This window comes from Sceloporus occidentalis, unplaced genomic scaffold, assembly GCF_023333645.1.
Source record: "Sceloporus occidentalis isolate IW3139 unplaced genomic scaffold, rSceOcc1.0.p SCAF_3, whole genome shotgun sequence".
NCBI classification, from domain to species: Eukaryota; Metazoa; Chordata; class Lepidosauria; order Squamata; family Phrynosomatidae; genus Sceloporus; species Sceloporus occidentalis.
In genome coordinates this window covers 175308076-175452254 of record NW_028316983.1, presented here as the reverse complement: position 1 = coordinate 175452254, position 144179 = coordinate 175308076, and the positions used below count along the sequence as shown (strand labels likewise).

At 41.4% G+C, this 144179-nt stretch overlaps 4 protein-coding genes and 4 long non-coding RNA genes across 11 annotated transcripts; 4 read left to right on the top strand and 4 right to left on the bottom strand.

The window, feature by feature from the left end:
• The first annotated feature begins 25533 nt into the window (after positions 1 to 25533).
• LOC149317144 (uncharacterized) lies at positions 25534 to 32537 on the top strand. Its single transcript, XR_016280586.1, has 3 exons — positions 25534 to 25816; positions 30743 to 30819; positions 32450 to 32537. It is a non-coding gene; the product is annotated as an uncharacterized LOC149317144 (long non-coding RNA).
• Positions 32538 to 32543: 6 nt separating this feature from the next.
• Positions 32544 to 53858, bottom strand: LOC149317143 (cytosolic non-specific dipeptidase-like). 2 transcript variants are annotated; one of them, XM_089516928.1, is made up of 12 exons: positions 53784 to 53858; positions 43980 to 44084; positions 43726 to 43869; positions 43027 to 43189; positions 41749 to 41831; positions 41455 to 41652; positions 40505 to 40589; positions 39833 to 39993; positions 37378 to 37542; positions 34746 to 34890; positions 32984 to 33131; positions 32544 to 32629 (listed from the first exon to the last, which is right to left on the bottom strand). In XM_089516928.1, exons 1-12 carry the CDS (start codon positions 53856 to 53858, stop codon positions 32566 to 32568), a joined length of 1536 nt encoding a protein of 511 aa, XP_089373054.1. In that variant the 3' UTR covers positions 32544 to 32565. The 2 variants fall into 2 exon arrangements, with proteins under 2 accessions (XP_089373054.1, XP_089373055.1); XM_089516929.1 differs by lacking the exon at positions 53784 to 53858 and adding an exon at positions 48287 to 48343.
• LOC149317142 (uncharacterized) lies at positions 46651 to 59452 on the top strand. Its single transcript, XR_016280587.1, has 3 exons — positions 46651 to 46725; positions 56942 to 57079; positions 59065 to 59452. It is a non-coding gene; the product is annotated as an uncharacterized LOC149317142 (long non-coding RNA).
• Positions 53865 to 77123, bottom strand: LOC149317141 (beta-Ala-His dipeptidase-like). Its single transcript, XM_089516931.1, has 12 exons — positions 76988 to 77123; positions 68892 to 69002; positions 67491 to 67634; positions 66094 to 66256; positions 65134 to 65222; positions 62885 to 63085; positions 61380 to 61464; positions 58964 to 59124; positions 58581 to 58745; positions 56650 to 56791; positions 55211 to 55358; positions 53865 to 53970 (listed from the first exon to the last, which is right to left on the bottom strand). The coding sequence occupies exons 1-12, from the start codon at positions 76988 to 76990 to the stop codon at positions 53865 to 53867; spliced, it is 1518 nt and encodes a 505-aa protein (XP_089373057.1). The 5' UTR covers positions 76991 to 77123.
• Positions 68957 to 97359, top strand: LOC149317139 (uncharacterized). 2 transcript variants are annotated; one of them, XR_016280585.1, is made up of 5 exons: positions 68957 to 69239; positions 71242 to 71497; positions 93965 to 94048; positions 94161 to 94344; positions 96624 to 97359. It is a non-coding gene; the product is annotated as an uncharacterized LOC149317139 (long non-coding RNA). The 2 variants fall into 2 exon arrangements; XR_016280584.1 differs by lacking the exon at positions 68957 to 69239 and having other exon boundaries at positions 71155 to 71497.
• LOC149317140 (cytosolic non-specific dipeptidase-like) lies at positions 85777 to 90941 on the bottom strand. The gene is made up of 4 exons (XM_089516932.1): positions 90380 to 90941; positions 88798 to 88939; positions 88008 to 88155; positions 85777 to 86613 (listed from the first exon to the last, which is right to left on the bottom strand). Exons 1-4 carry the CDS (start codon positions 90530 to 90532, stop codon positions 86544 to 86546), a joined length of 513 nt encoding a protein of 170 aa, XP_089373058.1. The 5' UTR covers positions 90533 to 90941; the 3' UTR covers positions 85777 to 86543.
• A 3565-nt stretch (positions 97360 to 100924) lies between the features above and the next one.
• Positions 100925 to 104321, top strand: LOC149317138 (uncharacterized). Its single transcript, XR_016280583.1, has 3 exons — positions 100925 to 101004; positions 102574 to 102708; positions 104217 to 104321. It is a non-coding gene; the product is annotated as an uncharacterized LOC149317138 (long non-coding RNA).
• Positions 102731 to 112613, bottom strand: LOC149317137 (uncharacterized). Of its 2 annotated transcripts, XM_089516933.1 has the most exons (5): positions 110852 to 111954; positions 108081 to 108147; positions 106255 to 106353; positions 104352 to 104410; positions 102731 to 103418 (listed from the first exon to the last, which is right to left on the bottom strand). In XM_089516933.1, the coding sequence occupies exons 1-5, from the start codon at positions 110855 to 110857 to the stop codon at positions 103320 to 103322; spliced, it is 330 nt and encodes a 109-aa protein (XP_089373059.1). In that variant the 5' UTR covers positions 110858 to 111954; the 3' UTR covers positions 102731 to 103319. The 2 variants fall into 2 exon arrangements, 1 of the variants encoding a protein (XP_089373059.1); XR_016280582.1 differs by lacking the exons at positions 102731 to 103418; positions 110852 to 111954 and adding an exon at positions 112339 to 112613 and having other exon boundaries at positions 104326 to 104410.
• Between the last annotated feature and the right edge of the window lie 31566 nt (positions 112614 to 144179).

Genomic DNA, 144179 nt, shown 5'->3' with positions numbered 1-144179 from the left:
CGATTTTCCTGCCAGACCCCTGGCTCTGCTGTCCAAAAGAAAAAAGAACAATGTTTGCCTACAAGCCATTGTGTTCCCTGTTACCATGTATGGATGTAAGAGCTGGACAGTTAAGAAAACGGATAGGAAGAGAAGTAAGTCATTTGAGATGTGGTGCTGGAGAAGAGTGCTGAGGTTACCATGGACAGCCAAGAAGTCAAACAAATAGGTCCTAGAGCAGATCAAATCAGAAATCTATCTGGAAGCCAAGATGACAAGACTGAGGCTATCATACTTTGGCCACATCATGAGGAGGCACAACTTACTGTAAAAAATAATGCTAAAAAAGGTAGAAGCTGAAAGAGAGGAAGGCCACATGCTAGATGGATGGACTCTTGGCAGCATCTCTGTTTTGGACACTCTGTAACTCCTTACCCTTTACTGGTTTTCCTTATACCCTTTAGCTTTTTTATTATTTTCCTCTTTAATTTCCACTAACCCACCAATCTATTTCTTTTCATTTAATTTCCACTAACCCACTAATCTACTTCTACATGCTTTTGACAGGATGCATTCTGTAGTTCTACATTACTGCAAGGTTGATATTAAATTATTTTTAGCGGGACAGTTAAATTTATAGATGGAAGTATTGGATGTGAGTGTACATTATCTAATTGTTTTTTAAAATGAAAAATTCCCTTTAAAGTTTACATTTAATGAACCAAAATGTAATAGATAGCGTACTTAGTAGTACTGTGAAGCATAACCTTCAACTCTCTGTTCAGCCACAAGGCCATCCTTCCCAAGTGTGATATGGCAAGAGTAACAGTAGATTATGTTAGATCAGAGGATAGGCTTATGTTATATCAAAGGATGAGATCATTGTCTTCCTTAGCACCAGCCACCATGACCTGTGGTCAGACATTATGGGAATTGCAGTCAAATAAAACCAGTAGATGCTACTGTTTCCCCTGTTTTAGAAGTGTTCATACTTCTCCCTCTGCCCTAATATTCAACTCTTCTGGTCTTTAAGATGGGAGTAATAACACTGGACTGGACTGAGGTTGACACTGATTCAGAGCCAATAGCATACATGGAAATCCTACTCTTGACCATGACCATTTGGACCTGTAATAACATTTTACAGTGTGGAATGCTCCCCCAATGTTCCGGTGAGCTGCTCATGCCTTCATTCAGAACAATCTGTTCCGTTTCTTCCAATCACCACTACCTTGTCTTTGCATATCTCTCTCTTTCACATGCACACACATACACACGCAGCAAGCATTCCACTTTCTGTGGGTTTTGAGCATATTCTGGGGCCATTCAGACTACCTTTTACCCCGGATCCCAAACCGGATTAAAAGGGCAAAGTTCATCCTGGAACTGGCGTTTCCACAATTAGTTCAGTGCTTTGCACACCAGCTCCGAGGCAAATCTCCCTCAGCGCTGGATTTTTGAAACTGGGCAATCCCCCTCTTCTTTACAGAAAAAATTTCCCTTTAATCTTGACCCATGCCTTGAAAAGCGCATTCCTGATTGGGCAAAATCTCTATTAATTTGCTGCTTATTGTAGTATAGATAAGCATGCTAGCTGAATCTTAATTGTGCAGCTTCCATATTTAATAGTTCTTTGTTACGTAATTTGATCCATTCTTGGATCCAAATTAAACACCATGCCCAAAAGTAAATTTTCAGATCTGGTAGTGCATGCCCTCCCCTTTCCTTTGTGTCTTTCAGGGTGCTCCATTTAATTCTCGGCTTATTGCCCCTTCCAAACAAATTTTTTTAAGCTCCAGTTCCCACTCTTTGAAAACTTTTTTATTTTATGATAATAGGGAGATTTGGCATAAGGAACACGAGCTTAGGCAAAATTGCCATTTTGATTACTGCTATTCTACCCAAAATGGATAAATTCATGTTGTTCCATCTATGAATATTTTCCCTTATTTCTTTCCATGCTTTATGGTAATTATTTTCAAACAGTTTTAAATTGTTATTAGTTAACCAAATCCCTGGGTATTTTATCTTTTTTCCCCACTTTGCTTCCAGATTTGTGGATCTCTTTTTCCTGTTTGGTCATATTTTTAGTTAATTTAGGCCTGTTACAGACTGCCAAAATAAAGCTGCTTCGGGTCTCTTTGGAGGTATGCTATTTAAAAAGACTAACAATGGGGACAGCAGCCGTGAGAGAAAGTAGTATTTAAATTACTGATGCCTTGGAAGTCTTCTCAGTTCCTTCATTGATACCACAGTTTTGCATTGGTGTTTCCTTGGACTTCTCCTCGGTCCATGGCCGGCTGCCATCCTCAGTTGACCGATTTCACAGAGCTTCGACTGGGATTTGGCGATTACAGTGTCCAAGTCGTATGCCAGTTCGGCCATTTCCCGTATTTGGGACCGCACTGTAATCAACTTGGACCGGCCTGCCCACATTAAATCCTGGATCTCTCTTAGCTCGAAGCCCAGTTTCTGTTCATAGGTCTCCTGGTCTTCAGAGGAGAGTGGCTTAGCAGAAGGGAGCACGTGGGGGAAGGAGGTGAATGCATCTTCTCTGCTCGCTCCGATTTTCCTGCCAGACCCCTGGCTCTGCTGTCCAAAAGAAAAAAGAACAATGTTTGCCTACAAGCCATTGTGTTCCCTGTTACCATGTATGGATGTAAGAGCTGGACAGTTAAGAAAACGGATAGGAAGAGAATTAAGTCATTTGAGATGTGGTGCTGGAGAAGAGTGCTGAGGTTACCATGGACAGCCAAGAAGTCAAACAAATAGGTCCTAGAGCAGATCAAATCAGAAATCTATGTGGAAGCCAAGATGACAAGACTGAGGCTATCATACTTTGGCCACATCATGAGGAGGCACAACTTACTGTAAAAAATAATGCTAAAAAAGGTAGAAGCTGAAAGAGAGGAAGGCCACATGCTAGATGGATGGACTCTTGGCAGCATCTCTGTTTTGGACACTCTGTAACTCCTTACCCTTTACTGGTTTTCCTTATACCCTTTAGCTTTTTTATTATTTTCCTCTTTAATTTCCACTAACCCACCAATCTATTTCTTTTCATTTAATTTCCACTAACCCACTAATCTACTTCTACATGCTTTTGACAGGATGCATTCTGTAGTTCTACATTACTGCAAGGTTGATATTAAATTATTTTTAGCGGGACAGTTAAATTTATAGATGGAAGTATTGGATGTGAGTGTACATTATCTAATTGTTTTTTAAAATGAAAAATTCCCTTTAAAGTTTACATTTAATGAACCAAAATGTAATAGATAGCGTACTTAGTAGTACTGTGAAGCATAACCTTCAACTCTCTGTTCAGCCACAAGGCCATCCTTCCCAAGTGTGATATGGCAAGAGTAACAGTAGATTATGTTAGATCAGAGGATAGGCTTATGTTATATCAAAGGATGAGATCATTGTCTTCCTTAGCACCAGCCACCATGACCTGTGGTCAGACATTATGGGAATTGCAGTCAAATAAAACCAGTAGATGCTACTGTTTCCCCTGTTTTAGAAGTGTTCATACTTCTCCCTCTGCCCTAATATTCAACTCTTCTGGTCTTTAAGATGGGAGTAATAACACTGGACTGGACTGAGGTTGACACTGATTCAGAGCCAATAGCATACATGGAAATCCTACTCTTGACCATGACCATTTGGACCTGTAATAACATTTTACAGTGTGGAATGCTCCCCCAATGTTCCGGTGAGCTGCTCATGCCTTCATTCAGAACAATCTGTTCCGTTTCTTCCAATCACCACTACCTTGTCTTTGCATATCTCTCTCTTTCACATGCACACACATACACACGCAGCAAGCATTCCACTTTCTGTGGGTTTTGAGCATATTCTGGGGCCATTCAGACTACCTTTTACCCCGGATCCCAAACCGGATTAAAAGGGCAAAGTTCATCCTGGAACTGGCGTTTCCACAATTAGTTCAGTGCTTTGCACACCAGCTCCGAGGCAAATCTCCCTCAGCGCTGGATTTTTGAAACTGGGCAATCCCCCTCTTCTTTACAGAAAAAATTTCCCTTTAATCTTGACCCATGCCTTGAAAAGCGCATTCCTGATTGGGCAAAATCTCTATTAATTTGCTGCTTATTGTAGTATAGATAAGCATGCTAGCTGAATCTTAATTGTGCAGCTTCCATATTTAATAGTTCTTTGTTACGTAATTTGATCCATTCTTGGATCCAAATTAAACACCATGCCCAAAAGTAAATTTTCAGATCTGGTAGTGCATGCCCTCCCCTTTCCTTTGTGTCTTTCAGGGTGCTCCATTTAATTCTCGGCTTATTGCCCCTTCCAAACAAATTTTTTTAAGCTCCAGTTCCCACTCTTTGAAAACTTTTTTATTTTATGATAATAGGGAGATTTGGCATAAGGAACACGAGCTTAGGCAAAATTGCCATTTTGATTACTGCTATTCTACCCAAAATGGATAAATTCATGTTGTTCCATCTATGAATATTTTCCCTTATTTCTTTCCATGCTTTATGGTAATTATTTTCAAACAGTTTTAAATTGTTATTAGTTAACCAAATCCCTGGGTATTTTATCTTTTTTCCCCACTTTGCTTCCAGATTTGTGGATCTCTTTTTCCTGTTTGGTCATATTTTTAGTTAATTTAGGCCTGTTATAGACTGCCAAAATAAAGCTGCTTCGGGTCTCTTTGGAGGTATGCTATTTAAATAATGCATGGGTCCTAAGAGTCCGGAGGTCGCGCCAAAGCCACACTCCATTCCTAAGCACTGGGGTGCAGCTTTGGTGCAGCTTCTGGATTCTTAAACAGCATACCTCCAAAGAGACCCGAAGCAGCTTTATTTTGGCAGTCTGTAACAGGCCTTAGTTACAAATTCTTCATCTTTCAATAAATCATCTTGCAGTCTCCATATGAAATCACATTTTTGGTCAATACATAAGCTTAATTCAATTAGGCTTTTTATGCGATTTTCTGTCCCTTTTAGGGGATATGACTTCATTGAAATCACCAGTTACAATTAAGTTCTTTTGGTCATATAACATAAATTCTTCATTCAATTTTTGATAAAAGACCTTTTTCCTTTCTAGTGGGCCATATAAATTAGCCAGAGTTATCACAGTATTTCCAAAAGCAATTTCTAGAATCAAATATCTCCCTTCAGGATCTTTCTTGATCTCTTTTGTTGCAAGTCTTTTGTTTACAAAAACTACTCTCCTTTTCCTCTTTATTGTTGAGGCTGCAAAACACTGACCTAATTTAGGGTTTCTGATATATTTCAAATCTCCCTCTCTTGGACAGCTCTAATGGACAGTTGATCAGAAATAATAAATTACAATAAGCAAACCTGTTACCTTCCTAGATTAATGTAGGTTGACCTGAATACACAGGATTGCAAATTCAATGGGTTACATGTTTTCCAGTCTCCAAGTTGGCCCTATGTATCCAACATTATACTTATGGGGGGAAAGGGGGAAGATGTAGCATTATTTGCCTAGTACTACTGCAGTCTATAGCAGAAAGTCAACTCAGTTAGGGCATACAACATTAAGTCCAATGAAGTCATGGTGAGTTGTCCAATAGCCTTTTGTGACAGGATTTTTGGAATCAGTAGCAATAGCAGGAACCAGGATGGACAGCATGTAGCCTATAGCCCCTGAATTAACTCCCTTTGTCTTGGTGGGATGACACAATTGAATACAACCCAATAAGTTTATAATTTGACATATAATTATTCTGACTGGAGACTGGAGACTTACGACTGACTTGAGAAGCCATTCATCTCTCTTTTTTTAATTTCCTTTATAGAAAGACATCTTGATGCATAGGTGGCGATATCCCACCTATGTCTGTTGGGACATGGGTTGTAATGCCTCCCTCACATGTCCTGTCTTTTCCTTGCTTTTGTATACTATTTATTGTATTTTTAGATTGTCTTATTATTTGATTGAATAAGGATGGATTTACTGTTGTATAGTAGTATATGGTTTTTATGATGTTTGTAACCTGTATTGTGCTGTATCTTATTTTGTGGTAAACCGCCGTGACCATAGGAACGGCGGTATATAAATAAAATTTCATTTCATTTCATTTCATATTTGGTGAGCAGTGCCGGGATTCGAAAAATCCAGTGGCTGAGAACTTGAGGAGAAGTGTGCTAAAGTTAAGGGATCTGAGTGGAAAGACCAGATACCTGATAATACGTTTAAACTGAAAGGAACAAAAACCTACAGTTTAAAATCTAGGCGTGATCTCTGAGGAGTGATCTCTGAGGTAAAATCGAAAAGGGTAACTTGTAGGAGGAGATCACTTAAAAACTGACGACCCTAGATAAGACTAGTCTCTGAGGTAAACGTGTTGTTAATAGTAAGAGATTAGCAGGAAAAGAAAAAGCACACATAGTGATTCCTGAGGTAAACGTCTGTGGTAAAAAATAGGGAATCACTAGTTTGATTTTAAATCTAAGTGGATTCTTGTGATTTAAGTGAGGCCGAGTGGAATTAGAGTATTTCCTGAGGTAAAAGTTTGAGGTATTCGTAAGGAAATACTATCAACAATGCCTCCTAAGAAAGTCAAACCTCCAGCGGTGACAGAGATGGTGGAGGAGGAAGTCAGAGAAGAAATGGTGGCTAGTGTGGACACTGTAACATCTGAATCTCAGGAGGGTGTGGAGATTTGGAAGATCAAACTTGAAATGGCCAAAATTGAAAGTGAAAGAGTTCTGAGAGAAAAAGAACTTGAAAGTGAAAGAGTTTTGAGAGAAAAAGAACTTGAAAGTGAAAGGGTTTTGAGAGAAAAGGAAATTGAAAAGGACAAGGACAAGGAAATGCAGATGGCCAAGATTGAGTTAGAAAGACTTAAGACAAGACAAGCTGAGATGGATCATCAGTTTAGGATGAGAAATGAAGAACAGCGAACTCCTCAAACTCATGGTGGCTGAGGTGAATCGAGTACCTCAAATTGATATGAAAAGGTTTCCACGATATTATAAAGGAGACAATATGGAGTCCTTCTTCACTAACTTTGAGAGAACGTGTGAAGAGTTAAAGATAAAAGAAGAGGAGTGGATGAGCTATATGAGGTCACAAATTAGTGGTGGGCTGACAGAAATTTATTCTGAAATGAGGCCAGAAGAAGCCCAAGATTATAGACTGTTTAAAGAAATGGTAAAACAGCGATTTGGATTAACTCCCGAGCACCACAGAAGAGAGTTTCGGGCAATAAAGAAAAAAGGCAATGAAACATATACACAGGTAGGGTGTAGATTAGATTATGCACTGAAAAGTTGGATTGAAGGGTCCAAAATAACGACTAAAGACAAACTACAAAGTCTGATAGGACTGGAACAGTTCTATAATGTAATTCCCCAGGACTATAGGTGGTTGGTTCAGGACCGGCAACCTAAAACTGTAGCTGAGGCAGCCAAGGTAATAGATACCTTGGCTTTAATAAGGGGGGATGATAGAAAATGGCCCCGAACTGAGGGGAAAGGGTCAGGAATGGATCAGAGATATTCTAAGACTTGGCAGTACTCAAAAGAGAGGAATGTACAGGGGAAAAAACGTTCAACCTGGACAAGACAAGAAAAGTCCTGAAGTTGAGGGGGAAAAATAGGCACGGAAGTAAAGGACCTGGAGAAATATAAAGGAGACAGTTGGTCAAAGGATTGGTCTGGTGGCAGCTCCGATGAGACCTCTAGCGGCATTCCAAGCCCCGAATGAAGCTGACGGAGAGGCCAGGATGGTGGCAGCTCCGATGAGACCTCTAGCGGCATTCCAAGCCCCGAATGAAGCTGACGGAGAGGCCAGGATGGTGGCAGCTCTGATGAGACCTCTAGCGGCATTCCAAGCCCCTAATGAAGCTGACGGAGAGGCCAGGATGGTCGCAGCGGCCCCTCCAAGAGGACTGAATAACATTAGGATGGCCGCCCTACCACCAAGGAGAAGCCCCCATCTTGCCAAGAAAAGAAACATTTGAAATCTGCAACAGTTATTAAAAATGTATTTGTCCTCCATTAGTTTTGCATATTTTTTGACACGTCCCCTTTAATTACGGTTGCCCCCGCCCCGCCCCTGGGACCTCCCCCCCTGGCGAAGGACGCCAGGGCGGGGAAAGGAGCCCTGCTTGGCCTCCTCTGCCGGTTACGGAAGCGCCCTTTCCCCTGCCTTGCCGCTGGCCTGACAGCTGGCCTGGAGTCAAAGCGACCAACGGAAGAAGAGGAAGCCGTGAGAGTGGATGAAGGCCGGGCGTCAAGGCCTTCCTCGGTGGCATAGGACTCTCCACAGGGACGTAGCTAATGGGGGTGGTCTGGGGTCCACGGCTATGGAATGTTCTGGTGTCCAAAAATAGATTTTTCTGGCTGGCCAAATCTGGAGACTACACTTCCCAGCGTCCCTTTCACGCCGATGACATCACCTCCCGCGCTCTGTGTTGTCTCTATTGTGGGTGGGGAACAGGCTCTACCCTGCTAGGGATCCCAACCACGCAACCCCAAAATCCAAACTGACTTGCATTGAGAACACAGAACCAACCAGGCTTTACTTCTGAGTAGACCAAACAGCTTGCAATGCATTTTTAGAGGAATCACAGTAACACAACCTCATTTTCCCAAAATCCAACATACACACACGCACCACCTTGCAAAAGGTAAGGCAGGAGAGCGGGGGAGACGTCCCCAACCTAGACTGCTTACTGGGGCACAAGGTTAGGTTCCAGCCAGCGGGAGGGGCTCCCACAGATCCTGGCTGGAGAGGGGAGGAAACTCCTCGATAAAGGACACAAGTTTCTTAGCTGGCGGGAGAGGGAATCCCACTTGAAGCCAAGCGGGGAGAAGGCTCCCACTTACACACATGCATAAGTCCCTTTTTTCTGGCAGGAGAGGCTCCCATTTGAGCGGCTCCCCATCCCACCCCCAAGACATAAACCCTGCAGCCAAATCCACTGGCATTTGGGATGCAGTGCAAGGAGTAATGAAGCAAGGAACCTTTCGCAAAAGGCAGGGAGGAGGTGCTTCCAAGCAGGAAATACTGAGGTATGGGTCTAACTAGGGACCCAAGTTCTGGTGTTTGTTTTGGAAACCTACAAAGGGTAGCATCCCAGGAAAGGCAACAACACCAGGCTGGAGGGGACAAAGTGGTCCTACACAAAGAAGTGCTAGAAAGGAGAAAGCTCCCACAAAGTTAGGCAGGAGGTTAGAGAAAAGAAGCAGGGAGAAGGCTCCCTTACACACACACGCGCGCACACACACCCTTTTTGTTGTTGGTGAGAGAGGCCACAGAAAAGGTCTCCCCATCCCACCCCTGAGACAGAGATGCTGGAGGGAAGGAGTTCCCACGCAAATCCAGTAGGGACAAGGTGGTCCCAATCCAAGTGTTAGAAGGACAAGGTGGTCCCATTAAGGTTAATAGGGAAGGAGTTCCCACAGAAAAGACAGAAAGACTGGAAGGAAGGCTGTGCCATGGTCCTCTGTGTTCCGGAGGACAGCACACAAAAAAGAAAAGGCTAGCCATCCTTCCATGACCAGGCAGGTTAGGGAGGACAGAGAGAATTAGGACAGTGGTGCCATTGTCCTCAGCGCTTTGGAGGACAACAAGGAAAAGGCTAGCTTCCCACTCTGGACCAGGGCTTGGGCTGGTCTGGATGCATAAGAGGACTAAAAAGGAGGTTCAAAGAAGAAGCTTTGAAGCAAGATTCCTGGAATTGGCACCCCCTTCTCCTTTGTGTTTTGGAGGACAGACTGAAAGAGGAGGGAGAGAGTGGCTGGCTTCCCTCTCGGTTGCATTTTGGAGGAGTTAACCCTTTCCTCCCAGCCAGATGTCTCTCTCTGCCCGAGAGATTGAGACAGCTTTAGAGACACTAGACCTTAAAGAAACCCATAGACAAGCTGATGAAGATCCTCTTTTTGGATCCCTGAAAACCTATGGCAGAAAGATGATTCCAGGCCTTGGCAGCCCCTGCCCCACTGTCTCAAATGCCCCCAGACTGACGGAAGGCCCCCACTAGTTCCCTGGGCGAAGCTTGGTGGACAGGCAGTAGCTGTAAAAATAGGAGGAAGGGGAAGGCAGTGGAAAAGAGTGGGGGGAATGGAGAAAGAAGGGGATGTATATATCCATGACATTTTGAATTCGTGGGAGCCCAGGACCGATCCCTCCACGAATTCGGACGGATAACTGTATTTATTTATTTTTAATTCACTCGATGCATTTAAGTAGCATTTAATTTTAATCTGCCCCTAATATTCCAGCTACTAATAATCTAATAATGGGACTACAGTCAATAAATTCTAAAAAGACTAACAATGGGGACAGCAGCCGTGAGAGAAAGTAGTATTTAAATTACTGATGCCTTGGAAGTCTTCTCAGTTCCTTCATTGATACCACAGTTTTGCATTGGTGTTTCCTTGGACTTCTCCTCGGTCCATGGCCGGCTGCCATCCTCAGTTGACCGATTTCACAGAGCTTCGACTGGCATTTACCGATTTCAATATCCAAGTCATATGCCAGTTCGGCCATTTCCCGTATTTGGGACCGCACTGCGTTCAACTTGGACCGGCCTGCCCACATTAAATCCTGTATCTCTCTTAATCCGAAGCCCAATTTCTCTTCATAGGTGTCCTGGTCTTCAAAGGAGAGTGGCTTAGCAGAAGGGAGCATTATTAGCCTTGAGTGATTGCATGAGTGAATCTATGGGTGTGAGTGTATCCCCCTGTGCATCAATAAACTAGATTAAAATTCAAAGACCTTGCCTTTGCCTCAGTTCCTGGAAGTTCTGGTCCCTTCGTAAACAGGCTGGGATTCGATCCGAGAGGGGTACTTGTAAGGAGCCCCATATTGGTGTGTTGAGCTAATTAATATTCCCCAAAATTTGAGCAGATATCCTTACACTGGGAACTGTAGTTTTGTGAGATTTGGCCTTCTCTGTCAGAGAATTTGGTGAACATGATATGATAATATTATATTTAAGAAGATATAATGATGTTTAAGTTAGCTTCTTGGAACGGTTTAAATTTGGAAAAGAAAAGGAAACAAATATTTCATTTCCTGGAAAAAAAGATGGTATGATATTATTTGTATACAGGAAACAAAGATAAGAGAGGGAAATTTGAAATATATTAGAAACCCTAAATTAGGTCAGTGTTTTGCAGCCTCAACAATAAAGAGGAAAAGGAGAGTAGCAGTTTTTGTAAACAAAAGACTTGCAAAAAAGAGATCAAGAAAGATCCTGAAGGGAGATATTTGATTCTAGAAATTGCTTTTGGAAATACTGTGATAACTCTGGCTAATTTATATGGCCCACTAGAAAGGAAAAAGGTCTTTTATCAAAATTTATCAATTTATCAAAAATTGAATGAAGAATTTATGTTATATGACCAAAAGAACTTAATTGTAACTGCTGATTTCAATGAAGTCATATCCCTTAAAAGGGACAGAAAATCGCATAAAAAGGTGAAAAAAGACCAGGGCAAGTTACCCAACAGTTTAATTTTCCAAATCTCCACACTCTCTTGAGGTTCAGAAATTATTGGATCAACACTAGTCACCATTTCTTCTCCGACCTCCTCCTCCACCACTTCTGTCATTATTGGAGGTTTGACTTTGTTAGGAGGCATGTTTTAAGTATTTCCCTACAAATACCTAAAACTTTTACCTTAGGAAATACTCAACTGTGACTGTGTTTCCACTTAATAACACAGATCCACTTGAACCTTATAGTTAGGCCAGTGATTTCTTACTTTACCACTGACTTTCACCTCAGGAATCACTATGTGTGTTTTTTCCTCCCTACTAGTCTCTTACAATTACCTCAGGACTTTTACCTCAGAGACTAGTCTTATCTAAGGTTGGCCATCATTGTTGTCATTGTATACTTTCAAGTTGTTTCCAACTTATGGTGAGCCTATCACAGGGGAGTTTTTTGGAAAGATTTGTTCAAAGGTTTGCCATTGCCATCCCCTGAGGCTGAGAGTGTGTGAGTTGCTCAAGGTCACCCGGTGGGTTTCATAGCTAAGCTGGGAATGAAAGCCTGGTCTCCAGAGTCACAGTCCAACATTCAAACCACTACACCACACTGGCTCTCATTGCCCACTAGATCCTCTGCTTATTACCTGTTTGCTTTATATCTTGTGTTTTTCTTCTTCTAGAACTGGCATCCAAGGCATCTTCAGAACATGATTGAAAAACAGAGATAAAAATGTGGTTAAGTTATACTAACACATCACTGAATTAAAAGCACATCAGTTAAAATTCTCCTTCTCTTCCATCATCCACCTGAGCAGTAGATCAATATTCTAACAGACCATCATCTTTTATATCACACGTTGGAGATCCCATGCATGTGAAGACCACCTGATTGAAGCCTATGCTGTGCTGGGAGGGGGTTGTTTGTTTGAAAACTACCTGCCTTATCAGCCCTTTGGCTGCTTTCCCGGACAAGCAGCACAAACTGGTGGGGACAACAATTGTGCCATAAAAGAAGCAATTGCAAGGAGATAATAAAAAGATCTGCTTTCATCATGGGCACGGACCTTTTGGAATCAATTTACCAACACAGAGCAAAGGAGAATCCCAAACCAGTTTGAATATCCCAGTCAGACTCCGTATATGACCACCTCTCCAGACGCCTGAATCGAGGACTCTCTCTCAACTTGAATCTTGTTTTGACACAAACATTTGTGAATTGCAACCAGTATGTGTACTGAGCTGACCCAAGTTATTGTTTAATTATGTTACTATGCTGTTATTGTTATCTTCTTTGTTAATATTAAACATTGCATTTAATAGGTTTGAGGATAATGCCTGTCAAATATTTAATATTATTTTATAGAAATGATAGAACTGTGTTTTACTCAAAATCTATGTTTTCAATTGGGGGGGGGGGAATTAACAGTTAATTTGAATAGTATTTCAAAGGAATGCCTTTAGAAAGTTCTTGTATGGGTTTGGAAGTTAACAGACATCTACATCTACAAATATTGAGCCTAAAAAGTAAATATTGTCAAGGGCAGCTTTTACAGTGGAAATGAGGAATGGTGACTCTTGGGGGTCACCCTACAGAATGCCCTCCTTGGAGATATGTTTGTCTTCCCTTCTTCTTTTCCTTCAAGTAGGCCCTAAAGACATTTTTCAATCAGTGTGGTTTAGCAGTTGATGATAGACTGGGACATGTGGGATCCAGGCTCAAGTCTCCACCAAGCCAAGGAACTCACTGGTTGGCCATGAAACTCATCCTGATCTACCTCACAAGGTTGTTTTGAGGTTAAAGACATGGAGCGGGGGGAGCCATGTCTATTGCCTTGAACTCACTCTAGGAAAAACAGGGTTTTGCAGCTCTGATCCAAAGCCAATGGGGCAATGGAGGAGGCCAATGACCCGTGTTTTGTATTGTGAGTAGCGTGGTATTAACTCAAGTCCAGGCGTGTTTTTCTTGAATCAAACAAATAAATTTTATTTACAAGAAGGTTTAACAGTGTTGGTTTTAATACGATACCTTATGTAATTGTTACTTTCTACCTCGTTAGTTATCTTTGGTTTTATAACTCTTTAGCTAAATCACCAGTTCCTCATAACTAAAATTCACTCACTCCTTCTATTAAGTTCCTCTTTTAAACCTAGACCTAACAGTCACCAGAGCTAACACTATCCCGCAGGATTGTATGTACAGCGCTGTGTAAATTTACAGCGCTTCATAAATAAAGGTTAATAATAATAATAATAATAATAATAATAATAATATCACACTCCAGCCACTCCCTTTTCTAGAGTCCTGGAAGTGAAACGGTGGGGAGCCCTTTTCCACCCAGACTGTACCCCTAACCGTCCTTCTCTATCCCTGGAACCCTCCCTCTCAGGATTGCAAGCCCCAACTAACTATTCCCTCAGGAACTCATGGAACCCAGCCCTCTCTTGGACTCAACTGGTCTCTCAACTGTCAAATCCCAACTGTCTACATTCTAACTGCCAAAACCAACGGACACACCGAATGTTCAGATGTCCCAGACCACATTCTATTGGCTGGACCTCAGCTGCCTTCTGATTGGTCAGCTGGGTCTTCTCTGCACCACACACCTTCCCCCTTTAACAGATTCATTGACACACATAACCAACCGGTTATGTTGGTCAATGAATTCCCAGTTATAAATTATATTAACCCGTTTATCAATATTATCTATAACATCATATAAACATCCTGTTATACAGCCAATATATTTTACATACTTGTTTTATCAACAACCATTACCAACTTAAGTATCTGTGGGATTTTTCTGTATGGTTCCCTTTTAAACATATGTCTAATCTCATTTTTACTTGTTATAATCACCATACTTTTCTTATAAGGTTAGCATATTATAACCATAAAGCATATCGCTTGTTGGGTTTTAATACTTTAATAATACTTAAATAACCTTTTCTCCCAACTTCAGATTCTTTGTATGTTCCATTTAATTTTTTTTAATCAATCATATATTTAATCTTTTAACCCCTCTTTTACTGGATTAAAGACTGATGGAACATCATCTCTAACCGCTTTTCCCTGTTCCCAGTAAGGTTTTGAAAATATTTTGTTTTCCATTATACTAACGGCAAACAACAATACATTGGTTTTCCAGTCTATCAACTCATTTATATCATTGTCCTTTTCAGGAGTTTTTTCTGGATCAGTTCTTGTAACCGACAATGTGTTTCTTTTTATCACTGTGAACTTAACACCTAATCTGGTAAAAAGTCTGTTTCTTCCCGTTTCACTGGACCAGATTCTTTGAGTGCATTGAGCAATCTTTACATCTTTTTCTGTAGACTGTAAAGCATCCCTTATTGAAATCATCACATTCTCTAGATAGTTCATCACAATCTCTGGTGTTTCTTTCACTGTTGAATCTCCTTTCCCAGTTGGTTGATGGCTTTTTGGGTCCCACCAACGCTTGTCTGTCATCTGGTCACCACCAGTATGTTTGACAGTGAAGTTTATAGATGTTTGCATGTTCTGTATACACACATCTATTCTTTCAAGCTTTACTCTTTTAAGATTCTTCCAATTTCTTTGAACTAGACCATTCCCTTGGGTTATATCACCCATTTGCCAAACAAAACTTTTTTCAACACTGTCCCACATTTAATATATAGCTTCCAGAAATATGTAAGATCTGAAAGTATAGAAAGTTCATCTAGCTGGGATCTATGAAGTTTGTCCTCTATTCCTATAAGAGGTGGATTACAAATGAATTTTATCATTATTATTATTAACAACTTGTTGACAGTATGATGTTGTGTCCTTATGACTCTGTAACGATGTTTTCTCTTTATCTTGGAGGCTTTTTTCTCATCTGATTTCAACAAAGGTTTTAAACATTTAGGACTCTTTTCTTCCTGGCTACTTTTTTTTCTTTTTAACTCCTATAATCACAGCCAATTTTTCATTAGGCTCATTAGACCTATTAATTCCATTATCCATGACTGCCATTTTTTCCTCTTTATTTATTACTTCTATTTGCTCTTGTAAGGCTTTTTCTTCTTGTTGTATAATCTCTACTTTTTCTTGTTGTCTCTGACTCTTAGATTTTATATGGAAAAGCTCAAGTTAGAGAGTATTGTATTTTGCTTTTACATGGTAAAACATAGTTTTCCATCCTTTTGTTTGTGTATTGGCTCTTTATGGCAATTTCCCCAAAGACTTTGAACTTCTCTGTCTTTAGAGTTTAGCCTATTTTCCAGTCTGGCAATCTCTGTGTACAGATCTTTAGTTTTTAACTTTATGTTATCAAACTCACTCTGATCTTTACTGACTTTTTGATGCAGAATCTGATTATTTTTTTTTGTTTAGAATCATATAGTTGTTCTTGTAACTTTTTATTTTTTTTTTGTACTAAAGCCTCTTTCTCTCTCTCTCTCTCTCTATGAATAAATCTCTCACTTGTTTCATCTAGCAAACCCTGCAATCTGATAATATCTTTTCCATATTTATGTAGGGTTTCATTAACACTTTTCGAGGAATGTTTCATATCAGAAATGATAGATTCTAACACTGAAACAGTATTTTCTTTAGTGTCTAAACTTGCTTTTAGAGTAAAAATTTCTTTTGTTTTTCCTTCTATCAGACTGGTTTTTGGATTCCAGATTAGCTACTTGTTCTCAAGTGTATTAATAACTTTATCCTGGTATTTAAACTTTTCTTTCAAACCATCCAGCTTTTCTGTTAACCTTTTCTCATATTTTTCTTTTAATAAACCTTTGTTATGCTTCAATTCTCTCAGCTGTTTTTGTAGCTCCATCTCTCTTTGCTGTGCCTCATATTCTTTTTATTTCCCTCTCATGTTGCCATTCTTTTTCTTTCATTTCTCTGATATTTCAGTTCTATTAAGTCTCTCTCATATTCTTTTTCTTTTAATTCTTTTTTATGTTTCAGGTCTTTTAATTTAATCCTAATCAAATCACGCTCCTTGTCTGATATCCCCATATCATCACAAGCTTTTTCAAAACTGGCAATAAGTCAAGGTTACTTCCAGTAACACATTTAGGAAATATTTTGTATCATATAGAGGGAAACCATTAATGTTATTCTTTACAATATGAGTAACTCTAGATTCTAAACTGATCATTAGATCCCATGTCTTTATATTTATGTCATTTATTTCTCTCTCATGAGCCCTCTCATTTTTCAGTTCCTTCATTTTCATGTCATTTATTTCCCTGTTATGAGCTCTCTCATTCTCTTTTTCTTTTAAAAACCTCTCATTGTCTATCCTGGCCATTTTCTTTTCCTTTTCAGTTTTGGCCATTTCCAGTTTAATTTTCCAAATCTCCACACTCTCTTGAGGTTCAGAAATTATTGGATCAACACTAGTCACCATTTCTTCTCCGACCTCCTCCTCCACCATTTCTGTCATTATTGGAGGTTTGACTTTGTTAGGAGGCACGTTTTAAGTATTTCCCTACAAATACCTAAAACTTTTACCTTAGGAAATACTCAACTGTGACTGTGTTTCCACTTAATAACACAGATCCACTTGAACCTTATAGTTAGGCCAGTGATTTCTTACTTTACCACTGACTTTCATCTCAGGAATCACTATGTGTGTTATTTTCCTCCCTACTAGTCTCTTACAATTACCTCAGGACTTTTACCTCAGAGACTAGTCTTATCTAAGGTTGTCAGTTTTCAAGTGATCTCCGACAAATTACCCTTTTTGTTTTTACCTCAGAGATCACTCCTCTGAACCTAACGCCTAGATTTTAAACTGTAGGTTTTCCTTTCTTTCAGTTTAAACCTACTATTGGGTATCTGGTATTTCCACTCAGACCCCGTAACTTCAGCATGCCTCCAGCTACCAGATTTTTCGTATCACAGCGCTGTAAAACTGTAACTTTTCTTTTTACAGTCCCCTACAATTAACCTCAGCAAATTACCTCAGGGACTGGTATTAACCCTCTTATCCAGCCTGGTCAGTCTACAGGTAATCTCTTACACAGTACCCTTGATTATTACCTCAGAGATTATCTTCACTGACTTATGTCTCCTCATTTGAACTGTTGAACTTTTTATTTTCCAAGTTTAAATCAAATCTTGGGTTTCTGGTAATGCATTCAGAACCCGGTAACACCAATTGTCTCCAGCACACTTTTCATATTTCTAGCCACTGGATTTTACGTATCCCGGCGCTGCCTACCAAATTATGTAACGAATAACCTTTCTATTGAGGCAGGCACTTGGGACTTTTGTTATCCCACCGCTGCCACCCGTGTTTTGTATTGTGAGTAGCGTGGTATTAACTCAAGTCCAGGCATGTCCTTCTTGAATCAAACAAATAAACTTTATTTACAAGAAGGTTTAACAGTGTTGGTTTTAATACGATACATTATGTAATTGTTACTTTCTACCTTGTTAGTTACCTTTGGTTTTATAACTCTTTAGCTAAATCACCAGTTCCTCATAACTAAAATTCACTCACTCCTTCTATTAAGTTCCTCTTTTAAACCTAGACCTAACAGTCACCAGAGCTAACACTATCCCACAGGATTGTATGCACAGCGCTGTGTAAATTTACAGCGCTTCATAAATAAAGGTTAATAATAATAATAATAATAATAATAATAATATCACACTCCAGTCACTCCCTTTTCTAGAGTCCTGGAAGTGAAACGGTGGGGAGCCCTTTTCCACCCAGACTGTACCCCTAACCGTCCTTCTCTATCCCTGGAACCCTCCCTCTCAGGATTGCAAGCCCCAACTAACTATTCCCTCAGGAACTCATGGAGCCCAGCCCTCTCTTGGACTCAACTGGTCCCTCAACTGTCAAATCCCAACTGTCTACATTCTAACTGCCAAAACCAACGGACACACCGAATGTTCAGAAGTCCCAGACCACATTCTATTGGCTGGACCTCAGCTGGGTCTTCTCTGCACCACACCAGTCCAAAAGATCTGTCAATTACTAAACATTAATCTTTGGTACAGAAGAGAGTATAGTTTCTCATTACTGGAAAGTACTCTGGTTTTTTCATTTAACCTGCCTAGTTTCCCTGTTGTCAATGTCTGCTATTGGAACTTGCTATTGGGCCAAATGTTTTGTATTCCAGGGATGGGATGTGTGCGCTCCTTTAGCATTTATTGTATTGCAACTCTTAGTAGCCTTGTGCAGCACAGGCAATGGTGAGGAATGATGGGAATTCCTTTCCAACAACATCTAGACAGCCATATGTTTCCCTTCCTAGGATAAACAAGTTTCATCTTAAACAATCCTGTTTGTTTATTTTTTCTGGCCTAAAATTACCAGTGTGAGGAAAACACGGTGAAATACCCCATCCCCACCAGGTGTTGGGGAGCATTTTGGGACAAAATCAAGTGTTTGGGGAATTATTTGTGATTGTGACCCCCGGAGGCCACATCCAGGTTGTACTTTGCCAATCCGTGGCCCAAAACCAATGGAAACTTAAGAGACCAGTTCGCACTAGACTGGCCAGATTAAAAACTGGAGTTGGCTCCTTTAATGGTTGTGCAGTAGAGGGAATTTTAAGAAGTGTCACTTGTCGTACAGCCAGATAACAAGCAACAACACCTTTTGAGCCTCCCTCTTCTGTAACACCATTAAAAATGCTGGAGTCCTCTTCAGTTTTCACTCTGGAAATCCTAGTTCATGCAACTGTTAATGTGTGTAAGCAATGGCCTTCTTTTGCATTTGTTGTTGTCATGTACCTTCAAGTTGTTTCTGACTTATGGCGACCCTAAGGCCATATCATAGGGCTTTCTTGGCAAGATTGGTTCAGAGGAGGTTTGCCAGCGTCTTCTCCTGAGAGCAGGTACCTTGCCCAAGGTAACCCAGTGGGTTTCATAGCCAAGCTAAGAATCGAACCCTGGTCTCCAGAGTCATAGTCCAATGTCACACTACTACGCCATGCTGACATACAAAATTCTTATAGTGAAATCTGTTTCTGAGGACTGCTTTGATGTGGGAGTTTGCTTTTTAAGCTGTGTTGTGAATTTGCCATAGTGTGCCTGTAGGCTTTTGGCTTTCTTGTACAACTTCCTACAAGCACAGTGCAGCCTGTGAAGGAAACTACAATAGGATAAAACGATGATAGGTTATAGGCAGGGTGGGTGCACGAAATGGCTCATATGTAAGTTATGATTCTTAACAATGCATGTCCCAAGAGTAAGCTCTGCTAAAACTGCAGAGCAGTAAACATTTAAAAGTAGGACAGCTGACACAGCTATCTATAATCTGCTTACGCCTACCATCATGTAAGTGACCTGTCTCATTTATCAAGGCTTCATGACTTTTAAGTTGCATCTCTGTAGTTTTTAGCAGAAGCAAACACAATGAATTAAAAAGTAGAAGTGTGCATCACAAGTTTGACTTTGGGTCTCAGTTTGGATGCAACCTGATTGTGAGAGGGTTAACCTCCCAAATTTCAGACAAAGATGTCCCCCTGCCTTCTGGTGCTGCATGCCTAGAAAATTTTCTTTTTAAAACTTCTGGTGCCTTGTTTTATTTCTTGCTATAATATGGTGAAAGCTACAGAAATTGTTGCCCCTCCTAAGAGGAATCAAACATACCAAATTTCAGAAAAACAGATCTAGGATCAGCCTTCACAGTAGTAGTGGGCAAACTACAGTTTTCCAGATGTTGTACCACTGCAACTTCCAGCAGCCCTATCCAGTATAGCTTTGATACCCAACCATGAAATAACGAGACGACACATACATTGGATGAATAAAGGGCCTTTTATTTGACCTATAATCTATTTAAAGCTAAGCACTTGAACTTCAACCTTAACTTCAAACTCTGAGCAAATTGATTAAAGTGAAAAGCCTGGTGCGGGTCCAGCTGAAGCCAGGTGTCAGTCCTAGACTTCCTCTTCAGCCTTCCCTTTGGGCACAAACACCGAACCCCAAGGCAAATCCGATGATTCGGACCGCATCCTCAGTCCAGTCCTAGGAAGGTAAACATAAGGCACTCTCCCCCAAACCCCCACAAATTTGTAAGATTGAGCAAAACCCCCATGACAACTGCAAAGGCAGGTTCTCTCACAACTCCACGCCTCTTAACATGTTAAGCTGATCAAGAGCCTAACCTTTCACCACAAAGGGGTGCCAATGGTGCATACCAAACAGTTCTTTAACCCCATATGGGCCACGGACAAGGGACAAGCTCAGCTTAGTCCCTTTCCCCACCAGGCTATTCAAAATGTCTTTTAACCCCGTTTTGAAAATCCCTCAAAAGATCAAATTGCCCTCATCCAAAAAGTGAACCCCCCTGATTGGTACAACTCTGCGTGTTTAAACAAAATTGATGGGCGGTTAATTAGAAAGCCAGATGTCCTCAATAGAGAATTTCTATTAACCTGTTTTCTGGCAACATCCAATTTACGTGGCTTACTTTCCCCTCTCTATAACTGTTGGGGCAAAATTTTAGACCAGAAAAACCTTATGCCAGGCCACACATGACATATGATATCAAAATCATGTCTCGCTTGACAAATTAGATCTTTGCATTTGATCAAACCAAGGTCCTTGCCACCAAGGTTTATCAGCAGCACATCAGGTTGAGGGTCGACACGCTCCTCAAACAACAACTTCAACAGACAACTCCAGTGTGAGCCTCGTCTGCCCAAACATTCAATCGTAGTGATCTCGCTGAGATCAAGGTGAGAGCCCATCTGACCAGCTCAAGCCTGTCTCACTGCCCAACAGATCATACTGTGCCCGCCGGTGAGGATGTGAATTCTAATAGAATGAACTCTAAAGACTGAAAGAAACAAGAGTCAACCAATTTAATGTGTTGCAGGAATCATCCACACATACTTCTTGAAAGCTGAATATTGTCATCTACCAATGTGTTTGATATCTGTGCCTGAAATCCTATGGCTGCTGCCGTGGAAGCCACTCCAATTTGGAAAGAATAAGTACCGAATTTAACCCCCCCCCCCTTGGTACAGGATTAGCCAAAGCCTTAACTGGCACAGTCCAAAATTGAAATTTAGTCAGGGGTGAGTGGTCTATATGTAGAAACAAGAGGCTCAGAGTTTGGCTGTGAAGTGCCACATATTCTGTCAATGCCTGTACTGGGCAAGGATTGGCCATAATACAAGAATTTAATGTAATAAATGTCCCACTACTTTATTTAATCGGTCTTAGACGTTCTAATCTGCAGTATAGCAGTCAGGCTAGTTAGGACCAAACCAGTAAGTACAAGGGCCCTATTTTAGGTGTCATTGTTTTGATGTAACGACCAATTCACTAATTCTAAGCCCCAAAGAAAGCCATTAACGCCGCTGTACAAAATAAACTGGCCTCGTAAGGGGTGGAACACAAGAGAGCCTGCTGTCCCTTAAGACCCTTGAGAATTTGCGGAGTGATGGGCCTCCTATCATCATAATTAATGACCCGAATCCTAGCCCGCCCTTTTAAGGTCTTGCAAATTCTAAAATCTGATTTATGACCGACTAACCCCTGGGCAATGGCGGCAAAGGCTAAGGCTGAAAATTTGTTCCTAACAGTCTGTGGTATTCGCCCCTTGTTGTGTAAATAAACACATAATTGCAAACAGTGTTCTACAGGTACAGGCCACATGTGACTTAAACCATGTACAGTGCAAAACTGTCAAAGGCCTTGCAAGCCTTCCCATAATTGGACCGTATGTTATCCAAAAGTGATATGCTTATCATCTTTGCCACCTCACCCTTCCAAGCGTCCAAAGCTCTTCCAGCATCGCTGCCCGGTGGAAGTCTGTCTCTTAAGCGTTATGCCTCAAACACTTGAGCACAAACATCGTGACCAACCTTGTGACACGAGGAGACTTGGAAGACAACTGATTAATCACCTGTACTGTAGCAGCATTATCACGTCAAAAATGGACAGACGAATTAGTAAATTTGACTGCCCAAATGTCTACTGCAACCACTATTGAAAAGAATTCCAAAAAGGTGAGGTCTGAGGAAAGGCCAATCATGAGTCCATATCTGTCTGCACCAGTGATTGTTAAAATAAACCACAAGGGCAATCAAATCTGCTGCACCTGAAGAGACTTCCATGACTCCCGGAGCCTTAAAATGTCACTTCAGAAAGACACATAATTGAAGGATTCTGGGAATGAAAGCCAAACTTAGAAATCTTTTTTGGACTCAATAGTCACCCATATCCTATGATGTGGTTTAGAAACACCAATAGTTGCAGAGCTCAAACGTCTAAGAAAGGCCCGGCCTGGTGGAATTAACCGTGAGGCAAAGTTTAAGTGGTCAATCAATTCCTGGAACTCTCAAAGGGTAGCTGTATGCAACTGTAGAAACCTATGAATTGTTATCATAATGTTGGTTATTTTGTCTTGTGGCAACCTAGAACACTGATTGATAGTGTCAATTTCAATGCCCAGAAACATCAGATGATGGAAGGGCCCTCAGTTTTCTCGTGGGCAAGTGGAACTCCTAGCTTATCAGCAAGAAGTGCAAATTATTGCCTAAAGAATTGGCATTGACTAGACTGTTCCCTTCCTATAAAGAGGAAATCATCTAAATAGTGAACCACTCACTGTAATCCAAATTGTCTAAGTACTGTCCCTTCCAAAAATGTTCAAATGCTGAGCAGGATAAAGAACAGCCCATGGGAAGAGCCCTATCCATATAAAATTTATTTTGAAATGAAAAACCCAATAATTCAAAATCCTGTGTGTATATTGGCAAAAGTCTGAATGCAGACTTAATATCACATTTGCAAGCTCGGCAGTGAAATCTCCACTACGTACAGTGGCCCGAGCCAAATCAAAAGAGGTATATTGCACAGAGCAGAGCTCTTGTGGGATTTAATTGTTAATTGAATCGCCTTTTGGAAATGACAAATGGTGAATTAACCTGTATTGACCTGGCGCCTTCTTGGGGACAATGTCCAAAGGAAACATCCTAAGATTAGGAACTGGAGGTGAAGAGAAGGGTCGGACAACTCCCCCCCCCCCCGATCAACTTCTCTTTGAATCTTAGCTCTAACAACATGTTCTAAACCCAAAACTGTGCGTAAATTCCTTGAATAATAAAGTCTCGACTCTGGCCTGAGTTAAATGGTCTCCTAGCACAAAATCTAATTCACCGGCAGATGTGGCAGTGTAAATAACCTGTGGCGAAGGCTGAAATATGGCCTGATGTCTGCCAAAACTTGTTGGGTCGTGAATGAAGCTGGTATGTAAGCATAAGTAGAAGCTAACATTGGGGAATGATATGCCAATCCTTGATGTTGCAATGCTCCTTATGTAAATTGTGATATGTTTGATGTGTCAGCAATTGACTATGTGTTAGGCGGTAACCTATAGACAGATGTATTCCAAATCCCCCAAGGCCACATCTGTGACCAATCAATATCATAATTTTGTGGCACTGGATAGACAAGAGGAGTACCTGAACTAGATGCAATCACCTGACCAGAGGATGCTGAGGGAGCTGATTCTGCCACTGCCTGAGGAACCACCACTTCAACTGCCATTTGTAGACATTGGTCCTGATAGCTTCTACCCAGAGCCTCTAAAAGGGATAAAGCCATAGAGTTAACTGACTCACCAGCCATCCTTTTAGCATCATGTGGTTTAGACCTTAGTGTATCTGCATGAACTTTATCAAGGTGTTCTAATTAAGATAATATAGCTGCCCTAGCAACCAACTCACTTTCATCATCAGACGTATCGGAATGAATAACAGATGGTTGCTTATATGCCACCCTTTTAGCATGTGCCTTTCCTTTTGAATTACCACTCCCTTTTTTTGGAAGGCATGGTACAATGAATGGTGGGAGAACAATATACTAACCTATACCTAACTCAGAACACATCGATAAATGAATCTAATAAACCGTGATAGCCTAAGCTGAAGAGCGAGGTATAAATAAATAAGTATTATTACATTATTATTATGCAACTCAAGTCAATTTACTGTATATACACATGAATAAGTCTAGAAATTTAGGATAAAAAATTGACCCCAAAAACCTTAGTCAACTTATCTATGGGTCAATGTAAGTACTGTATTTTAACTCATATAAATATATATGTTGGTAGAATTCAAAGATATAGTCATATTCGTCTGTAGAATTAGTACACAGAGAGATCCTGCAGCACCTCCGAGACTCTCAAAGATGCCAGAAGATCTCTACCTGTGAGAGGGACATAAATATGGCTGAACTTATGCTTTCTTGCTTTCTGTTTCTGTACATGGCTTTGCAAAAGAATCAGGACACCCCTCCCTTCGCCAGAGCTTTGAGAATACAATGCTCTCCCTTTGCTGTGGCCTTGAAGGGAACAGGATCATCCTAGCTAGTATCTCTTTGCATTCGAGACTGCTAGCAAATGTAATAGCAAATGTAGAGCCAATAAGAAAATGTGTGACCTTTGCATGGACAGTGAACGCAACCAATTATTTGTTGTTTAGACAATAGCCAATTAACTGCCTGTGGTATAATCATGTGTGTACTAAATAGCCAATTAGGCTAATGCTATGTAAACAATGAACTGTGTTTTACTATAAAAACTTTTGGGAAATGGCTATTGGGTGCGGCAGCAATTTTATCACCATCTGCTGGTGTGCTGTCGTCTTGGCCAATATAAAGTGCGTATTGCCTATGGACATTTTGGTTTCTCTGTCTTCACTCAAGGACACTCCTTTCAAATGAACATATTGGGAATGTTTCCCTAACACCTGCACATATATGGTAAAAAGCAAGAGCTTAATCTGTCCTGGAAACACTACTGCCCTCTTGTACTCTCATTCATCCAGCCTCTAGTATGAGAACAAATAGTTATGCCTGCTGGAATTTTGTAAGTTCTTTGGCATTGTTCCCCTTTCCTTTAAATCCTTCATTAAATGTCCCTAAGTTTTATCATGGACTCATGTACAGGTTTTATCAAAATCCATAATTCTGGCCCCAAAAACTTGCCCTCAGTTTATATATGAAGTCAGCTTATAGTCCAGTATATACTAATTTATTCTAAGTGCTGAATTATATAACTATCATATAACTAATGTGCTTGTGTTTGTGTGTGTATAATACACACACACACACACATATATATACATAAACACACATTATTTAACTTGAGGCTGAGAGAGTGTTCCTAAAATGACCAACAAAGCTTGTGGAACAAAATGACCATCCATACTTGTGTATAACAAATGTGTGGAACTACTGATGTGGTTTGATTCACAGCTGAGAGAGTGTCACACAAAATGGCTGATGGAGAGTTTGATTAACAAAATGGCCTCCAGAGTGAGCACGGACAAAATGGCTGCCATGGACAAGCTGGCACCAGGCAGCAGCAGAAGGCCCAGGGAAATGGCAAGGCCCCAGGAGGAGAGGAAGCAAGCCCAGGGAGAACTCCAGGTAAGAAAAAGACAAGCCCAGAGAGAGCTCCAGGCCCAGGGAACAGGAATTTTAATTTCACAGATTTTTCTTAGGCAGGGAATCCTCAGAGGTAGTTTTTGCCAGTTCCTTCCTTTGAAATAGAACCTGCAGCACCGGAGATTGATTGGTGGTTTTCCATCTGAGGGCTAACCATGGCTGACCCTGTTCTTTTTTATTATTTTTTTATTTTATTTCATTTTATTTTTGTGGCAGGGCAGGAGTAGAAAGCAAGGCCCAGAGAGAACTCACAGCCCAGCAGGGAAAAGGCAAAGCCCAGAGAAAACTCAAGGCAGGGAAGGAGGAGGAAGTAAGGCCCAGGAAGAACTTGAGAAATTTGCTGGGGAAACCAAGACCCCAAATGTAAAAAACCCTTTTTAACAAACAACACAAAAATTTAGCCAGAGAAGATCCTGATGCCAGCTCTGCTTCCCTGCTTCATGGAAAAGAGGCAGGATGGCGGGGTGCACTGTCCTTATATACTGACTCCACTTCCCATCACATGCCTCAGCTTAGTCCAATGGACCTTGCTGATATTGAAAATTCTGGTCTCTATCATGGAGGGTGTCAAAGCCCCATCCTCCCTCAAGTAGGGTTGCCATAACCCGGCGGCCCCCGTGCCATTCACGGTTTCGGGGGGCCCCTCCCGGTCCCGGTCCGGTTTGGGCCCCCACCCGTGCCTTGTTCCCGGTTTGGGGGCCCGCTCCGGCCATTGCCGCTGCCGCTAATGTGGCTGCTGCGGCGCCAACCCACCTCCTCCTCCGGCTCTGCCTTCCTCCTCTTCCTTGGCGGGCGGCAGAAGCGCCGCCGCCACCTCGCCTGCACTGGGAGGGCTTGCGCGCCGCCCAGGCCTCAGCAGGGGCCAGTGGCAGCGCGCGCGCCTACCCCATTCCCTCCGCACGCGCGCATGCTTGCCCCACTTTCCTCCCCCCGCACGCGCCTCCCTCACTTTCCTCCCCCCCGCGCGCCTGCCCCGGTTGCTTCCGCGTGCGCGCCTGCCCTGCTTCCCTCCATGCGCACGTGCGCGCCAGCCGTCAAAAGGAGGAGGAGGAGGAAGGAGCCGGAGGAAGGGTGCCTGAAGGCCAGGGCAGAATTGGGCCAGAGAAGGAGGATGAGGAGAGCTGAGTCAGTGGCCATTAGGTCTGCCTTGGTATTTTGGGGTTTTTAAATTATATTTAAAAATATAAAATACTTATTTTATTTAATTTTTTAATTTTTATTATTGCTTTTTATTTTTTATTTCATTAATTTTTATTATTGCTTGTTTTTATTTTATTTCATTAATTTTATTATTGCTTGTTTTTATTTTATTTCATTAATTTTATTATTGCTTGTTTTTATTTTATTTCATTAATTTTTATTATTGCTTGTTTTTATTTTATTTCATTAATTTTTATTATTGCTTGTTTTTATTTTATTTCATTAATATTTATTATTGCTTGTTTTTATTTTATATCTTTAATTTTATTATTGCTTGTTTTTGTTTTATTTCATTATTTTTTATTATTGCTTGTTTTTGTTTTAATTTATTAATTTTTATTATTGCTTGTTTTTTATTTTATTACATTAATTTTTATTATTAAATATATACACCCCTGCCTTGTTTTTTATTTATTTTTTCATTATTTTTTATTATTAAATATATGCAAGTGCATTTTCTGTGTATTTATGGTGCTTTGAATGCTAACAAGTCTGCCTTTCTTGCACAATTATAGTGATGATGATGATGATGATGATGATGATGATGATGATGATGATGGTGATATTGATATTAACAAGCCTCTGAGGCATGGCCAATGTAACTTGCTGTGATTTTTACAAACTCATGCGCAGTGAAGAAAAACCACAGTCCCTTGCCCAAGTACACACTTCTGAGAAGTAAAGTTGAACCCGAGGCCAAATACATTTCTGCCATCTGTCTAAGAATAATGCCAAAATGTCCTCCATTTTGATCATGCCTAAAAACATGCATTTATATTAACATTTTTTAAAAAAACCTCAATTTTTTGTGCGTCCTCCATTTTTATAAAAATGTGTCCTACATTTGAAAATGTTGCCCTACATTTGTCCCGGTTTGGAGGTCTTCACTTATGGCAACCCTACCCTCAAGGCACTGCCAATCGTCCTGGTGTGAAAATGTCGAAGAAGCCTGGGAGCTGCAGGCCAGCAACATCTGAAGAGATGGATTTGCCCTTCCTTTCCATACAGGCTAGGGGCGCGCGCGCACACACACACACACACACACACAGGTTTCCTTATCTCTTGGTTTTTATGTGGGCCATTTGACAAAAAACCAAAAAAGCAAAACTTAAATATTGATGTTCTTCTAGAATAACAAAAATTGAGCATTTTCCAAGCAGAGAAAGAGAAAAAGAATAAAAAAGCTCAAAATATTATTTTATAGAAATGATAAAACTGTGTTTTACTCAAAATCTATGTTTTCAATTTGGAAAAAAAAACATTAATTTGAATAGCATTCCAAAGGAATGCCCTTAGAAAGTTCTTGTATGGGTTTGGCAGTTAAGAGACATCTACATCTACAAATATTGAGCCTAAAAAAGTCAAGGGCAGCTTTTACAGTGGAAATGAGGAATGGTGACAAAAACCAGTGAATGCTTAATGGATTTTAGTTCCACTTTCAATTCTAAGGCCAAAAGCCTTTCAAAAACTCAAGGGTTTTTTCTCTTCCTTGCTCCTGCCAAACGCACGCTTCTTCTGGGTGGAGGAGGCATATCTAGGCCATCATCTCCTAAGAGTCCAACTTCTGCTAGTATTTTGCCAATGGTATTGTACGCACGGTGGAGGATCTTGGTTTTCTCCTCACCCACTTGTACTTGTACTGGTTGTGGGATGTTCTCTTCACCCACTTGTAACCTATGTCTTCTGGCAAACTAACATAACCATATTACAGCTATTGAAGAGAGCTAGTACTGTATACTAAACGGGATACTGTCTTCATGTCCTCTTACTCCTCCATTTCTCCTGTTGCGGTCTTAAATATCCAGGAGGCCTCCCTTTTTGGGAGGTCTGTACCGTGCCCTGGTTTCCTAAAGAAAAGCCTTGCCATTTAAGTCCAATTGTTTCTCTTTTCCTCCCTTTTGCAAGACCTGGGCGTGGTACAGACCGACCCTTTGACAACACTGGGCACTGCTCACCTGTCTCTGTGCATGAGGTTGTCCTCCTGTGTTAGGCTTACAGAAGGCCATCTTTGCCCACAGCCAATACACAGCCGCGATCACATTAAACAGTACAGCAAACGCAGACATGACCACACTGGCCCACCATATCCACATCGGTTCCATGGCCGCTTGGAGGATCTGTAGGTGCTGACCAGCTCAGTCCCTTGAGGGTGGTCGCGATGTCATTGGACCTGCTCCTTCTTTCCTTGGTCATGTCCTCCATCTTACTTGAAAGCCCTACATTTTGCAGTGCCTTGTCCTCCTTTGCGATTAGGACAGCTGGTCACCATGGGAGCCAAGGGCAGCTAAAGTAGTATCAAACTGCATTAATTCTGCAGTGTGGCAGCAGCCCTGGTCCTCTCACCTGGTGACCCTACTGGTTTTCTTCTCTTTCTTGTGACACCCTTTTCTGCCCCTTAAGTGAAGATTTTTAGTTTTTAGGGGTCATAGATGGACCACTACTACCCCATAAATTCATGGGGATGGGATCCAGATTTTTCCACATCATTAGAATGAATAATGCTTCCAGCTTGCAAAAGGAATAGGTGTGCATTAGTCTCCATTCCAAATGTCACAGCAATAAAAATTAGTCTTTAATCTGGAAAAACCTAATTGGCTTTTTGACTAATTCTCAATACTATGACGACAGATTGGAACCTAAGTTTTATGTCATGTTTAGCTTTAACAAACAAAACAGTGGAAATCAAGGGGTGAAAATAATTATGAGGGGTGACAGGGGTGCCAAAATATTTCTCGCCTAGGGTGGCAAAATACCTAGAGCCGGCCCTGGCTAAAGGAGGGTAGTTTCCTATAGCCCCCAGCACATGCCACTTGCTCTCCTTCATAACTGAATTCCCTTTGCATGTCACAACTACACCACGGAAAGAACAAGGGACAGCTCTTGAACACTGCTGCTAAAAGTAGGGCTGTTCTTAAGCATGACCAGAGCATTCTTCCTTTGAGCCACTGCTTCATAGCAAAACCACTGTTTTATAACCTCTGCTATGGTTATCAATGTATAATCTTTTCAGTTATCTCAACAGAAGCTTAATGTGACAATATCCTGAAAAGAAACAGATAATATAATTCACACTGGATTTACTGTTAGCGTGGCTGTAAAAGTTTGAAGTGAAAAACTCACACAAAGTGTGAGATAAAAGCCTTCTGATGACACCTGGTGGCCGCTACACAAAGAGACTAAAACTGAAATGCTGCTTTATGGTAAATGGTCCAAGTAAATGCTTCCTTAAAAATTCAAATGCGTACTCCACAATGCGTTTTGAAACACATTTCATATTTGCATCCCATTTCCTCAAAATCTGTTGCACACACTTGAATAATGTAATGTAAGGAAAGAATTCTTGTTTTGCAAGATTCACTTCCTAAATTGTTTTGACTTTTATCTCCGAAGCCAGGGTTGTGCATGGTTTTCTTTCTTTTTAGTTCTATTTCATGGATGCATACTCCAGTCCTTGGTGACAAAGGTTAAGAGACTGCCACCACCAGCCGCTCCTCAAACATTTCTTCAAAAACACAGATTCTGTTCTACAGATGAGAGCTCTGAGCGATTCCTGAGCTGCATCGCAACTCTGACTTGGCCATGTCAAGGCTCTGGCTTGGCCATGTCAGATTTGTGCCAGGCACTAATGTCGTTAGCATAGTGACATCACTCCACAGCTGCCACATTAATATAAAATAATTGAATATCTATTTCTCTCCCTTTTCCTAGTACTCCTGCCAAGGGTTGGAAGACTAAAAGTGTGCTGCAGCCAGAAATGTCTTATGGCCTGAGTTAAGGTGGACAAGGTAAGCAGAGGGGGGATTTGTGTTATAAAGAGTGGGATGGTGCACAGAAGTTTCCAAAGCTGGCTCCCAATTTGCAAATCCCATTTTGAAGGAAGCTGGCTTTACATCTACCTCAGGCCATTTAGTATTGATTCTGCCTTCTCCAGAAGGGAAACTACATATTTTTAAACTATTAAGTATTTAATATAAGGTTGTCAATTTTTAAAGTAGGTTGTGCATCTTCAAACTGCTCCAATGCAAGAGACTTCGCAGACACAATAGATGCAGAAAAGAAAGATTGCTTTGCTGTATTTATTGCCACTCAATAGGCTTTAAGTGAAGTCCTATGAAATGTCTTGTCAGATAGGAACCGAGTCTTTCGCCAGCTGTGTTTTACTCATTGTATAGCAGCGCCCTGGTATCAAGAAGATATGGTCAGTTCCTAGGACTGAAACGTAATTGTTCTCATGAAGAGGAATTTAAGGTGGAATCTGACTTACTGTCCAAACAACTAACTGAAAGGGGCTATCCATAACATATGATATTCAAAGAGTTGGTAAAAGTGGCAGGCAAATCTAGACTGGAACTGCTACAAAAACAACAAAGACCTCAAACTAATTGCCTATACTGTTCTCTGACGTTTAATCATATCACTAAAGATATACAGAAGGTCATACACAAACACTGGTATTTGTTAGAAATTATTCCAGGATGTAAACAAAAAACAATGATCTCATTCAAAAGGACAAAAAACGTCAGGGACTTAATAATGCATGCTGAATGCAAAGCCTTAAAACAAATTGTTGAGAATACTATGACGGGTCTATCTAAACCAGTAGGACACCATTCATGTAATCATTGCACATATTGCACCTACACAACTAAAATGACAGAATTTATAAATTGTATTGACCAACGATATAAACAATCCCACTTTAGCACATGTAATACTAGTCATGTGATCTATGCTATGTAAGAAAGATGTGGGAAGGACTACAAGACCCATAAAATGAGTAGGAGAACATCTCTCCAATCTAAAGAACAGAAGGGTGGGAGCTCCCTTAGCTGGTCATTTTGTAGCAATGCAGCATTCTACAGCAGATTTCTAATTCTGGGCAATAGAAAGAATTTATAATAACAATATATTTTTTTAAAAAAAAGAGGTTTAATGGATTCTAAAATAGAAATCTCTGGTGCCTAAATGAAGATTTGGACCTCCAATCTTTTAATTTGAATTCAACAGAGAAAGATTAGAACATATGTGCGTGTGTATGTACTGTGTGTGTCTGTGTGTGTGTCATTGAAATATAATGACATGAATGAGCTGAGTAACCACCTGGAGAAATTGCATCAGATATCCTTGTGTCTCATTCCAAGACATATAATTGGTTATGACTTTTCAAGGTCTATCTGGAAAATATATATATATATATATATATATATATATATATATATATATATATATGCTGCATATTCTGTTCCCCTTAATCTCTATAGACCTGTAGTTTGGAGAGTGTTTACAAAGTCGTTGATTTGAAGGATATGTATAATTTTAATATGAATAATATGAGTATTTTTATGTTGTAGTTCATTGAGTGTTACCCTGCCTTTTTAATAATTGTAATATATGTGTATTTGTATTTGTTTCCAGCCCCTGAAGAAGGCTTTCTCATTGTAGACAAAACACGTTGGGCTTTTTTGACACTGGATAAATAGTTGACCATCCTAGAGCATGTGGCGCTTGTCTCCTCATTCCTTTCTGTTATTCTAGAAAGAAGCAAGTTCTTGAAGAAACGTAGCATATAGTTTTGTTCCTTCGATGAAATTGTATCTAAAATTTAGAATAGGAATACAGTGTAAACAACAGGTAGATGGAAAATGAGGCGCTAATCTTGAATACAAATTACTTGTTGGAAAAAAAGGATGATGAAAATGTTAATAGCTGATCATAATTATCTGTGGAGAAACCACAAGGTTCATAATTCAAGCTTGTTCCATTACATTTACCTTAGTTTTTCAAACGTGCTGGAAGTTTTGCCTCTACTTTTTGCAAAAGCTTACAGACAGTAATTTTTTACTTTGCCCCAAAAACTCAGGTTTTTTTCTATAGAAACAATCCTTTAAATCATCTTAAGTATTTTCATACTATTAACATGATAAATATTTCAATGAAGCTTCAAAATACCTGTCAAGCTTTTCATTTTGGCTATGGGGAGCATCACCTGGTCCTCCTATTCCTAAAAACATTATGCTTTTTCCAGTTACTTCATAAAATTGTGAACCAATTGGAATTGTTCCACCTTCTCGGATCAAGTCAGCCTCAGTGTTAAAGACTAAGGGAGAAAAACATTTATCAACACTTAAAGCAAATTAAATTCCACAAGTCAGATTCTTACTGCTTAACAGATACTGCTGACTGTATTCAAATTACAGATGCTATAAGGAATTTCGTCAGATTTAGATTTAAAAAAGAGGAATGTAAGTTGCAAGAATGTGTGTGCTGGGACTATAACACTGGAACGTGAGTTTGTCTGACCTCTGCATACTTTCTGATTTGAAGTTGCAATCCTGTGCAAAGCTGACAAATTCCAAGAAGCGAACTTAACTATTTTGTAGTAAAAATGATTTTGTCCCAAAAAGATCACAGGCATGTGCTGTGCTAAACAAAGTATGTGTGTTGATCACAGTACTTTCCAAGCTGAGGATAGGCACTTTGTGACTTTCTTGATGCTGTTTAAAGTAGAAATCACATCATCATTACCCAGAATAGCCAAGGGGCATATCTACACTGACTGCTTAATCGGGGGCCAGTCAGAGCATTATGCTGGTCTCAAACCGACCAAGATAGCAAGCATACACACCAGGCTGAATCTGGTGTGACATTGTGACATTGTGTCATTGTGCACACAGGCCAATCAGGATGGCACTGCATCAGCCCTACTGGCCTGTCCCCTCAGTGCCATCACCACTGCAGCTTTACAGGCAAAGAATTTCTCTGCAAGAGTCTAGATGTTTGAGGTCAGAACGGAGTGCCCAAACATGTAATTAACAAGGAGAAAGTTGTTCCATCCCCTCCGCATTGAATGCACAGGTGCTCCATTCTGACCTTGGAAGAAGTGACAGTGTTGGCCAGGTAATCCCAGGCGGCTATTTGACCAACAAGGCTCTGAAGAGGATCCATCTCCTTCCCTGTGCTGCTCAGTGCAGCATAAGGGAGATGGCACCATGTTTGTTGTCTGTCTGGACACTGTGTCTGGCCAAATCAGACCCAATCCTGTTGTTCAGACTGGCAAGTAAACAGTGGATTCTCTTAAACCAGATTAACATCTTAAAACCAGTTTGCTGTGAATGTGGCCCAAATTTGCCTGGACAGATCGCACCGAGACTGGGGTGAGTCTGGTGTGTATTCTTAATGTAGACAAGCCCAATGATGAGGGATGACAGTAGTTGCTGTCCAGCAACATTGGGAGGGACACATGTTGTGCCCCACACACATACTCTACAACAATAATGCCCTTTCTAAATGTTAAAAAGTTTGGAAGATTACAGCTTTATTATTTGCAATAGTTGTAATATCACTGCTACTTATTTACTGTTTCTATAGCACAATTAATTATCTGCAATCATTGTCAGTTCAATCTATACTCCCAGATGAGTTGATGGAGATTGCATCTTAGATATTATGTAATTAAGAACTAAGTATGTAATGCTTGTATGATAGTACCTTCACTAAGACCACTTTGGCATGACTAAAAACTAAGCAAAGATTTTCTCCATTGGGAACATGTTCTGGAAATAACATGTTTACCTTATTTTGTTCAGTTTTCATATTGCAACAAAAAGTGGCAAGAATAAATTTATGCTTCCTACTTTACATATCCGAATTTCAGGAAAGATAGTAAAACTTTTATGCAGTTCTGTAATTTCTTACAATAAAATAACCAAACCTTTCTTGATTGCATTTTTTCCTGCTAAATATAGTGGTCCATCTGTATCAGTGGAAACCCATGGCTTCGCTTTGATTACACATGTTATGTTAATTTGATTAGGACTGTTCCGTTCTGCAAATTTCTTGTGCAAATACTCAATAACCTTAGGAGAAAAACAGTGAAAGATTATTCCACTTTGTCTCTAATGAAAATTAAGTATACCACAGTAGCAAAATTACATTATTCATCTACCTATAAAAGTGCATTTCTGTATAATAGCCTACCATTTCTCCTGTTTTTGCCATGTAGTTCATACCACATTGCTGATTCTGAACTTTTGAATATGTTTTGAACTGTGGCTTTCTGAATAAAGGCTAATTTTGATTCTCTTGTTTAAAGTGATTTAACTGTAGTTTTTAGAAACTTTGTACAAATATAAGTACAAAGCCAGTATTTCAGATAAGATCATATATAGTCCATAGGTAAGTGTGTAACAGTGAAATCCTATACATATCTGTTCAGAAGTAATTGCTACTGAATTGAATTAAGCTTATTTATTTAGGTAACGTCATACTGTATGATAACTGATGTACTCTGGGCAGTAAATAATAAAGTTGAAAACCATACAGCTAAATCCAGTATCAGACCTCACTAGAACAGACCCACTAAAATGAATGAGACTTTTTAGACACAACTACTATACCATATTGATTCCAAATTATAATGAATTATAACAAATGAAGCCATCTGGACCAAAATGCCAAAAAATTCTTAAGAATAAAGTATCTGGGAAAATAAAATGATGATCTCTTGGCACCGGCAATAAAAGCCATAAAATCCCCCAGAACCTTCTTGAACTGACTGGAATCTTTTATTTTAATTGGTCCCCTACACTTCAAGAAGAAAAAGGCTGCCATAAATCTTAACCTCAATAGGGAATTATCAGATCATAATAAGGGAATTCATGTTAAATCATCCACTCTCTTCATCTTCCTGACTGTTTAAGAAACAAACTCATGATTAGTATTGTACAGGCATCCTTTATTTAGTTTATATAAACATGTGAGGAAGATTATGTAGAAAGGTCTAGTAGCACCTTTGAGGCTAACTGAAAGAAAGAAGTTGGCTGCATGAGCTTTTGGAGACTTCAGTCTACTTCCTCAGATGCATTTTGTGGAGGAAGAGAGGGTGCTAGCCTATTTCTTCTGACATTGCTCTCCATGCAATATTTGCCTTGTTTTTGCAAATTATATGAAGAGCTTCCATTGGTAAGATTCTCTAAGACTGTTTTCTTCCTTGTAAGAAGAGTGACATCAGAGAGGGGTGGGTTGTTAACACTCTTCCCTCCTTGCATGTTTATTTAAACCTGCTACAGCTAGTAAATGTATACTGTGTGAAGACAGCCCAATGGTTATCATGGTGCATAAAGTCCTAACTTGCCCCATATCCAATGGCCTATGAACAAATGCTGGGATCCCCCAAAACAATCATCCTGAGAGTCCTCAAAATAAAATTTGAGACTGTGTCTGCCTGCTCAGAGAGGGTGACTGATGGTTTGTGAGGCTGGTAATGCATCAATAGATGCAGGTCTGGAAACTGTCCTATGAGGAGTGACTTGGGGAGCTGGCTATGTTTAGCCTGGGAAAAGGTTAAGGGTGACATGATAGTCATTTTTAAATATTTAAAGAGATGTCATATTGAGGATGGAGCAAGCTTATTTTCTGCTGCTCCAGATACTGGGACATGGAGTAATGGATTCAAACTACAAGAGAAGAGATTCCAGCAAAATATTAGCAATACCTTCCTGATAGTAAGAGCTATTAAATAGTGGAACACCCCCCCCTCCAAAGTGTGATAGAGTCTCCTTCTTTGGAGGTTTGTAAACAGGCTGGATAGCCATCAGTTTGGAGTGTTTGACTGTGTATTCCTGCATGGCATGGGGTTGGACTGGATGGACCTTGTGGTCTCTTCCGATTCTATGAATATTGGCACTTAAATAAACGGCCTAGAAGTGAAGATAGAATCTTCATAGACCACCATAATTTTCTCCCACGAACCTCACATGTATGTTGATACTGCACCAAATATGGTTGGGAGAAATGAATTTAAGGCTTCAGTCACATACATGTTACCTGGGAATACCTCCCATTGAAGTGAGTTGGGCTTACATCTGAGCAGCTATATATAGGCTTGCAGTGAAGTGAACAAGGCTACACATGCTTATTTGGAGTACGTCTGATTGAACTAGACCCAAAGTAGTGTAGTGCTTTGAATGTTGGAAGGGGATTCCAGGAGACCAGGGTTCAAATCCCTGCTCAGCCATAGAAGTTCTCCGTAAGACCTCGGGCAAGCCACACTCTTTCAGGTTGAAAGCAAAGCAATGGAAAACATCCTCTGAATATATCTGGCCAAGAAAACCCTAGGACTGATCGTGCCATAAATTGGGGTTTCCTTGAAGGCCTCTAACAACATAATCAGTCCTAATGAACACAGTGAAACTTACTAACACAGAGATATTTAGCATTGTGCTGTCAGTATATATCTCTTCTACAGGTTGCTAGAAATGTTGCATCAATTGAAAATAACATAATTCATTAAAATATTAGAGAATAAAGACATGATTTATTTTAAAATAACCCACTGTTCTTACCTGCTTTTCTACTACTAAGGGCTCCATTTTGGGAGCTAGACGTATGGAAAATTTCCCAATTACTTTTGCAGGGATTACTGTTTTACTTCCTGGAGCAGAGAATGCTCCTTCGATTCCATGGATGGACAGTGATGGTTTACATGTGTTCTGTATTAATATTTCTTGCTTTAAAAAAGGGACATCAACTGTTACAGCTATACAGTCTTAATGAGATTGTTACTTAGTCCTTCATGTTATTTTACAGCAGCAGATTCTACTAATTCCCCATAGACAAAACAAGAAGAGAACAGATTAAGAGGTTATTCCTCATAATTCTAGACTAAAGATTACCCAATTAAATTGATGTTTAGAACTGACAAGGAAATATTTCACACAAAGCAGAATTAATTGCTACAAAATTAATAAACATTCCTATATATATATGACTTAAGGGAATACCCATCAGTATAACCATAATCCAAGTTTATGCTGCAACTACAGAGGCAGAAGAAATTAATGCAGAGAAACAGAAGACCACAACAAAACAGGTGGACCAAGGGGCCTCTTCCACAAAATCCATGAAGTCAAAGAGAAATTTAAACCATGGTGGGGATGCTTTACAACCAGCAAGGGAACACAATGTATGATGAAGAAGAAATAAAAAGACAACAGAAACATTACACTGAACAACTATATAAAAGAGATGAAAGGATGGCAGATTCATTAATAGAACCATTTGAAAATGTACCCACAATTTAAAAAAGCAAAGTGGAAACTATACTCAATGCACTTGGAAGAAATAAATTTCCAGGAACAAATGGCATACCAATAGAACTGTTTCAAGCAACAGAGACAGAGTACACTCATTCTAACTAAAATCTGTCAACAAATATGGAAAACAAGAGAATGGGCCACAGATTGGAAATAATATAAATTTGAATCCCCAGGAAAGGGGATGCCAGGGATTGCAGTAGGCAGGTTTACTGTTGAACATTAATAACAAAAATAATGACCAGAGATGATTTTCATAACTTTAAAACAAACAATAAAGACATTGAGCTAGTGAAAGACTTCTGGTACCTTAGCTCAATCATTAATCAAAATGAGGACTGCAGTCAAGAAATCAGAAGAAGAATAGGATTTGGAAGTGTAGCTATGAAAGTACTAGACAAGTTCCTCAAGTGTAAAAACATATCATTGAATATCAAAGTCAAGATTCTCCATGCCCTTGTATTTCCAATTTTTATGTATGGCTGTGAAAGTTGGAGAGTGGAAAAACAAACTGATGGAGAGACAAATAATTTGAAATGTGGTTCCAGAGGAGAGTTCTTAAGATACACTGGACTGCCAAAAAGACAAATAAATGGATCCTTGCATCCACACCACATTAATAATCCAGTCTGACACCACTCTTAACTGCAATGGCTCATGCTATGGAATCCTAGGCTTTGTAATTTGTTGCAGCACCAGGACTCTCTGACAGAGAAGGCCAAATGGCTCACAAAACTACAAATCCCAGAATTCTATAGCCTACAGCCGTGGCAGTTAAAGTGGTGTCAAACTGGACTATTTCTGTAGTGCAGAAGCAGCCATGGAGGGAAAAGGCTACCACAGGTACATGCTGAAGTGATACCTTGGCCTTATTCCTTCCAGAAGTTTCCACAGCAATAGGATTTTTCTGTGGCCAAAAAACTCTTCATCACCCTTCCTTCAATAAACACCTCAGTGGTCAGAAGACAATAATGCATATTTCATATTTCATCTCAGAATGGAATAATGAAGGGGTGTGATGCTCAATAATGCTTATGTAGCACTTTGGAGGGTTCAAAGTACTTCACGTTATCTTTGTTTTATTTCTTATATTGTCTTTATAAGGTATGTCAGTAAAGATTATAGTGGGACTACATAAGGCAGTATGACACTGAGAAGTGCCTAGTTTAAGGTCACCTAGTGAGGTTTTATTAAACACTCCACAGTTGAGGTTCAATCTACTGTCTGAGGTTCAGATTCAAACTTAATATGATGTCACCAGACCTAAGTTTTTTTAATTCACCCAGACCTTCATAAGTCACACATTAAGTACTGTAGATACGTTTTGAAAAAGTAAATGGGTACATTAGCAGGAGTTGCTGAATCTTTTCCCTTCACATTATCGGATGTACTTTTTTCCTTATCTGGGTGCCCATAATGGGAGAAAATGAAAGAAAGACTTGGAATCACAGATTGCAAGCAGGTAAAGGGCAAAGAGTAAACAGATGGTCATTCTTCAGTAATTCTTCATAGTAATTTTTACATGTGATTGCACATATATGGATTTCAGAAGCATATTGCACATTTGGTTGGAACACATTTTCATTGCCAACACACCACTATGAAAGCAACTCTACAATTACTTACCTTAAAAGAAAAATCCTGAAAGCAGTGATGAAAAAATCAATTTAAATAAAATTCTGTATAAAACCAATTTGACACATACTTTAGTGTTGTATTTAAACTTCTTTATTCCAAATTTGGCCTTCATCTCCTCGAGATTAAATTCTGCATTTTCAAAATATTCCTTTTCTTTTTCTGAAACATTAGCAACTGCGTCATAAATTCCAGGGACCACGATTTTACCAGAGGAATCAGCCAGAGAGTCTAAAAACAAATGTATAAGTTCTGAACAGTTGTATTCAGCAGATATTGCACAGACAGCAAGACCTCCAACATTATTTATTTTTTTCAAAAATGACTGAAATTGGGCATGATTCTCAAAGTTGTACTTTAACCTCATTTTTTTCTTTACGCTCTTCTATAGTGTCTGTTTGTGTGAGTCATCTGTCAATTGATGGCAATCCCCTCATTTCATAGGATTTTCTTAGGCAAGGCTTTACCCTCTGCAGGTTAATGTTCATTAGAATGCCTATAGAGAAGCAATGTTTACAGTAGGACACACAATAAGATTTGCTCTGCATGGTCTAGACCCCAGGAAAAGAACAGCTTCTGCATCAGAGGCGAATCAGACTATTCTCCATGTAGCCAAGAGACTATACTGGGCTGGCATGATGGGACAATGGACTGATGGATTTCATGCATTCATGTGGAAGTTTGCTCGTCAGCTACCAGAAGCCATTCTGCAATCTGTAGTTTAGTTGTACACTCTACTTACTCAACAAAAATATTAAGTCACTGGTTGCTTCATGAAGCACACCCCCAAAACTCCCTGAATGCAAATCCTGAGCAGCACATTCCACCTGCAAAAAAGGAAGAAAGAGAAGAAAAGGTTCAAGTTAATTGTCGTTTAAGGCACTCGTGTATAGGAAAGTATCCTTAAAAGGTTCTTTTACCATACAGCTTACAAACTGCAGAGCTGGCTAAATGGAGATGGATGTTTTGTACCAACGTAAAGTTTTGTGGCAGTGTCTTGAATTAACATCCATATTACAGCACACAAACCCTGTATCCATCAAGAGCAACTATGGATACCTGAAACCATTAATCATAGGGAACCCTATCATTTTCAATGAGGCGAACAACTTCCAGCCCAAGCATACCATAAAATTGGAGGGCCTAGAAATGTCTAGAGAGAGCACATTTTTCCAGACATAAGTGGAGCCCCAGATATCGAATTCATGGAGGGGGGTTCGTACTGTATGTACATAATCATACTGTAGATAAAAAAGTAGCTCTAAGATGCCTTTTAAAATGAAATGAATAATCTCCCCCATACTCACGCACCCTGCCAACCTGGCTAGTAAAAACTGGCAGGATCTGGAGACTGGCAAATGATTACACACTACAAACAGTCCATATGCACATATATCTATATTTTAATTCTATTAATTGTCCTGTGTTGGATACAAATAAAAAAATTGATTTTAGAAGACAGACCTTAATATGACAAATTTTAAAATCATTTTTTTAAAAATTAGCCACATACACGCAACAGCAATAGGACCAACCTAACTCCCTTAGGAGGGAATTCTTTGGGAGGTGTTGCTTCTTTTTATATACCTTTGGAAAAGAGTGATGAATTTGTTCAACAAAAGCCCTAGTTTTAGCTAATGTGGAATGTGTCTGTAAAATCAACATATTAACATGCTGCTCTCCACTTCATACCTCAATAAAGAAGTAGCAGTTCCCCCTTGTTCCATAGGTAATACCACGTTTTTTACTGAGCCACGTGGTATCGGTGATCACAATATAATCAACATCTGAAAAAAATGTACTATTTCTTTCTTCAACGAGTGTGAACAGCCCATTGGATCCTACTTCCTCCATACCTTCAAACACAAACTTCACATTCACAGGGAGTTCCTAGTAGAGTATGGTTTAAACAATTTTGTTAGGGTGTCATTTTTCAATTGCAGACTACAACAATTTGGAATTAGTAGGTTTTAAGAAGACATATACATGTTTTTGAAGTGCTTCTATTGCGTGAAGTACAGCCAAAACTTGCCCTTTGTCATCAGAGGTTCCACGTCCATACAGGCTGCCTTAAAAAGAAGAACGAAATCATGATAGTTATGCCCCTAGAATCCACTTGGCATCTCTCAAAGCAGTGTCCTGAATCTGTGCTTTGAAGGCAGAAGGTAGGGAATGCCAAAAAAATCTAAATGAGGGGTAGACAAGGTGCACACCTAGAACCCTATATGGCCACTGAGGATGGCTTTGTAGACCTCAACCCCTCCAGACTGCAGATCTCCTCCCCTTGTTTTGTGGCAAAAAGGGGCTGAAATGCCTCTTCTAGAAGACTTCAGTGCAAGTTTCCCGATCAAATAAGTTTCAGGGCCTCCCTGTACTGTTTATCATTTTTAAAATGCTTGTTTTTCAAATCCAGAAATGGATCTCCAGACACTTCTAGCTTTTGGTTTCCATTTTCTGGCAGTCTTCTAAAGGGTGTGTTACTGTTACTCACCTTTGTTAGGGTTTCCTGATCTCAGGGCTTGAGTCCTAGGCTGCACTTGCACTGCAGAAATAATCCAGTTTGACACCACTTTAACAGCCACGGCTCAATGCTATGGAATCCTGGGGTTCGGAGTTTGTTGTGGCACCATAGCTGTCTGACAGAGAAGGCTAAATATATCACAAAACTACAAATCCCAGAATTCCGTAACACTGAGCCATGGCAGTTAAACCAGTGTCAAAATGCATTATTTCTGCAGTGCAAAACATATGTCAGTTTTATTGTGGCTGAGAGACTGCATCAGGGTTATGTGTTATAAATCTCCATCCTGATTGTGCTATACATCCCTTATGTTGAATCACAACATTGTAGAAACAAATGGCCAGCCACATATGCTTGTGCTTGTACATTGACATATGGACTGCATGTGCACCCATCTGTGTATGTACTTACACAATGGCACCATTGGGCAACTCTGCTTCCACAACCTTCAACTGAATACTTCAATTCTGCTTCAGACAAAAATGCCCAGCACCTTCCAAATGCTTAAGACACCAATAGGATTCTGGTACTTATTTTGCAAATTACAAGACATTAGAACCCTATTGTGTCAGACCAAATGTCCAGCATCCTGCTGGTCCATTCTATCTATAGTTGCCAATCATGTTTCTCTGGGAAGCCCACAAGCAAGACCTAAAGATGAGAGATCTCTTGCCATCCAACAACTACTATCCAGTGGCATATTATTTTTATCATATCACCATTTAATAGGCATAAATATTCACCATTCTTTTCTTCCAAATTATATGGCTGGGTTGACCATCCATCTTCATATTTGGCTGGCTGCACATCCAGATGTCCATAAAAACAAACGGTGGGTTTTTTAGGATCCTTTCTAATTTCTGCCAGAATTACAGGTGGCAAAGGAATCTCATTTCCATTTTGTAACTACAATAGAAAGGGTGCATTCTTTATCACATGGACTAGCAATGGCTTACAAACAATATAATTATCATGATGGGGGGAATTTCCAGAAACAATTCAGAAAATAAACAGGAAACAACAGCAAGTGAGATGAACACCAGGAGCAGGACCAGGCAACCTGAGAAACAATATTGGCAGTTGAACTATTATGGGGGTCAATGGGCCTTGGCAGGTGTCCAGCACTGCTAATCCCTCACACCAATTCCATACTGTGCTTTTTATGGGACATGTTCCAGTCTAATTTCCGTGAATGACTTGTTGCTGTTTATTGCCTGTTTATTCCTAGGATAATGGCTCTTTAATCGCAATGTGTGTGAAAATGTTAAATGCAATTGCACGATTTTCACACAGTTTCCACTGTTTAAACCCCCAATTTTCCCATGAGGTAAAATCCATAGAGTTTAGTGCACCTAGACTCAAATTTCTGAGGTTTAAAAAAATATTTTAGGTGGTGTTCTTAAAAATAGATTTCATGCTGAATCACTATAGAAATGGCTTACCTTTTGCTTCCCCAATTCCACCAATTCAACAGTAGCACCTAACTGCATTAGCTGCTCAGCGGTTAAATTCATCATTTTAACCACCTGATCTCTTTTTTCAGGATTACTGGAGTCACTTTCAATAGACACCCAATCTTTGAGTCTCTGTGGGAAGAGGAAATTGTGAATGAAAACCTGCTCTCAAGGCAAGTCCCTTTCACTGCACTTTTCCATCTTCTCTCAAAAGCAGCCCAATAGTAGTTTTCTAGATGTACCTGTACATATTTGTCTTGATGTTCCTCAATGTAGCCAAATACTGTAGAGTCTGGTGGTGCTTCAGCCACAATTTTTGTGAAAAGGAGAAGAAATAGTAGGCTAATCTGTAAGGTGATATTATTATTATTATCATCATCATCATCACCACCACTACCACCACCACTACCACCACTGAGACTCACCCACCCAAACCACTTCTCTTGGATGGCAGCACAACCACTGCCATCAGTTATTTGATGGAGACACTCGAACTCAGGACTATCTTGTGTGTCTTCTGTACTACAACTCTTTCTTCATGCCAGATCTCTGGACCACAGAGTCTTCCCCAGCTTGGCATCAATCACTCTTTGACAGCCACACACCCACTATCTAGTATGTCCCAAACCTAAAAGACTTTTCTCAATGATGGTAGCATTTTAATGTATTCTATTTTTTTAGATCACTCCAGACAGCTGCTTGCTGAAGCAAAGCAATAGATTTATTTACAAGTCAGGCTGAATACAGTATCTCTTTTAGTGGATGGTGTTCACATTGGATATGGTGTTTAAATACTTTATTTGTTACACAGTTTGACAGTTCCTTTAGCTTGTCTTTGTAATTGTTTCCTTATAACTTTATATCCTTTCTGGTAAACTGTGATTTCCTAGGGCATGGTACATATCGCCCAAAAAGGGCAGCCTGCCGGCGCCTATTTTCCCTCCACAGGGAAGCTGCACCCGCCAAACCGCGCGGCTTCCCTGCGGAGTAAAAACAACTCGCAAAAGTGGGTTCTTTTTATGTCACAGCTGGGGCATAACAAGTGCACCACAGTGTACTACTGGCGCACTCGTTACACAAGCACCATGCAGCGCTATGCGGATGCTGCATGGCACTTGCATAACAATGGCAGCTCCCATGTGTACAGAGCACCACCACTGTGATGCCTTCGTCACGTGCTAAGGTTGAGGAGTGTGTGGAAGCACTGCCCCGAGGCAACCCTAGCATGTGACGAGGGTGTCACAAAGGGCCGGTCTATACCGGCCCTTAGTCACCCTAATTAAACTCACGCTTGAACTCTCTTAGACCTGGTACAGACCAGCACTTTGTGTCGGCCTGACCACGGACTAGGGTTGTGTGAGGGCTGAGCGTTTCCACGCTCAGCAACCCTACTGCGCATGCCAGTCGCCATCTTGGTGCACGCCCGTACAGACAGGGCGTGCCACGATGACACTGCTCATGTGGATGCTTACACGGTGCTGCGTATGACGGGCATCATAAGGCCGCGCTGCGGCCCTTATGGTACTGTTCTAGGGCACAAATAGGAACTTTTTTTTCCCGGCTCCTATTTACAGTGGGTTAGGGGTGTGGCGTGCAGCTGCTGCGTCCCCAACCCATCCTGTTCAGGGGCATCATAGAGCTGCCTCTGAACGGGCTGTTTATATAGCCCCTCAGTTCCAGCCACCACTCAAGCACTTACAGTCATTTCCATAGCCTTTCTCTGGCTGTAATCATAATTGTCCCTAGTCTAGGTTTAAATTTTAGTTTGAATCCATGGATCTTGTGAAATAAGTCTCTTGTTGTTCCTTTTTTGTTGTTGGCCTCTACTTCCTTGAACTGATTATTACTATTGTTCTCTTCATCCTTGTGCACTATTCTTTGTACAGTTGCATTCATGGTTCTGGATCTGGTTCTGTTATGTCTCCCTGATCTTTTGCTTTTCGTCTTTCCTTTCTGCTTGAAGTGTTTTTTCTGTCATCCATTGTTTCTTCTTTTTCTTTTTGGCCACAGATAGTGTCTTCCTAGATTCCTCTCTGATTGTGTCCCTAGCTTCTGACCATAGTTCTTCTGGTTCCTGCTCCATTATACTTTATAGTGCACATCTATTTCTCTATTTCTCTGTAAATTCTATTGAGATGTTCTTAAACCATATTTTGGCATCTTCTTCAATTTTATTCTAATTTTTGATATAATTAGTTCATTATCTGTGTGCTGTAGTCTGTGCCTGGTTTCCATTTTGCTATGAGGATAGAAATTCTCCATCTTCTATTCCCAATTATATTTTATTTTTAATAGGAGGAGAAAATATTACTTGTGTTTGTTATGATTTCCAGTAATGCTTGCCCTGATTCTGAATCACCTTTGGGTTTCTCATGTAAACAAAAGGAATCCATGCAAACCAAATGCACCTGTGTATAAGAGTATTCTACAATAAGAAATTTTCTGATGTTATTTTTCTCCTTGTATTTACAATCTGACCCATTTTGTAAAAAAAGTTTCTCTTTTATATGGACTATAACTGTTCTTTTATTTGCAGATTTGTATAGACTGGGTACAAAGTAAAAGCCTGTAAGATAGGGGTGACCCAAGATATATTTGCTGCCTATGGAGAAGGAAAAGGTGATTCATACAGAGAGAGATGGAAATGGACTGGACTAGCCACTGATGTCAAATGGGGACAGGAGGGAGAAGTTAGCTTGGTTAGGGTTCAAAGAGCAAATGAACACACCTCTCACTCATAACACCCTGATGCCAGTCACTTCCAGCATCTGCATGCTCAAACATATGTTGCAATGCAGGAGCAATTGTGCCTACTGAACAGCATGGCTTAGGGTGATTGCCTCTCTATCTGCTTGCTCAGTCAAGGGATTTTCTTTTGTAATACATGGAAAAAAGGCAATCAGGCAATCAACTCAAATGAGCAACAAGGAATCATTAACATGGGGGTCCAGTGAACATGTGAGATGAGGAATCAGGAAGAATGGTCAGGTAACAGCATTTGCTACTCTCGGCTATCGTTGGCTAAGATAGCTACTGCCCTCTATTTAATTTAGTATTATTTATTATACCTTCACAATATTTCTAAAGAATTTTTCTGCTCACCAGGGACCTCAAACCAATGTGCAATTTAAAACAATACAGTTGAAGGCTGGGACAGCCCAGCAAGAAGTATGAAGTGTGGAGCCTCAGAGATGAGATCTATGAATCAGAAAGCCACTGGATTGAACTTTCATAAGGCGGTGTTGTTTTTTTAAATGACAGTTAAAGTACAGTGCTTACATTGACCTGCGGACATGCTGACCCAGGTTTTTGACTAACATTTCTAGACTTATATATGAATATATAGCGCTGTTTTTAACTGTTTTAATCATTTAAAAAATAATGTTATTTAATTCTTTTAAAAACTTTTATAAACTAATGTTTTAGCTTAAACTTTTTAAAATTATTGTAAGGAGAAAGGTGGTATATAAATTAAATAAATAAATAAACAAATAGTCTGAATCAGGGCCCCCAATACATGATCTTGTGAGTACTTAGAAAAGTTACTTTTTGGACTATATCCCCCTGAATCCTCTGCTAGTATGGCCAATGGCTGGGAGATTCTAGGAAATGCTGATCAGAGGAACTAGGTCAGAATTGTATAAGACTTTTTACATAACGTAACTTTGCGTATACTTGGCCAAGTAGCAGAGGTGCAAAGAAATCCAGAATTGTGAAAATGTTTACTGGCACACTGGTGCCCAATATTCATTGGGACAGAAGTGATGTGCATCAGGACTGATGCGCATCAGTCCCATTGTGAATCAAGCACCAATACATATAAGGCACTTTGCTGGCTCTGCTATGTAGTAATGTAACAGCAGCCTTCTACTAGATAAAAACACTGCACAACTGCACAATTCTGATTTCCACAGGCATATGTCTGCTTACGAAAATGCATTGCCCCAACAGAATTCCAGCCTTCATTTCTCAAGCTGTTTATGATTAAGTAAAACATCAAGAATCATCTGCACTGTATGTCTTTAATGTTATGTGTAGTTCAGCCTTATTCTTCTGTTTTCTCTATGATTTCCCTTTCCTTTTCTCTCTCTCACCAAATACCTCATCCCCCTTTAGGGCCAGCCCAAGTACCCCTTGTCCTGTCCCTAGTGCAAAAGTTGTCTGGCAGCTGAAACTTACTTAATCACACAAAATGGTGACATTAACCCTAATCCTGTGCCATATTGAAGTAACAGGGGTATTAAGGGGGTGCAGTACAGGCATATGATGCCTGACCCCCAATACAGGGAAATAGACCCCTTCCACTGTTCTCCACATCTGCTGCCTGAGACAGTTGTCCAACTCTGCTCCGTGGTAGAACTAGCTCTGCTTGTCCCCCAATTTTCTCAGACTTCCAACAGTAGCTCCTAAGGGCTGGAAAGCTCTATGCTCCCAGCACTGAACAAAAAGCCTCACCGCACAGGGTTGTGTTACACACTTTGTCATCTCAAATGTTTCTACAACTATCTTCAACAAAGGCAAATAAGAAAAGAAAAAGATAATACATCACCATGGCAGTAGAACCAAGCAGTAATAGAATTTCCTCTGAGTCCGTTTGCTAACCGAATCAGCAAAGTATGGGATGTCTTCTACAGAAAAAAATTCTGCAGGTTTTCTGTCTCAGATTCAACTGTTTATTTAGCCTGTCCAAACAGTTTGTTAATTTTTCAACTGACTGTTTGTTGGTTCTAACAATCTAGTTTTACTGTCAGTAAATCGTTATGCTGTCATCTTTGTATGGAGCTTTGCTAATTGTGGATTTTGTTTGTGCTCTTTTGCCCCCTTTCCCATCAACAGTGAAGTTTTGTGAGGTGTACATTGTTTAGCCCTTATGAAATACGGAAACGGCCAGTCTCTCACCTTCATACTTAGAGAAATGGAAAACTTGGGAAAGCTACTGCCACTGGTTTAGTTGCCAATACTAGTCTAGTTGGACAATTAGTCCAAGCTGGTATAAAACATCTATGTTCTTATCAGAACTTGAAAATTCACATCTCTGTGAGAGTCTGAACAGTGTTATGTTGTGGTGTTTCATGAGAAAGTAAAATGGTGGCTAGACTGCTCTGAGTAACATCTTATGACTTTGTTTAAAGGGGGACATGGACGACATAAGCAGTGGATCCAGAGGTCTAAAGATGACTATACTAATGCTAGGTCTGATTGCAGGGAAATTAGCTTAAAATATTAAAATGATTTCTCTGTAAAAGGACCTGGAAGAATAGCCCTAATTGTAGACTCTATAAGATGCTTGTTGCTCCAACATGTCCACAATCTCTGAAACTGGGCCATACTTTGGGGAAAGCAGCTAAATCAGAAGAGCTAGAAGAAGGCCATAGCTTTGCAGGTTTATCCCCCATCCTCCTCATTTTAAATGTTTGGAGAGCGAGTGTAGAAAACATTTCAATAGATCAGCAGATAGGAATCATGCTGTCCTACTAATGTTTTTGACTGCCATCCCAGCATTCCTCATCACTGGCTCTGCTGACTTGGGCTGCTGGGACTGGCAGTCCGGCAACATCTGGAAGGCCACATGACTCCCACTCCTAAATTAGATGGACCAATCACCTAACTTTGGTATAAGGCAGCTTCTTATTTTCTTATGGCTGGTTGTCAGGCTAGCTGGGCCATTCTGGAAGTTATTGTCCAAAAAGAAAGTTCTCCAAGCTTTGTCATTTATTTATTTATTTAAAAAGTCTGTAAGTGGAACAACTATTTCTCCAAGTTTGCTTTCTCCCTCCCCATCCCCCTTTCCCTCTCTTCATGGTTATTGATTAGCTGTATGCCCTTCTTTACAACTTTATTCCCTTCTTTGCAACTTTAAAACTTTGAGTGAGTCCTTTGGCAGACTTTATTCCCAGAAGGGTAGGGAATGTTGTGAATGAAGGGGAAATACAGTGCTGTGCTGATGCTTGTTATTTTAAAAAAGAAGTCAAATCAAAATCTTATCATAGTGCACAGCTGCAGAGGGGTTATGTTAACAGGAGGGATGTATAACTTCTGAAGGAAAAAGCAAGTACAATAAGATTCACAACAAGCATACTGTAGAGGGAGGAGATTAGAATGGGTGTCTAAGATAGAAACTCTCTGGACTTTACCACAGGAGAAAAGAAAGGTGAAACCAATCGGGAGAGTAGCAGTTTTTTCCATGCCACTCCGCATGATGTCATAGCACTTCTGTTCTCTTCCCAAGAGAAGTGTGCCTTTTGCTGAATAGGAAAAATCTGTTCAGCAAAAGGTTGAAGAGAACAGAAGTGCTATAAGGGCAAGTAAAGCAGCGTGGGAGAAAGCTGCTACTTTCTTGATTGATTTTGTCTTTCTTTTCTTGTGCAGTAAAGTCCTCCGTCTCCACTGTAGCGAAACCTAGACATTTAAAATGTGGTGTGCATACTAAGGGGAGCCTGAGGGTCTACACCTTTCAAATGAATTGATTTTAATTAAAATCTATCTTTAGCTTGCAGTACTACATGGAGTCACAAGGAGACACAGGCTATCTGGTCCACATGTTTACACTTTAATTCAAGTGAGGGCTTAGGGGACCAGAATAGTTAAACCTCTGGTCTTTCTTACTCCTGGAGTAACATAGGCATAACCCAGCTACTGAGTGACCTTTGCTTGTTTTCGGCTCCCAGCAAGTACCTATATATAGGTGTATGGATGTAGGTACAGGAAGAGAAAATGAGAATTTCTGTTGAAATGTAAGGGGAGAAAAGGGAATGGTAGAATGAATGGGGGGCAAAAGGAGCAGGAAACAATGAGAAAGAAAAAGAGAGGAAGCTGTTTCACCCAACTGGTTGGATTTTATGTGAATTGTAACCATGCCTCATGGTTCTTCTTTATAGGCACCCAATTGGCCTGGATCCACAAATTTCTCATTTTAAAAAATAGAGTAATGGTCTATCTACACTATACAGTCAGTTTTATACCCCTTTAATTGCCATGACTCCATCCTGAGGAAGCATGGGATCTGTAGAAACTTAGATATTTAGAAAGTACCAAGTTGAGTTAAATAACTGAAGTGAAGACATGAGAGCCAGGACTGTAGTGAACTGTAGTGAAGACAATGAGGAGATCAGGATTCGAATCCCCACTTGGCCATAGAAACCCACTGGGTGACTTTGGGCTAGTCACACTCTCTCAGCCTCAAAGACACCGCCCCCCCAACAAAGTTGTCAAGAAAACCCCCTGATAGGTTTGCTTTAGGGTTGCCATAGGTTGGAAATGATTAGGAGAGACACAACAAACAAAGGCAGCACTCAGAATATTATGGGAATCGTAGTTCAGGAGAATGGATTATAGCTCTCTAGCAGAGGGTATGATTTTAATATGGTTAATAGTTTAATTTGGTTTTAATGTTGCCTTTTTGGATGTTTTTGTTATAGTTCTACGGTGGGGATTTCAGCCTGACAAAGTTGGGTGCTTTTGCTTGTTATTAATAATGTCACAAAGGTGGCCCATTTATATAATCATATTTGACTGAGCAATGGGTGTTTAGTGGGGAAAGTATAACATATTCCCTAGTACACAAAATCTGCATTGTATGCACAAACTGATGAGGGCTAAGAAAGAAGGGAGGGATTGTGAAAAAATTGCATGAAGTGTCAGTGCACAAGATGGTTTCATTTTAATGGGATTTAAAATCTAATGACACTGTCAATCAGATGTTTTTAGCCTCAGTGCGATAATCAAATTGCAGTTATGAGTAAGATAGAAGAAAGAGTCGTTTTCCTGTTATGTTCATAAGAAATAGCCATAGGCAACGTCTTTCACATATTAATGTCTTATAACTGTTTTGTTTTTAGCTTTAGTGGTTTTCTAGTATAATTGGCATCAGTGCAGTTGATTTTAATGAAATGCTGCAAGCAATTAATACTTCACAGAGGATTGCAGAGGTAAAGACAGATGTATCGACAAGCATTTTAGCAGCTTTAAATTACTTATTGACAAAAACATATTCACAAACCATGGAGGGAAATGGCTGTCACCTAAAGAGAACAGCAACAAAGATCAATGTTCACAGAAATTAAAGATGTAACTTCTAGAAAGAGATAACATCTGCCATGATCATTCAGCCCATGTGTTTCTGAAAAGAAACCTCAAACCCTTTACTTGTAGATAAGATAGATTGCAAAAAAGGTACATGTTATACATAGTTTTCATCTCATCTCCTTGTCTAGTTGAGAGGGTCTTTTTTTCTGTAGCTATATATTCCATTTCTGGAATTTTCTTCTTCTGGGGTGTTCACCTTATCCTCGTGGGGACCTTTATTTGTCCCGCCACTCTCCACCCCTCTTTGTGGTTAGGCTCTTCTGATCATCTTAATCAATAACTTCATCTCAGCTTATTAACACCATTCAAATTATTGAATAATTTCATGTGCAAGCTCTGTTGCAAATTCAGGTCAGGCCTCTAATGATGCATACTTGCAGCCATGCATAGTCACTTTTTGTTAACTCATCCAAGCTACAATCTTTGTCAACTCAGCCAAGGTAAATCTTGCTTCTTTCTGTCTTTACTCTTCAAAATGTATTATTACTACAGGAAATGCTAATTGATGTGGAAAACTGACCCTCCCCCAAAGTAAGTTTACTACCTTTTGTTCAATTAATACATTGTGCAACGCATATCACTTGCATTTTGAAAAAATCCTCACTGTTTTGTTTCTTTTAATCTGAAATTTTGCAATAGATAGAAGTTGTTTCAAGAAATTACAGCACACATCACTTTGCACTATCCTTTTCTTTTAGCATTTGCAAAACATTTTTCTGCCATGTTTTATCCTTGTGGAAAGAAAACATAAAAGTGGCCAACAGACTGGAAATGTTAAATATACATACCAATTCACAAAATAGGAGACACAAAAGACTGCAGCAACTATAGGACCATAGCATTGATTTGCCATGCAAGCAAAATCATGCTCAAATTTCTGCAATCCAGACTGCAACCATACGTGGAAAGAGATATCCCAGAGGTACAAACAGGGATCAGAAAAGGCAGAGGTACTAGGGACCATACGAGTGCACCAAAGAATTCCAAAAGAAGATCAGCGTGTGTTTTATAGACTATAGCAAAGCCTTCAATTGCATAGATCATGAATAGCTATGGAATATCCTTAAAGGTATGGGAATGCCATCACATCAGATAGTCCTGAGGAGAAATGTACAGTATATCTAGGAAAAGAGGCTATTGTTAGAACAGAATATGGAGAAACTAAATGGTTTCCAATGGGCAAAGGGGGCAGGCAACGCTGCATCCTTTAACGTTATCTGTTCAACTTGTATGCAGCAACTATCAGAACTGGTTTTCAAAGACTTTCCTACAGAGGAAAGCAAAAGTGCTAAAATTACTCATTTGATTCCTTTAAGAAGAAACCTGCTGTGCTAATGCTCAGCTAACTGTCCAGTTGACTTCTGTATCTAAAATGTTTCTAAAATGAGAGACTGCTTTCTCCTTTGCCTAAGCAAAACTTTTTGTCCTAGGTTTGCTTCATCTCTGCCACCAACTACAGTACTTGACACTGATAAAACAAGCAGAGCAATTCTCTAGAAACCCATAAAACACTTGAGCACAGTCAGAAAGGATGCTTTTATTGCCAGTAGTGCTGGAAATTAGAAAACCATTGTACACAAATATTGAAGAAAAAAGAGAGCTGTGAGGTATAAAAGTTGGCACTATAGAATCTAACAGATATACTCTGTTACTGAGCAGAGGAATATATAGATAAAATGTACTCAAAGGAAGTAGTAGTAGTAGTAGTAGTAGTAGTCAAACCATATCCTGCTGTGTGTATCTGGACACAGGAATGGATTAATTTTGAAATTAAATGGTACAATATTTTTATGGGCAGGCAGACTTTATCAAGCAACAACCAAAATTGATGCATATTCATGTTCCACAATAGAATAAGATATAAGAAAATTACTCAAATACATAGATTTAAATGAAAAATATATTCAAAATTGTAAATGTAGCAGTGTACAACAGTCATGGTGCGTGCATAGGTTTTATACCTGTTTATTCAGAAGTGAAAAAATTCCCCTAAGAAATACAAAGTCAGTAGGCAGACAGTGTGTGATTTGCTTCATGGTCTATCATGTCATTTTCGTCAAGCTGGAACCTTCCTGTAGTTGTCTATGGAGCTTTGAAATCTCCAGTAAAAAAGAGGCAAACACCTTTGTTCCATTAATGTAGTTAGATCTGATCAAGAAAGAAAACAAAAATAATTATGAGACAATCAAATAAGATGTGTTGATTTGAAATGGCAGACATCTTCAGGTCTTTGGACTGAGCATACCCATAATATAATCTGTGACCTACTATCACATGAATGTGCGTGTGTGCTGAGAGAGAGAAAGAGGAATCATACATTCATCAGTATAGATTGTTAAGGTATTTCCATGTTACACAGAGACATGTGCATGGAACAGAATCCCTTACTGGAAGGTAAGATGTTTGTTCTTCTTTGTCTCTAAACCAGGTAGGATGTATAATTCAACATATTTAAGCTATTTCCAGACCATGCAGAAAGCTGAAACCTATGTACACGTATAGTCCACAATAGTGGTATTCAACTTTTCAAATGTTTTGAACTTTGAACCCCAGAAACCCTGCGCATTAGCCATGTTGACTGGGTCCTCAGAGGGTTGAAGTTCAAAATATTTGAAGGGGCCAAAGGTTGAAAGCCACTGGGCAAGAATGCATTACTAGAAAAGTCTGGAAGTGGAATATGGCTACATCTCTCTTCTGTATTTCTTATACAGCTTAAGTTTGGTAGACATGGCATACACAAAGGGTGTTCTCCATTTTCTGAAGACAAAATGGTGGTATTTTTCCTGGCCAAATAGGAGAATGAGGGCGGGAAAGTTGGATTAATTTTCTCCATTGCTATGTAAGGACAGGTTGCTTACCTTTAACCATATTTCTTCGAGTGGTCATCTGCGAATTCACACAAATGGATTCTTCTGCGCCTGCACAGTAAGCTTCGGAGCATTCTGCGCAGGTGCAGATATAAGCCATTTGTGTGATTCGCAGAGACCATGAAGAAGAAGGACAGATTGTTTACCTGTAATTGTATTTCTTCAAGTGGTTATCTGCAAATTCACACAAATGGGTTATATCTGCACCTGTGCAAAATGCTCTGAAACTTACTGTGCAGGTGCAGAATAACCCATTTGTGTGATTCGCAGAGAACACAAAGATGAAACAGTCTTTCCTCCTCCAATCATCTCCAGTGATTGCAGACAGTGTAAATAACAGGACAATTGTAACGATTTCTCACTTCTAACTACAGCTTAGAAATGGTAGTTTTTCAGACTACAATACCGAAAGCTACATTGGCCATACTGGCTAGTGCGTACTGAGAATTGTAGTCCAAAAAAGTAACATTCCCAAACTCAGACTCTAAAATGCACTAATGGAATTGTTCTTATGCATGAACCTGCTTATTTTCTCTTTCTGGGAATGCTCCCCATCATCCGCAGCTCCGATAGGAAACATCATCACACTCTTCTTTGTTATATCCTGAAACATCCTTGCAATAGGAATTGTTGAACCATCCTGGATCATATCTGGATCCTGGTTAAAAACTGGAACACATAGGAGAGAGAGAGAAAACATTTCCGTTAAAATAAAGATGGACGATCGTATCATTGTAATTTAATAATAATAATAATAATAATAATAATAATAATAATAATATGATAAGATAAAAGGAACAGCTAGTACCATAATATAAAGTGTTGTATCTTTCATGGCATGCTTTCCAGCAAAGTGGATAATTCAGGAAGTTATTCCACACTGAAACCAGCTTTGATGTTATTCATATTTGACTTGATTAACCTGATTATTTCTTTTAGTTTTTTCCTATTTCAATTGCAAAAATATTTATCATGCTATGAACAACCTCACCTATTCTGGCAAGGAAAAAGACTTCAATTGTTATTTTTTATTCCTAAATAACACCCTTCTTTTACTGGGTTGCATTATAAGTCACTTCTGAAATGTCTTTACAAGTGGCTTATGAAAGGATGACTGAGCTGTATTTTTGGGAAAGAGAAAAAAGTCCCATAGAGAGTGCAGTGCCATGTTCACAGCTTTCTGCATCATGGTTTTTCTATGTATCTGATAAAGTCTTCCAGTTATTGGATTTGCAGAACTTTAATTGGATACTACACAATGTGAAAAATGCAAATTTGGGCCTGGTCAATTATCCTGTCCCTTTTAAAGCTATGAAATATACAGAAAACTATGTGGAAAATCAACATATTTGACAGAATGGCAATGCCCAAATAGAATGTTTTCCACAAAGTTTGTGAGGCATACGATACCAAAATTGTAAATAACACTTACATGTATGAGTATGGATGATGGATCATTATATTAAAATTCAGATTATAATTAAGAGAAATAATTTTTGTGGAGTCATTTTCCTAAAGATCGCCAGCACCCCCTCCCATTAGCTGAATTTTTCATCTGAAACATTAGGTATATCTCAGTCTAAATGTCTTGGTCACTGTTAACACTACAGTTGGCCCTTCTTATACACGGATTTTTTATACACGGATTCAAGCATACACGGTTTGAAAATGTTCCCAAAATGTATAAATTTACCTTGATTTTCCATTTTTTATAAGGGACACCATTTTGCTATGTCATTATATGTAATGGGACTTGAGCATACACGGATTTTGTTATACATGGGGGATCTTGGAACCAAACCCCAGCGTATAACAAGACTCCACTGTATATAATTTTAGATAACACGGTGTATTCTAAACATGCATAGTATCCAACTTTGTTCTTTATACATGTTTGCACAGTTTTCATGTCAATACTGTTCTAAACAAAACCAATTTCCTTGGCAAAAACTATTCAAACCTTTTTTTATCGCCTTTTTAGCAGCTTCATACTGAGGATCATTAATATTTGCAACCCATGGTTTTGCACCCATTTGCATAGACACTGTCAGTTTGTTCGAGCTTTTGCGTTCAGAGAATATGTTCTCTAAGTACTTTTTCACCTACAAGGAAATAACATATTGTCAGTAAAATTATTTCTTGTATTTTCATATTATCTATGTTTCGTTTGCTCATAGCAATGAAAACACTGATTGATTGATTGATTGATTGATTGATCTGGTGTGGCAGTATGGTATATTTTTGTTGAACAGGGAACTAAACAATATGGATCCTGCTTCTGTGAGGGAAGAGAAAGCTATCAGTTTGCTTTGAACTAAAATTTCACATTGAAACTGAATACTGTGAAGAGAATCCAAGACAGAAGTTAATAGATACTGAAGAAGCTAAAGGTATGGGCCATGTATGCTGTCCTTATACACATAATATCATGCCCACCTACAACATCCATGCCTACCAACATCAGCCTGTTAAGCACAACTTTGCACAGGTAATAGCTAAGCAAATACCGTTGTCCTCATCTAAGCCCTGACATAATTGGATATTCTGATCAGCCAGGGTTCCTGACCACATGCTGGAAATCTGTGTGAGTACAAATTTCTCCCTCACTGTTCTCTGCAAGTATCAGATCAAATGTATGGTTGTCAGGAGTGTGCAACGTGACGTGAGCAATATCAAATGCTGGGGCTGCTCACTCACATTTTAATAAAAATATGGACATAAATAAATGAAGGCTAGGGTGGTTAAAAGCAGTTCTTGTTAACTTGTTTAGACTTTCACATGGGAATTCTGTCAATTGTATCCTTTTGTCACCAGCATTGGTGCTGCACTGTTATCTAATCATCCTGAGGCACAAAGAACACAGAGTGAGTGAGATGAATTTCACATACATAATTTGACCAAGGGAGTCAGTTCTTTTGCTGCATGCTGCTAATCTCTCTGTTGGGGTCGGCGTTGTTGTTGTTCAATTTATTTATATTCTGCCTTCCTCCCCTCCCCAAAACTGACTTTCTAAGAAGCAGTTTATCGTTGTTGTGTGCCTTCAAGTCATTTCTAATGTATGGCAACCCTAAGACAAATGTGTCATGAGGTTTTCTTGGCATGTTTTCTTCAGAGCAATTTGTCATTGCCATCCTGAGGCTGAGAGTGTGTCACTTGCCCAAGACCACCCAGTGAGTTTATATGGCCAAGGCAGGATTCAAATCCTGGTCTCCAGAGTCCTAGTTCAACACCCCGTCCATTACACTATGCTACAGTATATTAAAACAAGTGCAATATAGAGAGCTAGTGTGGTGTAGTGGTTTCAGTATTAGGCTTGGGTTGCATCTATACTGTGTCTACACTGCAGAAATAATGTAGTTTGGCACCACTTTCATAGAATCATAGTGTTGGAAGAGACAACAAGGACCATTCATTCCAACACGCCATGTAGGAATACAGAAAAAACTCCCAACAGATGGTCATCCAGCCTCTGTTTAAAAACCTTCAAAGAAGGAGACTCCATCACACTACGAGGAACCGTCAATCATACAGAATACTGAGATTTGTTATTTTGTGATGCACCAGCACTCTTTGGCAGAGAAGGCTAAATGCCTTGCAAAATGAGAAATCCCATAATTCCATAGGATGGACCTCCAGCATTTAAAAGTGGTGTCAAACAGCATTATTTCTACAGTGCAAATATACCCTTGGACAAATATACCCTTGGACCAGACATATGGGCACGCATCTGTTATACACTAGTGGGTTGGAAATATACTCTTTGCACATGATTGTATGCCTTCTTTTCTTCACATATATGAGCATAAGCACACTACTGTTGAAAATGTGGGGGGACCAACCCATTTGGAAAATGTGCAGAATCATAATCACAATATATCTAAACTTTATTACCTGACATTCCACTTTAATAAGATCCATGTGAGGGACTTGCCGGATTGAAAATTTTCCTATGACTCTTGATGGTATAACTGTTTTGATCCCGGGTTCATAAAACGCTCCTTCGATCCCGTGAATAGAAAGTGATGGTAAGCGCCACAAGTGTGAGAAAATCTCCTCCTTGGAAATATAAGGAGAAAAACAAAATAAGATAGGCTTTAGCCACTCAAAGCTGTTGAGTCTTATTCTGGAGCGTGGAGGAAATTCAGGACACCTCCAGGACCATAATACTCCAGCAGCTGCCTGGAGCATTCTGGCAGGTGAACTCAATGGGATTTAGCTTTTTGTAGAAATGTATAGGACTATTAATGACATGTTCTTTAGTATTTAGTACTTACCTTGGAATGATAAATAATTTCCTTTACACCAATGTTGGCTTTGTATCCCTTCAAGTCAAATTCTATTAACTCATATTGCTTTTTTTCCTCTTCCGTAAAAGGAGCAACATCATCATAGATTCCAGGGATCAGAATATGACCACATGAATTCACAAGACTGTCTATGGAAAAAGCACATTGAAAAGAAAAGAAAAACTATAGAATTTCTGTCACATCATGTTCTTCTACTATCATAGGAGATCAAGCTGAGAACCTGCTTGGCTCTGATCTATTTAACATTAAATAAAAAGAAGAAACAAAACAATCCCCCCCCCCACACACTTACTAATACTAAACAACAAATATTATTTGTTTCCCATGCACTTTGTACTTTGTGTGTATGCGGACAGGAATGACAGTAGAGACATTTTAAAATATAACACAGTACATTCTGGTCATTTTAGGTGTGCATTACAAACCAATGTCAGCAAAAACAATCTACCAGTAAGTTCCAAGCCATGTGAATAAATGTTAATTATTATTATTATCATTATTATTTTATTTATTTATGTTCTACCTTTCTCCCAATATAGGAACACAAGGTGGCTAACAACAAATTTTAAACAGTATAAATGGAAAACAATGCAAAATCATTTTTTAAAAGTATAAATTTGAAAAACAATTAAAAATTATAACATTACAAATAATACACATATTAAAAATCATTACAAACTATATACAGACATTAACATCTGAATTGTACAGCATTTAAAAGCCCATCCTGCATCAGTATGAAAAAGCCTGATGGCACAATAATGTTTTTGCCTGCCACCAAAAGGAGAGCAGGGATGGGTCATCCTTGCCTCTCTAGGGAGGGGCTTCCAGAGTCGGAGCAGCCACTAGGAAGGCCCTCTCCCTTGTTCCCACCACATGAACCTGAGAAGATGGTGGGACAGAGAAAAGGGCTTCTCTGGATGATTTTAGAGCTCTATTGGGCTCATAATACAGTCCTACTTTATGTGAATAGATGTTCACAGAAATTGAACCAGCAAGTGTGTTGAGTAGCTTGTACAGTCAGCAGCACCTAATTTCATGTCCTATTCCAATTAATGTTTCACCTCTATGTTGTCAGCACTGCAGTTAATACTTTGTAAAATAGGCAGGGCTGGCCCAAGATATTTCCCTGAAGGAGGGAAAGGACAAATTGGTGCATTTCCATGTACAGAAGCCAGCTATGACTAGCTAAATCAATGGGGGCAATGGGTTGTTGTTGTTGTTGTTGTTATTTTCGACTTATGCTGACCCTAAGCAGACCCTATCATCTTGGCAAGTTTTTTCAGATGGGGTTTGCTATTGCCATCCTCTGAGGCTGAGAGTGATATGCTCAAGGTCTCCATGATTGTGTGGCCATTCAAACACTGGTCTCCATTATTGTAGTCTAATGCTCAACTTGCTATACCACACTGGTTTAGTCCTCTACAATACCTGAGGGTAGGAAGCCTGTTTAGAGGGTGTAGGACAGGCTGTATGGCACACACAACTCTGCCCTTCAAGACAGGGGAGTAGCTAAGATAATATCACTGCTTCCACTGAGTATCTGCTGCTAATGGAAGACAACTCTGAAAACAGGTAGTGATTTTAATACTGTGTCCCCTGTTTGACAATATTAAAGAGTTGTTTTAATGGAGAGTGCCAGCAGCAATTAGAGGCCCTGACTGGGGAGCAAAGACACCAATAGCTTAGAAAAGCACACTAAAGGCTTTATTACAGGAATTCCATTCTAAAATGGGAAGATTACTCAGGGTGCGGGTCTAATCTAGCTTCATTCCAGAGAAGAGCTGAGAGAAAACTGGAAGCAGTGGCATTCCTGCATCGAGTGCAGGTTTGTGTGTGTGGCTTCCTGGGGATGGGGGTTTGGGGGTGGAGCATCTGGGGTGGGGCTTTGGGGGCTGCATGCGTTCCTGGCATGCGCAGGGATGCCACCGGGTGGAAGGACCCGTCTAGGTGTCACCCACTAGCTGGTGGGAAGAGATGCGATGAGAAAACATCCATAGGTGGATCAGTTTACATCACAGAGGGGTCAGGATAGGGAGATAGGAAGGGAGGACACTTTGGGTCATTTAGGCTTTGTGCTGGCCTGTGGGCGGATTTAGGGCGCAGCGTCCACATCCTTTACTGCTGTGTTTTTGCTCTTCTAAGCGTTTTGACTAAAATTTTATAGTGTCATCAGTCTGAGCAATAATCTTGCTTTATTCATCTTTTCTTAGGGTGTTTCTGTCTGTCTCTCTCTCACACATATCCATGTTCCTCTGCAGAAAGTCCTGATTTTTTTTTAAAAAAAACCCAAAACTAAAAAATGCTTAACAATACCATAATCACCACCTCACACTCCATCTTTCTAGACAAATAAAAGCAAGGGTTTTGTTTTTGTTTTTACCAAGTAGGGCTATCAGATCAGACATGGGTTCTTGGACAATGCCACCTACACTTCCAGAATGAAGATCTTTTTCACCACCTTCCACCTATTTGGAAAAAAGACAACATAATGTTCAACATATAATTATCATTTCTTTAGCTGTGACCAGAGTGGTTTGTTTGTTTCATTTTTATGCTGCCCTTCTCCCAGAAAGGGACCAAGGCGTCTCACAAAATAAAAACATTTTCTAAACTTTAGGATAAGAATTTTAAAACAATTAAAATCACCTAATTAAAACAGTATAAAATTAGCATAAAACACAGAAAAGGTTAAAACATAACTAAAATAGCCTTCCTCCTATAAAGCCACCCTGTCATGATTATTATTTTAAAAAGTGTGCTTAAATAAAAAGGTATTTTTAAAAAGGGTGAAAGGCAAGCAGGGAAGGGGCCAATCTAGCCTCCTGTGGAAGCGAGTTCCAGAGGTTGGGAGCCACCGCCAAGAAGGCTCTCTCCTGTATCCTCAGCAAGGCAGTCTGGGATGGTGGTGGGACCGAGAGAGCCTTTCCCTGAAGATCTTAAGGCTCTGGCATCCTTCGTATGGGGAGATGCAGTTTCTGAAATAGTCTGCACCTATTTGTGTGCCAGACTGGGAGAAATATTCAAAATAATTTGAATTTGCAGACTTTCCTTTGCATTCAATTGTTATATTTCAATTACTTTTTTTTTTTTTGCATTGTTGACTTTGCATGAATTATTCAGGTATTATGGCCAAAGACAGATGGGCTGAAAGGGGCGCGGCGGCAGCGATACTAGGGTTCTGGACTGCTTAGCAACCGCATAGTCAGGAACCCTAGAATGTAATGGCAGCGCCCTGATGGTGGTGTCCCATCCACACAAGCATCACCATCTTGATGTAAGGTACGTGCAGCATCTGCACATCGCTGCGCGTCTGTTACATCATGAGTGCACCATTGGTGACCTGGTTCTTCCGGGTTCTTTTTACTTTGGAGGGACACCAGGTGGTCTGGCGGCTGCGGCGTCCTTCCGGAGGGAAACTGGCCGCCGCCAGGATTCCACAGGATGGATCCATGACAGTTAAAGTAGTGTCAGACTGCTTTATTTCTACAGTGTAGAGAACCCGAAAGAAAGAAAGAAAGAAAGAAAGAAAGAAAGAAAGAAAGAAAAGGGAGGGGAGCAGGAAAACTTCTCTTTTTAATTGTAATCTATTTCAGAGGATTCTTGTGGGACAATAATGAGGTAACATTATGCTTGAACACTATGCTTGAATAGGGAGTGGAAAACATATATGATAAATAAATGCCTAAGACCTGATAGTTAAACAAATAGTGGCTATGAGTTTAGAGGTGACAATCAGGGTATTACAAAAATCATTTAAGGGATGTGTGTCTTCATATAACAGAGGGAGAATAAGGAATACCCTACAGATGATAAAAACTAACAGTCATGTATACAACTCCCCAAAATGATGCTCATAATACATATACTCAAGTTTTAGTCTTTTACCTGCACAGAGAAGCAGGCATTTCCCCGAGTTCCATAAGTAAGAGCTGGCTTTGTTGTGCTGAGCCAAATATTATCCGAAATCACAATATAGTCAACGTTGGAGAAAAAACAATCCTTTTCTTTTTCAACAAGTTGTTCTAGGCCAAGAGACCCTGCTTCTTCCATGCCTTCAATAAGAAATTTGATGTTTACTGGTATATCCTAGGGGGGAAATGAATCCTTACGTCACCTTTAAATGGTACTTATAGTAAAATGCTAGTTCCAGAAAGTCTAGTTCAGTGTCCAGATAAGTCCTAATACACAAACAATCTAAGATTAGAATTGAGTAGAAAGTAATCTATGATTCATATGTTCACGAAGAGCTCTATGGAGCAAAAATGTTTGCATACTGCTGCAGATTCAAAGAAATGCCCCATCGTAGATGAGAAACCTAAGGAAGGAAACACCTTTGATGGAGTCAGGTCATTCTGCTCCAGTGCAAATCACTGTCGGAGGCTATGGCATTAGCCCTCTGGGGTTGTACCCCTTCCGCACAAAATAAAATGATACATTGTGCTATCAAATGTTCTCTAGTGGATATAGGAGATATTTTAGCCCCCCCCCCTTTTTTTTAAAAAAATCCTTTTCCTTTAAAATCTTTTTTTTTAAAGTCTCTTGGATGTGACAAAAATATTCCACATTTTATTTACATTCCCCCTTTCTCCCAGCAGAGGACTCAAGGCTACATTGCTTTGCACCTTCTGCATCCTAAAACAAAGCACCAAGTTGTAGGGAGCTCTCTTTACATTTTGGAGAGCCAAATTACAGTTGTCCCTCCCAATTTGTGGGGGATCCGTTCCGGACCCACCGATATTCAAGTTGCCATTGATTTCAATGACAACGTGCTCCTGCGCTCGGACCATTTTGTCCCTCCCTGCTTGTCATTGCGAATGGGTGAGGTCGTAGACTCAGGAGGGACGACTGTACGTGTTTTATTGGCGGTCTATGATTACAACTGTCAGTTTAATTTTTTTTACAAGAACAGCTGTAGGCCATTCAGTGGGGATCAGAACAAGGTCCATCTTTTGTTTTGTTTTTTGGCTTTGACTACGAATAGTCCTATGACTACCAAAAGGGATGCAGTTGCTGAGCAGTTAAGATTCCATCTCTGATGATCACAAAGTCAACAGATGCAGTTCAAGACCCAAGTGCCACATGATGGAGTTTACATGTAGTTCGAAAGCATGTAAAAGTGCAAGTAGATAAATAGGAAGATAACAGCGTGGCATGCATGGCATGCAATCATGCTGGCCACATGGCTCCTTTGACTTAGTAACTGAGACAAGCACTGTCCCCTACAGTCGGACATGACTTGACCATTGTCAAAGGGAAACCTTTACCTTTAACCCTACCAGCAGCCCTGTGGTAGTAATTTAGATTAAGGACATAGTACAGGGCAAGAGCAAGGGATAGTGGCTGTGTGGATAATTGGGGCTGCTACTCATGATCTCTCACCAACAGCTATGCTGTCAATTGTTGATGGGAGTGACAGTCTGACAACAACTGGGAAGCCATCATTAATCTCCCCTATGCAATGTAGTGCTACTCTTTCCCCATCTTGTGGCCCTGATAGGGTAAAAAGGAGGCTAAATTAAGGGCTAAAGGTAATAAATGATAACTAGAAGCCATTGACAATTCAAAGTTGCTATGTGACAAGAAATTGCCAAACCTAACTGTAAGAGATGTGTGACAAGGGATAACCAAAATTGCATAGGTAGTATACTGGACATTTGCTGTACGGGAACTTTCTGTCCTGCGGTTAGACTAACGGGAAATATATAGGGGAGGGGGCTACTTGTTAACTTGCTAGCTTGCTGATGCTACACTAAGGATTGCAAATATAGACTTGCTTAGGTTGCTAGCTTAAGTTGCAGAAACTAAGAATGAGACATGGTGTAATTGTCTGGTCAAACTGAACACTTGTGACAGCTTGTGGTTTCTGTGGTTTCTGTGCATAAAGGAGAGCCACCAGCCTACCTTCGAGGCTGGCTCTTCTTGAAGTGATTCAAAGGGTCAGTCTCTTTGCTATAGCAAATAAACAGCATATCTGAGCTACTGAACTTCTGGCTGTTGTCTCCGTCATTGTAAGTTTACTAATTACTGATTCCCGCTGTAACAGCCCCAATCCAAATGCCCCCACATGACTGCTTTTTGAAAAAGGAAGAGATTATGTCATTCAGGATAAGTCTTTAGTGGCCATTTTAACTTACTATGTTCAGTGCTTTAAAGGTGTTCACTGCATTTATCCAGGCTAGGACAGGTCCTTTGTCATCTGTTGCTCCACGTCCAAAAAGGTCTCCTTAACAGAAAGGAATCTGATAATGTGCTGAAACATCTGATGGTGCTAACAATAGATCAAAGCTAGTGTAGTACAGTTGGCCCTTCATATCCAAGGATTCTTCTCCCACAGATTCAACTATCCATGGCTTGAGAATATTCCAAAACTATATAAATTCCAAAAAGCAAACACTGATTTTGCTATTTTCCTGAGCCATTGTATATAATGGGACTTGAGCATCCACAGATTTTGGTGTCCAGGGGGGCAGGCTTGGAACCAAACCTCAGTGGATATTAAGGGTCCACCATGCAGTATCCAAGATACTAAGCTATGACTCAGGAAGTCCCTAAGTCAATGCTTGCACCTACCACAAAGTTACTAGTGCAGTTGGTTTTAGGCAAGCACACTCATTTAGTACTGTACCATTCTCTGAAATATGGGAGACCTATCTAAGGGGCAAAACAGATGGCCCCAAAGCGGTGGCCTGCCACTGTCCCTTTCAGCACCAGACCAGGCCTGTGGCAAATGCATGCTGCAGGCCTGATCCTGCGTTTTGTCATGCCAAAAAGAACCAGAAAAATGCTACTCCTTTTTAGAGCAGCAAAAGCACGCTGTTGCGGCAGTGGTGGTAGCTTTTCTGCATTTCTTTGGTGCAGCACATGTAAGCGCTGCACCAAAGAAGTGGCATGTGTTTTTAAAAACTCTTCAAATAGCCTAATTAAAACAGTAAAAAGTTAAAAAATTTAAACATAAAAAATTTAAAACATATAAAACTTAAAAATAATCTAAACCAACCCCCCCTCAATAAAACCAGGCTTTTCACCCATGCAATGTTTGTGTGTGTGTGTGTGAGTGTGAAAAGTAGTGTTAAAAGCAATTGTGGTACCCATACCATCAATTTCTGTCAAATTATAGGGAGAGGTTTTCCATCCGTCTTGAGTTTTGGCAGGCATCACATCCACATGACCATAAAAACACACAGTGGGTTTTAGTGGATCTTCTCCAAGCTTTGCTAGAATAACAGGAGGTAGTGAAATATTCTGACCACCAGATAGCTGTCAAGAGACAGTAAAACAATGGCAAATCAAAACCGGAAATCTTAGGTAAATTTCAATTAGCAGTTCTTTCACATTTTAAGGTGCTTTTTCAAACAATGACCATTTCCTTTTAGAAAATGTCATTTTGGGTTCCAGTGAATTATATCATGCCCACGCCATACATGGACTTGATGTCTCGCAGACTGCGAGCCCATTAAATGAATGGCATGCACATAGCATGGCACAGTGCGCAGGAGCATACTGCCATTTAAAACAATGGGACTTGAGGTCCCACGATATTTCTTTTACGCAGATGGGATCAGAATGGATTTCCCATGCAAATCAAGGGTCCACTGTATTACTCTACATTCTCCAGCTTTTACAGACCTAGATAGAAACCCAAATTTTATTTCACTGATCCCAATTTGGTAGTGAAAGAAATTCTATTGAGCAATTGCTGCAGCCCCAGCACCTAGGCCAAATGGATTTCTGTGCTGATACATGCTTTGAGACACACAGACACTCCATAACCCCAGTGGCTTTGACCTACCGTTTTAGATTTTCCACAGTGCTTTAAAATCATATTTGAAATGTCAGTTCCAAGCCACTTGGTATTGACCACAGTGCTGCTACTGGTCACTGCTGCTAAGGAAGCCCACCATATGACATGACCCACTCACTCTTAATTACTTACAGTGTACTTGGTACTTACAGTGGGTCCTTGGTATTCACTGGACTTTGATTCCACGACTTCTGTGGATATCAAAATCCAAAGATGCTCCCATTATATACAATGGGATGTCCCATTATATACAATGGTGTAGTAAAATGGTATCTCTTATATAAAATGGCACACTCAAGATCTGCTTTTTGGCTTTTTTGGGGCGAGGTGATATTTTAATACTATGGATGGTTGAATCCTTGTATGCAAAATATGTGGATACAGATTCTGTGGATACTGCCAGTACATGCTCGTACTAATTGTCTGAGCCAACAAATCTCAATCATGCCACAACTCTGAATTGTAAACTACATTGGTCCACTTATGTTTGGAGACTTTCGCACCTGTTTTAATCTTCACATTAATGCCTCCTGTCTCTAAATTACGGTGGTTATCCAAAATGGTATGCAATGCACCACAGGAATCTGGAGCTGGAGAGGAATCAGCTTACCCTTACATGATGGCAGAAGTTTCTCCTTTTTGCACAATGGGCTCTTTATATGCAATTCAGGTTCAATAATAACTGGATACCTGTTGAATGCCAATATCATGGAGCATTACATTTGCTCCTAAGTCTTGGAGATTGGCTGCAGCTATCTTCACCATTTGAGTTACTTCTGCTCTTAGTTGTGGTTGTATGGAATCACTCTCCACAGCCACCCATTCTGCAAGGATCTGCACAAAAAGTCATGATAAAATTCATTGCAGTCAGGACACTTCATTCAGATTTTAATGCCTGTGTTGACATTTTGCTTGGAATCTTAAAATCAAATAATTATATCAGGCTTTGGGCTGTGGTGCAAAGACACACAATGACAGTGCTCTGTCCGGGCCACAGTTTCAGCCGTTATCAGTGGGCATGTCATTGGGGCGGTTAATCCATTCCAAAGTAGTCTGAACTTTAAAGAACCTATCCAAGATGTTGAACATAATAGGAAAATATCAGCACCACAGGCAGCAACTTTAAATTTTAAATTGATTTTTTTAAAATTTTTAGATTAAGCTCACTGTCCCATGGATGCCACTAGTAACCACTGAGAGCCAACTGTATAGGACTATAGCCCAAACTGTCCTTGGGGACAACCACTTTCTTGATGTTGAGTGCCTTCAAGTCATTCCCTACTTATGGCAATGCTCTATCACCCGGTTTTCTTGGCAAGTTTTGTTCAGAGCGGATTTGCTTTCCTCTGAGGCTGAGAGAGTATGATTTGCCCACTGTCACCCAGTGGGTTTCCATGGCCAAGTGGGGATCTGAACCCTGATCTCCAGAGTCGTAGTCCAACACTATCTGAAGATAAAAGGCCTAGCAGGATCAAGGCATGGCTAAGGGTCATGGCTAAAGACATTATCTAAAGAAGTGTCTTTCTGATTCATAGTGCTCCTTATGCTACACCAGTGCTTAGAAACACATTAAAGTTTCCTGGAGCCTGGAAGACTCATTAAAAATTATAGCAGTCAGGAAGACTTTGCATGACTGATCTATCTTTGTTAATCTTACTTCCATCGAATTATTTCTAAGGGATCTGTCACCATGAAATCTACTATTTTAAAAGGAATCATGGAAGAATTAGAGCAACAATAAGAATGTCCACCCACATAATCTTCTCTTCTTGAAGCTTTGTTTAGATGGGGTAATTGCATTCCTCTCTATTGTGAGATACCTTCTGACTGATTTTTCAGGAATGCCCATCAGCACAATGAATAATGCCAGCTTCATTAACGTATTGCTGAGTATCATGCTAAAAGTAATGGGGTAGTTCTGTTCCTTCATTCATATCTCTGCCTTGTTTTGGTCTAACAGGGAGTGTATGAAATGCTTCCAAAAGGATTAGACAGTCAGGATGAAATGCTGATACTTTGGCTGTCTGAACTGTAGTTCAAGCAGCACAGAGAGGAGTTGCTAGCCAAATTTACAGTCTGTATTATTCATACCTGAATAAATTCATCTTGATGGTCATCAATGTACTGAAAAATCTGTTCCTCCTCCAATGATAAGGAGTTGCCCCCAGCAAAGAGCAGCATGATGAGGAAAATGTGGAATATCTGTAGGGTATAAAGACAATGTTCAACATGATAAATAGTACACTAAAAATGTGGCAAAGGAGAAGATAGTGCCCTTTCCCATTTCAATTACAGGTGCCAACCAGACCCTTTCATGTGCATTGGTCTAGTTTAGAGGGTCAAGGACCATCTTCATGTTACACATGGCTCTGTTATTCAAGAAGTATAACAAGACTAGTCTGCAGTATGACAAGACAATCCAAATGTAGCATTCAACAGGTAATAAAGAAAGAACTAGAACTGGATCTAGATAGACAGATAGATATCAGTGTTTGAAGATCCCTCCTCCAATTTCTTCAATGAATAGCAGTTTAGGCCCAGGAGAGGCCCTCGTTGCTTCCTATTTTTTTAAAAAATAGCCCATAGAGGTCATGGGGAGGAATGATTTTTGACCGTGGGGGACCCTGAGGCCCCAAAACTTCATGGGGCTGGGACTAATCAGACCTCTCATAACAGTAGCTTTGAGCAAGTAGGGAAACCATACTTCCCCATAGAGAAACATAGGGGAATACTTACCCATAGGGAAACATAGATGAACACCTGCCCATAGGGAAATATTGGAAAATACTTCTCCACAGGGAATCGCTGGAGAATACTTGCCCACAGGGAAACATAAGGGAATACATGCCCATAAGGAAACATAATGAGATACCTGTCCATATGGAAACGTAAGGGGATATCTTCCCATAGAGAATCACAGGAGAATACGTGCCCATAGGGAAACATAGGGGAATACTTGCCCAGTGTTTCCCTATGGGCAAGTATCCCGCAACATTTCCTACGTACAAGAATTTTCCTCTGATTCTCTATGAGCAAGTAGGGAAGCCATACCTCCCCATAGAGAATCCCAGGAGAATACTTACATAGGGAAACTCTGAATACTTGCCCATATAGAGCATCACAGAATACTTGCCCGTAAGGAAAAATAGAGGAATATGTGCCCATAGAAAATCACTGCAGAATACTTGCCCACAGGGAAACATAGGGGAATACTTGACCACTGAGAAACAGTGAATACTTTCCCATAGGGAATCACAGAAGAATATTTGCCCATAGGGAAACATAGGGGAATACGTGCCTATAGAGCTGTGATGGCAAACCTATGGCACGTGTGCCAGAGGTGGCACTCAGAGCCCTCTCTGTGAGCACATGTGCCATCGTCCCAGCACAGAGTTTGCCAGAGTTTGTTACTAGAAAGTCAGAGGGACATGACATTTTGCAATCAATAAGTGGGTTTTGGGTTGCAGTTTGGGCACTCGGCCTCTAAAAGGTTCACCATCACTGCTATAGAGAATCAGAGGAGAATATTTGCCCATAGGGAAACATTGGAAAACGCTTGCCCATAGGGAAACATAGGGGAATAGTTGGCCAATGTTTCCTTATGCCTTGATTTTCTCTGGGTCAGTCTGCCTTCCCTCTGGGTACAAATTGCTGTACTTACTGAGCAGGGGCTGGCCCAGGGCCTCTGCCTCCCTCTCTTCTCCTGAGGGCCAGCTGGAGACGTGGCACTGTCCTGAAGAGCCCTTGGCCAAGGAAGGCCTTTATGTAGCCAGAGCAGGAAAGGCGGAGGCAGAAGGAGCACAGAGGGAGGATGGCTTTCTTCCTCAGCCTCCCTCTTGGCTTCCCTTGCCTCACCTTTCCCTTCTTTTCTATTCCACTCTGTATAAAAATGAAACCTGGCTGCCTTCCCTTTATGCAATCAACCTTTAGCCCCAGGGTCAAGCATGCTGGGAATTGCAATCCTGATCCCCTCCGCCCTAAACAACACAACTCCAAAGTGCAACCCTGGATCTTGCTTGCTTCAGAGCAGGTAGTTCCAATTCAGGGAGAAAGTTTTAATGTGTTTTGAACATTTAAAAAAAAAATCTATTTAAACTGCATTTCATATTTTTACATGCAATTTGTTTTAATAATTGTAGTTATTTAATTCTGTTTTAATGTACTGTTTTTGGTATGTTTTTAATTGTAATCGGTTTTTAAAAAAATATATTGTAAGCCGCCCTGAGTTCCAATTTTGGGAGAAAGGTGGGAAATAAATAAGCAGAATAAGAATCAGCAACGTTGCTTGTTTTATTTAGTTCTTTGAATGTTTTAATAGTGTAATCATTTCATTCTGTTTTAATGTACTGTTTTTTGTATGTTTTTAATTGTATTTTTTTACATCCCCCCCTCCCCTTGAATGTCTTACATTTTGTGATGACTTGTTCTTCTTTCCATTTAGGACATCTGGTCACCCTGATGCTGTAACACCATCCTGTGGAATCCTGGGAGTTGTAGTTTGCTGTAGCACCAGAGCACCCTGACAGTGCAGGGGGAATATTTCACAAAATTACAAATCCCAGAATGCCATAGCACTGACCCGTGGATGTTGAAGCGGTGCCAAACGGCATTATTTCTGCAGTGCAGATACACCTTAGAACGCCCACAAGTGTGTCATTGTCGTGCTGGGAGTAGGAATCTGGTGCTGCAGTCCAAAGGTAACTTTTCCAGGCTCTCGGATTCAGCAGGCATGTTTCTGAATAGAAACAGCTGCTCCTATCCTGTTCGTTGCAAAAACATAAGCAACAGTCTAAAGCAGCTAAATGACAACCTTGCGGTTCAATATTCCTATTATAACATTATTGCCTGCAAATCCTACTAACCAACCTCCTTACTATACTGAAGAAAAGCACACTACAGACACAGGCAACATGCAGACCTTCCAGTTTTGTTGGATCTCATCTCTCTTCATTCCTGCCCATTGTCCAGATAAGACGAAGAGGAATTAAATATTGCAACCATTTCTTTTTTTATTATTATTATTAATTTTTATTGATTTTGAACAGAAGAAATAAAAATAATAAAAACAATCATCCCACATATACCTTACATCCAACATTTGACACTACATAACTTAGACCAACATATACTTTCTAAACAATATTAACTACTAAACAACCCTAACTTAAAACCTTTCTTACACATACCCATTCATCCAACTTCCATAGCTATCATATTGCTCTACAATCTATGATCTTTTTCTACTGTTCTTTAATATTTCATACTCAAGTCTATATCACAAATGAGCGTCTTACATAGTTTATGTACCTCATTTCCCAATGGTACTACACAGAAAAAAAAAAACTTTTAAAAGTATTATCCTAAAGATCATAAGGGCGTAAAATTCAACATTTTATCAAACAGCTGTATTCTATTATCCAACCTAAAGGGAGTTCTAATACCAATATCGAAAGATGATGTAAAATAATCTTATCTATTTACAATGAGTTTGGAAGCCAGTTATTCCCCCATAAATTTTGAAGGTAATTCCGGATAGCCAACCATTCTTTCTCATAATCGCTCAAGGGCTCATTCCGTATGCCTCTAGACAGTTTGTCCATAGCCATCATGTCCATTAATTTCAAGATCCAGTCTTCTGTGGATGGTGTTTCCTTTAACTTCCACTTTCGGGTGTAGATTATTCGCGCTGCCGATGACATATAAAATAATAATTTACCATATTTTTTTCCCCATGATTGGTCAATTATATTTAACAAAAAAATCTCCGGTGAGAATTTAAGTGATAGCGGTAAAATCTTTTGGATTTCAAATAAAATCATTTTCCAAAAGAGTTTCGCTTTCCCACATGTCCACCACATATGGTAAATAGAGCCCCTCTCCTTCTCACACTTCCAACAAATATTACTACAATTTTTAAACATTTTACTCATTTTTTCCGGGGTTAGGTACCATCTAAAATATATTTTATAGTAGCTTTCTCTGATCTGTTGAGAGCTAGTATAACTCAACCTTTTCCGCCACGTGTACTCCCATTGCTCTAACTCGATTTCAAATCCAAAATTTTGGGACCATCTTATCATATTTTCTTTAATTAATTCATCTTCAGTGTAAAATCTAAGAAGGCATTTGTATATTCTTGCTAATAAATATTTTTTCTCTGATAATAATTCTTTTTCTAGATTTGAGCTTGTTGGACCTATCTCCAGTTGCTTATTATCCATTAGGAAGCGTTCCCGTAATTGCCTATAAAAGAACCACGTAACATCGTAACCTTGTTCATTGAGCTCTTCACAAGTTTTTATTTTATAACTGGCACCCTCTAATTTTAATAAATCTTTGTATGTTAACCAGGTTCCCATTTTTTTAGGGTTCAATCTGAAGAAAGCTTCTTGCGTGGATGCCCAAAGAGGGATTTTAGAGCAAATCCATTTTTGGTATTTTTTCCATATTCTCATTAGAGAGTGCCTTACAAAATGGTTATTAAAGTCCGTATTAACCCTTACTTTGTCATAAAACAAATAGGCATGCCAGCCAAATCTCAGATTGACATCTTCCAGATTCAATAAGTTTTCATCTTCTAAGGTGAGCCATTCTTTAATCCAAGTTAAACAAGCTGCTTCATAGTATAATTTGAGATTTGGCAAGGCTAGTCCCCCTCTTTCTTTAGCATCCTGTAGGTATTTCAATCTAATCCTCGGTCTTTTTCCTTGCCACACAAATTTTGAGATCCTTTTTTGCCATTCCCTGAATGGTAAATCTTTCTTAATAATTGGGATCATCTGAAATAAAAACAAAAATTTGGGTAGGATGTTCATTTTCACTACTGCAATTCTACCTAATAATGATAGATTTAATTTTTCCCAGCTTTCCAAATCTTTCTTAATAGTCTGCCATACCTTTTCATAGTTGTTAATAAATAGATCCGAATTCTTATTCGTAATGTTAATACCCAAATATTTTGTTTTTTTAGTCGATATAATTCCTGTTATTGTTTCTACTTCCTTTATTTCCTGTACTGTTAAATTCTTAGTTATAATAGCAGTTTTTTTCCTTATTAACTTTTAAGCCCAAGACTTTCCCATATTTATAAAGTTCTTCCATCAGATATTTAGCTTGTTGGGTTGGATCACTGATAGTTACCAATAAATCATCAGCGAAATCTCTTGTTTTATGTTCAGTTCCTTTGAGCTGTATCCCCTTAATATTCTTATTGTTTCTAAGATTTTGTAATAACGCTTCTATACATAAAACAAAAAGCAACGGTGATAAGGGGCAACCCTGTCTTGTTCCTTTATAAATATTTACATAATCAGTCTTTTTCCCGTTTACATTAATCCTTGCTTGTTGCTTTCGGTAAATAGCTCTTATCCATCCTACAAACTTTTCTCCCAACCCAACTTCTTCCATTACACAAAATAAGAGATTCCATGATACATTATCAAACACCTTCTCAATATCAAAGAAGAAGGCGGCTAATTTCTTATCAATAAAAACCTCATGATATTCAATTAAATCCAACAAGTGTCTTATGTTGTCTTTAATGTATCTCTTGGGGATAAAACCCTTCTGGTCTTCATGTATCACCGTTGTAATTATTCTCTTTAATCTTTCAGCCAGTATCGTAGAAAATATCTTATAATCATTGTTCAATAATGAGATGGGTCTATAGTTTTTAACCTGAGTGGGGTCTCTGTCTTCTTTAGGAATTAATGAAATTGTCGCTTCCTTCCATGTAGGGGGAAAGTTGTCTTCACAAAGCTTGTTCATTAAGTCCTGTAATGGCTTTATTAACTCCTGTTGAAATGTCTTATAATAAAGGGATGGGAAACCATCAGGACCAGGTGCACTTCCTGTCTTGCTGATATTAATAGCATTCATTATTTCTTCAGAGGTTATAGGTTGGTTTAAACTAGATTTTTGATCTTCCGTTATTTTTCTCAACTTCGAGCTTCTAACGTATTCTCTTATTTTTCCCAAATCTTCTTTATTCTGGTAATATAGCTTTTCATAAAATGCCTTAAAAGCTTTCTTTATCTTATCTTGTTTTGTAATGGTCATTTTCCCTTCTTGTATCTTAGTTATCAACTTCCTTTCCTTCTTCTCTCTTAATTTATATGCCAACCATCTCCCCGGTTTGTTACCATATTGAAAGTTTTTTAACTTGAGCTGTTTGATTTTTTTTTCTATTTCTTCCGTCAGGTACACGGACGTTTGTTTCTGCAACCGCTTAATCTCATTTTGTATTTCTTTGTTATTGGGGTCTTCCTTATGTTTTTTTCCTTCTCCTTTAGATTTTCCATAATTATCCGCATTTGTTTTTCTCTAGTCTTTCTATATTCAAAATTTTGCTTCATAAAAAAACCTCTCATTACCGCTTTAGAGGCCTCCCAAATAATTGATTGATCCATTCCCTCCTTGGTATTTTCTTGGAAATACCACTTAAGTTCTTGCTTCGCTTTCTCTACTATTTTTGGGTTCTGCAATAATTTCTCATTCAAAGACCAATGGAATTCCCTTTTATTACTCTTCAGTTTCATAGTTATGGGATTGTGGTCTGATAAAACTTTGGGTAAGATGGCCACCTCCTTAGCTTGGAGACAGATTGACTTAGATCCTAAAAAAAAGTCTATCCTAGAGAATGAGCCATGTCTGCTAGAAAAGAAAGTGTAATCTCTAGAGTCCCCATGAAGATGCCTCCATACATCTGTCAATTTAAGATTATCCATCATGTTAAAAAAGGAAGAGGGTAACTTTCCCTGATTTTTTTTCTTCCTACAGGTTCCAGATCTATCTAGCTCTGGTTTTATAACAGCGTTCCAATCCCCCATCATTATAATATCTAAGTAATCCAGTTGTGTGACCACTTTGTACACCTATATTGCAACCATTTCTGAGGATCCAGATGTAACACACACATACACACATGCACAGAGGTTCCTGGGCTCCTTTCACACTACACAACTGCAGCATTATTATTCCACTTTAACTCCCATAGTTCCACCGTATGAAATCCTGGGATATGCAGTTTAGGGAGGGGTGTTTAGGAATATCAGTCAGAGAGGTCTAGTGCCACATAAACCCCAGGATTTCACAGAGTGCAGCCAAGGAAGTTAAAGTGGAATCATAGTGCTATATTTTTGTAGTGTGGAAGGACCCCAGAGATTTAAAGAAAAGGAAGTAAGAAAAGCCTTCTGTGTTCAATGTTTAACATGCAATGTGGTGTGTTCATACTTGGAAATAACACCTATTGTGTTCAGTGGGAATACATGCATATTAGTATTTTATTTGTTCTTTCATTTGAAGCCTTTTCCTTTGTACTTTAGCTGCCAGAGACAGGACATAGAATCATAGAATCATAGAGTTGGAAGAGACCGCAAGGGCCATTCAGTCCAACCCCATTCTGCCATGCAGGAACCCTCCATCAAAGCATCCCCAATAGATGGCCAACCAGCCTCTGTTTAAAGACCTCCAAGGAAGGAGACTCTAGCACACTCCAAGGGAGTGTGTTCCACTGTCAAACAGCCCTTACTGTTAGGAAGTTCCTCCTAATGTTGAGGTGGAATCTCTTTTCCTGTAGCTTGCATCCATTGTTCTGGGACAGTTACATATGAAGCCATTTTACCCCAGTTCATACTATCCCCAGCTATGATGCTGCAATTCAAGATAGCTCAGATAAAGCATAGTTCATCTACCTGCCAAGCAGTAAAGAGGAGTTTACTACACCCATCCCTGTACAGGTGTGTAGTGCAATATGTGGTTTTAAAAAACCTTTTGTCTTATTTAAATAGTAAAATCTTCCTTATGAGCTCTCAGTATGATTCAGCCGACCTGAGCTACTCTGGTGAGCAACTGCTTAGGCAGGGATGGTCAAGGTGTCAAGATTATTTTGGAAGTATTGTTGTTGTTGCGTGCCTTCAAGTCATTCCAAATTTATGGCGACCCTCTCAAGGGTTTTGTTGGCAAGATTTGTTCAGAGGAGGTTTGTCATTGCCTTCCCCTGAGGCTGAGAGCATGTGACTTTGCCAAAAGGCACCCAGTGAGTTTTATGGCAATGCAGGGAATTGAACCCTGGTCTCCAGAGTCATAGTCCAACTCTCAAACTACTACGCTATGCTGGCTCCTACTGAAATTTTGCAGGAAGATTATCTGTATTAAGACTCAAAGAATTCAGCTTAACGAAGACTTACCATGACAAAAGTTCAGATGCCAAAGGGACAGTTGTTTCTTCCTCTTTTCTTCTTCTTCTGTACCAAAACTAATGCAACTTCAAAGTCTTCAGCTCATTGTAGATCTTCTTCCAATTTGCAGCTAAGCCTTCATATAAAAGCACGTCTCCTGATTTTATTTGTTGACTTTTTCACATTCGTAGTATCATGGGGCAACAGGGCAACTAGAGCAAAATGTCCTTATTTTATAAGGAAAAGAGCCAACATTCCAAATACTGTTGTTTGAGACTTCAGGATAAATAAGACAGCTTTGAAGTATTTGTATCTTAGTCCTTCAGTTCTCCATCTCGTTCCCTTTTGGAAATTCCTTTGTTGTTTGTTCTGTGTAGACATATTTGTGTATGGCTAGAAACCAAAATTCTGTCATCCCAAAAGTTCAATGTTTTCTTTGACACTTTTTTATAACTCTGATATGGAAGCCTCATTAGACATAATTGAAGTTAAAATAAAGAGGTAAAAATTGCATTCAAGACACAAAAATCAAAGCAGAGATCACCTTCTTGTAATCATGGTAAAAATATTTTACATTAATTTCTTAGTGATCAGCCTTGTTGACTGGTGTGTGTTTGTGTATGTGTTTGGTTTCAAGTCACCTGTTGACTTATGGCTACCCCATTAATTTCATAAGGTTTTCTTAGGCAAGTTTGCCAGCTCCTTCCTCTGAAATATCTACAGCATCTGGTATTCATTGGTAGTCTCCCATCAAAGTATCTACAAAGGCTGACCAGGCTTAGCTTCCAAGATCAGGCAGAATCTAGTGTCTTTAGGGTGATGCGTGTTCCAGTGACTAGGGTTGGCATCACCCCAGTGCAGCAACTCATGGTATCATCCCCCCCAACTGACGTCCTCCCATACCACACCATACAGAATCCTGGATAACGTTTTTTGTACTAATGTTACTCATAAATCATAATTGCTGTGTATCACTGAATGTAATGGTAATCGTTGTGACTTAAACAACTAGCAAAATTAAAATTACACCTTTAAATTACAATATCATACACAGAGCTGAAATGTATTTTAATGTATATAGTTCCATGTGGTTAAAGTGAACATTTAGTAAGATGTGGTGTTTTTAAAGAACATTTTAAAAGAATTAAATAATTTATCATTTTCATATTTTTCATAAAAAACATTTTTTTAAAAAAACCTCTTCAACATTTGAAAGGCACACAGCCAAAAGGCAGATGTTTGGGAAGCAGTGGTGTCACCCCTCTTAGGATGCCACATGTTGCAGCTCACACTCTCCCAATGACACCCCTGGTGTGTTTTATGCATATACATCCATTAGAAACCAGATAAAATACAAGACATGGCCCTGCAACCCTGTTAAAACAGAAGGTAAGAAATTTCACAGTGTATGCAAAACATACTCTGAAACAAACAGAAAAACTGACTTTAGCTGACACATGGCATCACAACAGCATTATCAAGGTAGCTGTTGAGAATAGACAACTCATTCTTATTTTCTCCCATGGTACACAGCATGACAAATGATTTAAGATTCTAATTTTATTAATTAGCGGGAGGTCATTTATTCAGGTTGGAAAGCAATTCCTCTTAGCACATCAGTATCTTTACATTAAATAATTACATTTTAATTGAATGTGTTCCACTAACAGAATTAAAGCATCTTTGAAAACATTATACGAGTGTGTGTGTGTATTCTGATACCCAACAAACATTCTCACACATCTCCAATCCCACACCAAATGTAGAATCTAGACTTCCCTGGATGTCCTCCTTCAGGGCCCCTTTCCATATGATGTATGGCGGGTATGCCCACACCATTTTGTAATGCTTTACTTATAGATCCTTGCCTACTACTACCACCACCAGCACTTCCTGAAAAACTTGACATGATTTGAATTCTACATGTTTTATCCTGATGTATGTACTTCCAGTCTTATGTATTCTAGTCAGAAGATATAAGACCATGTTATACAATTTATGGGGGACATCTGAGTTACAGAAGATATTTTCTTTAGACACATCTTTTCCTAAACTTCAGTGCAATATTGTTACGCTGATGCCAATTCTGACCGGTAAGAAGCTGCAGGGATTCCAGTAGATATTCATGTTGTTTCCTTTGGAAAATCACAGGAGGTTTATGAAATATTTGTGTTGGAGAAATGCTGCATAGTTCAGTGGCAAAACAAATACTAAAGGATCTAGGTTCAATCTCCAAGTAGGATTGGTTTGAAACTGCAGAGAGCTGCTGGGAGCCAGTGTAAGATACTACTGAGCTAAAAGGGAACAATGGGAACAACATAAAGTCTCAAGAATATATGAGAGTCTTTGCCTAGATTATGTCTCTACAAGTTAACTTTCTGCAATGTTGAACCAAGATGGAACCCTAGTTTGCTTCACAGCAGATAGACTTTCCATCTTGCCTACAAGCAGCATCTTTTATCTCCAATCCAAGATAGGAATGTGTTGATCTGCATAGAATTTAGCATTGCAGGAAAACCATTGCATATAACTTGGGCGAGCTTTACTCTGAACACTTGTTGCAGTGGGGCGTACTTCTGAACAATCCTACAGCACGGTGCTTTTTATGCTTGGTGGGAAAGCAGCCAGATTAGTAAGAACAGACCTGCTGTCACCCATTTTTCTTTCACCAATATTTTACTCTTGGCTGCACTCTGTGCCCTTAGTCTCACCAACCACTGGAACGCAGCACAAAATAATATTCGACCCTCTTGCCCCAGAAGTCCTGTCTTAAATAAGACCATCTACACTGCTTAACATTATGTTCAGGGGGGAAAAACTTCCTGAGCATTAGTGGGGGCACAAAAAGAAAATCTCTGTTTTGCTGGTTCTAGAGGAGCAATAGCGGAAAATGTTGCCCTTGAGATGTTGGTGGTCTGCTGTTCCCATTACCCTTCAGCATTGGCTATGCTGAACCAGTGTGGTGTAGTGGCTTAGAGTGCTGGACTAGAACATTGGGAGCCCAGGGTTCAAATCCCCACTCAGCTATGGAAACCCAGTGGGTGACGCTGGACAAGTCACAATCCCTCAGCTCAAGAGGATGCCAATGGCAAACCCTTCTCAATAAATCTTGTCAACAAAATCCCATGATAGCTTTGCATAATGTGTTACGTTAAGTCAGAAATGACTTGAAGGCACACAAAAATGACATTGGCTATACTGGTTAAAGGCAAAGGGAATTGCATCCCTACCCAGCACCATCTTAAGGATTTCCTATGCTCCTCAGATCTCTTCTTCTTAGCCCCTTTGCACCGCTAGCCGAGACAGAACTGTAACTACAGAAATAAGCAGAAATACTTATGTTGGATCATATGGTGAGCAGATCAAGAGTGGGGTTACAAACATTAAAATAGAAAGCAATATGGAGTAGAATACAGATTAAGGTACAAAAGGACTAGAATTGTAGCAAATGTAAATACACTAATATGTATTTATTCTTACCATTAAAATTGTAAAATATAATCTTTCCTCCCTCTCAACTGTATCTGGTCTGAAAAAAGCCAGCTTCAAATCCTGGGTCACGAAGCTGGCTTGTATCAATAAAGAAAAGTTACATTAATCAGAGTTAGGGCTCAAATAAAATTAAAAAAATATTAATTAAAAACAGATGTGAAAGCTTCCAACCTCCTTGAACTGTGCTGGAAAACAAGAGGGGGATTGCCCAGTTTCAAAAATCCAGCGCTGAGGGAGATTTGCCTCGGAGCTGGTGTGCAAAGCACTGAACTAATTGTGGAAACGCCAGTTCCAGGATGAACTTTGCCCTTTTAATCCGGTTTGGGATCCGGGGTAAAAGGTAGTCTGAATGGCCCCAGAATATGCTCAAAACCCACAGAAAGTGGAATGCTTGCTGCGTGTGTATGTGTGTGCATGTGAAAGAGAGAGATATGCAAAGACAAGGTAGTGGTGATTGGAAGAAACGGAACAGATTGTTCTGAATGAAGGCATGAGCAGCTCACCGGAACATTGGGGGAGCATTCCACACTGTAAAATGTTATTACAGGTCCAAATGGTCATGGTCAAGAGTAGGATTTCCATGTATGCTATTGGCTCTGAATCAGTGTCAACCTCAGTCCAGTCCAGTGTTATTACTCCCATCTTAAAGACCAGAAGAGTTGAATATTAGGGCAGAGGGAGAAGTATGAACACTTCTAAAACAGGGGAAACAGTAGCATCTACTGGTTTTATTTGACTGCAATTCCCATAATGTCTGACCACAGGTCATGGTGGCTGGTGCTAAGGAAGACAATGATCTCATCCTTTGATATAACATAAGCCTATCCTCTGATCTAACATAATCTACTGTTACTCTTGCCATATCACACTTGGGAAGGATGGCCTTGTGGCTGAACAGAGAGTTGAAGGTTATGCTTCACAGTACTACTAAGTACGCTATCTATTACATTTTGGTTCATTAAATGTAAACTTTAAAGGGAATTTTTCATTTTAAAAAACAATTAGATAATGTACACTCACATCCAATACTTCCATCTATAAATTTAACTGTCCCGCTAAAAATAATTTAATATCAACCTTGCAGTAATGTAGAACTACAGAATGCATCCTGTCAAAAGCATGTAGAAGTAGATTAGTGGGTTAGTGGAAATTAAATGAAAAGAAATAGATTGGTGGGTTAGTGGAAATTAAAGAGGAAAATAATAAAAAAGCTAAAGGGTATAAGGAAAACCAGTAAAGGGTAAGGAGTTACAGAGTGTCCAAAACAGAGATGCTGCCAAGAGTCCATCCATCTAGCATGTGGCCTTCCTCTCTTTCAGCTTCTACCTTTTTTAGCATTATTTTTTACAGTAAGTTGTGCCTCCTCATGATGTGGCCAAAGTATGATAGCCTCAGTCTTGTCATCTTGGCTTCCAGATAGATTTCTGATTTGATCTGCTCTAGGACCTATTTGTTTGACTTCTTGGCTGTCCATGGTAACCTCAGCACTCTTCTCCAGCACCACATCTCAAATGACTTAATTCTCTTCCTATCCGTTTTCTTAACTGTCCAGCTCTTACATCCATACATGGTAACAGGGAACACAATGGCTTGTAGGCAAACATTGTTCTTTTTTCTTTTGGACAGCAGAGCCAGGGGTCTGGCAGGAAAATCGGAGCGAGCACAGTGGATGCATTCACCTCCTTCCCCCACGTGCTCCCTTCTGCTAAGCCACTCTCCTTTGAAGACCAGGACACCTATGAAGAGAAATTGGGCTTCGGATTAAGAGAGATACAGGATTTAATGTGGGCAGGCCGGTCCAAGTTGATTACAGTGCGGTCCCAAATACGGGAAATGGCCGAACTGGCATATGATTTGGATATTCAAATCAGTAAATGCCAGTCGAAGCTCTGTGAAATCGGTCAACTGAGGATGGCAGCCGGCCATGGACCGAGGAGAAGTCCAAGGAAACACCAATGCAAAACTGTGGTATCAATGAAGGAACTGAGAAGACTTCCAAGGCATCAGTAATTTAAATACTACTTTCTCTCACGGCTGCTGTCCCCATTGTTAGTCTTTTTAAATAGCATACCTCCAAAGAGACCCGAAGCAGCTTTATTTTGGCAGTCTGTAACAGGCCTAAATTAACTAAAAATATGACCAAACAGGAAAAAGAGATCCACAAATCTGGAAGCAAAGTGGGGAAAAAAGATAAAATACCCAGGGATTTGGTTAACTAATAACAATTTAAAACTGTTTGAAAATAATTACCATAAAGCATGGAAAGAAATAAGGGAAAATATTCATAGATGGAACAACATGAATTTATCCATTTTGGGTAGAATAGCAGTAATCAAAATGGCAATTTTGCCTAAGCTCGTGTTCCTTATGCCAAATCTCCCTATTATCATAAAATAAAAAAGTTTTCAAAGAGTGGGAACTGGAGCTTAAAAAAATTTGTTTGGAAGGGGCAATAAGCCGAGAATTAAATGGAGCACCCTGAAAGACACAAAGGAAAGGGGAGGGCATGCACTACCAGATCTGAAAATTTACTTTTGGGCATGGTGTTTAATTTGGATCCAAGAATGGATCAAATTACGTAACAAAGAACTATTAAATATGGAAGCTGCACAATTAAGATTCAGCTAGCATGCTTATCTATACTACAATAAGCAGCAAATTAATAGAGATTTTGCCCAATCAGGAATGCGCTTTTCAAGGCATGGGTCAAGATTAAAGGGAAATTTTTTCTGTAAAGAAGAGGGGGATTGCCCAGTTTCAAAAATCCAGCGCTGAGGGAGATTTGCCTCGGAGCTGGTGTGCAAAGCACTGAACTAATTGTGGAAACGCCAGTTCCAGGATGAACTTTGCCCTTTTAATCCGGTTTGGGATCCGGGGTAAAAGGTAGTCTGAATGGCCCCAGAATATGCTCAAAACCCACAGAAAGTGGAATGCTTGCTGCGTGTGTATGTGTGTGCATGTGAAAGAGAGAGATATGCAAAGACAAGGTAGTGGTGATTGGAAGAAACGGAACAGATTGTTCTGAATGAAGGCATGAGCAGCTCACCGGAACATTGGGGGAGCATTCCACACTGTAAAATGTTATTACAGGTCCAAATGGTCATGGTCAAGAGTAGGATTTCCATGTATGCTATTGGCTCTGAATCAGTGTCAACCTCAGTCCAGTCCAGTGTTATTACTCCCATCTTAAAGACCAGAAGAGTTGAATATTAGGGCAGAGGGAGAAGTATGAACACTTCTAAAACAGGGGAAACAGTAGCATCTACTGGTTTTATTTGACTGCAATTCCCATAATGTCTGACCACAGGTCATGGTGGCTGGTGCTAAGGAAGACAATGATCTCATCCTTTGATATAACATAAGCCTATCCTCTGATCTAACATAATCTACTGTTACTCTTGCCATATCACACTTGGGAAGGATGGCCTTGTGGCTGAACAGAGAGTTGAAGGTTATGCTTCACAGTACTACTAAGTACGCTATCTATTACATTTTGGTTCATTAAATGTAAACTTTAAAGGGAATTTTTCATTTTAAAAAACAATTAGATAATGTACACTCACATCCAATACTTCCATCTATAAATTTAACTGTCCCGCTAAAAATAATTTAATATCAACCTTGCAGTAATGTAGAACTACAGAATGCATCCTGTCAAAAGCATGTAGAAGTAGATTAGTGGGTTAGTGGAAATTAAATGAAAAGAAATAGATTGGTGGGTTAGTGGAAATTAAAGAGGAAAATAATAAAAAAGCTAAAGGGTATAAGGAAAACCAGTAAAGGGTAAGGAGTTACAGAGTGTCCAAAACAGAGATGCTGCCAAGAGTCCATCCATCTAGCATGTGGCCTTCCTCTCTTTCAGCTTCTACCTTTTTTAGCATTATTTTTTACAGTAAGTTGTGCCTCCTCATGATGTGGCCAAAGTATGATAGCCTCAGTCTTGTCATCTTGGCTTCCAGATAGATTTCTGATTTGATCTGCTCTAGGACCTATTTGTTTGACTTCTTGGCTGTCCATGGTAACCTCAGCACTCTTCTCCAGCACCACATCTCAAATGACTTAATTCTCTTCCTATCCGTTTTCTTAACTGTCCAGCTCTTACATCCATACATGGTAACAGGGAACACAATGGCTTGTAGGCAAACATTGTTCTTTTTTCTTTTGGACAGCAGAGCCAGGGGTCTGGCAGGAAAATCGGAGCGAGCACAGTGGATGCATTCACCTCCTTCCCCCACGTGCTCCCTTCTGCTAAGCCACTCTCCTTTGAAGACCAGGACACCTATGAAGAGAAATTGGGCTTCGGATTAAGAGAGATACAGGATTTAATGTGGGCAGGCCGGTCCAAGTTGATTACAGTGCGGTCCCAAATACGGGAAATGGCCGAACTGGCATATGATTTGGATATTCAAATCAGTAAATGCCAGTCGAAGCTCTGTGAAATCGGTCAACTGAGGATGGCAGCCGGCCATGGACCGAGGAGAAGTCCAAGGAAACACCAATGCAAAACTGTGGTATCAATGAAGGAACTGAGAAGACTTCCAAGGCATCAGTAATTAGAATTTATTGACTGTAGTCCCATTATTAGATTATTAGTAGCTGGAATATTAGGGGCAGATTAAAATTAAATGCTACTTAAATGCATCGAGTGAATTAAAAATAAATAAATAGTTATCCATCCGAATTCGTGGAGGGATCGGTCCTGGGCATCCCACAAATTCAAAATGTCATGGATATATACATCCCCTTCTTTCTCCATTCCCCCCACTCTTTTCCACTGCCTTCCCCTTCCTCCTATTTTTACAGCTACTGCCTGCCCACCAAGCTTCGCCCAGGGAACTAGTGGGGGCCTTCCCTCAGTCTGGGGGCATTTGAGACAGTGGGGCAGGGGCTGCCAAGGCCTGGAAACATCTTTCTGCCGGCAAACCGCCATGGCGATCCCCAGGCACACATGGCCCCCATCCGTCTGCCACAGGCTGTCTGCTTTCTTCCTTTCTCTCCTCATCGCCATAGGGCTGCATCAGCTGAGCCTGGTCCAAGGCAATGGGGGGCTGTGAGAGAATGCAGAGGGGCCCCCCTTGCTGTCTCTCTTGGCTTCTACAAATTCTACAAGTACCCGCCAGCATGGCCCATAATCAGGGATTCTAAGAGTTGATATCTTAAATGAGAGGAACCAAAGGTTGAGAACTACTCTTCTAGAGCCATCACTTCCCAAGGGAAGTTGGCATTATTTATCTAGCTGTAGTGTACCAACCAGCCACCAATCACCCCAGGCTTTCTTCCTTTTGCAATAGTTAACACAAGATTGATTATTATTTTAGTAGACTGATATTTATTTAGCAGCGTTCCATGTGAAATACAACGAACAGTTAGAAAAAAAGTAGTTTATTTTTAATAATCAAATATATGCAGTATTGATCATGGTCTGTAGAGGTTGCAAGAAGTCTGAAGTCACAAGGTAGATTGCCAGTAAGGGGTCCATAGGGGAAAATGGAGAGCAATGGCTCCCACAACCACTACTTACTTCCAGTTCATCTGAAATTTCTCAGGAGAACTTTGTTGCCTTATCGAAACCTGTGGCAAGAATGTGTTTTTCCCCCCACATACAAAAGATGTGGATGTCAGCTTCGGATTCTGGTGTGTGATACAACTTAATGTGAGAAATGGCAGATGTTTGGGGGTGGGCTGGTAGAAAAGCAGCAGAAGAAACAGAATCAACTTGTCATTTGCTGCTATATACAGACTATGAAAAAATGACTTCTGTCCCATCTCTCACTTCCTTCTGCAAGGAATAATTGGTAGTGAATTAAAGATTAGGGAGTTACAGTACTGTGGCGGTGCTTTCAAGTGAGCACAGTAATTTCTTGCTTTTTAATGTATATAAAAAGAAAATCAGAGCTCTTTTCACATAAAGTGCACATTATTGAGTTCAAAAGTATTTTGCCAAGCATTTCAGTGTAAATTTTGTCTGAAAGAAGAGGGAACAAGAATAGTGCACTTCTAGAAAGTTGCAAGAAAGTACTCCAAGGAACTTTCAGGTCCAAAGCAACTCCACTTGCAAAAAAAAAGTTCTAATTCAGTCCTTTAACAAAGCAACTTCGTGAAGGTATGCACCCAACAGTTTGACACCTTGAATGTAGTTGTACCTGGGAAAGAAATATATGTTATTAATACAGACAAACAAAATAGAGCAATAGGTTTTTGTGGGTTTTTCGGGCTATATGGCCATGTTCTAGAAGAGTTTCTTCCTGATGTTTCGCCAGCATCTGTGGCTGGCATCTTCAGGGAATTCGCAAAACAGATGGGTTTACCAATATCATAATATGTTTTGATCATGGTTTTAATCTGGCCCACAACTGATTGACAGCTGGCCCTCAGCACCAACACATTCTAACATGGACTTTGCATAGTAATAACTTGTGTTGCTATGCTTCCCTTTTCCACTACACAATTAAAGCATTTTGATACCACTTTAACTACCATGACTGCATTCCATGGAGCCCTTGGATTTGTAGTTTCGTAAGACACTAGCGCTCTTTGGCTGAGAATTTTCTTAAAAATGAAAATGTGAGGATTCCACAGAATGAAGTGCTACACTTGTGTAATAGGAGTTAGGTTTAAGTAGGAGTAGGAGTTCTAGGGCTGCATGGAGAGATGGGAAGGGAATGAGAATTTGCAAGTGAAAGAGATCCTGCTGGGGGCAAAGCAAGCAAGCAAACAACAACAGCAACAACAACAACAACGAAACAACCCCAAAGATGAGGAATACCACAGTGTGAAACGACGAAGATACAGAATTAGGGAACTGAGAGGGAGAGTCAGAATTAGAAAATGACAAAAAGGAATAAAAGGTGAGAGGTAAGTAGCCACAAAATAAGGGCAAGGATCATTAACAAATGACTGTGTGCCTTTGGGATGGAAAGCTGAACACCATACACTTCTCTCCACCCAATCAGGTGGAGGGGAGTCCTGGGGACTGCTTTCCAGCCTAGTGGGCACAAAGGCCAACAAACACCATTCCCTCTTACAACTCAAGAGTTTGCTGGGTTGGTGGAGACTTGTTTGTGTGGTTGGTGAGTACACTCCAGGCCTATCTACCAATCCCTGCAAGATTCGGGGTCAGAGGGGGGGATGAACACCTCTTTTGTACTAAACTTTTTGCTGTGTTTTGAAGATGCAGTATGAAGTCAGGGCCAAGGGGGGAGGGGGTGCTGTAAATGAGAGAGAAAATAATGGCTCTAACTCTGTTCGTTATCAGTCCACTCCCTAGTAAGCTTTCCTGTGAGTCAACAACGCTCCGTTAAAACCAATAAATATTTAGCATCTCTCAAAATTACACGCAGGGATTGGAAAAATTTGGATCACAGCTCCCAGAATGCTGTTTGGAGGATTCTGAGAGTTGTCATCCAAAAACATAACCTTTTCAATAATTTGAGGATGGGAATAGAACTGTTCTGCATAACCTCTCTTAGAAATGGAAAGATTAATCTACCCTTTCCTGACAGTTTAAGCTTTCTTCTCTGTATACAAGGTGCCTTACCTGTTCAGTTTCTCATTCTGCGAATGGGCTCCGTCATCTGCAGACCCAACAGGTAGCAGCATTACATTTTTGCCTGTTGCTTCTTGGAAGGTCAGGGTGACGGGTATACTTCCTCCCTCCCTCGTCAAGTCTGGCTCCACACCAAATACTTGGAGTAAGGACATAAAAATTATTTCCACCATCTATAACATGCATCTGTAACCCACACTTTGTAATCTGTACAAAGATTCTTGCAATATGCATATAGAGTGTGCCCGCACCATACGCGGGTGCACTATACGCGGATTTAACCCTATGTGGGAAGCCGCACAGGAGCGTGCGGGGCACAAGGGGCGGTGTGTCCCACTGGAATGAATGGGGTGCGCGCCCACGGCACGCGCGCATCACCACGCCACCACATGCACGAGCCCCATTCATTCCAATGGGGCTTGAGCATGCGCAGAATTCGGCTTATGCGGGGGAGGGGTCTGGAACAGATCCCCCGCATAAGCCGAGGGTGTGCTGTAGTTAAACTTACACTTCTGGTTAATGTTTTTCAAGTAAATTTCTATTAACTCAGACAACCAAGAGTAATTTTTGATTCTGCATCACAGATTGTTTATCCCCAGCCAGTACAAAAGATCAATTAAGCTGAACATTACAACACTGATAAATACTGCTTTCAGTGATAAGAGATACCTGTTAGAAACTCTTTACTAACTGTTTGTTAACTGCATCTTAATAGCTCAGGCCCCATTCTTTGGGGCATTTTGATCAGGGGCTTGAGAAAAACAATACAAATTTTACTCACCTGTTTTCATGGCTCTTCTGCCAGCCATGTAGTGGGGATGGTTGAAATCTGACACCCAAGGTTTTCCACCATGGCCTAAGTATACTTTGAATTTATTGGGACTTTGCAGCCCAGCAAACTTTTTGGACAAGTAATCTTGAACCTGCAACAACAAGGTAAGCAAGGAAGATGATGAGCTTGACCGCTACCATTATTATTAGTTAAGAATTTCAGGATGAGGCAAAGGTAGAATAGGATTCGAGCTGCCCTGCCCATAAATTCACCTCTAAAAACCAAAATACATTGCAATGTTAAACTGTGTCTGAGATGTGTAGCTCACCTCCTTTTCAGAGCATAGAACACATAGATGTATGTATACACAAATATTTTATCTGTCAACCACATGGATCAGGGTACTTAAAGGACATCCTAACTCATAATGGCCTGCCTCTATAGCAATGGGGGCTCTTCTTGTTTAGCCAGCACAGTGGAGAAGACCACACTGGACCCATGCCTCTTCCATGCATGGCCAGTTGAGGCCTACTGAGCTTCACTGTTGCAAGCTGCAAGAAAGCCCTAAGGACTGATCTGTTTTCTTTCAACTTTATGACCATGTTTCTTTGCACTGTTCTAGCTTTTCAGCTGCACTGCTTCCTTAGATTAGTACTACTTTGGGTAGATGTTTGTCATTATGGCAGGTAACTATTGATTCTGTTACCTTCAGCTGTTCTATTATTGTATGAGACACTATGTAGGATGTCTTGGCAAGGCTTTTGCCCTAAGAGGTGGCCTAAAAATGTTTGATTTTAAAAACCCACATATTTTAGGGGGAAATGCATTAAATGCCTTTAAGTATATTTTAAGAATGAGGAGGCACTGAAATAAAATCCTACCATGTTTGTAGACCAGGCCAATGCAACGATATTAAAAAAAATTCAAACTTAACAGGACAGTTAAACCAGCAAATGTATCACAGCCCAGAACCTCCACAACTCCTCCACTTATAGGTTTAACAGCACTAATTCATGTGCATTTGTCCCCCTGCTGATCCCTTCTCTAACTGTTTCATGTGCATTCTCCCCATTTTAAAGGTTACTTTAAAAAACAAGACAAAACAGAAATGGACTTCCAGCCACTTTAAATATTGTATGGAGGAGGCAGTACTTCACATGCTGCATCCTAGTTAGGAATTATTCTCTCCCATGGTCTGAAGCTGCCCACCCTAAAGTTAAAAGATTAGGCTACAAATGAGGTTGAAGACCTTTACCTATGATCCCAAGGCTGTGAGCAGCCAGAGTGGACAGTACTGAGCTAGATGCAGGATTTCATACAAGGCAGTTCCCTAAGTTTTTAGAAACAAACAGTATATTTGCTATATCAGATCCATTTTCATTTTTAAGACTATATACATACAGGTTTGTGTTTCCTTCTCACCTCCTTCCATTTCTATTTCTATTTAAAACTATGTTTTTAAAAGTTGCTGTATTCCTGGTTTGACCCATCTGAGGCTGGCCTAAAGCTTGGGTTCTGTCTCTTCAAGAGAAGGCTAACTAATTCCTGCTGAGCTGCCTCATCTTTCTCACTTTCCTTCCATGACACATACCTGTTTGGTTACAGCTTCTGGAGTCATGTCTGGTACCAATCTGATTGAAAATTTTCCAATCACTTTCCGAGGAATCACTGTTTTGGCACCTGACCCAGAGAAAGCACCTTCTATCCCATGGAGTGATAAGGAGGGATATCGCCACCTATGCATCAAGATGTCTTTCTATAAGTCTTCCACTGTCCAACTATTCAGAAAAACTGGGCGGGAGCCACATCCAAATGCATGGAGAAGCACTGGTTTTAGAATTTGATAGTTTTACTTCTATTTTCAAATTAAGTTTCAACCTGCTTTATTCTAACACGTTTATAAATACATTAAATAATCACAATAAACAACCATATAAGTCTTCTTTATCATAGTGCTAAAAATCCCGAAACTCAACTTCTTCACCCCAATAATTCAACCCTGTAATGCAATCCTTCACATATCTCTTAATAAGGAAGGCTCACTATGTTCAACTGACTATTCACACACAACCATGAATAATTTTGCAACCTTAATAGGGCTTGAATTTGAGCTCCTTCCTGCAATGGCTATGATAAAAGTGGGGCAGTTCAATCAGCTTCTATCAGAAAATGACTGATGCAAGAAAACTGTATATACTGCATATACTCATGTATAAGTCTAAAAATCTAGGTCAAAAATTGACCCAAAAGACCTGAATCGACTTATCCATGGTGTAATGACTGGGCCCTCCAGTCATTTGGGGACTTCCCCTGAACCACAAAGGGTTAATCTGGGGGGAGGTACATGCTAATGAGAGCTGACATCACATGCTAACGAGCAGCTACATCATAGCTGACGTAAGGCTCACCTGGCCAATCAGCAGTGCCAGAGCGGCCGTTTCAAGAAGGTTCGAGGACAGGACTTTAAATACCCTGTAGGACCATGCTTTCTTTGTTCTCCATCTTTGTGTTTGTGTGGGGGAACCAGATGTTTCTTTGTGAGGAACAGGCTCAGGAATGCAGGCGGAGTTGGCAAGGAGCCAGCTCTCTGCATCCAAGAACTCAACACGGACTGCAAATCCCATCACTGTGTGAGTAGTTAGGAAAATGTGTTAGCTAGTGCGTCTAGGCTTTTTGTTATGTTTATCAAATAGCTTGCCTGAAATGAACTCTTTGTAACTATGCTTTCTGTACCTGTGAAGCAAGGAGGCTTTGCACGAAGGATACCTTCCTATCCTATGCTATTTCTTTAAAATAAATATCTTTCTTTAAAAGTATCTGCTGTCTCTCTCTGCTCCTGCACACGTGCCTTTTAGCTCGGTTGCTGGTTACTGATTGCTTAAACTAGATCTCTCTCCCTAGCAAGTCCCAGTGTGTGCTTAGGGAAACGTAGTTCATTGAGATTCACTGGGTGGTAGCAGCGAAGACTACAGGATCTCAAGGGGTCCCATTCAACTCAGCAGAGAGTGTGAATGGAGACCTAGGAGATCCTAGAAGGGAAGTTTTAAGGGACCCCCTGGAAGTAATAGCCACGCAGAGGGCTAATTGCCCCAGGGATCACCACACATGGGTCAATGTAAGTACTGTGTCTTAACTCTCATTTAAAAGAAGGAACCATCCCCTTGTCAAAAGCAAGAGTATAATCTGTCCTGGAAGCACCAATCCCCTCTACTCTCTCATCTATCCAGCCTTAGGAGTGAGCAAAAGACCTATGTCTGCTGGAATTTTGTAAGTTCTTTGACACTGTTTTGCTTTGCTTCATCCTTTAGATCCTTTGCTATATGCCCTGGGTTTTACGCTTGTCTTATCCATGGGTCATATCAAAATCTACCATTTAAGCCCCCAAACTTGCCCTCGGCTTATATATGAGGTCGACTTATAGTTGAGTATAAACAGTAACTATGACCACAACCTCTTCTTGTCTCAAGAACTGGATAAGGATCTCAAAAGGTCAATATCTCTGAATTAACAGAAGTAAGTCGGTGAGCTTCCTGCTATGCATATCTACAAGTCACCTCTTACAAAAAGTTTTTTTCAAGTTTACTCATAACCTCCCACCATATTTCAAAGTGTCAAACCAAAGCAATAGAAGTCAGACAAGCTTCTCCCAACTGACACACCACAAACAGAGCACTGTCATTTTGCAAAACTATCACTGTAAAACTATTCAGAATATAGAAGTTCAGCTATCTTGCATGCTACTTGAACTGCAAGTATCTGGGGGCGGGGGGGGGGGGAGGGGGCCTTTCTTTACATGTCACTTTGCCACACAAAAAAGTGTCTTCGTGGAAATCTTGCAAATCTAAATGGCTGATGATCTTTAATAAGCCCCAAATGTCTCATGGAATCAATGGGGAAGGATAGCCAAGAGCTCCCATTATTGCTGCAGGTCTCCTAATGCCAAAGCACCATCTGATAGCACGTATTTAAATGATTCGCTGGGTTACAGGGTCCAGTTATTGGTGTTTATGTTAATTAATTAATTTTCCTATTTCTGACATTTTGCATTATCAAATTAATTTCCAAGCCCCTCGGTTTTTCAGGTGTTCCTTGCTTACTAGCTGTTCATAACGTGACACGTGTACTAGAAATTGTGATGGTGGACATCCTTATGTTGATGGGAGAGTTGTCAACTGACCAGAAAAAACAGTGGCCTAGCCTGCTCCTGTATCCTTAACAGCATCTTTCCACAAAAGCTTTTCACAGCATGAAATGCATCATGACCACCTGTTAAGTGCGCTGAGATCAAGCCACTCCTGAATGACGTAAGAGAAGCAAGAGCCAGTAAAATAAACATTTAAAGTGTCAGGCGTACGAGAAAGAAACAAGGAAACCTTCAGTCATCTAAAACTTGTATCTAAGGTCCATTACTGCAATGTTACAGCATGGAGTTAAAAAGAAATAAAGGAGCTCATGGGATGGGCAGGGACCTCCAAACTGTTTTTGAAGTGTAGAAGTTCAACTTTGGCATGTGGGGTTATTAATTTTGCATACTTGCTGGTACTTGCAAAGGAAGGACAGATCAGTTTGCCATCCATTATTATTAAAACATCATTAAATGCAAACACACTTAGGAGCACAATCTATATGTCAAAGTGCCCTCCATGTGCTCAGTACAGCTTTGCTGTTGTTGCTGTGTGTCTTCAAGTCATTTTTTACCTAAAGCAAACCTATCATGGGGTTTTCTTGGCAAGTTCCTGCAGAGGGGGGTTTGCCATTGCTATCCTCACATTGCCATCTCACACTGAGAGAGTTTGACTTGCCCTACGTCACCCAGTGGCTTTTCATGCTCAAGCAGGGAATCGAACCCTGCTTTCCAGAGTCATTGTCCCAATGCTTAAACCACTCCCAAATAATTAAGTAGAGCAAACTGCAGACATGTTGACTCTTTTTGATAAGAGTCAAAGTGGCACAGAGGTCTGAGTGTTGGACTGTGACTCTGGGGACTGGGTTCAATTCCCCACTTGGCCATGGAAACCCACTGGGTGACCTTGGGTGAGTCACACTCTCTCATCCGCAGGAGAAGGCCATGGCAAACCTCCTCTGAACAAATCTTGCTAAAAAAACCCACCATGATAGGGTTGCCACATTAAGTCAGAAATGACGTGAAAACAAATAACAGCCTTTATCTTTCTAGGGAGAACTCAATGGCCCTTATCACAAGGCGGGTTTTGCAGCTCTGATCCAAAGTCAGTGGGGCAATGGAGGAGGCCAATGACAGGTCAGCGAAATCATATGAATTCACAATGGAAGGGCAGCTGCATTGTCCATAAAATTCTAGAATCCATCCAGCTGGCTTTTGACTGTGACATACTTTGTATCCTGCATCTCAGGGTTGAGTGGGAGACGTCAGGACCCCACCTATAGATCCTCCAAGCAGCCATGGAACCGATATGGTGGGCTAGCGTGGCCATGTCTGCGTTGGCTGTGCTTTTTTACCTAGCCGCGGCTGTGTATTGGCTGTGGGTAAAGATGACCTCCTACAAGCCTAACACAGGAGGACATCCACAGAGACAGGTGAGCAGTGCCCAGTGTTGTCGGGGGGGGGGAGGAGGGGGTCTGTACCATGCCCAGGTCTTGCAAAAGGGAGGAAAGAGAAACAATTGGATTTAAATGGCGAGGCTTTTCCTTGGGAAACCAGGGCACGGTACAGACCTCCCAAAAACAGACCTCCTACATGCCCCTGGACACCCCGGGACCCAGAGGCAAGGGAGAAAGGGGCCGCTCGGCCCCTCTTTCCCTGGTGTTGTCCCCAGAACGCATCTTACTGCACGCTGGAATGCCTCAGCTGCCGCCGGGCGTTCCAGTCGCATCCCACTTCCATTCCAGGGGGCATGATTTCGGAGAACTGTTCAAAAGAGTTATCTGAAATCACGCCCCCTGGAACAGAAGTGGGATGCGATTGGAACGCCCGGCAGCAGCTGCGGCATTCCAGCGTACAGTAAGATACGTTCTGGGGACCATCGCGTTCCCAGAGACAATGCATCTTATATGGTGTTATTGTTGTGTGCCTTCATTCATTTCCAACTTATTACAGTGCTCTTAGCAGAATTTGTTCACAGGGGTTTTATACTGCCTTCACTCAGGGGTCTCTTATCCCTTGCCTTCCCACAGTTCTCACTCAGGGGTCCCTTTCCCTTGCTTTGGGGGGGGGGGGGGAGGAAGGGAAAACCCCGGGAAGTCCTTTCTGAGAAATGGGCATAATCGCATCTGTCAAGTGTAAAATAAAAAAATAAAAAAGCGGATGTGCCCAATGCGAGAGGGGAAGCATATCTCGCCCTTTGGACTTAATCCCTCCCAGTAAATGACCCAAACATGTCCAGGGCCAAGTTCACATTGGCCTGGCCCCGGTTTTTCTGTAAAGAAGAGGGGGATTGCCCGGTTTCAAAAATCCAGCGCTGAGGGAGATTTGTCTCGGAGCTGGTGTGCAAAGCACTGAACTAATTGTGGAAACGCCAGTTCCAGGATGAACTTTGCCCTTTTAATCCGGTTTGGGATCCGGGGTAAAAGGTAGTCTGAATGGCCCCAGAATATGCTCAAAACCCACAGAAAGTGGAATGCTTGCTGCGTGTGTATGTGTGTGCATGTGAAAGAGAGAGATATGCAAAGACAAGGTAGTGGTGATTGGAAGAAATGGAACAGATTGTTCTGAATGAAGGCATGAGCAGCTCACTGGAACATTGGGGGAGCATTCCACACTGTAAAATGTTATTACAGGTCCAAATGGTCATGGTCAAGAGTAGGATTTCCATGTATGCTATTGGCTCTGAATCAGTGTCAACCTCAGTCCAGTCCAGTGTTATTACTCCCATCTTAAAGACCAGAAGAGTTGAATATTAGGGCAGAGGGAGTAGTATGAACACTTCTAAAACAGGGGAAACAGTAGTATCTACTGGTTTTATTTGACTGCAATTCCCATAATGTCTGACCACAGGTCATGGTGGCTGGTGCTAAGGAAGACAATGATCTCATCCTTTGATATAACATAAGCCTATCCTCTGATCTAACATAATCTACTGTTACTCTTGCCATATCACACTTGGGAAGGATGGCCTTGTGGCTGAACAGAGAGTTGAAGGTTATGCTTCACAGTACTACTAAGTACGCTATCTATTACATTTTGGTTCATTAAATGTAAACTTTAAAGGGAATTTTTCATTTTAAAAAACAATTAGATAATGTACACTCACATCCAATACTTCCATCTATAAATTTAACTGTCCCGCTAAAAATAATTTAATATCAACCTTGCAGTAATGTAGAACTACAGAATGCATCCTGTCAAAAGCATGTAGAAGTAGATTAGTGGGTTAGTGGAAATTAAATGAAAAGAAATAGATTGGTGGGTTAGTGGAAATTAAAGAGGAAAATAATAAAAAAGCTAAAGGGTATAAGGAAAACCAGTAAAGGGTAAGGAGTTACAGAGTGTCCAAAACAGAGATGCTGCCAAGAGTCCATCCATCTAGCATGTGGCCTTCCTCTCTTTCAGCTTCTACCTTTTTTAGCATTATTTTTTACAGTAAGTTGTGCCTCCTCATGATGTGGCCAAAGTATGATAGCCTCAGTCTTGTCATCTTGGCTTCCACATAGATTTCTGATTTGATCTGCTCTAGGACCTATTTGTTTGACTTCTTGGCTATCCATGGTAACCTCAGCACTCTTCTCCAGCACCACATCTCAAATGACTTAATTCTCTTCCTATCCGTTTTCTTAACTGTCCAGCTCTTACATCCATACATGGTAACAGGGAACACAATGGCTTGTAGGCAAACATTGTTCTTTTTTCTTTTGGACAGCAGAGCCAGGGGTCTGGCAGGAAAATCGGAGCGAGCAGAGAAGATGCATTCACCTCCTTCCCCCACGTGCTCCCTTCTGCTAAGCCACTCTCCTCTGAAGACCAGGAGACCTATGAACAGAAACTGGGCTTCGAGCTAAGAGAGATCCAGGATTTAATGTGGGCAGGCCGGTCCAAGTTGATTACAGTGCGGTCCCAAATACGGGAAATGGCCGAACTGGCATACGACTTGGACACTGTAATCGCCAAATCCCAGTCGAAGCTCTGTGAAATCGGTCAACTGAGGATGGCAGCCGGCCATGGACCGAGGAGAAGTCCAAGGAAACACCAATGCAAAAATGTGGTATCAATGAAGGAACTGAGAAGACTTCCAAGGCATCAGTAATTAGAATTTATTGACTGTAGTCCCATTATTAGATTATTAGTAGCTGGAATATTAGGGGCAGATTAAAATTAAATGCTACTTAAATGCATTGAGTGAATTAAAAATAAATAAATACAGTTATCCATCCGAATTCGTGGAGGGATCGGTCCTGGGCATCCCACGAATGCAAAATGTCATGGATATATACATCCCCTTCTTTCTCCATTCCCCCCACTCTTTTCCACTGCCTTCCCCTTCCTCCTATTTTTACAGCTACTGCCTGCCCACCAAGCTTCGCCCAGGGAACTAGTGGGGGCCTTCCCTCAGTCTGGGGGCATTTGAGACAGTGGGGCAGGGGCTGCCAAGGCCTGGAAACATCTTTCTGCCGGCAAACCGCCATGGCGATCCCCAGGCACATATGGCCCCCATCCGTCTGCCACAGGCTGTCTGCTTTCTTCCTTTCTCTCCTCATCGCCATAGGGCTGCGTCAGCTGAGCCTGGTCCAAGGCAATGGGGGGCTGTGAGAGAATGCAGAGGGGCCCCCCTTGCTGTCTCTCTTGGCTTTATCGCAATGGGGCAGGCGATCTCCAGGGACATGAACCCCATCCCTCTGTCTGAAGGTGAGGAAAAATGAGGGGAGAAAAACTGGAAGCATTGTTTTCATATTTTTCATGTCTTTTTTATTTTTCGTAATTATTTTACGTCCGTATTTCTTTTAGTTAAATATGGCCCTGGGACAGACAGACCCAAAGCGACTTCCTGGCAGCTTGTGTAGGATTAGGGACCGCTCATCAACTGCACGGTCTCTAATCCTAGCATGTACTAACGGCAACACCCCCGTCCACACGGGGGCCGCCATGATGACGCACAGCGTTCACATGGCTGCGTGGGGAAGTGACGGCATTTTGCAGCTCCTTCCTAGAGTGGGTAGTTCCTGCGGCAACCACAGAGCTGCGGGAACAATCCTGAGGAGAAAGGGGTGGCCCCTTTTTCCTCTGTAGGGCCAGGGTGTCCAGGAGCATGAAGCCCCAAGGACACCCCTTTTCTGGGCCATGGAGAAGCGGCATTTTATCGCTTCTCCATGGCCCAGAAAAACGCCGGATTGGGACCACAGGGTTGCTGGTGAGGCTACTCTTGATTGAGTCTTCCAAAAAACAAATGTCTGCAAAAGCTTTTAATTTTAAGTTTACTCCACAAAAGTATTGCTTTTGCAGGGGTAGAAAGATGGAGGGGGTAGAGATGGTGGTCACCCACTTGCTTTCCATTTTGCCTTGGCACTAGCTCATCTGATCCAGCCCCATTGCAATGGAGCTGGGAGAGGCTCAGGACAGACCATCCAAAAAGGACGGTCTCCTGGTGCCTCTCTTGCCTCTGTAGCTGCGTCGCAGCAACCAGACTGCGCAGCACGGCTGCGGGATAGAAAAAGGAGCAATTTGTGCAGTCGCAAATTGCTTGTGATGGCACGAGCATGTCACTGCTGCATGGCTCCGTCTGGATGCCGCACAGCAGTGACGTCATAGCTGTGTGCACCGTCTGGACGGTACCACACAGCTATGGTGTCATGGTGCCATGCTAGGGTTGCGAGGCATGTGCATGCGCCATCCCGAGGCAACCCTAGCACATCACCATGACATGCTAAAGGGGCCGTCTGTTCAGTTGACCCTGCCCCATTGCGATAAGGCCAAGAGAGACAGCAAGGGGGTGGGGGGCTCTGCATTCTCTCACAGCCCGATTGCCTTGGACCAGGCTCAGCTGACGCAGCCCTATGGCAATGAGGAGAGAAAGGAAGAAAGCAGACAGCCTATGGCAGACGGATGGGAGCCATGTGTGCCTGGGGATCGCCATGGCGGTTTGCCGGCAGAAAGATGATTCCAGGCCTTGGCAGCCCCTGCCCCACTGTCTCAAATGCCCCCAGACTGAGGGAAGGCCCCCACTAGTTCCCTGGGCGAAGCTTGGTGGGCAGGCAGTAGCTGTAAAAATAGGAGGAAGGGGAAGGCAGTGGAAAAGAGTGGGGGGAATGGAGAAAGAAGGGGATGTATATATCCATGACATTTTGCATTCGTGGGATGCCCAGGACCGATCCCTCCACGAATTCGTATTTATTTATTTTTAATTCACTCGATGCATTTAAGCAGTTTTTATGTCTTTTTAATGAGAGAGAGAGAGAGAGAGAGAGAAGAGAGAGTTCCCAAGCTGGATTGCCCAGACATGCATTCTGAAGCAGCACAAACTGGTGGGGACAACAATTGTGCCATAAAAGAAGCAATTGCAAGGTGTAGTGAAGTGGATATAGGTGAAGAGAGAGCTAGAAGGGCTAATGGGGACCAGGTGGAGACAGAAGGGGAAGTGAGGAGGGAGGTGGGGCCAGAGGCGGAGCGAGAAGGAGAGCAAGAGGAGGGGCAAGAGAAGCGTGGGGAGAGACCAGGAAGTGGCGGCCGCGAAAGGGACAGAAATAGTTAAGAGGAGCCCACAGCGGCACGGGATCCCGGCCCCTCTTCAAAGACGTTCTGGGGCCGAGGATGAGGGCCGCACGAGGAGGTAGTATTAAGAAACCCCCAGGAGAAAGGAGACTTTACTTACCTGGACGCCGAAGGATGGAACCAACCCAGTAAAGGAAGTCTGGAAGGACAGTGGTGGGACTAAGGGAGAGAAGTGGGAAGCTGGGCCTATCCCTAGGGAGCGTGAGAAGGCAGAGGTAGAGCCATGAGAGAAACATTCGGGGGGACAGCGAACTCGCCTTGTGGAGGACGGACCCGGTTCTCAAGAGGGACTCCAGCCCTGAAGAGGTCTATCTTTAAGAGAGGCAAGGGTTTGGAACTGTGGTTTTGAGTTATTGTTGGACTGTTCTGGTTGAGGAAATTCATATTAAAGTTTCTGTTGCTGCTGCACGAGTAGTGTAAGTTTGTTGCACACGAGGACTACTGCGTGTTCAAGACACGTGTTTTGCCCCAGCATGCAGCTAGCCCCGCCCACAGTGGTGGAGAATGTGGGCAACGCCCCTAGGGCGGGGCCTCGGACTAATCAAGAACAATTATTTCTTTGGTTCGCTGACCAACAGCAACTCCTTTTGCAACAGGTCCCTAACCAACAGGCTAGAGTATTAGAACAAGTTTGCCAAGCGCAGCAACAAGCCCAAGAGCATTTGGTCACAAGGCTAGCCAATCTATGGAGAACTCCTCAACCGGCAAGCACAGGAGAGCGGGACCGTGGCTTAACATGGACTGTGGGGTTAAACCCCCTTAAATTAATGAAAATTGGGCCTCAAGACGACGTGGAAGCCTTTTTAAACACGTTCCAGCGGGTCACCGCAGCGGCCCAGTGGCCCCAAGAACAATGGGCATTAATTCTAACTCCCTGCCTCACGGGCCCGGTGCAAGAAGCGGTGGACACTATGGCGGTGGAGGATGCCCGTGACTATGGGAAGGTCAAAGCTACTATTCTTCAAACTCTGAATATTTCAGAGGAAACCTACCGGCTCCGCCTAAGAGAACTGCGCTGGAAACTAGGTCTCCATCCTAGGACCTTGGGGCAGAAAATAAGGGCCAGCGGGTTGCGGTGGCTAAAACCGGCAGAGCGGACCGCAGGGGAGGTGGCAGAGGTCATTTTGGTAGAGCAGTTCATTAGCGCCCTACCTCTGCAGGCACGGAATTGGGTTAGGTGCCACCGTCCCAAAGATCTCGAAGCCGCTGTGGAGCTAATGGAAGCATTTACTTCAGCGGAGGAGAGCGAGTTGGGGCGCTTTCGACGAGGGACGGAAGGCATCCCGCTGCGAGGAGGGAAAGTCCCTATGGAAGTTGGGTGAGGTATCAGCTGACCCAGTGGACCCGGGCCCCGGCTCCGGGAGGGAACTGGAACACCGAAGGCGGAGAGTAGTGGCGTTCGGGCACCAACAGAAGAGGGGCCCTGAGAAACCCCACGTCGACCAGTAGTTTGCTTCACCTGCGGAGTGGAAGGGCACATAAGGCGAGATTGCCCGGCGATGGAATGCTCCTGGGCTGATACCTGGCAGGCGGCTCAGGTAAGGGGAAGCTCAAAGTCAGCAAGGATGGTGCGGATGAAGGTAGAAGGCCGGGAGGTAGAAGCCCTGGTGGATTCAGGATGCAGCCAAACTTTGGTGAGGGAGGTACCAGGGGCGGAGGGGTTCCGTTGGATAAATGTCCGCTGTATCCATGGAGATATGAAACCTTATAAGGCAGTATGGGCTCAGGTAGAGGTGCAGGACGTGAGTAGGAGGCTACAGGTGGGGGTAGTCCCCTCCTTAAAAAGGGAGGCCCTGTTAGGTCGTGACTGGCCCGAATGGCGGCAATTGATAGCAGAAGCAGAAGGCTTAGTGGGTGAGACTGGGGGTTCCTTTGGAGTTAGATGTCACTGGAGTACGGCGAGCTCAGGTAGTTGTTTGGCAACAAGATGATCCTACTCTAAAGGAAGCTTTAAGACAAGCTCAAGTGCCGGAAGAAGGCTTAACGCCCCGGTTTGAGTTAAGAGGGGATCTATTGTACCGAATTCCCCCCAAGAAAGGCCCTGAGGATGTGGAGGCTCAGTTAGTGGTGCCAAGAGCTTTGCGGGGGGAAGTGATGAGGTTAGCCCATGAGATTCCTATGGCAGGATATCTAGGGGTGGAAAAGACTACTCAAAGGGTAATACAAAGGTTTTTTTTGGCCAGGGGTGTTTGCAGAGGTGAAAGCCTTTTGCAATTCATGTCCGCAGTGTCAGCTTTTTCAGGACAAAGGACCGCCTGGAGGAAAGTTGGTGCCTTTGCCTATCATAGAAGAACCCTTTTCCAGAATTGCCATGGACATTGTGGGGCCTCTGAAACAAGCCACAGGGGGTTATTGACACCTGTTAGTGATTGTAGACTGTGCCACACGGTATCCGGAAGCTATACCCTTACGATCTATACAGGCTCCACGGATAGCACAGGAATTGGTAAAGCTTTTTTCCAGGGTGGGTTTCCCCAAGGAGATCCTGACGGATCAAGGCACTAATTTTATGAATCAAACCCTCAAGAGAATGTGGGAAATTTTGAGGGTGAAACCCTTTAAGACCTCAGTTTACCACCCTCAGGCCAATGGGATGGTGGAGAGATTTAATAGAACCTTGAAAGGGATGTTAAAGAAGTTTATAGAGAACCATCCCAAGAGGTGGCCACAGTTGGTGGAATCTCTCCTATTTGCTTTTAGGGAAGTACCTCAATCTTCGTTGGGATTCTCCCCTTTTGAATTGGTTTATGGTCGAAGACCCCGAGGGGCGCTGGATATAATGAAAGAGGGTTGGGAAGAGGAGGCTCCAGCCTCCCAGTCAGAATTGCAGTTTGTCCTACAAATGCGCCAACAGCTGAAGGAGATAGGGCAAATGGCCCGGGAGAATTTAGCCAAGGCCCAAGAGGAACAAAAGAGGCACTTTGACCGTAAGGGAACTTCAGGTAGGACAGAGAGTACTGGTGTTGCTCCCAGCACAAAAAGCTAGGTTGTTTGCAAAGTGGCAGGGGCCGTATGAGGTAACGAGGAGGATTGGACCGGTAGATTATGAGGTATGCATAGAAGGGAATCCTCCTAAAAAGAAAATCTTTCATATTAATCTTCTAAAGGACTGGAGGGTCCGAAAGGCCCTCTTCGGAGAGCTGGAGGAAGAGGAATGGATGATAGGGCCCCAAGCCGAGGACTTCTTAGGGGAAGGAGAAGTGCCGGTGATGTCACCCTTGAATGAGGCTCAACTAACCCAGGTGAGAGGATTACAAAAATAAATAAATAATAAATAAAGTTTTTATTTATATACCGCACCTTCCTCAGATCAGGGCGGTTTACACAAGTTACAATTACACATACAATGCATTAAAAACAAACACCATACAGTATACAATAAAATAAAGGGAATGGTGAGGGGGGAGGGAATCAGGTCAAAAGAATTTCAAGATGTTTTCCAGGGTAAACCAGGGTGTACGGAGATATGGCAACACGCTATTCACACGGAACCAGGAGCCATAGTAAGGATGCCCATTAGGCCATGGCCTTGGAGGGTTCAGGAGCTCATTAATAAAGAAGTAGACTCGATGTTGGAGCTAGGAGTAACTGAGCCGTCAACTAGCCCCTGGCGTAGCTTGCCAGTAATGGTCCCCAAACCGGATGGGACCGTAAAGTTCTGTGTGGATTTCCGGCAATTAAATAAAATCTCAAAATTTGATGCATATCCAATGCCAGGAGCTTTGAACCTGATAGAGCAATTAGGACAGGCTCAATACTTGTCATCCATTGATTTGACAAAGGGCTATTGGCAAATTAAGCTGCGAGCCCAGGATCGGGAGAAGACAGCCTTTGCAACCCCACGGGGTTTGTTTCAGTTCACCCGGATGCCTTTTGGGTTACATGGAGCAGCAGCCACCTTCCAGCGCCTGATGGACATAGTGTTGAGGGATCTGTCACATTGTGCTGCCGCCTACATAGACGATATTATTGTTTTTAGTGACTCATGGGCCGAACATTTAGAACATCTTAGACTGGTACTAAAGGCTTTACGAACTGCGGGCCTTACAGCCAATCCCAAGAAGTGTGCTATTGCCTGCCAAGAAGTGAAATATCTAGGGCATATAGTAGGGAAAGGGGGAATCAAACCCTTAAATGATAAAATAATAAAGGTAAATGACTGGGGGATTCCACAAACAAAGAAGCAGGTACGACAATTTCTGGGCTTGGCAGGGTATTATAGGCGGTTTATTCCCCACTTTGTGCACCTAGCGAGTCCATTAACTGACTTGACAAAGAAAGGGCAACCATGACGAGTGAGGTGGGGTAGGAGGGAACAGGAATATTTGAAAAGTTAAAAGCCCAATTGTACAGCTTTCCGCTTCTGAGAGCCCCGGACTTTGGAAAACCCTTTATCCTACAGACTGACGCCTCAGAATGGGGCCTTGGGGCTGTTCTGTCACAAATGTGGGAGGACAGAGAACATCCCATATTATACTTGAGCAGGAAACTGAAACCGGCGGAACAACGTTACGCCGCCATTGAACGAGAGGCTTTAGCCATTAAATGGGCTATTACGACTCTGAAATATTATTTATGGGGAGCCCCTTTTCAGTTAGTCACCGATCATGCTCCCTTGACATGGTTGGCGTCCATGCGGGATGCTAATCCAAGGATCACTAGATGGTACATGGCCCTACAACCCTATGCTTTTACGGTCTGTCATAGACAAGGTTTGCTGCATGCTAATGCTGATTTTTTCTCTCGGCAGGCCACCTGGACCCCATCACGCCCATCATCGCACGGGAGCCCGGCCCCTCTTCAAAGACGTTCTGGGGGCCGAGGACGAGGGCCGCACAAGGAGGTAGTATTATGAAACCCCCAGGAGGAAGGAGACTTTACTTACCTGGACGCCGAAGGATGGAACCAACCCAGTAAAGGAAGTCTGGAAGGACAGTGGTGGGACTGTAAGGGAGAGAAAAGTTGGTTGAGATATACATACTAGGGACAGATAATAATCTTATTAAACACTGACAATACATAACAAAATATTTTCATTTAATCAACTTTAATTAGTTTTTAAGCTATGTATTTCACAGCATTTTTAGTGATGGTTCACACTTTATGAATTTAGGAAATGTATGCAATAGAAGAAGTAAGGAAGGAAACGTATTTTGTTTAAAACAACAGTTATCTCCTTACTTTGTTATGGAAGTAACAATAAGTTATAATCAATAATCACAAAAATTCCTTCTTGCAAATTGTCCTTCTAATTTTATCAAATGCTGTCAACTTTGTCACTCCCTCACAAATAACAAATGGGGGGGGGGGGAATCCCACACAAACATCTCCTATTTCGTAACTGCTATGGTGATAAGAAGAACTGCTTCACTGTAGGAGTTTCACAACTTTGGAGGCTGAGCAGGAAACGGTTATTCATTGACTATTCCAGTTCATAGGCAAACTGCAGAGCTGTCTCTGACCTCATCTTGCAATTTCCATTTGGCTAGAGGATCCTAGTGCCCTGTGACACAGTGCAGTGTGCTTATTGAAACTTGTCATGGCCAGGAGACAGCAGCTGGCCCAGAAAGCTCTTCCTGTCTTCCAGATGGTAAACCAGTCCCAAAGGGAAACTTGTGGAAGTGATCATGGCAGCTACTACTACCACCACACCGTGCCTGTGTTGCCCAGGTCCCAGGGGCTCTGCTTTCTCTTTGCCATTTTGAAATACGAGAACACCCTACCCTTAGAAGAAAGTGGGTGTCTACAAGTTTTGTTGTTGTGTGCCTTCAAGTTGTTTTTGATTTATGGCAACCCTAATGTGAACCTATAATAGGGTTTTCTTGGTGAGTTTCTTCAGAGGGGAAAGTATAGTGTCTAAATGAAGGGAATAGTGCCACTCTATTCTGCTGTGGTCAGGCCCTACCTGGAATACTGTGTCCTGTTCTGGGCACAATTCAAAAAGGACACTGAGAAACAGGAGTATGTCCAAAGGAATGGTGAAGGGCCTGGAAACCATGCCCTATGAGGAACGACTTAGGGAACAGGGGATGTTTAGCCTGGAGAAGAGACAGCTGAGATATGATAGCCCTGTTTAGGTATTTGAAGGGGTGTCACACTGAGGATGGAGCAAGCTTGTTTTCTGCTGCTCCAGGGAACAGGACCCAGAACAATGGATGCAAGCTACAGGAAAAGAGATGCCAGCTCAAGATTAGGAGGAACCTCCTGACAGTAAGGGCTATTCAGCAGTGGAACACACTCTTGCAGAGTTTGGTAGAGCCTCCTTCTTTGGAGGTCTTTAAACAGAGGCTGGATGGCCATCTGTCAGTTATGCTGTGATTGAGATTTCCTGCATGGCAGGGGGTTGGACTGGATGCCCTCTGGCCTCTTCTAGCTCTATCATTCTATGCCATTGCCATCCTCTAAGGCTGAGAGAAGGCGATTTGTCCCAGATCACCCAGTGTGTTTTATGAGTGAGTGGGGAATTGAACCCTGGCTTCCTGAGTCGTAGCCCAACACTCAAACCACTACAGCACACTGGCTCTCAGGTGTCTACAAGTGTCCTGTATTGAATACAACAACAACAGTGTAGTGGTCCTTGAGAACAAGATGGCTATATTTTAACCAGAAAGGTGGAATGGCTTCTACGCCAGGGTATGACTCCTGTCTTTCCCATGATCCGTGATAGGAAGGCCTCTAGCCTTTTGCTGAATTGTATCAACAGACTAGAAAAAGTTACTGTTTCAGAAAGCAGTTGCCAGAATTCCTTGGTGAGTTTTCCAAGATTGTACTAAAGAGAAGTACAGTACCTTTTGTACTGAATTTCCCAATATCTTGCACATGGCTGTGGAAGTTGAAGACATGGATGTTCTTTCCAGTGTTGCTCCAAACAAGCACTGCAGGTCTGCCTGGAATAAGAAGGTGGGTTCAATACAAGAACAACAACTCATTTCATAAGTGCACTTGTAGATGTGTTATGGCTCTAATGAGTTTAAAAACATATTGCACCAATGGGTACTTTGGGGGATAGAAAAATGACAATTCTTTTGTCCTTCTCCTGTAGAAATAGCAAGTACATTTCTATACCGCTTACCGATATACTAAGCAGTTTACAAAGTATAAGCTAATTGCCCCCACCAAGCTGAGTATTCATTTTAGCAACCTACGAAGGGGTGCCAGGCTGAGTTGACCCGGAGCCTTTGACTGGTACTGAACTCACAACCTTGTGGTTTGTGAGTGAGTGGCTGCAGTATAGGCATTTAACCACTGCACCACTAACCAGTTCATCAGATATTTGCCATAAAATACAACTGTGGCATCCCGTCCTTTTGTGATAGCCATATATTGGCTGTCTTCCAGTTCATCAACATGGTTAAACAACTCCACATTCTACTGTTTGGGTTATGCTGCTCCCAGGATTGGCCCACAGATCTGACACTCAATACCCATAGCATACATGGTATTACTGCAGTACTGATTGGACTTTACTCATATTTTCTTGACCCATAGCTGTAATTCATCAATGGGGGCAAAAAATGTTATTTACAGCCTTAGGACAAAGCCATTTTTATCTCCTCAGTATACTTTACCTTTACCAACCAGCACCTTAATATTTGGCTGTAGATTATACTAGGTCTGCAATATTCTAATACAGATCTAAATACAAACTATGGTCTGATACAGACAGGCCGAAATAAATCTGTTTCGAGTCACTTTGGAGGTATGCTGTTTAAATGATACATGTGTCCTAATAGTCCAGAAGCTACATCAAAGCCACGCTCTAGTCCTAAGGACTGGAGTGCCGCTTTGGTGCTGCTTCCAGACTCTTAGGATGCATGCATCATTGAAACACCATACCTCCAAAGAGACTTGAAGCAGCTTTATTGTGGCCTGTCTGTATAGGGCCTCAGTTTCCATATACTCCTTGACTCTTAGTCCCCACTATTCCAGGCTATGCTTTTGTCTCAACTCATAACACCTCTCTTCTCTAAATTCTTTCACATCACATCGCACTATTATAAACCTAACCTTCCCATTTTCATGCTCAGCCAATCCATATGCAAATATATCCTAATATTCCACACCTGTCATTCATACCACAAACAGCACTGGAGCTATCTACCAACTCATACTATCTCAACTGTCAAGGCAAGATGTCACTTGACTTCAAGTCAAAGTTGACTTGAAGGCACATGATACAAAATGATACGTTCTATCACATCTTATGTTACACTACTATTATATACAAAGGACACTTCCTTTTCTATGGCGTTAAAATGACCTATATTGGAGCGGGCAACTTGTGTTCCTTTCGGTCTTGCTGTATTGAAAACCTGGTCATGGGAATTTTAAACAACATTTAAAGGACTACAGTTGGCCATCATTGTTGTCATTGTATACTTTCAAGTTGTTTCCAACTTATGGTGAGCCTCTCACAGGGGAGTTTTTTGGAAAGATTTGTTCAAACGTTTGCCATTGCCATCCCCTGAGGCTGAGAGTGTGAGTTGCTCAAGGTCACCCGGTGGGTTTCAAGGCTAAGCAGGGAATCAAAGCCTGGTCTCCAGAGTCACAGTCCAACACTCAAACCACTACACCACACTGGCTCTCATTGCCCACTAGATCCTCTGCTTATTACCTGTTTGCTTTATATCTTGTGTTTTTCTTCTTCTAGAACTGGCATCCAAGGCATCTTCAGAACATGACTGAAAAACAGAGATAAAAGTGTAGTTAAGTTATACTAACACATCACTGAATTAAAAGCACATGTTAAAATTCTCCTTCTCCTCCATCATCCACCTGAGCAGTAGATCAATATTCTAACAGACCAACATCTTTTATATCACACGTTGGAGATCCCATGCATGTGAAGACCACCTGATTGAAGCCTATGGTTGCAGAGCTCTCTCAGAAGTAAACTGGCATCTTGGCATTATTGTTATGTACCATCAATTTGGCTTCATTATGGTTGCCATAGGAACAAGATACTTCCCAGAGATACCATCATCACCAGCCTTCTTGAGTCTTGAAAACTCAGAACCTTGGCTTTCTTGATTGACTCAATCCATCTGTAGCACACTCTTCCTCTTTTCCTATTAGTAACAACTCATTTATATAGTGATGCTGAAAGAATATTATCTAATTTGAATGCAGAAGTTACATTCTGTCTCATGTACTGCACAATAAGTAATCTATTTTCAACATATAGCTGTAACAAGCACAGATATGCACACACAATATGAGACAATAATAATAATAAGAAGAAACAAGGGTCACATGTTCCAACTATAACCATACACAGCATTTAACTTTATTTTTATTCTTTATTCCTCTCCTGCAAGAAAATAGAGATACCACCATCTGAATTTTTAAATATATGAGCCCCTTGTGTTAGTTTAGCATGTTCGGTAAGAAAAACGTGTTAGCCACTAATAACACATCACATTTCTAATCACACGTATCTGAAAATAAGTTCTGCTTCTAAGTAAATGTGATTTAGAAAGTGTGTAACATAGCCATTTGCGTATGCTCTGTGCCCTCTGCTGGCAGCACAGTTATTTACCATTTCATTCCTAAACCCAAGAAACACATTCAGGGACAGCCACATTGGCCATGCAGCAAAATACAGGTTGAATCTCTCTTGTCTGAAATGCTTCAAAATCCAAAACCTTTGAAGCTACAACACAAGTATTGTAGCATGATCATCTGCAAGGTTGGAGAGGGATATGAAGCTAGAGATAGATGTGAATGGATTAAGAGCAGCACTGCTGTCTCCAAAGTGGAAGCGGGTGGTTGAAGGGCTCTCCTCCAATCTCCTGCACAATAATCAGGTCCCCTATAAAAATTAAATATGCAAACACAGGTATCCCAAAATCCAAAACACTTCTGGTCCCAAGGATTTTGGATAAGGGAGACTTGACCTGCAAAAGTATCTTGCATTGGGTAACAAGTGTTCCCACTTAAGTGTAGGAGTGAAAAAAAACAACAACTCTTGCTCTTAAGTGTTTCCACTAAACATATGAAGTGTCATGTTTATATCTATACATGACACATAATGTTCAAAGAATTAGACACGGACGACGTCTAGTGAAAGCATTAATCAGGAATGCCTTAACACTGTATATGAGGAGCTTCCTTTGAATCTCTGCAGTTTCGTTACAATTCGTTAAGCCCTGTTTCACAGTGGAATAGGATGATACACTTTAGAATTAATGCATGAGTGAGGAAATGAAGGAGTTGACTGTTTCCAAGAGTGAAACGCTTTCCTTCCAGAGAGGTAACTCTTATTTGTGAGTAGAATTATTCACAAATCCTATGCATGACTGAGAGCACTTGAGTTTCAGCGGCTTAACCATGGAAAGCAACTGGGTGATCTTGGGCAAGTAACATGGTCTCAGCCTCATGGGAAGGCAATGGCAAAATGTCCTCCAAACAAATCCTGCCAAGAAAACTTAGGCGCGTTACAGACTGCCCAAAATGGGCGGTCTCACGCCGCTGCCGGTTGCTGCATCCAGGAACCGCAGCGGCCAAACCGCGCAGTTCCCAGGTGCAGCAAGGAAGAACCGCCGAAATGGGGCTTCTTTCTGTGGCCCAGAAGTGGCGCCGTGAGGCGCTAGTCATGCACTCGCCGCGTCACTTCTGCCGTGTGACGTCCGGACGCTATGCGTTCGCGACATCAAAATGGCGCCCCCGTGTGGATGGGCGCCGCCATTTTGTACGGACTCAGTCCATATTAGGGTTGAGGGGCGTCCAGAAGGGACGCCCCTTCTCAACCCTACCACGCCCCTTCCTAACCCTAATACGCCCCTTCGGCGTGTCTGTAACACGTCTTAGTAAAGTCACTGTGGGGTTGCCAAACGTCAGAAATGACTTGAAGGCAACAATAACAATGCATGACTACTGAAAAGCAAGTGTCATTATGTTCAGAAATACTTATTCTGGGGCTGCATCTGCACTGCATAATTAATCCAGTTTTGACACTGCTTTAACTGCCCTGGCTCAATGCAATGGGATCCTGGGACTTGTAGTTTGCTCTGGCAAACCTCTGGGAAAGAAGGCTAAATATTTCATAGAACTACAATTGCTAGAATTCCCTACTATGGAGCCATGACAGTTATAGTGGCGTCAAACTGGATTGTTTCTGCAATCTGGATGCAGTCTAGGTGTCATCCTTTTATAATTTTTAGAATATCAAGTTTCATTCCCAGTTCAGCCATGAAACCCACTGGTGACACTGGTCAAGTCACACTCTCTCAGTCTCAAGAGAAGGCAATGGCAAGGTCTAGAAAGCTGAATTGACTAACAGAAATAAAACCAGCATTGCTGTCTACAAAGGAGACTAGAATCATCATCCTGACATTTGATTTTCTTTGTAGAGAAACTGTTAAGAGACACATTGTGTATTCTCACTTCCATCACCTCCTGCAGGGCAAAGCAATGCAACCCAGTCACAGGTTTACTCTTTTGGAAGATGTGCCCTTTTCCATGTAGCAAATGTTATGTCTGAAGCAATTCAAAGGGCCTTCTTTTTCGATATCTGTGTAAAGAGTTTCAACGATTGGAAAAAAAGATTGACAAGTTCAGTGGCCAGAGCCAGCGTAGCATAGGTGGCTTGAGCTTTGGACTATGACTCTGGAGACCAGGGTTTGAATCCTCCCCTGATCATCCATGGAAACCCACTGGGTGACCTTGGACTAGACACACTCTCTCAGCCTCAGAGGAAGGCAAGGGCAAGAAGACGAGGCCTCCCTCCATGCCATCTGACATCATCCGGCTTCGAAGGGAGCGAAAGGCAGGCCCAGCTCCGTCAGCAAAGTAAGAAGAGACCTCCCTCCATGCCATCTGCCATGGTCCAGGCCTCAGAGAGAGAGAGAGAGATAACCACCACTGGACTTGGTCCCCTTCCTCCCTGGCATTCCCTTCTCCTTTGGTGTTATATCTTTTTACATTATAAGCCTGAGGGCAGGGAAATGTCTAATTAACCATCTATAACACGCTCTGAGAGGGACATGGTGGCTTAGTGCTTAAGATGCCAGTTCAGACGATCAGAAGGTTGGCAGTTTGAGGCCTGAGTGCCCCTGGCTGTCCTACTCCATTTGCCCGTTTTTAACCATTTTATAATTATTTAATTATTTTAACGATGCATTTGATTGTTATCACTTTGTTGTTGGTGGTGGAGGAGCGGGTGAGGGTTGTCTAATTCTTTATTCTGCCAGGTTATGTATTGATTATTATATTGCGCTACGTATTTTTTATTTCATTTTACTGTAACCCGCCTCGATCCGCAAGGGGAGGCGGGCTAATAATAACAATAATAATAACAATGAGCACTGCCCCCTACAGGTTATAACTAGACATTCATGTCAAGGGACCACCTTCACCTTTAAGCCACTCCAATAGCCTTTCGGCTGAAGAGCGGGGCATAAATACTATAAATAATAATAACAATAAACCTCATGAATGTGGAAAAAACGCAAATAATAATATTAATAGTAAAAACCCCCCACATACTATTCTTTTTACCTCTCTAGGAATGTCCAGGTCCTCCAACGCAACTCTATGGCTAATATCTGCCAGAGGCTGACCATAGAGTCACGCTGGAGGACCTACAGGTGCCTAGAGAGGCGCCCTCTCTAGGATTTTCTTCCAGCACAACTCTATGGTCAACTCTATGGTGAACTGGAGGGGGCTGAGAGGTTCCTAGAGGGAACACGTTAATCAAAGCCGCCAAGGAGGAGATCCCACAGTTCCCAAACACTTCTGGTCCCAGGCGTTTCGGGAAGAGGGACGCTCGAGCCGCTGGAACCCAGGAGGAGCGCGCCACTTCCTGCTTTTCCCGCCCCGCCCCCGTGACGTCACGCATCACGTCGGGCGGTGACGCAGCGCGGCCAACCTACGGCACGCCAGTTGTGACCAAGATCATCACAAGCGGAGGCGACGGCTCCCCCCCGCCCGGTGAGTGAAGGAACCACCCTCGGCGCTTGCCCTCCGCGCCAAAGGCGTCCCCTGTCCTAGAGCGCCAAAGGCGTCCCTTCGCCAAGCGCCTGCTTCCTTCCGGACTCCCTGCAGGCTCGCTTCTCCATCCCCAGGGCTTTTTGGGCCTCTGCGTTGCCGTCGTTTTTCCTCCCCCTTTCCTCGGCGGTGGGCGGGAGGGCAGGACGCTAGTTTTTTGGCCAATCAGGAGGAGGCGATCAGCGATTGGCTGAACCTGCTGAGGCTGGCCCTCCTTTTTTTGAAAGGGAGGGGGGAGGAGGAAGAAGAGTGAGCGGGCGGCCCCAGTGCGCATGCGGGAGCCTTTTGTGGTCAACGGCTTCTTGGGTTGTTAGTGCGCATGTGCAATGCTGGGCTGCCGTTTTTCCCTCTTCTCTGCTGTGAAGTAAAAAAAAGCACACTGCGCATGCGCAACGGCTGACTCAGAGTCTCTCACTATGTTAAAGTGTATTTTGTTATTTATTTTTACGCCGCCTTTCTCCCAAGTTGGGACCCAAGGCGGCTTACACAATCACACACACAGATAAAAACATATTAAAACAGCGTCCACACTTGCTGAAATAATCCAGTTTGACACTACTTTCACTGCTATGGAATCCAGGGAACCGTAGTTTGTTGTGGCGCCACATCTCTCTGACAGAGGAAGCTAAATGCCTCACAGAACTACAATTCCCAGAATCCCACAGCATGGAGCCATGGCGGTTAAAGCGGTCTCAAACTGGGTTATTTCTGCAATGTGTTTTGGACCTCAGTCGCACACAGGATGCCACCACACTGGAAAAGTAACCCGATTTGGCACCACTTTAACACTTTTCTGGCTCAAAGCTATGGAATCCTGGGAGTTGGAGTCTGTTGTGGGTCCCAGAGCGGAGCAAACAAAAAACCACATCCAAAATAAACCCCTGAGAGATCCTTGTTCACCCACTAAAAGCAAAACTAAGGTTCAAAACACACTGCAGAAAAAATCCATTTAACTGCCATAGCTCCATGCTGTGGAATCCTGGGAACTGTATTTTGTTGTGGTGCCACATCTCTGACAGAGAAGGCTAAACGTCTCACAGAACTGCAGTTCCCAGAATGCCAGGGTAGCTAAAGCGGTGTCAAACTGGATTATTTCTGCAGTGTATTTTGGACCAAGGTTATACACTGATCCCTTGGTAACAGCTGGGGTTTGGTCCCAGGATAAACAGCGGTGTGGTAAAATGGTGTTGCTGATACAAAATAGCAAAAATCAAGGATACTGTATATGTATATATATATATATATATATATATATATATATATAATTTTCAAGGAGTGGACGATGGAATCTATGGATACAGAGTCCATGGATACGGAGGGCTGAGTGGTTAGAGTGTACTTCTCAACAAGAAGGCAAAGATCTGTTAACCTTCTAAATAAATATGTATAGGATTGTACTTCATGGTCTCATAAATCAAGATAATTTGGGCTGAGCAAACTGGAAAGCCCACCTGAAAACGAGAGTGTTCCCTAGCCCTGTGTGTGACCCCATGAATTTTCCATAGGGTTTTCTTAGGCAAGGAATACTCAAGAGGTGGTTTTTCCAGTTCCTTCTTCTGACTTATCACCTGCAGCACCTGGTATTTGTTAGCAGCCTCCCATCCAAATACTAACCAGGGCTGACACTGCTTAGCTTCCAAGATCAGATGGGATCTGGTGCCTTTAGGGTATTTAGGCCTAATTAGGGGGTTCTTATCTCTTACTTTAGTACCAGGGGTTGTGACCTCTGTACCAGGCCTTTGTGTTGCTTATGTATCACAGGTCTTTTGTTTTGTTTTGTTTTCTTAGCTGTTATGTGAACAACAACAGGTGAAAGAAATGTTTTCGAAACAAAATAGGTTTGTTTTTTAACATTAAAAACTGGACTGTATTTAGCAACTGAGTATGAAACATCATTGCTGTTCCATCGTAGCCGCTTTCACCTGCTCAGGAACTCCTATTTTTAAGCGCTCGGCTAAAGTGGAGACCAAATGTGTTGTTCAATAGGTGACATTCTGAAGACACGATATATTGGTACAATCCTATGTATGTCTACACAGAAGCAACCACCTCTGTTAATCTTTAAGGTGCCACAATCCTACTTTTGCTGCAAGAGAATAAAATGTGTATAAACTCACGCAATCATGGAAGTAATTAGAAGGTGGCTTCTGAAAATCTCAGTAGGGAGTCAGGCTCAATATGGGAGGAGATAGACCTACAGCCAAAAATGAATCCCCTCCCAATTATATATCATGGACCACACAGCCCACTTGATTATTTTATTATTAACAATGTATTTCAATTGACAAATTTTAATTGTAGCATATTTAATTCTTTTTTAAGGGGGGGAAGGGGATATTATATGTACAATTTATTGTATATTGGACTGATATTTAGATGTAAGCCGCTTGGATTGTTTGGCAACAGAAAAGCGGGGTATAAATAAAGTTGTATTACTACTGCTACTACAAGTATCCACAGTACATCCTCTTTAGGATTGTGAAATTAATGGGCAGGTTTACTCGTATTTATTTTATTGTTTGTATGTACAGCGCTGTGCAAATCTACAGTGCTATATAAATAAAGCATAACAACAACAACAACAACAACAACAACAATAATAATAACTGGTGGTCAATTAATCTGTTATGATATATGTCTTCCCTCTCCCAAGAGGGGAACACTCACCAAAAACCTTACTTCTCTATTGTAGGTCAGCTGGAGTTTCTGGGTAATTTTGAAAGACAGCCTCATTTAGAACATTTTTGGCCCAAGACAGACAAGCCAAAAGCACCGTCTTGCCACTGAAACTAGGTTTCCGGAGCGCACGGCAAGCACATGCTCCAGAACCCTAGCACGTGCCAATGGCACATTGGTGACGTGGGAGTGGTGTCCTAAAAAGAATCCGGTTTTTCTGAGTTCTTTTTGGGGCAGAGGGACGCCGGGCAGTTTGGCTGCTCCGGCATCCCTCCGGAGGGAAACAGGCCACCTCCAGTCCAGCCTAAATCACAAGTATGTACCGGGCTTCAGTTAATGTAACCTGGAAGAGTGAGAGCCAGTATGGCAGACTCTACAACTCTGGAGACCAGGGTCCAATTCCCATCTCAGCCATGAAACCCGCTGGGTGATCTTGGGCATGTCACATACTCTCAGCCTCAGGGGAAAGCAATGGCAAACCTCCTCTGAACATATTTTGCCAAGAAAATCCCACTATAGGGTTAAGGTGGCCATAAGTTGGAAATGACTTGGAGTCACACAACAGCAACAGCAACCTGGAAGGAAGATTACATGTGATACCATGGCCAGGTCTTTTCTCTCTATAAATGGACACAACTGGAACACCAGCAACAGCTGGGCAAAAGAATCCTGGCCACAAGATCTAGGAGTCCTAGTAGACCACAATAATAATAATAAATTGTTTATTTGTTAACCGCTTTTCCTACGATCAAAGCGGTGTATAGTATTGTTAAAAACAAACAATAAGAACAATTAAAAATTCACATCTAAAAATACATATTAAAAGAAGTAAATTCAAACAAGATTAAAAACATAACATATAATAAACTATTAAAACCATGAATTACTATATATCAAAGACAATAGGGGGGAGATGGTCTCAGACGGAATTGGGAGGGTAGGCTTGTAGGAAGAGATGAGTCTTTAGGGCCTTCTTAAAGGCTTCCACCGTTCCACTGAGGCGAATCTCTTCCGGTAGGGCATTCCATAGAGAAGGCGCCACTGCTGTGAATGCCCTTTGTTGTGTGATCGCCAGTCTCACCTTAGGGTAGCTGAGTAAGGATTTTCCTGTAGATCTGAGTGTGCGGGGAGGATTATGTAGGGAGAGGCGTTCCCTCAAGTAACCCGGGTCCAAGCCATTTAGGGCTTTAAAGGTGATAACCAACACTTTGTACTGGGACCGGAAATGAATTGGCAGCCAATGTAGAGATTTTAAGATAGGTGTTATATGTTCAGACCTCGATATCAACAGCGTGATGAATCAACATGAGTCAACAGCGTGATGCAGCAGCTAAAAAGCCAATGTGATTCCAGGCTACAGCAACAGAAATATAGGCGTGTTACAGACTGCCCCTTTGGGGCGGCCTGTAGGCGCTCCTTTCCCCGCTGGATCGGGGCCTCAGCTGCCAGAACCGCAGCCTCTGTGGCCCCGATCCGCCGCTTTCCAGGCCTTTCCAGCAAAAGGCCGCTTCCCCGCGGCCTGGAAAGGGGTGTCCTTGGGGCTTCAAGCCCCAAGGACACCCGGTGGCGGCGGGGAGGAGAAAGGGGCCACTCAGCCCCTTTCTCCCTTGTGTCACTGGCACAGCTGTCTAAAGGTTGTGCCAGCGACGCAAATTGCGGAAGGAGCTCTGTTTCGGAGGTTCTAGCACCACGGAAAGGGCGTTCTGTGCGCCCTCACGCGGCGCAGATGTCACGTCCGCGCCGCCCCGTTTGGAGGTGGCGTGTTCATGACATCATCATGGCGGTCCCCGTGTGGAACGGGCGCCCCCATTTTGTACATCCTGGGGACGTATTAGGGTTAGGTGCGTGCGTAAGGCACACACTTTCCCTAACCCTAGTACGTCCCCAGGACGTACTTTACGCCCGTCTGTAACGGGCCATAGTGTCTAGATGAAGGGAAGTAACTATTTTGCTTTGGTCAGGCCTCACCTGGAATACTGTGTCCAGTTCTAGGCACCACAATTCAAAAAAGGATGTTGACAAGCTGGAGCATGTCCAGAGGAGGAAGGCCAAAATGGTGAACATTCTGGAAACTGCCATATGAGGAAAGACTTAGGGAACTGGGTATGTTTAGCCTGGAGAAAAGATGGTTAAGAGGTGATATGATAGCCCTGTTTAAGTATTTGAAGGAGTGTTATATTGAGGATGGAGCAAACCTGTTTTCTGCTGCCCCAGAGAATAGGACATGGAACAATGGACTCAAGCTACAGGAAAAGAGATTTCATTTAAACATTAGGAGGAACTTCCTGATAGTAAGAGCAGTTTGACAGTGGAGCACACTCCCTTGGAGAGTGGTGGAGTCTTCTTCTTTGGAGATTTTAAAGCAGACGCTGGATGGTCATCTGTTGGGAGTGCTTTGATTGTGTATTCCTGCATGGCAGGGGGTTGGACTGGATGGCCATTTGTGGTCTCTTCCAACTCTATGATTCTCTGATTCTAGGATGCTACCTGAGCATTCAGGGAGCCTATTCACACTATACAATTATAGGGCTAAGGTTCCACTTTAATGGCCATGAGTCCATCTTGTGGAATCCTGGGTTTCTAGTTTGTTGAGTTACTAAAGCCTTTGGGAAGAGAATTCTGAATTCCACTCCCTTAATGTCAGTCCCAGTACTCCATGGGATGGAACCATGGTCTTTAAAGTAGAATAACAGCACTATAACTGTGCAATGTGAATGTGTCCCTGATCATTGAAAGGGATTGCTAGCCATTCCAAACAGGCTTGAACTCTAGTTCTGAGATCGTTCCGGTTGTATCTGCACTGCTGAAATAATGCAGCTTGACACAGCTTTAATTTGTCATGACTCAGCGCTATAGAATTGTGGTATGTATAGATCTGTGAGATGTTTAGCCTTCTCTGTCAGACAGCTCTGGTGCCACAACAAACTATGAACCCCAGTATTCCATAGCATTGGCCCATGGCAGTTAAAGCAATGTCAGCCTGCATAATTTCTGCAGTGCAGAAGCAGCCTCCATTTCGTAACCAATCACTCTTCTATCTTATCTGCATTTAAGATGAGATTTAATTATTTATGAAGGATTTTCAATGTTCTTCAGCCACAAAAAGAGGGGGGGGGGCTTAAAGAGATTGAGATAAAAGTTTAGGTTTACAATGTAAAGAATATTGATTAGAGAAAAAGGAGAAGGGGTGGGGTGGAGGGTTAAGCAAATTGAGGAACCAGTGCAAAGGTACTGGGTTCACTTTTTAGGTAATAATGAAATGAAAAATTTCAAAGACAGGAGGAGCCGGAAGTTACTGGTCTCTACCTGAGTTTATGGAACGGCAGGACTAGCCCCAAATAATTTGCTGCTTAAGAGGAAGCATAAGATTAAACTCAGATGATATCCCATTCCATATAATGAAGAGTAACTTGAACATTGTTTTTTTGTGGGGTTTTCGGGCTATGTGGCTATGTCCTAGAAGAGTTTCTTCCTGACGTTTCGCCAACATCTGTGGCTGGCATGTTCAGAGAAAGATGCCAACCACAGATGCTGGTGAAACGTCAGGAAGAAACTCTTCTAGAACATGGCCACATAGCCCGAAAACCCCACAAAAAACCATGGATGCTGGTCATGAAAGCCTTCAACTTCACAAACTTGAACATTGTTGAGGAGACAGGATCCTCCCTACATCTGCTGGAAATAAGCAAGTTCAAGGGCACTTTCACGTAACACAGAGTTAACACTGTGATTGCACTTTCTTATGAGAATCGTCTTATGGAATCCTGGTGTTTGTAGTTCAAAGAGGCACTAGAGCTCTCTGGGTGACAATTCTAAAGGCTCCTCCATACACTGCCTATCCCAGGATTTCATAAGACAGGACGATGGCCATTAAAGTGGAATAACAGTGCTATTGTGTAGTCTGCAAGGGGCCTAAAGGATGCCAGTTCAGGGGGACCAGTTTTCACAACCACAAAGGAGGCACCCCAAAAATGTAGGGCATTCAAGAAAAAAGTAAGACATTACAAAATAAAAGTTAAAAACACTAATATAAATGTAAATTTAGGTTTCTTAATCATGTTCTAAATGGAGGATATTTTGAAATAGCTCCTGGACAGATGGCTAAAATAACAGGCCAACAGTTCTATTCTCCAACACTTGTTGCCTTACTTCCCTCCAGAAGCAGCTGTCTCATTCAGCCTCACCAGGAAACACCTGTTTCCCTTGTGCTCTTTTGTCAGCTATAGCTTGATGTAATGATTGGTGCCATTTGATAATAGGAGGAAGAGGAATCTGATGGAGGTGGCTTCTTGACAAATCTAATGTCACCTGGCCATCCTCCTCCTACTAACCCCAATGATCAGTCCTCCTTGAGACCACTGCCACTCTCAAATACTGCTTCACAACATCAGGAATCTCCCTGAAACAAGGTGGGGAGGTGAAAAAAAGTGTGTGTCATCTGCATACTAATGCCATTGCACTGCATCTCTTCAGAGGACCTTTCCCAGTGGCTTAATGCAGATGTTGAGCAACACAGGAGAAAATATTAAAATCAGCTGTTTTGTCCTCCTTGTATGTGCTGTTGGCTTCAGTTTCTTGCCTCGGTGGGGATTTCAGCAAAACAATCAGGAGTTGGAATTAGTGGGATGTGTTCTTTTCTGTAATTTCTATGATGGCATTTGATATCCCATGTTGACTATATTTTTATGCATTGATTCCGTATTAAATATTTCTTCATATATAGTAGCTTCTTTGGGCATGGCTAGTATTTTATCAGGACCAATAAGAACAACAAAGCAATAGGTAACTTGATTTGAGGGCTATTTTGTATCCTTGTAAAACTGTAAGCTTGGACTGAGGATGGTTAAACTTTATCCTATACAGACAGGTCCAATCATTTTGTGACTATGCTGTATGCTGTGGTTCAGATTATTTGTGTTTGTATGTTTCCAATTCTGATCCATTCTAATTCTCATTCATTGCAATAATGAATACATAACATCATCTTCCAAAGCATAGCTGCTGGTGGCAAGAAATAAGGGGGCTTTGTATGGACCTCTCTTTGTCCCACCATTGTCATCAGTTGTGATAATTCTCTTCTGACACCATGGACACCATGGTCATATCAGTACTTTAATAATTTATCAACAACTTAATAGCAGTGTAAAAAATCTGTAAGGCGTTTGTGTACATCAACAAAATAATTTAACAGAAGAAGATAATGAAACCATTCACAGTTACTTGTTCAAACACATATGAATTTAAACCAGTGATTTAGCTTGGCTCTTAATGATACACTTACATAATTTTTCTAATTAATGTTCCTAACACAGATCCCACTCTCTCCTCTAATCAACTGATTCCAATGGTTGCTTAATTTTATCCATTGACTGCTAATTTAATTTCTTTGTGTTTTATTTTCCTGCTTTTAGTTTTTCATAACTGTAGCCTTGGTTATGGTTTTTATGTTTTTAATAATATTTTTTGTAATATTCACTTCTGCTTTCAGGGAAAGCAGAGTATAATTTTCTTAAATAAATGGGGCACGCCCATTAAGAGAATGTGGCAGCAGTGATAATAGGGAGTGATCTGTAACTTAGAGAAGCAGTTCCCAATATCCAAACCTTCAAATCAGTACTGTGGCAATACAGTGCCTTTTTAAAATAGCAAGGAGTCTGGTAAAGAAGGTTTTTTGTGAGACACCACCCTGACATCTCCTTCTCACAGCACCTTGTGTCAGTGAAAGAAAAAAACGTAAATGCGCAGATAATGCTTTCCAAAAAGTTATATTTGACACTGGAGTATTTAGTTTTGAATGTTTAGATTTTATGAGTGAAGTTAAAGAAAATATTTACACACCACGACAAACTATATTCAGAATATTTTAAAAGGTATCTCATCTTCTTTTTCTACTTTTTCTTGTCAGCAAATGAAGAGATGAGATTATCAAAAGGTATTTCTCTCAGTAGACCCTGTTCTATTGATAGAACAGATAATGATGACAGCTTTGACTAGCATGGTGGAACATAACTTATTTTTTAATAAGCTTCATTTGAAGAATGTTCTTTTTCCTTCACAATTTGAAATTGGCAGAGTTAGATAAAGGCAGAGAGCTATGTTAACATTTGGAAAGGCTTCAACCTGGTTCTTAAATTATCTTCAAGCTGCTGTGTTGCAGTACTTTCATATCCATCACATTCCTCTGCAACATTGAAAAAGGAATAAAATGTTTTTGAAGGACAGTTACCGTAGATACTTGACTATAAGTTGACCTCTTGTATAAGAAAAGGGTAGGTTTGGGGGCCAAAATTATAGATTTTGATATGTCCTGTGTATAAGTCGAGGGTAAAATTTAGAGGCATGTGACAAAGGAAAGGATGAAGCAAGTAAAACAATGCCAAACAACTTACAAAATTCCATCAGATGCAACTGTTTGTGCTCATCCTAAAGGCTGGATGGATGAGAGAATAGAGGGGGGTCAATGCTTCCAGGACAGATTGTGCACTTGCTTTTCACCAGGGCATGGTTCCTTTTTAAATAAGTTAAAGTATAGTACTTACATTTAACCCATGGATAAGTCCATTTCTAGACTTATACATGAGTAAATAAAGTAAATTTGGAGATCATTTGAGTAAGTGCTCATTGAAGCTTCTGCACACCATTCCAGTGTACTATGATATTTGGAAGAATAAATTGGTTTTGCCAACCATAAGAGTACTTTTCTAACTCCATTTGACATTTATCTAAGACGATGTATTGTCAGCCCTCTACAACCATAGATTTTTTATCCACAGATACAAGCATCCACTGCTTGAAAATATTTTAAAAATATATAAATACCAAAAAGCAAACCTTGATTTTGCTATTTCATATAAGGAATACTATTTTTACTGTGCCATTGTACTAAATGGGATTTAAGCATCCATGGATTTTGGTATCCATAGGAGTTCCTGGAACCAAAGCCCAGTGGATACCAAGGGCTCACTGCAGTATATTTCTACTCTGATTTTTTTCTCCGTCTGCTAGTTTTCAGTCACTTTGTCAGTTTGCAGTTACTTTGACTGTGCATTTAGAATCATTGTTCTGCTGGAAAGAGAACTTCTGCCCCAGTCCAAAGTCTCTTATTGTTAACAAACATATTTTGCACTTTCACAGTGTTGAGTATCTTGTGTACATCAAGTGGTAACAATGGCGTGGGACAGACCGTCCAAAAAGGATGGTCTCCTTGCGCCTAGTTTTGGTCCGCGGACCAAAAAGAACCCACAAAAAGTTGGTTCTTCTTGCGATGCCATTACGGATGTTGCAGTGTGCCAATGGTGCACTCGCGACGTAATGGTGCTGCAACGTGCAGACGCTATGCGTCCGACATGTCATAATGGCAATGCCCGTCTGTACAGGGCGCCACCATTTTGATGCCCTTGCCAGGGACGAGGGGCGTCTAGAAGCGCCGCCCCTCGCACATGATGAGGGCATCCTTTCCTGTCCATCTGGACTGGGCCAATGCCAGTTAAAGCCATATGAATAACAGGTTTTAATAAATTAATAACACATGGTGTAAAACAATACAGTTGGCCCTCCATATCCACAGATTTTTTATCCATGGATTCAAGCATCCATCTCTTGTTGGAAATAGTTTAGAGATGTATAGGGAAATACATTTCAGCGTCAACTATTATCAAGATAAAAAGTCCTTGTATTTTAACTTAATGACATAGGAGTGCAGGAAGCAGCCTTGTACTAAGACAGATCCTTATTCCATTTACCTAGGGTTGCCATAAGTGAGGACCTCCAAACTGGGACAAATGTAGGACAAATGTAGGGCAACATTTTCAAATGTAGGACACATTTTTATAAAAATGGAGGACGTGCAAAAAATTGAGGTTTTTTTAAAAAAATGTTAATATAAATGTATGTTTTTAGGCATGATCAAAATGGAGGACATTTTGGCATTATTCTTAGACAGATGGCAGAAATGTATTTGCCCTCAGGTTCAACTGTACTTCTCAGAAGTGTGTACTTGGGCAAGGGACTGTGGTTTTTCTTCACTGTGCATGAGTTTGTAAAAATCACAGCAAGTTACATTGGCCATGCCTCAGAGGCTTGTTAATATCAATATCACCATCATCATCATCATCATCATCATCATCATCATCATCACTATAATTGTGCAAGAAAGGCAGACTTGTTAGCATTCAAAGCACCATAAATACACAGAAAATGCACTTGCATATATTTAATAATAAAAAATAATGAAAAAATAAATAAATAACAAGGCAGGGGTGTATATATTTAATATTAAAAATTAATAAAATAAAACAAAAACAAGCAATAATAAAAATTAATGAAATAAAACAAAAACAAGCAATAATAAAAATTAATAAAATAAAAACAAGCAATAATAAAAATTAATGAAATAAAACAAAAACAAGGAATAATAAAAATTAATAAAATAAAACAAAAACAAGCAATAATAAAAATTAATAAAATAAAACAAAAACAAGGAATAATAAAAATTAATGAAATAAAACAAAAACAAGCAATAATAAAAATTAATGAAATAAAACAAAAACAAGCAATAATAAAAATTAATGAAATAAAACAAAAACAAGCAATAATAAAAATTAATGAAATAAAACAAAAACAAGCAATAATAAAAATTAATGAAATAAAACAAAAACAAGCAATAATAAAAATTAAAAAATTAAATAAAATAAATATTTTATATTTTTAAATATCATTTTAAAACCCCCAAAAACCAAGGCAGACCTAATGGCCACTGACTCAGCTTTCCTCCTCCTCCTCCGGCCCAATTCTGCCCTGGCCTTCAGGCACCCTTCCTCCGGCTCCTTCCTCCTCCTCCTCCTCCTCCTCCTCCTTTTGATGGCTGGCGCGGGGGGGAGGAAAGTGAGGCAGGCGCGCGCGTGCGGGGGGAGGCAAGCAGGGCAGGCACGCGCGTGTGCAGAGGGAACCGGGGCAGGCGCGGGGGGGGGAGGAAAGTGAGGCAGGCGCGCGCGGGGGGGGGGAGGAAAGTGAGGCAGGCGCGGGGGGAGAGGAAAGTGAGGCAGGCGCGCGCGCGTGGGGGGAGGCAAGCAGGGCAGGCACGCGCGTGTGCAGAGGGAACCGGGGCAGGCGCGCGGGGGGGAGGAAAGTGAGGCAGGCGCGTGCGGGGGGGAGGAAAGTGAGGCAGGCGCGCACGGGGGGGAGGAAAGTGAGGCAGGCGCGTGCGGGGGGGAGGAAAGTGAGGAAGGCGCGCGCGGGGGTGGGAGGAAAGTGGGGCAGGCAGGCGCGCGCGCACGGAGGGAATGGGGCAGGCGCGCACGCTGCCACTGGCCCCTGCTGAGACCTGGGTGGTGCGCAAGCCCTCCCAGTGGGGGCGCGGTGGCGGCGGCGCTTCTGCCGCCCGCCGAGGAAGAGGAGGAAGGCGGAGCCGGAGGAGGAGGTGGGTTGGTGCCGCAGCAGCCGCATTAGCGGCAGCGGCAATGGCCGGAGCGGGCCCCCAAACCGGGAACAAGGCACGGGTGGGGGCCCAAACCGGACCGGGACCGGGAGGGGCCCCCCGAAACCGTGAATGGCACGGGGCCCGCCGGGTTATGGCAACCCTACATTTACCCTAGTATTGTCAACTCTTGACGAAGTAGTTCTCCAGAGTTGCAGGCAGGAGTCTTTTAGTCCTCCTAGAGTTCTCTGATAGTATTTGGTGATTTTCACCCAATAATAATCAACACACTTTTTACAAACTAGCATTTAAGTTGAATTATCAGGTCATTTCATGGCAGGGGATGCTTAGGGGCAATTGTGTCTACTGCCCCAGTCATTTCCCTATTCCAGAGATCAGACAGGACTTCAACAAGATCACCTGCCAAGGCAACAGGAAACTCTCCCAAGAGCTGTCAGGAATCCATCTGGATCCACAACTCTCCTGGAACAGCCCACCTTAATCCACTCCCTCACTTCTGCAGAGGCTCTGAGTCCCAGCAAGTCTAGATCCCACCAGGTTGTGATCAATCCATGACAACGGAACCACAGAAAGTTCCTCCACATCCCACCCAGAACGGAAAATCAGATCCACAGTGTATCTTGCAGCATGGGTAGCACCAGATATCACCTGGGACAGACCCATGGTTGTCATGGTGGACATGAACCTGGCAGAAGTTTCTACATGAATGTTGAATTCCCCCAGTACAAAAAAGCAAGGGGACTGCAACACTGCTAGCTCAGCCAGTTCAGAAGGGAGACTATTTAGTAGTAGGGTGGGCAATACACCAACACAATCCCTATTCTGTTCTGGCCACCCACCTTCAAAAATACTCACTTGAACCTAGCAGACAGTGGGAGAGGGCACCTAGTGAGGGAGTTAGAATCCTGATAGACTACTGTAATTCCGCCTCCCTGCCCACCAAGGCTCACCTGCTGCTGTACAGAAAACCCAGGTGGAAAATGTTGGGTCAAACCCTCCCCCCTCCGGTTTCATCCATCCAGGCCTACATAACATAAGATAGGTCAGCATGCTTATTCAGGATTAAGTTCTGGATCAAGAGTGTTTTACTGTTCATGGACCTGGCATTGATCAGCAGCATTTTCATCCCAGGGGGCCTGTTGCCAAGGCTGTCCAGATTATCTGAAGCTGGGGACATCTTGGCGGTAACCAGCACCCTATGGCTCTTCCTTCTACCCTGATAATAGAATTATCTTTCTATGCTATATCTGCCCATTATTGCCATAATGGCTGCTCCATGGGCTGTTTTCCCTGCCCTATGTGTAACACATGGAAGAATCTGCTCATTCTGGCTTGCATGGAAGGTCTTCATGCATACAACAAGCTCTTCTCTTCAGACATGTTAATTTGTATGAAGAAGGTTCCTCAATCCTTGTGTGTACATTGCACTTGCTTACTGAACACCTCAGTAGGGCTACACACCTTAGGACCTGAATAGGGCTTTACACAAAACTGGCTTCAACATCTTTCAGGTGTCTTATAATTTCCTCTTATGTTATTTTTGTAATCATGAAAATCCTTGCATTGACTTTTCCCTATCATGTCTCCATGCTTAACTGTAAATTATTTGCAAATCAGAGGTTTGAAACTGATAAGCTAATGAAGACCTTCCCATAAGCATGCTATGTGGCATCCTTTTGAATTTATATTTGAGGTTTTAATGAATACTGCACCAGTTATCCTTATCATAGAATGTGAGATGCTCATTTTACATCTTCTCCTAAAGAGCAAAAGGGCAATTTGGCTATCCAGTTTAATGAAAAGCATAGTGTTCTAATCAGGTTAAAGTAGATAAGGAGTTTATGATAGTATTCTGAAAACGCAGCATATACAGAAATGAGAAGACCTTCATTTTCCTTATTGTAAAAGACACCTAAATTATCAAGATCAGTCTGGTTTTGCACCTAGTTTTGAGACTGAGATGGCTTTGGTATTTCTGATGAATTATTTGCATTGGGAGAAAAATAGAACCTGCTGATTCTAAATACATTCTGTTGGTTATATTAGATCTTTCAGTATCTCCAGTCATATCCTTCTTCACTTTGCCAGGATGGGAGTTAGACATATCATTCTATGGTGGCTGTAGTCATTCCTGGTAGATTTGCAAAGTGAAGTTGTGCATATGTAGCATGCTGTGAGGATATATTTAAAATGGTGATCGTTACTTTTAAAGCTCTATTCAGTTTTGAACCAGGTTTCTAAGTGACACATATCTGCCTGTCTACTGAATCATTGCCAGAATTCCTGTTCCACATCAGCATTATCAAAGATCTCTTTGTTGGTTACACAGAGCGGCACCTTTTTAATGGAAGTGCCTTGGCTTTGGAACTTGTTCCCACACTGTATCCATCTGCTCTTTCTTTTACAGTTTATTTTATGCTTGCCTCGCTATTTAAAGCTTTGGTAGAAACTTGGCTAATACTGAAAAATAAATAGATACCATACTTCAAAACAACCCATTGGTTTTTATTTTGGGCTGAGACAAGTCCATATAAAACCTGGGGGTGTTGGACTGCAGTTGTTTATGGCATGAATTCATTCTCTAACCATCTGATTTTCTGGCGACAAATTCAGGAGTGGTAAAAACAAAAAACCCACCCATTTAGATGGCAGTATAGGACTTGGGAGCTTGAATGTACAAGAAGTGGAAAGAACTGAGAAACTGACCTCATCCCAAATATCTTCTTGAAACAGAGAATGGCATTTTGTGTGTGTGTGCCTTCAGGTCAAGTCCACTTATGGTGACCCCATGAATTACATATTATCTGTTTTTAAACTAAACTGCAGTAGGTGACCTATCTCCCTGCACCTTTCTTGTGTTGTTATACAAAGACGTGATGAAATACACACACACACACACACACACACACACACACACACACACACACACACACAGAGTACTGTGAGGGATGGAGAGAGGTTTAATAAGTAACATGATCAACATCTTTAAATATCTGAAAGGACGTCATTGAGAAAGCTTGTTTTTTGCTGCTCCAGAAGCTAGGACTTGAACCGATGGATTCAAATTACAACAAAAGGTATTAGGAATATCTTCTTTACTGTAAGATCAATCTGACATTTGGAAAGGACTGTCTCAGAACGTGGTGGACTCTTCTTCATTAGGTATCTTTAAACAAAAGTTGTATGGTCAGCTCTCAGGCTTTAGCTATCTATCCTCCAGAAAGGGGGTAGGATTAAATGGCTCTTGCTTTTCATTCTAACTCTGTGATTCAACAGGAAAATGATACAACTGAAAAGGAAGAACAGCATATAGGTTGACTATTGAACAGCTGGACTATCTTTACTCTTTTTCTGCTCCATTCAGACCCAAATGAGAGCATGTGCTGTGAGCTGAAAGATGGCACCTGCTTTTGCTGCCACCAACTTCCATGTATGCTAATTTATCACTTAAAGTAAGTCTACAGTGTATGTATTCAGGTCTATATATATTCAGGTCTATAGGCTCCTCCCTCCCTAACTGTCATCTTTCGGCCTCTGAGGGAGAGAGAAGGCTGGCCCAGTTCCATCAGGGGCTAGCCTGAAGAAAGAGGCTCCTCCCTCCCTAACTGTCATCTTTCGGCCTCTGAGGGAGAGAGAAGGCTGGCCCAGTTCCATCAGGGGCTAGCCTGAAGAAAGAGGCTCCTCCCTCCCTAACTGTCATCTTTCGGCCTCTGAGGGAGAGAGAAGGCTGGCCCAGTTCCATCAGGGGCTAGCCTGAAGAAAGAGGCTCCTCCCTCCCTAACTGTCATCTTTCGGCCTCTGAGGGAGAGAGAAGGCTGGCCCAGTTCCATCAGGGGCTAGCCTGAAGAAAGAGGCTCCTCCCTCCCTAACTGTCATCTTTCGGCCTCTGGGGGAGAGAGAAGGCTGGCCCAGTTCCATCAGGGGCTAGCCTGAAGAAAGAGGCTCCTCCCTCCCTGTCATCTTTCGGCCTCTGGGGGAGAGAGAAGGCTGGCCCAGTTCCATCAGGGGCTAGCCTGAAGAAAGAGGCTCCTCCCTCCCTAACTGTCATCTTTCGGCCTCTGGGGGAGAGAGAAGGCTGGCCCAGTTCCATCAGGGGCTAGCCTGAAGAAAGAGGCTCCTCCCTCCCTAACTGTCATCTTTTGGCCTCTGAGGGAGAGAGTAGGCTGGCCCAGTTCCATCAGAGGCTAGCCTGAAGAAGAAGAGCCCTCCCTCCGGTACATCTGCCTTGGTCCAGGCCTCAGAGGGAGAGAAGAATGCTGGACCTGATTCCCTCCCTCCTTCACCATTCCCTTCTCCTTTTGTGTCGTGTCTTTTAGATTGTAAGCCTGTGGGCAGGGAACTGTCTGTTATCCCCTCTATTGTAAACCGCTCGGATTCCCAGTGATTGGGCGGTATATAAATAAAACCTATTATTATTATTGTTGTTATTATTATTATTATTATTATTATTATATGAATACACAAAAAACATGCTGGAATTTAAAGGGTCCTAGATAATAAGCTTGAATATCTAGATAAACACTTGTAGTCTGTGTACAAGTGGTAAATCTGAATGTGTGGAAATCAGGAATTTGACAAGCAGCCGCCTTACCCTACCAAGATTCCTTCTGTATGTTCATTTCTCCATGCATGCAAAGCTGAACAGGGCAGCATGAGTAATGTGTGTGACTGATGGTATATTTTTCTGTGTGACTGGAATAAAGGATGGTTGAGGGCTAGGGGCTATCTTGCACAAGCTTATAATACAGGTTGAGTCTTCCTTAACCAAAAATGCTTGATAGCAGAAGTGTTTTGGATTATTATTTTTTAATCTTGGAATATATACATATACATAATGAAATATTTTGGAGATGGGAAACAAGTGTAAACATGAAATTCCTTCATATTTCATATACACCTTATACACATAGCAAGAAGGTAATTTTATACATAATATTTTAAATAATTTCCTGCATGAAACAAATTTGTGTAGCCCAAACAATCAGAAAGCAAAAGTGTCACTGTCTCAGCCACCCTTGAAAAAAGTTTTGGATTTAGAAGCAATAAAGATAGGTGTGTCTTTTTCCTATAAAGGGTCCCTATTTTTCATTAATAGTCATATGTTAGTAATATAATTGAACCAGATAAGCATCTTGTAATTATAATAAATATTCTAAAGAGGTAAAATACCTCCATTTCAGATTTTTATTTGAAGGCTGCTTCTTAGGTTTGCCTTGCAGGCAGACACTCAGTGCCTGCAGTCAGCAACACTACTGAAAGGATCCAAATAGAAGAAGACAGTTTGGTAACAAACCTCCCAGGGTTCATGAATTTTATTATCATATGCATGAAACTTTTGAATACTTGACAACATTTTTTTCTTTCAAAAGGATGAATATTATAGGATCAGCATTAGTTGCTTGTCTTTGTGCGATAGAATTGTAGAATTTAGATGAAAAAGGTTACGGTGGCTTGGAATATTTATTGTTCTCAACCAAGTTGTTTTGTGTGCAAAGCGGGAATGTGGCTCTCTTTAGGGACAAACTGTAGAAGACACTGAGTTGCCATAACCTATTGCAGGAAGGGGAACTGTGTGGTCTTCCAGATGTTGATGAATTGCAACTCTTCTTCGCCATTGACTATATTGCCCAGAACTGCTATGCAATCCAACAACATCTGGAAGGTTTAGGGCCAAAACAGACGGCCCCGAAGGGGTGGTTTCATATCGTCCCTTTGAGCGCCAGATTGGGGCTGTGGCAACCGCACGCTGCAGCCCCAGTCTTTGCCAGGTCAAAAAGAGGCGCCAAAATGCAGCTCCTTTTTGAGCTGGCAAAAGGGCACCCTTTCCTCTGCCCCGGCACCTCTTTGATGCTCCAGCGGGGTATAGATACTGCACCACTGGAGTGCTGCAATGCTGCCTGCTGTCTGGTCAGGCAGGTAGTGTGATGTTGGCTTGGGTGCAGCATCGGGGCATGCGTCATCTAAACCCCACATCCCCATGCCACCCCTAAGCCAGCGCTTACTGCCGGTCTGTTTCAAACCTCAGATTCACAGTGTAGTCTGATGTTTAATTTTTTGGGTTTTCCTTACACCATCGCCATATCACTCATTCTTGTTTATCCTAATGTGAGCGTTTTTGTTTTTCTTTCTTTCTGACTGGAAGGTGATGTGTCACAACATGGAGAAGTTTATCACTTCATGATTTTCACTAGCTGTTGAGAGGGACACTTTAGGGGCTACTGTTTTCAATGGCAGCCTTATGTCTGTCTTAATATTCACTTGGAGTTTTTGATTGGTGATGAACAGAAAACATTAATGGTAAGTCATTACCATTACACTCAGCCATGTCTTGCTGAATGTGTGAAAGAGAACATGAAAAAATAGTGTAGTATGGTGTTGCTTTGATTTAATTGCCCCCATGATGGTAGTTCTTTTTTTGTCTTTGTGTCCATTGATACTTTGTATTACACGTTAAGTTTCCAGAATTCTGAAATCTGAAATATTCAAAAATTCAAAATTAACCACATCGGTGGCTGAGACAGTGAAACCTTTGGTTTCTTATAGTTCAGTGTACACAAACTTTGTTTCATGTACAAAATTATTAAAAATATTGTGTATAAAATTACTTTCAAGCTATGTGTATAAGACGTGTATTAAACATAAAACAATTTCATTTTTAGACTTGTGTCCCATCTCCAAGGTATCTCATTATATATGTGCAAATATTCCAAAACATTAAAAAAAAACCTCTGAAATCTCAAACACTTCTAGTCCCAATCATTCAGATAAAGGAGAGTAAGCGTGCACTTGTAAGTGTAATATTTATTTAAAGACAACATACTTTTATTCATTCCCCCCCCCCCAAAAGTTGACCAGTACTCTGCCTAAAAGGTCCTATTTTTTGAGGTAGGTGGAGTTAGAGCAGTCGTCCCCAAACATTTCCAGGCTTCCCCCCCCCCTTTACTCTTGAGTGACAACCCTAGTGCCCCCCTCCTCAGGCATATTTTTTCATATTAGATCTACTGTTCTACTGCAGATTCAAAACAGCCAATCTCAGTCACTGCTCCCTTTGCACCAAGTTACCTTGGGGGCAGCAACCGAGAAGCTTCTTGCTTGTGCTGATCTTGCAGCAGAGGCCAGCACAGGTGAGAGTCTTTTTGGGCACTGTTTGACTGGCTGCTTAATCGCTGCTCCCTTTGTGCCCTGTCATCCTGGGAGTAGCAACTGAACCGCTGGCTAAGCAGTGACCGAGAAGACAGCCTTGCAGCTAAGGCCAGTGTGGACAAGTGGCCTCTTGGTTGTTGCTCAGTCAGCTCCTCAGTTGCTGCTCCTAGGCTGATCAGGAGCAAGGGAGAAGCTTCCAATAAATCGAGCACAGTTAATGCTTCCTCAGAGACATTATTATTATTATTATTATTATTATTAATTATATTCATACCCCACTCTTTAGAAATACTCTCAGAGCAGAATACATGTCTACTCCACACAGCTTCAAGTGTCCACTCTCCCACTAAAAAAAAAGTTTCTTCTGCTACCTCTTCTCTTACCCTGTCTGGTGAAAGAAAGCAGGAGCAGCAGTGCAGCTCCAGCATGCTAGCAAAGTCCCAGCAAAGCTCATATAGCTTAAGCTTTTTGCTTCCACTTCTCCCCTGCCACCATGTGCTCCATCCAGTCTGTCCCAAAATGGTGCTGCTCTGAGCCACAGAAGTGATGCCCTGTGCCCAAACCACATAAGAGTTTCCCAATTGCCACTACTACCGAAAGACGTTGGTAAGGAAGTGAGTTCACAGGGGCAGCACAAGAGTGGGAGCTAGCACCACAAAAAATGATCAGCAAGGTTGTGTGGTGGTTTTTTGAGGACCCTGAAAAGAGGTTTCATGCAATCTTCATCCCCACCATGGTCCTAAAGGCCTCTGGTTCCCCTTGGCTTTCTTGCACAGCAATATGTTGACTGAAGGTCCCTCTGCGGTCCTCTTTTTCCCTCCCTGCCCCACTTTTCCATCACCCTGGAATCACTGAGTTAGAGGAATCACAGACTCAATTTCGACTCAAGAATAAATCCATGTAGGCTGCAATTATTTATCCACTTCCTTGTTAAGAAGCCTTATTGAACTCAGTGAGATTTACTTCTGAGTCAACTTGCATAGAATTGCACTGTTGACTAATTTCATTTTTCTAAATTTACCACGGCATTACCTCTTGCCTCTTGCTGAACAAAAATCCATAATGTTTGTGATCAGTCTGTAGATACACGTTTCTATTTTATGGTATCTTTCTCAGATTTTACATAAACCACACAGCAAAAGTTAGGATTTCTGTTTGATTGGTGTTTCATACAGAATTTGAGGCCACAGTATGAATGTATTAATTAATCGCATTGTCATAGAGTTCAGGATATAGGAGATTCAATTTTAAATGAGTTGTGAATTTTCCCCATGCCCTGAAAACCTCTCTTTTACAGTATGACTGCCATATCTGCAGGACTGGTACCCATGATTTCATTTAGCCACTACAGAAAATAGGCATCTGAAGGTCCTCCAGTGTGACCCTATGGTCAACCTGTGCCAGAAATATAGGGCTCTCTATCATCTGCAATTTTTGCTATAGACGGCAAGTCTGGGAACGTATCCCCTCCAGGTACTAGGGTCATACTGTATCTTACATGGAGACAGAGAAGAAAGAAATAATAAGTTTACATATAAGCAAAACCTGGTACTCTAAAGTATAATCAAGTTGTGGGGGCAAAGAACTGATATCTCTGTCATGGGATTTTCTGAAATAAAGCTGCACAAGGAGTGTTGTTTTATCAAACAAGATTGTTAAGAGTCTTGTAATTTGTCTAACCCATCAGAATTGCCAAACATGGATAATTACATAATTTCACACTTTTCCAGGAAAGTCAGCTCCTGATTAATCAGTTGACAGCCTGTGAGAGTTTGTTCATTGACAGATGATGTCTGTATTCCTTACATTTGTGGTGATGACAATCTGAGATTTAAACCATTTACTTTGAAAGAGATTTCTCTTTGACAGATAGGGAAAGGTCTGCTTTTGGAGATATGAAGTTTTGAAATGCATAAATACTTTCCTGCTCTACTTTGAGCTATCTTACTTTCTGCTGATGCCAGGTCTTCTCAGTGTCTTGCCTCTTACTGTCTTTCACTGCACTTGATGTTTTCATATTTATGTTATTCTTCTTTGCTTCACTTTCTTCCAGCCATCTCCCTGTTACCCTCTTAAACAAAGGGATATGGTAATATAAACCCTAATAGGAAGAAGCACTGTTTAACTCAGCTGGGGTGCTACTAATCCAATTGCCAAACGCAAGCATAGCACAGCATGCCTTTTAATTTTTAAGTAACATTCAAAAGTTTGCATTCAAAATTTAGGGCAGTATACCTTTTCTGTGAGACAGCAGCATTTTTCTGTGATTCCAGTTCATAATGAATTGTAGAACAGTGTGGGATTGATAATTGTTTTATCTGTCTATTTAAAATATCCATATGCCACTCTTCAGCTAAACAAGATTTCCAAAGTAGTTTACATTAAAACAAGTGTGGAGAACTGCTTTTAGCCCTGAGGGCTGAATTCACTTTTTGAGAAGTCCTTACTGGGATGCACTTTAGGGTCCAAAGGCAAACACTGGAAGCCGGAAATACTAGCATATTACAATGTAAAGGGCTTAAGGTCTAGTAACATAATCTTAGGAAAGGATTTCATCCTTTTAGAACAGGTAAAACCCAGATAGAACCAACAAATGATAGTGTTATAAGAAAAAAGATGAAGCCCTTGGGGGAAGTCTGGAGCAGTGATTTCCGAAGTGGATGGTACCGCTTCCCTGGAGGTGGTGGTAAGATCCAAAGGGGCGGTGAGAAAAAAGGGGGTGGCAGGGGGGCTGTCAGAGTATTGGAGTATTGGTGTGCAAGAAGAATAAAGGGGACCAGCAGCGTTTAGGACCATGGTGGAGATGATGAGTTAGAGCATATGATGTTAGGGGGAGAAGTGGCAGCAAAAAAGAGCTTTCACAAAGGACTTGGTTAGAATTGCTTTGCTGATCCTGTTTTTGTTGTTGTTGTTGAATGGACCAAGAGAAGAGGTTACAGAAGAAACAACGTGTGTGTATGTGGAGTGTGTATGGAGTGGGAGAGACAATTTGAAACTGTGTGGGGAAGGCATGTCTCTGGGAGGAATGTCTGGGGTTGATTCTTTGAAAGAGTCTTTCACCTCTCTTGCTTCTCTCAGATTGAGAATACAGTGCGACCTTTTATGCGGGGATCTGTTCCAGCCCCCCCCCCCCCCGTGTAAAAGAAAAAGCACGTATGCTTGAGCACCATTACAAGTAATGGGGCTCATGCTTGCGGTGATGTGGGGCGGCAGCAGCGCGTGCATGCCATGGGCACATGCACCATTGTTTCTTTTGGTGAGCGCCACTGCTTCTTCTGCTGAAAGCAGCGTATAATGTGCCCACGTATGACGTGGGCACACTGTACTTCCTCGCTGGAGAGAAAAGTGGGAAGCCAGTTGCAACTATCTCTGGGTTGGCAAAAGAGGACTGAGAATCCTTGCCAGCAAAGAAGGATTGAGAATCCTTTTTCTCAACAAAGAAGCTTCTCTCTTTGTACCCAGTCACCACAGGAACAGCTCTTGAGCAGCCAGTTGTGCAGTGACCGAGAAGGCTTTTCCTGGTGTTTGCCTTTGTTGCAAAGCTGGCATGGGCGACAGGCTTCTTGGTCACTGCACAGCTAGCTATTTGGTTACAACTCCTAAGGTGACCACATGCAAAGGGAACAGCGACTGAGCAGCCAGTCAAACAGCAACTGGTTAATTGCTTGAATTCTGGAGTGGAGACCCGCAAGCCCTTATTGATTGTGAGTTCCTGCACGGCAGGGGGTTGGATTGGATGGCCCTTGTGGTCTCTTCCAACTTTATGGTTCTATGAGTCTATGATTCCTGTTCCACCTCCTTGCCAGTATCTGCCAATATCTCTTTTTGGGTAGCTTCATTTCTCTCCTAGGTGGGCAGGAAGGGGAAGCAGAAAAACTGCCCAGCAAATCCAAACTCAGGTGGGCATAGGTCTCCCAGTCCTGCTTAAATGCAAAGCAAGTGTCCTGCTAGGAGTATGATGAAATGTCATAAGCATGCATCCCTACATAAGATAATGGCGAGTTGGCTCCTGACCCTGCAGGGAGGGCAGTAAAAACATGATGTTTCCTGGCCACCTTGATGGCCTAAACTACTTTCTCCCCAGTGAGAGCTGTGTCTGACAAAAGGCAGTGTGGTTGTGGTAAAGTGGTTGGAGTCCTGGATTAAACCACTTCAGTTTCTTAGTCCTGTGGAGAAACAAATACCATTCAGTGTGCTTCCAACTGTTCTGTTTGGCTGGGATAGTCCTGATGAATCTCTTTTCACTTCATCTCCTGGATGGATAAAAGAGGAGGTGGAGTGGAAAAACAGCCCAGAAAAGCTGAACTCAGGCAGGCACAGGTCTCCTGGATCTTCCACTGTAACTCTAAGCACATCTCCCGTGGTCTGAACTCCAAGAGTGTGGTTCTTCCTGTGGTCCTGAACCATGAAAGGTAGAGGCAGGTGTGGCCAGGTTATAGCAGAAGGACCAGGAGACCTGTGCCCACCCAAGTTCAGCGTTGCTGAACTGTTTTTCCATCCTCTCCCACTCCATCCAGGAAGTGAAGGCTGGGAGTGAGACAAAGGTGTCATGGTGTCAAGGCAGGAAAGGGAAGTAAGGACCAAGGTAAGGACCAAGAAAGGAGATGAAGAGGAGGAAAAGGAGGGCACGAAGAAGCACAACAACACTGTAGGAGTTTTTTTGCAGCAGTGTTGTCATCCCAGGAGGCAGAGACAACAGCGGTGCGGCAGAAGTGGCTTTGGAGCAAGGTGGAGATTTCTTCAGCAGGTTTGGAATGGGGCTTAAACTATTAGCATTTTTTCCTCTCTGGCAGGGATGCTGCGCCCCTAACTCCTCTGGAACTTGAGGGTCAACTCTATTTATCTGTAATAATCACAGTTTTGTAAAAAGTGAGAAAATGTTTTTAGAAAATCACTTTTTATTTAACTGCCTGAATTTTAATGATCCAAACATTCAAATAACATTTCCTTAAAATGTATGCCTCTCATATATGTCTAAAAAACCTTCATGATTTATGTTTCTCTGCACTTTCCATTGCATGAGAAATCTTATATTTCTACTTTCAGGTAAACCTCAGGCTTAAACAACAAAGTTTCTGAATTATACAGTGCAGAGCTCACAGTCAAACTGTGATTACAAACTTTTCATCCCTGGTAGGATTGTTTTAGAAAAATAACTACTGTTATCTTCCAAATGTTTCTTCAAAATATTCTCCATCCACTCTACCGTGCCTCATCCTAGGCTCAAAGCAGCAAAAGTCCTACCAGGGAGGAGTGATCAGGCCATTCTGAAGAACATCAGAAATGTAGAGTAGATCATTAATCATTCTTAAGGCAGCATTTTGCACTCCCAGATATATTTTGCTGTCTTAACTGCATCTTAGATCTTGAGAACTCACATGGTAGCTGAATCTGATCGTTTATCTCTGTTTGGTTGATCTTTTGACAGCTTAGTATAATACAGTCTTTTTCTGTATCCTAAAACTCAGGGACATAATTGTTCAAACCACTCTACATTTATATATGTATGTACAGTCTCTCTCTGAAACCTCTCTAACAACTGCCTTGTACCGTTTGCTTTACTTGCCCCAAATATCCATATGCCTTTCTGCATGAACATGTGATGGTGAAATCAGCTTTTTCATTCTGTTCTTTCTGATCTAATCCCTAGAGAACACTCTCATTTAAAATGTCTTTAGTAAGAATAACCTGGTCCAAACATAAAAAAAAGGGGGGGGGGAATACTTTTCCTTATTGTTTTAAGAGAGAAAGCAGCTGTCTTCTCCACCCTTACCCTATGGAATTCTCTTCATGCTTGGTTCATTATTATTTCCATATTAGCCATGGGCCATAACAGAGGTCTCAGTGCTTCTGTGAAGAACTGGAATAAGTCTCTCTGCTTCTGTGCAAGAAATACCCTAGAAAGGCAGCGATTATCCTTTCAGTCCAAGCTAGTTTCCACATTGAATTGCAAGTTGTTTCTTTACTAAGAAGCAGCCATGCACTCTGATGATATGGACGAATTCCAGTCAATTGCCCCCAATTTATCTTCTTTACCAAGAATATAATTTAATGCTTACAGTAACACCTTATGTTACTTGGTCTGGGACTTACCAAATCTTCAAAGAACCTGCTTGATGTTGGACTACATATGCAATTAGTAAACAAGTGTTTAATCTATCAGGTAACAAGGGTTAAGAAAGGGAACAATGCTGAAGAAGGGTGAATTGAATACTTGCTCAGTTTTATTGCAGGTTGAATCTCCATTATCCAAAACGCTTGGGACCAGAGATGTTTTAGATTTTGGATATTTTTGGATTTTAGAATACCTGCATTTGTATATACATACATAATGAAATATCTAGGAGATGGGGAACAATGCTAAACACAATACTTGTGTATGTTTCATACCTTATCACATAGACTGAAGGTAATTTTATACACAATATTTTAATAATAATAATTTAATTTGTGTTAATAATTTCGTGAATGAAACAAAGGGGGGGGAAACAGACCGGCAGGAAGGGTTGGCTTGAAGCCGCCCCTTCAGAAGTCAGATTGGGGCTGTGGCAAACACGCCATGGACCCAATCTGCCTTGAAGCCAGCTTTTTGTGCCATGCCATGGCCCCACAGCATCTTGAAGCCAATCATTAATGGGCGGCTGCCCAACATCCGACAGCTTCAAGATATCATTGGAGTGTGCATTGTCAAAATGCCACACTCCAGAGCTGCCCAGAAGGCAGCATAAAAGGGCCATGGTTTGGTCCCAAAGTTTGTGTACTTTGAACCATCATAAATCAAAATTGTCACTATTCCAGCCACCCATGAAAAAATTTTGGTTTTGGAATATTTTGGAATTCTAGATAAGGAAGACTCAAACTGTAATTCTTCGGATATACTTGATCTGAGGCTGGGAGTGTTTAATCTTTTTTCTGGCAAGGGTGCACCAGAGCCTGATAATGACTGGTGAATGTGGAGTGAGCTCTATAAATAATGTGTTATATATTTATAATAAAATTATAAATTACACCTAAACTAAATGTATCTAAACATTTAGAGGTTGACTAAAATGGTGAAGGGTCTGGAAACCATTCCCTCTGAGGAATGACTTAGGGAGCTGGGGATATTTAGCCTGGAGAAGAGACAGTAGCCCTGTTTAGGTATTTGAAGGGGTGTCACATTGAGGATGGAGCAAGCTTGTTTTCTGCTGCTCCAGAGAACAGGACCCGGAACAATGGATGCAAGCTACAGGAAAAGAGATTCCAGCTCAACATTATCTGTTGGAAATTCCATCTTCCAACTATAGAGTTTATCGCATGGGGGTTAAACCGCTCCCCAGCGCATTCTAACGAGGGCAAGCGGGGGCGCGCACGGAACGCGATGGGCACCGGATGGGGCCCAAAACGCGACTTTATCGCACGGGGGGCCGCCGCCGCCGCGCGTTCCCATCGCATCCCAATTCGGTTCCAGAGGGCACCATTTCTGGGAACTGTTTCAAAGCGTCCCCAGAAATGGCGCCCTCTGGAACCGAATTGGGACGCGATGGGAACGCGCGGCGGCGGCGGCCCCCCGTGCGATAAAGTCATGTTTTGGGCCTCATCCGGTGCCCATCGCGTTCCGTGCGCGCCCCCGCTCGCCCCCGTTAGAACGCGCTGGGGAGCGGTTTAACCCCCATGCGATAAACTATGTCTTCACATCCCAGATGGCCTACGGATTTGGAGCAGTCTCCCTGAAGAGTTCTGTCTCATGACCCCCCCTAGAAACATTTAAAAAGAGGCTTAAAACCTTTCTTTTTTGCCAAGCCTTCCCCCCCCCCCAAGGAATGAAGTTGAGCGCTCTTGATGCCATCGATTCTCTGCCTTACCCTGTGAATGATTGTGTTTTATATAATTGTATTACTTGTTTTTATCTATTTTTATGAGATGTTTGCAATAGTTTTATAGTCTGTAAACCGTTTTGATCTATGGAAAAACGGTATACAAATAAAATTATTATTATTATTATTAGGAGGAACTTCCTGATAGTAAGGGCTGTTTGACAGTGGAACACACTCCCTTGGAGTGTAGTGGAGTCTCTTTCCTTGGAGGCCTTTAAGCAGAGGCTGGATAGCCATCTGTCAGGGATGCTTCGATTGTGATTTCCGGCATGGCAGAATGGGGTTGGACTGGATGGTCCTCGTGGTCTCTTCCAACTCTATGATTCTATGATTATTTATAATAAAATTATAAATTACCAGTGTGGTGTACATGGTTTGAGTGTTGGACTACAACTGTGAAGCCCAGGTTTCAATTCCCTACCTGGTCATGGAAACCCCCTGGGTGACCTTGGGCAAGTCAGCCTCATAGGATGGAAATGGCAAATCTCCTCTGAAGAAACTTGTCAAGAAAAACTCTGTGATAGGTTTGCCTTAGGGTTGCCATATGTCAAAAATGACTTGGAGGCACACAACAGCAGCAGCAGCAGTAGTAGCAGCAAAGAAGACCACTGCTTCCAGAATGGTCTGCTGCTCTTTTAAAATTGCGCAGTGGGTGGGTTTGTGATAGTGATTTTGTTGTCTCTCATTCCCAGAGTGATTAGGATTTAAAAATTCAAGCCGTGAGCAAAATGATGGTTTTCAAATACCAGACAAGTCTTAATTTCATGTAACTGGAACTCTGCCTGTTGTCTTATATTGTGTATGATGCTGTAAGTAAACTGTCTGTGTTGGTCAGAGGTACACAAGATTAGGGATACATTCTGCAAATGCCTCAACTGGTACACACTGGGCTAAATGAGTAAAGTTATCAGCTTATCTAATAAGCAGAATTGGAGACTAAATGCCTCCAGTTAACTTTATACAGTGTCATTACCGTGTTGTCCCTCTCTTTTTGTAATCTATGTATGATGTGATGTGCTGTCAATAGAAGAGTATGTGTGGCTATCCCACTTGAGAGTGTGAGAGGGCTGCAGTTTGTCCTTTAACCTTACCTTCATGATGATGAATAAAAGGGCACGTAGAAGCAGTATACAAAATTGACATTTTTTTATTTCTAACTTCACTTGTCGTCTTTCTTGTAATTTGATACGTTTGCACTGCTGTGTTTAATGATCCCTTTCCTGGCTATGATGAATTGAAATAGCTCATACCAAACTGACCTATTATTCTCCATTAGTTCTTCCTTACTGGTAAGTTAAATACACCCTGGCTTCTCTCAGTGAATGTTGCCTTCTGGATAGTGGAGGTGGCCTGCTTGTAGTTTATGGATAATCTGCATGCCTCTGTGACTTCATTTTGAAACTTCTGCATAGTAACTGTTCCTTTGTCTCATAAGCAGCCTACATAGAATAAGGTGTAAGAAATGAACACATACCATATATATTTCATTGCATTTTTCCTCCAGTGTGTGTTGAAGTAGTCCCAGAAGTGTCATGTTGTTTGGGAGCTTAAAAGTGAATATTAGTATCAAACATTGGGAGGGAGGAGTTCCCCCCCAAAAAAACCACAACCCCAATACAAATCAGAAGTAATCAAATTAATCAAAATTGATTCTTTTCATCTGCCATCCTGGCTATATTACTTCCAGTATGATGCTCTGTTTATTTACATGGATAAGTTATTTTAATTATCTGAACCCTGTTTGGTGATTGCGAGAGTCTTGGTGTTGAACTTCAGTACAGAAAACCTCAATATCTAAGATTGTTTTCTGTTTACTTGTCTAGAGAAAGTGGTAGTCCCTATTAGGGTGGACCTGGGGAAGACGTCTTGTCTCACTATGCAAAGGGATCTTGTAGCACCTTTGAGCCTAACTGTGCAAAAGAACTTGTAGCATAAGCTTTTGTTGACTGGTTCTACTTCCTCAGATGCATGGAATGAATCTGAAGAAGTAGACCAAGTCTATGAAAGCTTAACAGCTTCTTTCACACAGACTCAGTATGCAAAAATCCTTTTGCATACTAATATTCCATACTAGCATGGTTATGTCTCTGTCTCACTATGACAGTCTCTGCCAAGCGCTAGCTGTACGAAAGAGCAAGCACAGAGCAGTGTCAGAGATGTAGTGAGCAATAGAAGCAGAAAATGAATGAGATTTCTGCGTTTTCCAGGCTACTGTATCTTTTGAACCTTCATGAAAGACAACAGGATAACAGGTTTCTTTCTCTTCATTGCTCCATCCTTGTCCTGGGCCTGGTGTGGCCAATACATTGCTGTCCAGAAGTTTGTAAGATGCCTCAGAGTCTTCTGAATGGGAAGTTCACTAAGGGCCCCTTGTACTAGTAGCCTCTTAGAAGACAAGTACTAGTGTTATGCCTTTCCTATATTCTGAATAGAGACTGTCAGTACAAAATGTCCTTTTTATGATGTTTACATAACAAAGCTTCTTTGTTATGTTCAAGAGAGAGGGAATCTTACAATCCAAGTAACTGGCTTCTTCCTATAATTTGTATTTATATACTACTGAATGTGCTGTGATAATGGGATGCCTGTACATTATGTGCAATGGGATCTAATGTCACATCTTGTTTAATAAGCAGAGTCTAACAGTTTCCCCATCCATATATCTGTGGATTAAACCCTGGTCTAATATTGTCAGCTTAATTTTAACCCCAGTTGACCAAGTTCACATGAAATAAGAAAAATAGGAAAAGGCAGGTTAGGAGGAATTCTGTGGATGAACCAAAACCATATTATCAAGCCCTCATTTCCGTCACAGTTATGAACTGTCCTTTCTTTGGGCTGCTCTATGTTTTGCAAATGCTCAGTTCTATTTTGAAGCCTTATTTAGACTGTAATACCTGCAAATGAAGCATTGTACTGATGCTAATAATCATCTTAACTGACTAATGATAAAATATATCAATATAGAAGCAAGTCACACTGAGCTTTGTAATTATGCTCAGCATTTCAGCCAAAGGAAGCTTTTTTTGGTCCCATTACATTTCCTTGAGACTTTCTGCATGACTTCTTTGTTCTGTAACAAGACTAATATTTTAAAAAATATATATTATAGGACAAGTATACCAACACTTGGGAAGGAGTAGAAATTTTATAGCTGAGTTATAAATCCCAGAAACAGTGTGGTTTATAATGGGAAAGCTATAGGGGAGAATGGAGGGAGCGAAATAATACATATGTAACCTTTCCCCCTCTTTTTAGTGAATAGACCATTTAAACTAAATTAAGTAAAGGATGTAAATTCTGTTGTTTCACTTTTTAATATTTCATGTCTGATTTTATAGATAAAATTACATTTAACAATAAATATGAAGAAGAATTTATACAGCCTGTTCTGGGCTGATATGGAACAGCAAATCCCATTTCTCTTCAGCTGTAAAGAAAATTCATTATTATGTCTTTGGTTGTAAGAGATGGCTTCATTGTGATTAGTTACACTGATAATAAAACAACCTTTTTAAAAATGGCACAAGATACATGAGATCTCATGTGTCTGCTATTAATGGTACTGAATTTGTGCATTTGCTAGCTTTTTCATGAATCCTTCCCTTCTTCTTGCGTTGGAGCAGTTTGAAGACACACAACCTACTTTAAAAATTGACAACCTTATATTAAATACTTAACAGTTTAAAAATATGTAGTTTCCCTTCTGGATAAGGCAGAATCAGTACTAAATGGCCTGAGGTAGCTGTAAAGCCGGCTTCCTTCAAAATGGGATTTGCAAATTGGGAGCCAGCTTTGGAAACCTCTGTGCACCATCCCACTCTTTATAACACAAATCCCCCCTCTGCTTACCTTGTCCACCTTAACTCAGGCCATAAGACATTTCTGGCTGCAGCACACTTTTAGTCTTCCAACCCTTGGCAGGAGTACTAGGAAAAGGGAGAGAAATAGATATTCAATTATTTTATATTAATGTGGCAGCTGTGGAGTGATGTCACTATGCTAACGACATTAGTGCCTGGCACAAATCTGACATGGCCAAGCCAGAGCCTTGACATGGCCAAGTCAGAGTTGCGATGCAGCTCAGGAATCGCTCAGAGCTCTCATCTGTAGAACAGAATCTGTGTTTTTGAAGAAATGTTTGAGGAGCGGCTGGTGGTGGCTGTCTCTTAACCTTTGTCACCAAGGACTGGAGTATGCATCCATGAAATAGAACTAAAAAGAAAGAAAACCATGCACAACCCTGGCTTCGGAGATAAAAGTCAAAACAATTTAGGAAGTGAATCTTGCAAAACAAGAATTCTTTCATTACATTACATTATTCAAGTGTGTGCAACAGATTTTGAGGAAATGGGATGCAAATATGAAATGTGTTTCAAAACGCATTGTGGAGTATGCATTTGAATTTTTAAGGAAGCATTTACTTGGACCATTTACCATAAAGCAGCATTTCAGTTTTAGTCTCTTTGTGTAGCGGCCACCAGGTGTCATCAGAAGGCTTTTATCTCACACTTTGTGTGAGTTTTTCACTTCAAACTTTTACAGCCACGCTAACAGTAAATCCAGTGTGAATTATATTATCTGTTTCTTTTCAGGATATTGTCACATTAAGCTT

Excerpts from the sequence above, each read along its gene's own strand:
- LOC149317141 (XM_089516931.1), bottom strand. Across the intron at positions 66,257-67,490 it reads ATGATATTGGCATTCAACAG|CTATCTGGTGGTCAGAATAT; the intron begins GTATCCAGTTAT and ends GTCTCTTGACAG. Across the intron at positions 59,125-61,379 it reads TGATCTGATAGCCCTACTTG|ACAGTCTTGTGAATTCATGT; the intron begins GTAAAAACAAAA and ends CTTTTTCCATAG.
- LOC149317140 (XM_089516932.1), bottom strand. The coding sequence starts at position 90,532 with ATGCATAGGTGGCGATATCCCTCCTTATCACTCCATGGGATAGAAGGT. Across the intron at positions 88,156-88,797 it reads CAGAAGAGCCATGAAAACAG|TATTTGGTGTGGAGCCAGAC; the intron begins GTGAGTAAAATT and ends CCTTACTCCAAG. Across the intron at positions 86,614-88,007 it reads CAGAATGAGAAACTGAACAG|GTACAACTACATTCAAGGTG; the intron begins GTAAGGCACCTT and ends TTTCTTTCCCAG.
- LOC149317137 (XM_089516933.1), bottom strand. Across the intron at positions 104,411-106,254 it reads TGGGAAATTCAGTACAAAAG|TCCCACCACTGTCCTTCCAG; the intron begins GTACTGTACTTC and ends TCTCCCTTACAG. Across the intron at positions 103,419-104,351 it reads TTCCATCCTTCGGCGTCCAG|GCGGCAGCACAATGTGACAG; the intron begins GTAAGTAAAGTC and ends TCGTCTATGTAG.
- LOC149317143 (XM_089516928.1), bottom strand. The coding sequence starts at position 53,858 with ATGAAGCAAATCACACACTGTCTGCCTACTGACTTTGTATTTCTTAGG. Across the intron at positions 39,994-40,504 it reads TGACTTAATATTTTTGTTGA|ACTCTCTGGCTGATTCCTCT; the intron begins GTAAGTAGAGTG and ends ATTTGTTTTTAG. Across the intron at positions 32,630-32,983 it reads CAAAATGAAAAGCTTGACAG|ATACAATTTCATCGAAGGAA; the intron begins GTATTTTGAAGC and ends TCTAAATTTTAG.